The following is a 141,961-nucleotide window of genomic DNA, read 5'->3' as shown; positions in this document are numbered from 1 at the left end:
TATTTCTTCTTTTTTTTTTGGCCAAAGGGGGGGGGGGGGCATGTCATCAAGTTCATGATTATCCATATGCTACTCTACAAAAGTTTCATGAGTTTGGACATATCTCATATAGCTTTCAAAGTGTGCTTACCGTACATAAAAATTGGTCTTAAATCATTCCGCCCACGAGTTATACGACTCAGGAGTCATACAGCCCATGAGTTCGACACTACGCACAAAAGGCTCATGAGACCGACACTAAGCAAACATAGCCCACGAGACCGACACTAAGCAAGAAAGGCTCATGTGACAGACACTAAGCAAAGAAAGCCCACGAGACCCACAGTAGGTAAAAAAGGCCCACGAGACCGACACTAAGCTAAAAAGGCTCACGAGACCGACACTAACCAAAGAAAGCCCACGAGACCGACAGTAGGCAAAGAAGGCCCACGAGACCGACAGGATAAACAGCGCCATCTACATGTCTATCACCTGTACAGGGTGTTCCATGAACGGAAAAATAACATACTGGCGGGTGTAATTTCGTAATACTATCAATTGAAAGATAGTGACCATCTACATAATTATGAACGTCATCAAATATGTATTTCTACATACTTCTGGGGAGGGGGGCAAGTGTGTCAGGGAGCGACATTGTTATCAAGTAGGAAAATTGAATTGTATTCTTCATACCCCCGCCCCCCCCCCAAAAAAAAAACAAAAACGAACTAGTATTCTTCATCCCCAAAAAAAAGAGACAAAAAAAAACCACACAAATGATTTTAAAAGAGGACAATAACGATGTATGGAATAATTTTAGAGCTTTGATAATGCCATCGTGCTATTTTTAATAGGCTTTCCCAGTTTTTAGCTGGAAGATGGAGAAGATATAAATTTTACTTCTTCTCTTTCCCGATTCACTAGTTGCTGATTCTATTTTAGATATTCTACCCTCCTGCTTTGACGTTTTGCAGTAAGATCTATATGTAATTTTCTCTGTAACTATAATGTAATTATACTGATTAAAACATTTATATTGCAGGGATTCACCTCAATTTTGTGGCTTGTGTTATTCTCCTCCGAACAGTACATTTTATCGTGAAATACAATAGCTGTTTTCATGGATGCATCCGAATCCCTAACGCTACCGTAATAGACGATTACGTTATTTTTAATTTTTGATTAACACTAAATCAACACACTCGCAGGTTTATTGTGGAAAGATCTGTTACGCACGTTTACTGTACTTTGTTCATTTTTTTTTCACAAACACACACCCATGCAAACACAATTAAAGATCTTGATCATTTCGGGGGGGGGGGGGGGGGGGGGGGAACTGATGGGGTAACACTCCGCCGGAGATGGCAACTCTTCTTTTCCATCTCTCATATCTTCGTATGCTATTATCAGGACACCCTATACAATGCATTGGTCTATAGGTGGCGCTGTTCATCCTGTCGGTCTCGTGGGCCTTCTTTGCTTAGTGTCGGTCTGGTGAACCTCTTTTGCGTCATGTCGGTCTCGTGAGCCTTGTATGCCTAGCGTCGGTCTCGTGGACCTTTTAAGTGTAGTGTCGGTCTCGTGGGCTTTGTTTGCTTACTGTCGGTCTCATGAGCCTTTTGTGCGTAGTGTCGGTCTCGTGAGCCGTATAACTCCTGGGCTTATTTTACTTGATGTCGAACTCGTGGGCTTTATTTACTCAGTGTCGAACTCGTGGGCTGTATAACTGGTGGGCTGTATGACTTGTGAGCTGTATGACTCGTGGGCTGTATGACTTGTGAGCTGTATAACTTGTGGGCTGTATGACTCGTGGGTGTCGGTCTCGTGACGTGCACCCAGCACAGTTTACAACAAACGTGAGGCTTACCACGCTTCAGTATGAAATGGAGCCGAGATCCTGTTTGCTTTAAATTAATCAACTGCTATTTCACACCATCCTAGTCCAGAATTTGTGGTAAATGCATAAAACACTGTGGGTTTAAGCTATAGTTTTGTACACTCGTTTTTCACTTTTATCATTGATCTCTATTTTCAGAGATCACATTACATACCTTAGTATCTGTATTATCACAAGCTAGAAAATGAAAATGATGTACAGGAAACGAAAGAAAGTTTTCTTGAAATCAAGTGACTTTGATCCATTAGATTTTAAACTCATCTTAGCCAAAGGTTCAAGACAGCAAAAAAAGGTTCAAGCTATTATTGCAAATAGCCATCATTCATCTTCTACCGTCCGGTCGTCGGTCATGCATACATTTTCAAAAACCATTTCCATTTTACATCTCTACACCTCTGTCGTGCACATGGTCTCTAGCAATAATAAATCGCGGCAAGTCTTACTACCGTTTGCTAAGGCTTACGACTATTTTGCAACCATGTGTAACCGATTGGAAGAAAAATGCAAAGAAATTTGGAATATTAACAAAACTTCTTTCAGACAAGAAGATTTGTTTGGAACAACGAAAATTGTTTTCAAAGTTGATTGCAACTGTTTACGGAAAATGACATTTTGCTGCTCAGTTCTATACCTTCTTTGAGTAGCACAGAATATCCAGGGCCAGTCCAATACGATACCTCACACGCACTCTTAACTCAAGAAGATTTTTTTTTTTTTTTTGCATAGAATTATATGTATATATACCGGGTGTCCCAAAAAAAAAGAGGAACGGTGGATTTTCAGTACCTTGTGTTCTAAAAGTGATATATTTTCTGCCATCATCAAAAAGAGCATCTTCCGCAGAAGACCATGATACCAAAATCATTAAATTTGGTTCTGTACTTTTTATTCTACACCAATTTCTGAAAATGCAGTCATTGTCAAATTTCGCCGGATTTTTGCGACTTATGAGATAATAATTTGAGCGCGACACGCGATCCATACGGTGAATATTGTGTAAGATACAGCTTTCACATTGGGCACGGGCCAGGAATGAACAGTGTGTGTGTGTGTGTGTGTGTGTGCGCGCGCTCCCAATATGAAAGCGTTATCTTTAAATTTGTTGACATGGATCAACGAGCTTACACAATTCACCGTATGCAACGCGTGTCGCACCCAAATTATTATCTCATAAGTCGCAAAAAAATTGAAAATGACTGCATTTACAGAAATTGGCGCAGAATAAAAAGCACTGAACCAAATTTAATGATTTTGGTATCATGGTCTTCTGCGGAAGATGCTCTTTTTGATGATGTCAGAAAATATATCACTTTTAGAACGCAAGGTACTGAAAATCCACCGTTCCGCTTTTTTTGGACACCCGGTATATATATATATATATATATATATATATATATATATATATATATATATATAATAGATAATAATTGTGTAAGATACAGCTTTCACATTGGGCACGGGCCAGGAATGAACAGTGTGTGTGTGTGTGTGTGTGTGCGCGCGCTCCCAATATGAAAGCGTTATCTTTAAATTTGTTGACATGGATCAACGAGCTTACACAATTCACCGTATGCAACGGTGAATTGTTACCAAAGGGGAGGGGAGGAATGATAACATTTGTATATATATATATATATACAAATGTATACAAATGCATATGTATATAAGATATATTTTATTTCATTTTTCTCCCAGGTGGAGAGGTTGTTGGGTCTATACATATTAAGAATGTTCGTTTTCGTGGTTTTGTAATAGTTCTATAATCGATAACATAGGCCTACATAATAGGAACTTACATAAACATGTTAATGTCATCCACTAGTTCTCATTGCTTTAATTTTACTACTATTATTCTTTTGTGTAATTACCATGGGTCTTGTTGGTATCAATTTGGGAAAATCGACTTTTCGAAAAATGTGTATAAAAGAATGATATCTTCATACATGCAATTGATTTTAACACGATTTTTTACAGGTATAAGATAATGGGTGTGAAGGAAATGACAATATAGTAGATGTCGACAGTACTTTGTTTTCATTATCATATCATTGATTTCGCATAATTAATTGACTTTATTGTACTTTGTGAAATAATAATATGGTGGATTATATTTCCATAACATTCTCTGTGTAATTACAATAAGTTTTGTTTTGTAGATATAACGCTTCAAAATTCGGTCTTTTTATTGCATTGTGAAGAATGTGTTATTTATGATGATGTATTTAAAAAGTAGTAAAGTGAAATGGAATTTAACGTAATTCATCATGAATATAAAGATATTGATGACAGTCATCATCATTTGTTGAAGGAAAGAATTGTTCAATGGGGGGGGGGAGGGGAGGAATGATAACATGTCCATGTTACTAGTAGTTGCCACTCTTATGCACAATGCCTACCATGGTATCATGTATATTGTACTTTGTTTTATCATAAGTTTTATAATTTGCACTTTTGGGAGCTAGTTGGATGTATCTTATTTTTATTCATCCGCTGTAAAGCTGTCACATTACGGCCTCTGGCTATTGCAACGACGACGTTGTTAATAGTATCCAAAACAATGATACAAGTTCAAATCATTGTATTCCAGCTCGCAAATGAGTGTAAATTGTGTGTGTTAACGTGTTTGGATTTGATGAGATTAATTCATTTTCTGTATGGCATCATCAACACTTTTTTAGCAATATGATCAAACATAGATAATACATATAATGATACTTACTAGTTTCTACAATTTCAATAACTTTTATTACACATAAATCTGTGACATTGTTAAAGCACATGTGTTATGAAATACCATAAAGAACGGTTGCCAGTTATTAGCCATAATCTTTACCCTTTGACAAGTGATAACACAATTCATCAATGCAATGAGAAGGGGGGGGGGACCTACATGATGCTCGTGGAAAAGAGGGATAATCTAAAAAGAGAGACATAAATAGTTTTAAACATGTGTGTTTGAGTGTAGGCACTACGTTTTTATGTGTGCGTGTATGTGTGTGTATGTGAATGTACCGTATGTGTGTGCATATTTTCTTCTTTTTTTTTATTTTGTCACGTTATGTAATATCGTACCATATTTTTTTTTCATCAAAACACTATATTTTTTACTTTAGGAGGCCTTTATTTCATTTCTGGTATCACGAACGTCATTTCTTCTTTGGCATGTTTGTTTTCAACAAAATCGATGTCATCTTCAGATTAACGAATCTTCTTACTTACTGAATCGAGGCTTGCACCCATTTGGATAAGCGATTTGGAAGAATGTAGGAGAAAGAAAGTTTATGCATACTATAAGCTATAAAATATACAATAGTTATATTGTGTACATTGTATGTTTGTATACACAGCATGCACAAGTAGGCTGCCGAGCAAGAGGTAGCTACGTAGGAAGTGTACACCGCAACAGCAGTGATTCATGAAAGCCTGCTCAAAATCATAGTCATGAAATTGGAACATTTTATTGTAAAATGCATAACCTGTTTATGTACGGAATATCTTTGGTAAATTGCGTGAATTTGGAGTTTTAATTGTTTTTGAAATCTCCTATTTTATATTCACTACTTGGGAAAGGATAGAAAAGTCAGGATAAATATGGACCGGATAATCGATGTGCATGAGACTGTATTTCGGATTAACAAACCTCCGGAATAACGAACCTTTATTCACTTTCGGATTAACAAACTTGCATAATAAAGAACCCTACTTCATTTTCGGAAGTACGGCCCTTCGAAAGGAAACCAAACTTGCTGTGCCAAAAAAAAAAAAATCTATATGATAGATCTTTGTGAGAAAAAGTTCTGATTTCAAGTACCTGGTACTGTGATTTATGCGTTTTAAAACCAATTTCATAGATTTTAAAATTCATTACAAAACGCTCACACACACACACACACACAATATTCCCTATGATCAAAAGAGAACCAGATCTTGTTTATAAGGTTCCAGACTAGTTAAACTATTGAAGACTTATGGCATTATTAAACATTGTTTCAAGTTGTAAATCTGAATTGCTTGATCCCAGGTCACGGAACTTTGGTCTCATTACGTCTCATGAATTTGTGATTGCAAATCATAAAAGAAGTCGGACAAACGACCTTCAGAATGCAGCCATAGATAAGTAACTTTATGGAGGGGAGGGATCTTGAGGATTTTGAACACATCCCATTTTTCCCCTTTTCAATGACGTCACTATTCACTTCAAGATACTTATTAACGCAAACAGTTCAACTTCGATCTAGCTCCACATACATGGAAAAAAATACGTTCAAAGGTGAATTGACATCATCTCCTTCGTTGCAGGGTCTCTGGGCCTTTCCATCTAATCATCACACTTCAACTGCGAAATATTGGGCATGGGAGCGCATGGACATTGAAATGTGTATGCTAACGTGGTTTGGTTATGCTTATTGTTAGGTATTGTTTTGTCCATGTTATCTATAAGGTAGAAATTCTCTTTTATCAGTGGCGAAGCACTCGACTAACTAATAAACTAATCAAATCTCCCACACCATCATTCAATACAAAAATAAAAGTCACTGCTACCACAAAATGACGTCGAATAAAATCTTGTTCTTGTTGATCATAATATTCTGTTGTTTTTTTCTGGCTGCAGAATTTTCAAAAGGCTCTTAATTCTTACATCTACAGCGTAGCGAATTTCGAATACAATATGAACGATTTAATTACAGTTAGTATCCTAAAGTGGAAAAAATAAGTATTTTTTTATGATTTTGAGTAGATTGAACGGGTGCACGTCACGAGACCGACACCCACGAGACATACAGCCCAAGAGTCATACAGTCCATGAGTTCGACACTAAGCAAACAAAGCCCACGAGACCGACACATTAACATTGATTAAGCCCCGTGTTGATTCTGTCGTGGGCTTTTTTTACCTAGTGTCGAACTCACGGGCTGTATGACTCGTGAGCTGTATGACTCATGGACAAATAGACCTGTTTATAATGTCGAACTCGTGTGTTGTATGACTCGTGGGTGTCAGTCTCGTGGAATGACACCGATTGAACAGCTATCTTTAGCTTTTGCGGCCTGCGTAATGACAAAATGATAATTCTTTTGGTTTGTTTTAACATTTGTTTAATCCATTTAAGCTTCTACAATAGTTTCTCTTACGATATTGACAAGTAGCTTGTGCGTCATATCAGTATATCGTTCATTGTGCATATATTTGCACAACGAATGGCATATCACTGTGACGTCGGGTAATGGGCTCAAAATGTACGAAAAGGCGCCGTCTTTTGCATTCTACACATAATCATGTCAGCCTGTGTCTTCCTCTTTCCGTCTGTTGAAATCATAACTAGACTCAACTCTAGTCTGTCCCTCTTGTTGCCCCTCTACTAAAAAAGAATCCATTACCCTGTGTTTCTTTTTAACCTACTATCAAGAAACCTTGTAGGAAATCTATTTTTCTTCAATCATTTCATGTGTTTTCATTATGAGTTGTCGTTACATGAGATAGTATACAAATAATGACTGCTTATGAGGGCACAGTTAAAATTATGGGCCCAAGGTGATGTGAAAACCGTAACTATGCCCGAAGCGAAGCTGAGGGCATGGTTTCGGTTTTCACATCACCGAGGGCCCATAATTTTAACTGTGACCCGAATGTCAAGCAGTTATTATTTGTTTTATATACCGAAAATATAGATTCCGAAATATAGATACCGAAAATATAGATTCTAGTCTCTTTTACAGCACTCGTAATCAATGCTGATCGACAGCGCGGCGGTCGTATCACTGGTGCGTACAGCTCAGTGATGTGTACAGTGTACGTTACGTGTACTACGGGGTTGCGATTGTCTCCAAACTAGTCCGCTAGTCTCTTTTACAGCACGCTGATTGAATGCGCGGCGGTCGTATCATTGGTGCGTACATATGAGCGATCTATGTGTACGGGGTCGCGACTGTCTCTAAAACCTATTTACTAACTGTGCCCGGGCCCCGGTCACAGTAACTCAAAAATAGGGCACAGTTATTTTTATGACTCCCCTTTTAACCAATCAGATGAGAGGATTCTAGAAATGAGGTATATAATAGAGTATATTATGTCTTACATTAACACCATTGTATTTTAGGAAATATTCAAACAAAAATTCAAGACGATTACCACACGACCATGGTAACAGAGTTTCGAGCATGACAATATTTGCAAAAGTATGCCTCACTGGTAACTCCTTATATTGAATCTATTTTACTGTTTCTATTCATCCATTAATGAACATCACCTCAAAGCAACAGTTTTACACAATTAAAAAAAATAAAAGATAAAAAATTCACAAAGAGACGTTTTGCCGTTAGATACTTCAAGCACGTGGATGCTTGAAATGGGTAGGAGACATTATGGGTAAAAGACAATACGCAAGGCTATATTATCGCACCAGAGATATACATCTGTGTACAGATATGAACAGCAACAGTGTGAATGGGTAAGTAGGTCACGTACCAATAAAACATTAGATATACTGCATGACTCTGATAGCAGGTGTGCAAATGCGAGCTGTCGTGTTTATGATTATTGTATTTGCCAGAGATGACCTAAGTGGCAGCTGATACCATTACAAAAACCTACACGTGAAGCGACAGAGAGGATTACGTGTATGCTTAATTCAGAATCCATGTACAAACCTACAGAATAAAACCGAAGACAAGCAATCCTAAGATATAAATTTACAATATAATCTGGTGCTGACACTACGGATGACCTGGTTGAATAGAACTGTTGTTTGTACAGGTATCAGAACTAGAGTCTGCAGTTTCGAAAATTCTCATTATGAGTATAATATGACCTTATTATGCAGAATCTCTAAATCTTTGAAACAGTAACTCAGATTTTGAAATCATTAAACTCAAAACATCTTTAACTCAAGCCTTAGGTCTTCGAACAGAACAGATTCCATCTCTCTTTATTGTCGTTGAAAATTAGAAACGGCTGACTGTTATCCGGGTAGCCATAATAATTGGTAACAGAAGACGTTAGAAAGTGCATTTCAAATTAAAAAAAAAAAAAAAAACGTGCAGAGAGTATGTCATTACAGGGGCCACAAGGAGATCCTTGATAAACTCTGCATGGCAGGAGCACGGAAAGGAACCAATTTCCAGTCATCCACACATACATGTGACTTTGTTTCGTAAAAGTTTTGCGCATTCAAGAAAATGTATAAATCTGCAAGGTTTGTGATCAGTAGGATAAACAACGGCGTTTTTTTTCTTCTTCTTCCTTTTCATCTTCGTTGAAATCAGACCCAGTGACAGTTGTTGCGACATAAATTGTCGCCCCGTCGCAAATTGATGTCTGGCGACAATTTATGATGAGGGCTGACGGCAAAAATTGTCGCCCGCCCTCGAGGCACATTTTGGGGGGTAATATCATTCTTGACGTAGTCATTGAAATACCAAATCATAACTTACATGGCTACATCCATGCAAACAAGCCATGTAAAAAGTCACGGTGAGGTTTCAAGGCAGTGTGTATGTGCGCGCGCACATGATAATTGAGTGTCCGTTCGTGCGTGTGTGTGTGTGTGTGTGTGCGTGTGTGTTATTGTATATTATGGAAGAATGTGTTTATTATGTGTTTTGGCTGCGCGTGGGGAGGGGTAAGCTGTTGCTGACATTAAAGTTATATTGATTATTTATAAGCAGCTTTGAGTTTGATGAGTTGTTTGACGGATTTGTACTTGAATTCGGAGTGGTGCTTGCGTGCGGGCGGATGCTGCGTTTATGCATACGGTCCATTATGTCTTACGTTGGGAAGTCGTTTCATCAGGAAGGAATGTGGTATCGGTTCGCGTGTGTGTGTGTGTGTGTGTGTGTGTGTGTGTGTGTGTGTGTGTGTGTGTATGTGAGTTGGTGAATGTGGGTGTTGGATGATTTAGGTTTTGGTTAATCGGAGGTTGGTGGGATGGGGATTTGATTTGAAGAAGGATAGTTATAAATGGTACTACAGATATTGGTAGGATTTATGATAGATGTAGATTTGTTTCGGTTGGGAGGGGAACGGTTGGTCGGGGGGTTTTTTTAGGAATGATTTCAATCTAGATTTGTAAAATGTATTTGGTGGTTTTTTTTATGCCCTTGTACGTGAGAAGGAGTTACATGATCCAATATATTCAAGGGATATAGGTTTGGTACATGTCAAAACTTTCTCGTGAAGATATTGTTAGTAGGGTTGATTCATAATCGAGTTATCTCTGTTGAAGTGAGATTTTTTTGTAGTATAAATTGACAAATGGATTTGTTTGTGTTTTGAATTGCATTTGTACCGTTTTTGTTCATGTTACACCAAGAATGGGTTGATTTATAAATGATTTGAATGAAATCAATAAATATCAAGGAAAACCCCCCAAAAATGTGTTGGGGTGATTTATATGCATCATGAGGATTTGTTTGAGTGTTTGTTGGTGTTTGTTTATAAATTCGTATGTATTTGCGGTGTGCATATATTATGGCAGTTCGTTTGTGCTAAAATCAACTAGCGATTGAGAAATTATTTACCACGTGTCAAAATTATTCGTTCATGCATAAAGCATGCCAAACTTCTTCTGGGACAAAGAATAGCGATATGGAAGTTGAAGTTACGACTGATGGAAGAATATGACTACAGTGAAAAAATGAACAAAGACAGGTAACATTTAGGTAGGGTACCCCCTCGTATGCCTTTTCTCTCGATCTCTCTCTCCTAGCCCGCCTCACCGCTGAAATTGACACACCCATGTTTTGAAATCAACGCCGCTGTGAACTCTATAAACACGTGCTCATACACGTTGAAGGCATTTTCATTGCCACAGTAGCACCTGCTGCTCAAAAAGTTCGTTCGCACAAACATCAAAACACAAACACAAACAGGCACACTCATACACACAGACAAGCAAACCACTACCACTATACAACCACCTTACATGCACAGTTTCCACATATTGTATTATTATACTCCAAACACACACACACACACACACACACACACACAGCTATGCGTAAACGCATACACAAGTCACATGATAACGCACCTACAAATCATACACATCACATACCATGCAGGTCCCCCCCCCCCAACACACACACACACACACACACACACACACACACATACGCATAACTTAGCAGTCATACCCATCCTACCAAAGCATAACACCGGAGCAACCACCCCAACCACACAATTCACAGTGCATGACCGGCGACAATTTGTGCAGCTACATTTCAATTTGCCATCACAAATTGTCGCCATCGAGGTCAAAAATTGGGAACTGCACAAGCATCACATATTGTCGCCAGACGACAATTTGTGACGGGGCGACAATTTGTACCGCCAACTCCGTCAAAAATTGTCGCCCCCGGCTCGGGGCGACAAGCATCACAAATTGTCGCCAGACGACAACTGACGGGGCGACAATTTATGCCGCAACAATTGTTTTTGCCATCACAAATTGTCGCCAGACTACAATTTTTGACGGGGCGACAATTTATGTCGCAACAGACAGTCTTGATAAAAAGATCATGAAAAGGGCAAATATGAAGGATGTGACCTTCTGGAAGCAATAAGTCTGTTTGAGTAAGTAATCATTTATACAACAGGGGAAGTGGAATTAGGTAGAGACTGCTGTGCTGCATATCCCCCTCTACCCCAGCGCTCGCGCGCACACACACACACACACATACATACACACACACACACACACATTATGACCAGACGTGCGCGCGCGCACGTCTGGTCTTTACAATCCAAAATAAAAATTTGATGTAACCCCCCCCCCAAAAAAAAAAAAAAGAATTGAATTGCATTAAATTAAATCAATTAATAAAAAAATGCAACCCCACACAATCTCAGGATTACCGATAGATTACTAATAGATCTAACATGCCCCTTACCCACCCATACACCCTCCCTCCGTGTATCAAAGTGAAACAGTCTGGACGGATATCGGCAGTGACAACATCCTCATTTTTATTGTGTTTTTTTTCGGTTCTCTTTTACAAGCTTAAAATTCAGATGATTGGCAAAACAAGACTTTGTTTCTGACTCTTCGTTTGCTGAGCAGCTAGAGGACAAACTACGATCGTAAGAGATTGACTTTGAGAGGACCATTGAACTCTCCGCCCCTACAGTTTGTCTTTGTGCAATATATATATATATATATATATATATATATATATATATATATATATCTATATATATATATATATATATATATATATATATATATATATATCTATATATATATATATATATATATATATATATATATATATATATATATATATTGATTCGCTTGAATACACAGGATGAAAACTGATGGTTAGCATTGTCTGGGAAAGAATTCAAGATGTGAAGAGAATAGTAATTCATGTTCAATGCATCTTCTTTCTCTTCTGAAAATAATTTTGTGGATGACTTTGCAATTTTTAAGTCAGAGTAAAAATGGTGTTACACACATTCATGTCGGGTTATATACTACCACATTTAAGTATGACTAGTAGAAAAGTTACTAATGAGTTCTCATAGCGGAATCCATTGTATTTTTAGTGAGCATCTAGGAGAAAAAGAAGAAGAAACATGATGTTCCTGCATAATTATACTCGACGCAAATTCCTTGCACCGCAGGCAGAACTGCAAAAATGCAGTGTTATTAATAATGCAGTACGAAGTTTTAGAATTCAGTTCCTTTTGAAACATAAAGCATTCATTTTGATATTCGATATTTGTTGTGCATTTTAATGAAGAAAAGGCGCCATCACAGACTACCTTTGATTATCATAAAAAGGAGAATTACTCGTTAGCTCACACACTTCACACTGCAAAGAGCTCATTTCGGATAACCCGTGACCTTCCTTGTAGGCAGAATTTGAGAAACTTGGATAAGATTATAAGAAGGTAATTGTTGGCAATGTCTTACGTCAACATTGTGTACCCTTTTAAGTTCAAAGTGCATATCGGTAGCTAATAAATATGGGTGTGCCAGAGGTGAATCCGCGTCCACTAAGCAGTTTGTTGCCACCAGATCTGAGCTGGTTTTCATGATTCCTTTGAACAACCTGGAGGCTATTGTCACTTATTTAGTTTTCATTCCAGATGAAGAGTAAAACTGGTTGATGTTGAGAACAACAGTGTCACCTGTGAATATTCTTTCTCTATATACCTGGCACTAAAGTATTTTGTGTCCCTTCCTAATTTGTGCAAAGTAAGCGCAAATCATGCCCCGGTTCAGCAGTTTCTTGGCTCTCGTCATCGTGGGTCTGGCACTTGTAAGGGAGGATGCAGCCATCGAGAACAAAGCGGCGAAGACCTGGACTAGCAGGACGCTATCAATCGAACCAAAGCCCGTCAGAGACAGTTCGTCTCCGACACCGTCAAGGCCTTCTATCCCGAGTGAGCCGACTTCAAAGCTCAGAACGAAAGCAGAAAGTCACCGGGTTCCAGGAGAATACATTGTTGTTCTCAAAGTAAGCAAAACATACCAAGCTTTAAGTGAAATATTACAGTGTCAGCAGCTTTCTTTGATCTAATCATAGTGCCTATTCTGTTGATAATATTCATTCCCAAGAGGTATACAGGCTACATAATTTTATGACGTGAACTCATGAAAATTAGGATTAGCCTTTAAATTGTTTCTCCCAAATAAGTCCGCCAGTCAGTGAAGTTAAACATTGTTTTGTCTATAAAGTCATGCTTAGGTTACTGTTAAACAGTTATTGTTCTTAGATAACACCACTTATATTGATCAACGGCTGGGAAAACTAGCCGTGAATGTCCGAAATAGAATTAGGCTGCAAATTAAAGGCTATTGGCATGCACAGAGCAAGTATACTCTGTTCAAAGGACGACCGCGCTACATAACAATTAGTTAGCGAGGAAAGGGTAAAATTTTACGAGCACAACAGTGAAGAGAATTTTTATCAGAGTCTGATAAAAGCTAAGAAAGTTATGAAATCACGAAGTTTCCCCATTTTTTACAATACAGATTTAGAGCCAATATGACTATGCAAAATGAGTAAATTGAGGATGACATCGCCAAACAGCATGCCATACAGTTTGTACAAAAATCTTGACATCCCGCTTTTTTTCAAACGCGTTTAGTTTCAAGCCTGGAATCCTACAGACTGCCAGATATCACACACCAGAATCACATGCAAACTGCAATGTTCAATATCAGGTTTCTATATTTATTTAAAAGGCATAATTTTAAGAAGTTTGGAGAATTTTGAAGAACTTGAGAAGAGAAGTAATTCCAAAATATTGGTCTTGTAAAAGCATTTTGTGCGTATGTAAATCAGCAATGCAGGTACATGGAAAGTATGTTAATGCTTCAGATGAATATTGTCAAAAAATATGAATCAGGGAGAAAAATACTGTGCTTGTTGTAGGATCTGGTATTTCTGGAAATTGGAACAGTATATACTAGTAAATATATATATATATATATATATATATATATATATATATATATATATATTATATATATATATAATGAATCAATATGAATGAAATTTTCTCTACACTTCCCTATCAATACACAATCCAGGAAATCCATCCAAAACATTGTATATATTTTGATACATACGTTTCCTGGAAGTGGCTTGAAAAAATAAATAGATCGCATTATATGTGTTCTATTAACATTTAGAAATAATTCAATTCAATTCAATAGTTTATCTATTTCCATCATCACAAAGAAAAGAAAAGAAAAAGTTGACATAATCCAAAGTGATAATTTTTTTTCATTTCTCTTACACTCGTCTGATAAAAGATTTTTTCAATACAATATAAAGTATATTATACACGAATGATGTCGTAAAAAAGAAACAATGCACTTTGCCATGGCAACAAAAATAGTAAATAATCACAATGATGGAAAACAGTGTTCCACTATTGCAAAAAGCCAAGCTTGTAAGACGTGGAACATTGAAATTATAATTTTCCTTTTAACTATATACTTCGGGAATCTTTAGGACTGTTTGTATAAAAGAAAGAGAAGAGAGATAGAGTATCAGACGAATTCTTGATTTATTGGTAGCAGAGGAATAAACAAAAGCTTTATGCAGTCGTCCTCTAATTCTGTACCACAAATTATTTTCTTAGCAAAAATCAATGCCTATATTTTCACCAAAATATGCATTTAACTTTTTGATATACGAATTAACCTAAGAAAGAAATTAAAACCACAGTACTAGACATCATCTCTCCCTATTATGTATATATATATATATATATATATATATATATATATATATCATAATCATAAAACGTGCTAAAACATAAACTGATATTGACTTAACAAAGGATAATAGCTGATTTCTCGTAGCGCCATGTTTGAAGGTTATGCTGCTTGAAACGTTGTAATCGGGGGGTCTTGGTTGTGACGCCTAATATTCTGTCGTCTCTTTTTTTTTTTTTGTTGCTTGTTCCTAGCCGGAGTATAAGGTAAAGAGCTTCATGGACTCGCATTCAGCTGAAGTTCAGTCATCGGGGTCGGATTCTTTAGTTCAGTTGGTCTTCACAACCGTTGTCAACGGCTTCTCCGCTCGTTTGTCTCCCGAATCGCTCCAAAAAGTAAGAAAATTGCGCTCATTGGGAGACTACATAATATATAATTCGTGAGCTCTCTTTCGTCGAGAAAGATTTAATTTATGTTTGTGACACCAATTTGCCATTTTGTATTTTACTGGGTTTTTTTTTATTTTTATCAAATTACAATATGAGGAAGTTTTAACACAACCAATCTCATTTGTCTGTATTTTTGGACGATTGCATTCAGCACATAAGACTAAATGAAAAAGAAATAGAGAGTTAGAAAGTCTTGAAAACAGGATGAATCTACGAGTCACTTAAACAGCACTCAATTAACATTGCATACGCCCTATTTTCGTTACGTTTGGATTGTGCATAATATCAGACTTACATACCCTTCTCCGTATTTTCTATTTACAGATATTTTTCTTTTCATTGAAATTTAACTTTAGTTCCTCCCTTTTTCAATCAATGCAAACATTATTCAAACCTTATGTAAATCAATATGTCTAGATTAATGTACTTCAGCAGTGACAGCACTTATGAAAGTTTATAGTATATGCAAAACGCGAGTATAACAGTTCTGCATGAGACCTTTTCCACTCTCTAAAATCTGCGAGTTCTGTTTTTCTATGAATACGAGATGTATATAGTCTTATTTCCTCTTTTATTTTGCTCAATTTTTTTTTCACAGTATGTGATCAAGATCCGCGTTAAACGTTTATATGAAGGAGTGAAGTTCGGAATACTATGGCACCCTATGGCAACGTTATAAGAAAAGTTGGAGAGGTGGGATTTAAGTCCGCTGTCAAGCAATGTTAAGCCAATTCACTTCTCTTAGCATTCCGCACTTGCCAGTTGGTAATGTGCATATTTTGTTTCGTTTAAAAATGAGATGGTTTGGGCAAGTCCCTCTCCCACCTATTTTGTTTCTAGAAACAACAAAAACAGGATTCCGTAATTCGTATTATTCGGATCTTTGGGATTATCTTGGGAGGTTTTGAGCTGAAAAATGATGACATTATAATTCACAAAATAATAACTGTATTTTTTTCTAATATCTGAGATATACTATTCAAAAGTGAAATGAGTCTGTTTATCTAAATCTTCCTTATTATTTATTCCTTTATTACTTATTATCAAAATAACTTATTCGACATAAATGATGTTGATATTATGTTTATCTAAGTAATCAGATAATTTATGAGACAACGAAATATTTTCAGAACGATTTTGACAAATATTAAATAGATATCACATGTAAATCATATACTTCATATGCATTTAACTTTATGTTAGAAAATTTATGTCCATCATTTACAATATTATTTCTTAAAGATACATTCATTCCCGTGTATTACGCATATCATATTTCAAACAAGTCAATTTCGAGTAAAATAGATATCATTCCACTTGGAATATTTTCGCAAGGGTGTTTGTACATGCTGTCTACGTGGGGTGGCAAATTCGGAGATTTGGATCATTATAGAAAAAAAAACCCGAGATTCCTGCTCATTCAAACGACTAAAATAAAAAAAACCAAGGATTCAGACAGTCATTGCATTGTTTTTGCGCTGGCAAACCTTGACAGTCGAAACAGAACCAGTTCGTTTCTGTAACGAGAAAATTGACCTGTAAGAGGAAGAGATATGTGAAAGAAAGAGGAAAGGCGTGTTGGGGCGTGTATACTATAGGCATGCACGCACACACATATGCGTATACACATTATACCAATGTGATAAGGTGACAGTAGTATCAGTCTAAAGGAGTTACATTAATCTCTCCAAATATGACAAGCAATGGAATAAAATTATGTTCGATTAATAAACCTGGACTTATGTACCACACTATAGTATCGCAAATCATGAAATTACCTGGTTGGTATAAAAATAAGCACTAATATTAATGAAAGTTGGTGAGTATTACTTACCACGTTCTCTAAATATACTCGTTTGAGAGAATTGATTATGGTTTTGATGTTTTGCATTATGTTTCTGGTTACATTAAGTGATGAACACTTTTTAGCAGCTTGCATACGACATCTGTAACTTTTGCACGCTATACGCAACACATCCTTGAGTGTGTTACGAAGGCATCGCACAGGCATTGCTACTTTTTTAAAGCTCTAATGTACCGCTTGGCAAGCAGATTAAGTGGGATGGAAATATATGGTGACGTAGTGCACGACAAGCAATGAAAAAAAAAGATGAAGAATTAGACAAAAATATGAAGACTAGTTTTCACAGCGATGTTGATGTTTCTTTTTCTTTTTGTCGCGTTATTGAATTATTTGCTACTTTAAACTCGAATGATATTTTCTTTTTAAAGTAAAATCTGATGACACCGCTGCTGCCCTTGGCAGTCTGTGCCGAAGAACTCTAATTTCTCTCCTCTTTATTTTTGTATCCACCGTTAAAGTTCTTGGAGATGGATGAGGTTTCTTACATCGAAGAGAACAGCATCGTTCGGGTGCAGTACTCTTGGGGAATTGATCGTGTCAATCAACGCAGCCTCCCGTTAGACGTAGACACCGTCTTTGCGGGTACGGTATGATTCCATTGAAAAGGTGCCATGTTCGTTCTAAAATGATCAGAAAACCTCACGATCCTTTGAACATTTCCGAAGATTCTGCAGTGCCAAAGGAGCTTTGATATGATTGGAACACGAGAGGTTATTTTTGTTTGTTTGTGTGAGAGAAACTTACTAGGGCCTACTAATGATTATAAAAAATACCAGCAGGCTTAACAATTTTAGAGTCTGGATATTTTGCTTGCTGATTAGCCAATTCCATCAAATTTAGCTAGTAAGATTTTCTTCACATCTTCATAACCAATTATGTTTTGGCTAGACACCTGTGTTATATTTACTTTCTGGTTAATTTTTTGCCCATTTTAATTCATGTTCCTTGACTTTCAAAAGTTGTGGGATGACACTTCAGATGTTGCTATAACTATTTTCCTCTCAATCACTTCTCAGTAGATTTTTAAAGGAGCAGGTATGTTCATATTCAGAAATTGTTCTCTTAAAAATTTATCTTCGGTCTGAACTGAAGAAAAATGAAACCAAACACATTTGTGAAAGTTGAAGAAAATTGGGCAGTCACTCTTAAAAGGAATTTTGGTGCTTACATTGGGGTCGTCCTACAAAACCGACTCCCATGAGTCATACGCCCCACGAGTTCGACATTGAAAAAAAGGGTCATTAGTCATGCAGCCGGGCCATGAGTTCGACAATAGTCAAAATAATAAAGCTTACGATTCCGACATTAGCTAAAAACGACCCTCCAGCTCGAAATTGAATCACGGGGCTTAATGCCTCGAACTCGTTGGCTTTGTTTGCCTATTAAAGTGTTTGACTCATGGGCCTCATTTGCTAAGTGTTTTAACTCACGGGTTGTCTGACTCATCGGCTGTATAACTCGTGGGCTGTATGACTCATGGAATGTATGACTAGTTGGCTGTTCGCTTCGTGGGTATCGAACTCTTTACGTGCACCCATTACATCAATGGAAGAGGAGACTACAACTGAAGTCATATATGGAAAACAATTAAGCAAATGGTCGGTAAATAAACATATTTCACTTTTCTGGCGTATGAAAGATCATTAACCTGCCTTTTCAGAAAGCAGAGGGAATAATATCCCCAGTAGAAAATGATGTACTCTTCCTATCGTAAAAGAAAAAAAATGCAATTTACTGGAAATGTAATATTTTCTTTATAATATTCCATATTGACTGCACAAACTGTAGTAGTCTTCCATTTTGCGATAAATTCTAAAATGCATTAGTTTCCAACGACTGTGTTCTACTAAAAATGCTGCGTTTTCTCAATCCACATCTATGTTTCGGTTTCATTCTCTTGAGAGGTTATCCAAGACAGGCATTTTGAGCATTGACATGGCCGAATCAGGTCAGAGCTTTTTCATGTGCCGCTCCTCACTGTATTCTGTGTATTCAGGTGACGGAAACGGAGTGAACGTGTATATTCTTGACAGTGGAATTAATCCGAACAACACTTATTTTGGTGGCAGAGCTGTCGTTGGTTCGGACACTGTTGGAGGACAGGTACTAGTACATACAGAAGGAATTTATGACAACGCAATGACAATGCCAATGGCAATGACAATTACAGTGTTTTTTCCCCATGTCACCCAAATATAGGGTATTGGAAAAAATCAAACCAACGTACAGTATACTAACACGAATTGAGAGAAAAAAAAGATACAATTAACAACCATTAACATTATTTACAACCCATCAGTAAAGCAAAATAGATAATATACATTTGTTGTAATAAGTGAAGATCTTGAACGAAGTGTGGTTGATAAAGTATTTAAATTATTTACAAACCAACAGTTAAACAAAAATAGATAAGATACAGTGGTAATCGGTGAAATCTTAAATGAAGTGTGGTTGATAAATCTATAAAAATGTGAAGACGGGTTTAAGAGGATAATCTATAAATTATATTGTTTAAAATTTCTGCTGGGCAACACGCAATCAGTATAATTATAATAATTTCAATCTGTATTTGGGTTCAAGAGACTGTTGCAATATGAAATTGATTTAAAAAATAAAAACAAAACACTCCAGATAATTAAATACTTTAAGTATATACACGCAAAAAAGATTTAAAAAACCGACGAAGCACAAGCTGCACAGTATATATACATTACTAGAATAACAAAATTGAGATTTATCAAGGAATGAACAATACTATAGTTTTAGCTTAAGTGGAGCTTCATTATTTCTATTAAACATTTTGCTAGATTTAACAGTTCCTTATCAAATTCCGTATTGAGTAACTGATGCATCTTCAGTGCATTTGGACAGATTATGTAATACGATTTGATAAACTTTTTCTTCTTGTCTCCATCTTTGGACATTCAGTGAAATTCATCCACTATCCGACCCAGGTTACAAAAACTACACAGTCTGTTTTGTCTTTCAATTCCGTTATATCTTCCAGAAGAGAGTATGAGCATGTAAGCAACCTCTTTTGAAAGTGAACATGCCTCTCCTGAATTGTTATGATGATGATGAATTTTAGACTACTGATAAAGCGTGACGCTACAAGGCGTAGATAATGGGGATGAGGGCGGATAAGATGGGCATTTAAAACAATAATTCCAAGGGTTATTTGTACTTGACCTCAACACACACACTCACACATATGCGCAAGTGTATCAATGCATGCATAAGACAGTATATCAATTTTGACCGTGCATCACAAAGCAACCAAAAAGTCGCACCCCTTGATTTTATGGGAGGACTCAAGAAAGGTGAAATGGGTCAACCAAGTCAATTTTGAGTTTTCCTTATGTTCTGAAAGGGGTATTCTTCTTCTTCATTATTCTTGAGTTTGGGATCATGAATATAATGAAAAAGTGTTTTTTTAGCAGTTTTTCTACAATCCTTTTTATTGCACAACCCTTTTGTATTGTGAACAGGTTTTTCTTAGAGGCCCCTTTCATTTCTTGAAAATCCTTTCCACCCTCTTCACTTTCAAAGTTAATAACTTTTGAAAGGATGGTGCTACTTCTCTGAAAGTTGATTTTTATCATAGTCAGAATGTGGTAATAAACCATGCTCAATTTCAGCTTAATCTGATAATCCCTTAATTGTTGGTGCTACAGTGGTTAACATCATGTTTTTGTCCTATTCATGGCACAGGTAGCACAGCTTATTAAAGATTAAACACTTGAATAGACCCTGTACTTTAGAGCCTCTTTTCTCAGTTCACACTTTCCAGAGTGTGTGCTTTCTTTCCAACATTTATATAGGTTAGGAAAATCCATTTGAATTGAGTTATACATCATTTTAAAGCTTAGAGTCTGCCCTTAATAAACAAATCCATGTCTGGCGACTTTTTTTTTTGTTGTTTTGTGGTGCATGGTCACTCTATTACAACACCGTATTTTGTTTCTAGTGCAAGAATTTCACTTCATTTTCGGAATTACGAGTCTGATATTATTTTAGAATTTACGAACCTTATTTCATTTTAGGATTCAAGAACCTTATTTCATTTTCAGATTAACGAGCCTTCAGAATAACCTATATTTTAATAGGTTTTCCTGATCAATTTCATACTTTTGTCATTCAAGTTTTTATTCCGAGCATTCGATTTCACGCACTCCACGCTCGCAGCATTGAATCAGCAATCAAATTGAAAATCCGGTCATTCGAATTCACTATCCGAGCATTCAAATTCACTGTCGGAGCATTCATATTCACTATCGGAACATTCAAATTCACTATCGGAGCATTCAAATCTAAGAGAGGAAAACGCATTTCGTCAATGAGCATTCAAATCCATGTCAAGCTGGCGACGGAATCTCTTCGGTCATTCAAATTCTTGAATAGGCAACCATGTTCCAAATAACTGCATTCAATTTAAAAGAGGTACTTAATTTAGTTAGCTTGGGGCCGTGTATGCATGTGTTTTTCATTTGGCTTTGAATATTATTGGGATTTATTATGATTATTTATTTTGCAGTAGAGGTCCACCAGTTCAATGAAAATTTTGAACTCGCGCTTAGCGAAGAGGAATAAACAGGCACATGTCCCTCGGATTGGAGATAAAATGGAGGACCCATGTGTGAGAGAGTCACAAGTCATGCTCGTAAAAGATCCCACTTCATTTATTCATCCTAAAGAGCAGGCTGTTAAAGGCTTACATCTAACTAGACCCCATGGACGACCAGTTATTGCAGCTGGATATGGGTTATCCAGCCATCTTCTTTGATGAAAAATGAAACTAACAAACATTAGGCACTGTAGTCAAGGCACTAATTCCTGTAAGCGGCTTAATTAAGGAGTTCGTTCAACCCACCCCGCAGAAAAGGTTTGACCACACAGGGTGGTAGATGGGACCTCCATGAACACCCCCGGTAGTATGTGATTCCAAATTGTGGTATCAATAAATTTTACAGGCCACTTTTCATCATTATTTGTTGGAACAAACGTAAAAAAGTCTGCGTACGCCAAGACTACTACACGCACCACGGGCACTTGCAGGAAGCTCTATGGGACGCACAGTGCCAGTGGCGAGTGTAGTAGTCTTGACGCAGGCTTTTTTTTTCTACCAAAAAAAGGTTTGTGCCTGCAAACTAACGGAGCTGTCACACCTTTCCGGGTCTGGTAAGCTACGCCGGCTTGTAACGAGTAGGGATTTTCAGCAAGCAGGAGAATTTTCTGCGGGCCGACAAGAGTGTTGGCGAGTTCCGTACTTGCGTCTTACCTGCTAGACGCGTGCTACTTACCTATTACTTGAGTGTATTCCGTGTGACCTGCGTGAAAGCTTCGAAACCGACCCGTTTTCATTTACGAGCGACATACGGGGACTGCGTAGTACCTACGTGGGAGTCGCCTGCGAGGTCTGCCACTAAGGGCCTCTAGCTTACTTGTGTTCTGCGTGTACCTCTGCGGGCAACCCCCCGCGACTCACCCGGAACAAGTTTTGAGCATGTTCAAGGCCTTGTCAAACCGTGCCTGGGGAAGCCTTGCGGGTTGACTTGCGGGGAAAAAATAGCTACCCGGAGCTCCCCGCAGTTGGCCCGCACCTGGTAGTACTTATCTGGTATCTATCCGTAGTTGCCCGGAGGTGCGGACGCTAATCCGATACATTTACCCGCAGCCAAGTTTTGAGCATGACCAAAACATTTTCCGAGTGAGTCGCGGAGATTGCCTGCAGAGGTCCACGCAGAACACCAGTAGGAGGCCCGTAGCTGCCGCAAGTCGCAAGCCGTTGATCCCCTTGAAGTACGTAAGTTGCCCGTGAATCTATGCACATTGAATTCCTTTAGAAGGAGTCCTTTACCAAGTTGTCAGCCCTCATTCGCCAACCATGCGCCTGACACGCAGGTCACATGAAATGCACTTAAGACGAACGTAAGAAGCACGGGTCCAGCATGTAGGACGCACGTGAAACTCGCCCAAAGCCTTGTCCGCCCGCAAAAATTGTCCTGCGTGCAGGAAAATCCCCACACGTAACAAGCCCGCGTAGCTTGCCCGGAAAGGTGACAGGGCCTATAAACTTGACTGCTGGTAAATGTGACTTGCGTGCGCAACTCCGGGTAACTACGGGCGAGATTCATACTAGGTACTCTCATGTGCGGGTTATCTGCGGGGACCTTTTCTCTGCTCTTTTCCAAGGTTGTTTCGAATAACCATCACTCTGTAAATACTCAAAAGAGCTAACATTAGAATATCATTGGCTTAATTGCTCTCTGTATTCACATTTTAAGGGAAATCTGTGTCCATACATTGCTAAAAACTACATTTGCGTGTACTTTTGAAGTCAAATTTGTGTTGAAAGTACGACGGATGCAACTTTTTCATGTATTTACTATTCGAAAATGATATCTTCCTTTCAATGGCCGTTTACTCAAAATATGTTTTTATATTATGTTATATTGTTTACAAATTTTGCTGTAACTTGAGAATGCTTCAATATTTTCTTCCCATATGCGGTACACTTATGCAGGACATGCTTATCGAGCTTTCTGAAATTATGGGCTTTAGTTTTTAAGTTATTGACAGCTGAATCCTGATTGGATAATACTGGTTGCCATGGCAACAGGAGAAATTTATTTTTTTACAATAATCAATAAAAATGTTTGCTTTTTTCCATTGCATTTATCTAAAAATATGAACAAAAATACCAAAGTTTGCAGCAGTTGGCGTAGGCATTTTGGGGTTACCAATCACGTCGTGTAGGCATCTCGTTACCATGGTAACCATGCCCAATATTACCTTACAATGTATCCCATTGTATTGCTGACATCTCTAGCAACATGTACATATTTTTATGGTTAAATGGAGTTTTGATGAATTCTTCATGAAGTAAATGCAAAAACTGTGATTATTTTGTCACTTTATAGCGACAAGCGTTACAGGCCCTAGTCTAGTTTCTAGACGTCTTTATTTCGTCTTTATTACTCTCTTGCAGCTTGTGTATGTGCAGAAGCCCGCTGGCCCATACCCAGTGATTGCGGCGCCCGAAAAAACAAAACAAAACAAAACAAAACAAAACAAAACGGTTCGGGCGTCTCAATCACTGGGTATGCGCCCTTACTCAGCTTGCTGCAACTCGGAAAAATTAAGACGAAATAAAAACGTCTAAAAACTATACTACACCGGCCCCAGCTTGGCATGAAAAGTTAGGTTGCAGGCGAAAACCCTTGTTTGTCGAAGAAAAAGTCTGCGTGCGCTAAGACTACAACACGCTCCACAAGGCTGGCACTGGCGCCTTTAGCAGTGCGAGGGGTGCGTGCAGTAGTCTTGGCAAGCGCAGACTCTTTTTCGAACAATAAGGTCTTGTCGCAACTAAAGTGGCCTGTAAAATTTTATTGATACCACAATTTGGAATCACATACTACCTAGGAGTATTCCAGAGGGTCCAACCGACCACCCCATGCAGTCAAACCTTTTCTGCTGGGTGGGTTGAACGAAGTCATTTTTTCTGGGTCCCTGCGCCTTGACTACTGTATGCGCCTACAGACGAGCATAATACGGAGGGTTGGTTGACACCTTCTAGGTAAAAAACAACAACAACAATTTCGACTGTATTGAAACTAATGCATAAACATTTTGTACGTATATTGCTATTATTGGTTTACTCTTGCGGGACTATGTGAGATAATTGTGTGTCAGTTTGTCTTTAAATTGATGAATTGTCATTATGTGGTTGGTGTTTGGGCGTTGTCAGCATGCAGTATCACCAAGAAATATAGGTTTTCCCGGTCAATTTTATACTTTTGTCTTCCAAGTTCCTATTCCGAACATTCAATTTCACGCATTCCACACTCGCAGCAATGAATCAGCAATCAAATTCAAAATCCGGTTACAATATTCGAATTCACTATATCGGAGCATTTGAATTCACTATTGGAGCATTCAAATTTAAGAGAGGAGCACGTATTTCAGCAAAGACCATTCAAATTCATGTCAAGCTGGCGACGGAATCTCGTCGGTCATTCAAGTTCTTGAATAGGCAACTATGTTCCAAAAAGCTGCTTTCAAGTATTTAAAAGAAGGCCGGAATTTAATTAGTTTAGGGCCGTATCATGCGTGTCTTTTTCATGTAGCTTTGAATATATCGGGATTTATGATGAATATTATTTATTTTGACGTAGAGGTCCACCTGTTCATTGACAAATATGAACTCGGGCTTCACGAAAAGGAATATACAGGCACGTGTCCCTCTGATAGGAGGTAAAATGAAGGTCCCGTGTGGCAGAGTCACATGCACGCAAAAGATCCCACTTCATTTATTTATTGCAAAGAGCAGAGTGTTTGACCCGGTGAAGTGGTCCCACCTTATATCCAACTGGACCCCATAGAAGACCAGCTATTGCAGCCATCTTCTTTAATGGAAAATGAAGCAAACAAACAAACAAACAAACAATCTTTAGGAACTGTATATGCCTACAGACAAGCATGATACGGAAGGCTGGTTGACACTATCAGAAAAAAAAGCAAATTCGACTAAGCCTTACATTAAAACTGATAACATGAACATCTATTGTTTATTGCTATCTTATCGGTTTACTTTTGTGGGACTATTATGAGGTCATTGTGTCACTTTGTCTTTAAATTGATGTATTACCATTATGTGGTTAGTGTTTGGGCGTTGTCAGCATGCATACAGTATCTTCAAGGAATATGATTACATCGTCGTTGTGTTGTTTGGATGCACTGCTGACTGGACCTTACTATTTATTTTTTTTTTAAGATGAAAAACAAAGACAGAGAACAGAGAACAATGTAGAATCTTTAAACAATAATAATTACACCATATGCATAAGTCTACTCCATTTTCCTCGTTAAATTGAAGTAGGAACTTGATCGCCTGAAAATAAAAATGAACGCTCGTAATATTATGCTCGTCGGGACTATCACATGACTATCGTGTGCATTTGAATACATGAGTAGGAAATGCAATGCTTGCATTTGGAAAGTGAATGCCCAATCGTGAATTTGACTTCACAAAAACGAATGGAACGCCCATAAACGAAATTGATCGCTCGGATTCTGAATTTGAATGACCGAATATATCCGCGTGCGTGCGCTGTATGAATTTGAATGCACGTTAAATGAATTTGAATGACCAAAGTGTGAAATTGACAGGGAAAACCTACATGATTTATTTGTCGTTGTGTTGTTAGGATGCACTGCTGATTGGACCTTACAATTTGAAATTTACTGAGATTAAAATCAAAGAATACATGAACAGAGAACAATGTAGAACCTGTAAACAATCGTAATTACACTATGTACAAGCCTTCATTGGTTGTTGGCCCTTTTTCAAAAAAGTCTACTCCATTTTCCTCGTTAAATTGATTGCACGAAGTAGGAACTATCGTTTGAAAATGAAATTTAACGCTACAAACAAGCTCACCGGGACTATCAAATGACTATCGCATGAATTTGAATGCACGAGTAGGAAAGTCGGTGTTCGTATTTGGAAATTGAACGCCCCATCGTGAATTTGATTAGACGAAAACGAAATAGAACGCCCATAAACGAAATTGATTGCTCAGATTCTGAATTCGAATGCCCGAATATTTTTGTGTGCTTGCACTGTGTGAATTTGAATGCACATTCATGAATTTGAATAACAAAAGTATGAAATTGACCGGGAAAACCTATATTTTCGGATTTAAACGAACCCTCGGAATAAAGAGACTTATTTCATTTTCGGATTAACGCACCTTCGGACTTACGAACCCTAATACATTTTCGGATTAACGAACCTTGGGAAGAACGAGCCTTACTTCATTTTCCGATCAATGATCCTTCTAAATAATGAACCTTCTTTCATTTTCGGATTAATGAACATTCGCAATGACAAACCTTTGGAATAACAAACCTTCGAAACAACAAATTGTAAAACCGTTTTTATGGTATCCATAGACTTGGTTGAAATGAAGCATGTTTAGTTTTCATGCAACTTCTTCCAGAGCAGGCATCAATTATGTTTTACGCATAAAGTCTCATATGGAAGAAGAAAATTGATATTTTGGTTATGAACTTCGTTTTTTGAAACATAAAAGTCTGAAAAACTCACTCAAAGTCGCGATTTGCGAATGAAGTCATTTGATAGCACCATCGTCCATTGTTCTAACCCATTCATGCATGAAATATGAACAGTGAGTTAGTGCATCAAAATAATGATAGAAGTGAAGCGGATCTTCTCATTTATGCATGTCATAAACCAAATTTGGTTTCGTTTTTGTCTTGGACGCGCTGTAGATGGGTTTTGATACTGTGGATAGTAAGTGTATAGGTATGTCGTGAAAGGTAGTAGAAATGAATGGGGAATGTGTTTATTTTACATATTATGATATAATTCCATTTCTTGTGGGGGGTGGTAATTTGCTGTACTACTTTTATTCCATTTGTTACAATGAAAAATAAAAGGTGTGTCTCAATTGTTACTTTTATCAATTTCTATTTCCAATTGCGGAAATTTTAGGAATATTTTTTGTTAACCCGGAAGTAGCACCAGGAATATTGTTTGCGCACCCCCCCCCCCTTTTTTTTTACGAAAATCCTGGATCCGCCCCCGTGTTTGTTCAGAGATTGTTTTTTTTTTAACTATAAATTTGGTCAATTTCGGGGTGCTGAATCGAAAAAAAAATATAAAATTGGTTCCATTTTCCATTTTCAATTTGAATATCACCCTTATGATATTGTGCTAATTTATTTTACTATTCTAAAAATGAAATATCAAGATCATAATATACAGTAGAATATTATGTCATGGGTTTAATTCATTTTGGTGTTTATAATGTGGGCCTTCTCAGTCAATCGATGGCCGAGAAAGGAAATTCGAGGGGGAGCAATGATAAAAGCAAAATCTCCCTAGTGAGGGAGAGGGTATCCTCTACCTTTACCATTCCCCTGCTCTGTCGCTGCACTTAGATTATAGGTTTTTGGAAACTTTAATTAGTAAGTGGAAAAATCATGACACGGCATTGCTTGGAGTTGTTCGTTGGGGTCGGTATTTCTTGACAGAAATATTCGCTATTTCATTTCTTACAGCCCCCTTCTTCCTAAAAGCCAGAAATACGGGACTTCTTTCTAGTGCATCTATCATGTGTATTGTTGTGCTTAATCAATTTGCCGCAGGACGGAATTGACTGTGACGGACACGGAACGCATGTCGCCGGAACGATAGGGGCAGACTCTTTCGGTATTGCCCGAGCTGCAACCCTGTATGCGGTACGTGTTCTGGACTGCAATGGCGATGGAACGCTGACTGGAGTACTGGAAGGTAAGACTTGCATATCTGTAAGAAAAATACGCCTAAATGAATGGATCACTCGAAACATAAAATGTGTAAAAAAAAGACGACTTTGTTTGCATTCTTCAATAGTATAGTGTAAGCAAATTCTGAACTCTTTAAAAATGCACACAACCGTGCATTATTAACATAGTGGAAGGAAAAAGTGATTTCAGGAATCAGCAAACAATGCTGACTTCTTATATAGCATTTCGAGGGTCTTTTTTTTACATATCATAAAATGCCTGGGAATGTTTGGTTTCATTTATTCTCAACTCATTGTACGATCTCTTTCATTTTTTTCCATCAGTCTTCCATCCCCTCAGTTTTACTTTCCCTTTCTTTTTATATATCATTATAATTATATATATACACTCAGCAAAAATAAATAAGTTCCCCCCTAGCATTTGTGGACATATCTCAAAAAGTATTCGACTGATTTTCATAATTCAAACGGAAATGGATAAAGAATTTTATTACTCATAACATGAGTGGCAAATCATATCCACCAGATATCATTATTGGTGTGAAAAAAATGCATTTTATGTCAAAATGCATGGAAACAAAAGTTGCACTTTAGTGATTTGCAATGACTTTTACACAAATAATCAAACAATCACTCATGATTCTGAACATTTAAGCATGGGTTATTGCATATTTCTCTGTCTCTTTCTTTTCATGAGCATACAGTGAAGTATTTGATAATTGATAATGTCCACCATCCGCTTCAATGACCAGCCGGCATCTCCTCCTCATACTATTAACTAAAGTTTGTACTCGGCGCTGCTCAATGTTATCCCATGCTCTCTTCAAGATGCGCTATTCTTGCAGTGAAGTGTCATCTTTCAACTTCTTGCTCGCTTTCCACTTAATGATACCCCAAATATTCTCTACTGGATTACAGTCAGGGGATCTTGCAGGCCACTCCATACGTTCGATGCCATTTCCCTCTGCAAACTGATCTATAGGGCATGATGCAAAATGATCATTTGCTAACCCACATAGGAAATGTATACAATATGCTTCCTATGGCCTAAAGTGCAACTTTTTTTCCCATGCATTTTGACATAAAATGCGATTTTTTTACACCAATAATGATATCTGGTGGCAATGATATGCCATTCATGTTATGAGTAATGAAATTCCCTATCCATTCCCGTTCGAATTATGAACATCCGTAAAATATTTTCTGAGATATATCCAAAAATGTTAGGGGGGAACTTACTTTTTTTAAGTGTATATATATATATATATATATAGGTATACATTAGCATATAATATCATTGAGAACAAAACAAACGAGTGGTTGTCATCCTACTTCTGAGCAGGTTTGGATTGGGTCAGAAACAATGTCAGAAAACCAGCCATCGTTTCGATGTCCCTGGGTGGCACAGCTTCTGATGTCATGGACGCTGCTGTAAACGACGTTTACAATGACGGTGTTACAGTGGTTGCAGCAGCGGGAAATGACGGAGTCAACGCATGCTATTTTTCACCTGGAAGAAATCCAAATGCAAGTTAACTTTAAGAAATATAATTATGTATGTCCCCAATGCCCCTTTCGTACAATATGTAATTTGCGTAGTTTTGTACCAAATGAAAAAGTCGTCATCATTGATTTAATTGAATGATGTGTCTATTGAGTTGTGTACTAATTGGTAAACGTGATGTCCATTGCTTGAGGCACCTGTAGAGGGCAATACAAAGCATTTCGACTGTGGATGAGAAATACGTTCCATGTGTGAGAGGTTCCAACGAGCACCCGATTATACACAATAATTTTTCCCCGAAAGTACACCCTGATTTGAAAATAAAGTATAAAAGATCAAAAATCGGTTTTAAAGTAACAAGTTTAAAACTTATAATATGTAAAGCAGAAGAATTTGTAATGTATTCAATTTCTGGAAATCAGCAAGCAGAGAGACACGCTGACCTACTCCGATAAGCATACCAAAACACTTCATAACCTCACCCAGCAACAAATGAAGAGCGTATGGGAAGATTTTTTTTTTAACATTTAAAGTTAATTTTTGATGTCACGAATTCCATTCTATGACATTAAAAAAAAATCAAATTTATGATATCAAGAGTGAAATTTGTGATATCACAAATTCCCGTAAATGTAGCACATGAACTTAATTTGTGACATCAAGAAATTAAATTTGTGACACCACGAAATCCATTCTTGATATCTCAAATTCAATTTGTGGTATCACATACACGAATGCGTGATATCCCAAATTCAATACTCTTGATTTAAAAAATAGGTTTCACGTGCAAAACCAATGGTAATACGTGATATTATACAATTGTCATAAAATGATTTTTTTATAATCACAAATTCGATTTTGTGATATCACGAAATAAATTTGTGATATCACTAATTTGAATTTGTGATATCAAGAATTCTTATTTGTGATATCAAAAATGCAAAATTCGGATATCACAAATTCCATTTAGTGATATCACAAATTCCATTTTGTGATATAAAATTAATTTTTGATATCATAGATTCGAATTTGTGATATCAGTAATTTTCAGGGAATTCGAGCGTTAGTTTTGCGCTGAAATTCATATGTAAATTCGAGCGTTCGTTGGCGCAGAAATACACAGGGAATTCGAGCGTTAGTTCAATGGAGTAAATCACTCCTAATTCGAGCGTTACTTTAGCGCAGAAATACACGGGGAATTCGAGTTTTAGTTCAGTGCAGGAAATCGCTGTGAATTCGAGCGTTAGTTTACCGCAGAAATACACAGGGAGTTGAGCGTCAGTGCAGTGCAGAAAATCATTGTGAAGGGAATTCGAGCGTTAGTTTTGGGCTAGAAATCAACTGTGAATTAAAGCATTACACCAAATCGATGATAATGTGTTTGTAATGGGGAGGACCGAGCGAGGGCAATCACGCCTCTTGTCTGCGTATGTCAGCAGCAACGAATAAGATAGAGAGACAGCGACTCATGCAGGGTGCGGAGACAGCAAATAGAAGAGGGAGTCGTAAACCTGCCAAATGTCCACCACTGGTGTCGGGTTGCCTGCCCCAGTATGTTTATGATTTTGTAAAATAATGTAACGTGTAATCTGTTGCAGGCAAATTTATTCAAGAACCAAAACCTTGGAGAACAAAACTGAAATGCACAAGCCCAAGTCTTAAGACCAGAACAAGAAAAGTGAAGATATCCAGATCTTCTAAGGCGTTTGGCAGCAGTATGCATCGCAAACAAACAGTTTGTAGTAAATTTGTAGTGAGAAGAAAGTAGTGTTACAAAGGACTTCAAATTTTTTTTTTAAATCTGCGCAATGAGAAATTTCTGTTATTCACTTGGAGGAGATACAGGGGGAGGCAAGGAGTTAGTATCTTTTAGAGTTAAGAGAAACGTTTATTTGTTTCTTGTGCTCTTTTTGCTTAGTTTACGTTACTACTAGGTTGTTGTTTAACAAGACCAACATGTTCATCTCCGTAGGGAACTATACATTACAAGCTCTGCTTTTAGTAGGTCACCCACATTTCATATCTGTAAAATTGTCTTCTCTTGTATTCTTTTCAATTGCAACGTTAGGTCCAGTGTTATGTTCAATCGATTGTATCATGTTGTTTGTGTTTGAGATGTAGAACAATAAAATCAAATGAAATCAAATCAAACGCAAACAAAAGTTGTAAGTCAACCAGTCTCTGCTATTAGTAGCGAGAAATGAGAGGAACAAAAAAAGGGAATATATGTGACTTTGAAGTAATTGACAATACATCAATGACGGAATTTTAGATATGTTGCTAAACGATTTATTTCTATCGATTATTCTAAAACTAACTCCAATCACTTTCAATGAAAGACGGGTCGCCAAAACTTTTCATCATTTTTTTTTTCTTTAACTATCGTTATATTCTATGTAAAGATAACACCTGAAATTCCATCGGAATTTCTGCGCTAAACTAACGCTCGAATTCACAGTGGTTTTCTGTTCAAAACTAATGCTCGAAATCAAATGATTTCTTTTTTTTCCGAAAGGTAAGTGCTGAAATTCTATGTAAATAAATGATATCACAAATTGGAATAAGTGATATCACAAATTCTTGATATCAAGACTGGGAATTCGTGATATCTCGAATTTAATTTGTGATATCACTAATTCGATGTCGTGATATTAAAAAAAAATGGTTTCACGTGATAAACCAATAAGCACTTGTGATATCAGAAATTCGAATTTTTGATATCACGAAATGGAATTCGTGATATCAGAAAATCTCATTAAAAATTAGATTGACAACTGCATAACCTTAGTAAGCACTAACCTAAACCTGAGCAAGGTATAGAACGCTACGCATTTTCACTGCAATATGACAAGAAGCCATGGACCCGTAGTCCCATTCCACACAAAACCAGTACATGATTGAGAATGATATTGTCATATTGATATCATCTGTATAGTTGCTGTCGAATTGTTTTGTTTTAAAATTGTTTATTAAGTGTATACAGTTTATTGCCGCTTAACATAATAAGACTTCCATAGAAGTATATATTAGTATAGTTAACAATAAACGTGGACTAATACACACTAAATTATTATCATCAAGAAATTTAAAAAAAAATATTTCGTTATTCATGACACTTACAATGAACTACACGACAACTCATGTCATCACTGTGGGTCGCTGTTTTTTCAAAGTTCAAGGAAAGCTTCATTGATTCTATAATATAACATAAAATCGAATGCAGTCGGCACTAACTCATTTTTGCACAAGAACATCGCAGGCAACTCAAGAAATACTGCATTCTCGATTTCTTAAAATAATCAGAACTTTAAACATATGGAAAAGACGGGATATAGACATGATAACTGTAAAAGCCTCTCCCATGATGCGTTTATGCTGCCGCTTTTTGGGAGAAGAAAAGGTGACCGGTAGACAGCATCTTGGAAATAATATTTTGGAAGTGCGTCTATACAAACTCAAAATCTGGTCGCCATCTGGATATCAAGCGGATAATCAAAAAGCTCGGATTTCTCTTGTCCTGCTCCGATATTACTACCAAATGATGCTGATATCATCCGCGTATTCGAGATTTCTATATAATATATGAAACGGATATTTAATATGCACAAATAGGAACTAGGTGGCTACACTCCCCCGTCCCATGCATGCACTGGTCCCGAAATTAAACCTATAGAATGAATAACCTTCACATAAAATCACAACTTAGACCTGATTGGACGCTTATTTTTTATTTCTTCTCAATGGCAGGTATTGACTGTGGCTGCAACCGCTAGTAATGACTATGAGCCCGCATTTTCTAACTTTGGCGATTGTGTGGATCTGTACGCTCCTGGGGTTTATATCACCAGTACCTGGTACACCAGCGACAATGCTACCGCAACGATCAGCGGGACGTCTATGTCTTGTCCCCACGTCACAGGTGAGTTTTACGGATTTGCACGGGAAATGAGGGTCGACCGCACGTTCTAGAAAACATGAAAATGTCCTCCAAATGCAAATGTGGCCCTCATCACATGCGCAAATTAGACGACGTGGTATATAGGCATATTTGCGCAACTGTTCCACAGACTCAGTATTGAACACAGTCTTGACTAAATTATTTTGTTTATGAAATCATTTTATAATCATAATGATCATGCAGCTGTTATGAATTTTTCAAGGGGGAGCTATAATTGCTGAATTATTACCAAATATTCACTGATTTCTATTTCTCTACAATCTAAAGGGAGAAATAACATCATCGCCTTTCCTTCGCACATGTATTTTCAACCGACATTGATGTGCAATATACTACAACTACAGTGGAGTTTGGTACCTTCGACTTATAAGGTCCACGTAAACATGGAGTGCTGACACATGCTGCAATTTGTGGAAAAAAAAAGAAAAAACGCACGTAAGATGAGATACAATGCAACAGACAGGGAAATTCATGATCGAAATACGAGGTGTGAGATATACTACCCGTATTAGAGATAATGAATAAACCTGCTTCATTGTTTCTTAACGAATAACACATTAATCAGTTATAGCACTCGCTGGGGTCATGCTTCTATAGTGGAAAAGATTTCAAATCAGTCATACTTGATTTTAAAAAAAAATAAAGAATATACCATGGTATAGTTGTTCTTTCATTTGACCAATCAAAAAGGCATTTTGATTTACGCATATAAATTTGTAACATTTTGTTTCATTTTAACAATGCAACATTTCTTCATGCGAAAAAAAAAAAACAGTAGTCAATCCCAACGTGCATAGAAATGAGGCATTTTCACAAGACCACCAAAAAAGATATGCAAATGATTACACCGCTCAGACACGACGTAAATTTATTTTGACCTTTGTTATAGGTATCATACTGGTTGTCAATACGTTTTGATGCCTGAAGAATACAGCTAAATGTCTATTTAACAGTGCTTTGTAGATTTCCATGAAGGAATAGATTCTTGACGCGCATTCAAGATACATAATCAGAGGTATATGATGTTTTTATAAGTAATTGGTATCACCATTACTTTTCTTGCCTGTATATCGTTGTCACAGCTTTTTCCACTTTCATTGAAATAGCTACCAATTTATTGTACATACAATGGCGATTCCCATGATTATTAATCATGATTATCGGTGATAAACTATCAGAGACTCGCTAGCGTGGATAGATCGATCCTTATTTGCTGCACGCAGAGTAATAGCACCCGTAAGCCACGTGCCAGCGAATACATGCGTGAAGCATGTGTTTATCGGTAACGGTCGACCCCAGTCGAGATTTATTGGCTGTATATGTAGGCCTAAATTGTACACTAGATCAGTGAAAAAGGCTGTGCACAATAAGTAACGGAGATTATTAAATATCTATATCCGAGCCGGGCCAGCTTTTCCAAGTCCACGGTATCCCCACGCTACCGGCTACGGTTTCTACAATCACCATAGTAACAGTCAGTGACCGGAGAGTCGTAGCCAGTCTAAACCAAGGATTTTATTGAAACTGTCAGAAACTGACAACTTATCAGTGCTGACAACTTTCTAGTCTTAAAATGATGTCATTATGTTACGTTTCCAACGTTGGTACAAATTGTGATAATATTTGTAAGGACTGTAGCCATAAATAAAATATCAACTGCGATGATTTTGTTGATATCTATCAAAAGAAAGTTCATGTAATGATAGGCCTTGAAATAAGATGGTTACTTTATACTTCCCTACGCCGTATCTATACGTAAGGCGCTCAGAATAGGTTTAAAACGTGTAATTTGTAACTGTTTGTCGTTTGTGACTAATAAGTTATGTATCCCACACTTCTTCAAGTCATTGTAATAGCGGACCACGTTGTGAGACCTCATTAAGTGTCAATCATTTTGAGTGTATCGCTGAGGCACCGCGTGGTCATGTATGCATAATTATTTCCCTAGGTGCGGCAGCCATAATACTTGGAGAACACAATTCTTACAGCCCGCGTCAGGTTATGAACAAGATCCTTCGCGACGCCACGAGAGACGTCATCCCAAACGCGTATTCCATCAACAGGCTCCTGTACACACCCCGAAACAGCACTGAGGGGTACACAACCATCGAAGTCACTGAGGGGCTCACAACCCGTGGAGTCCAAGACACCGTAGGGTACACAACCCACGGCCAGTCTTCTCGCCTGAAGGGCACACCAGTGCTCTTTTTCCCACTTTGTCTGATGGTCTTGATCGTCACAATGAGGGAATATCAATGATAGAATCACATTGCAGACCAATATTACAGTATCCATCCCACTCCCTACCACGCCTACAAAAGTACTGTGTGTATACAGTATAGTTCCAAGAAGTACAGCTTTTCTTCTCTATTGACAGTAGGAAATTAAAAAGAAAAGAACGATAAAGAGAGAGAGAGAGAGAGAGAGAGAGAGAGAGAGAGAATAGGTGGATTTTGAGTCTTCAGTGCATGCCCATAAAGCGATAATTAGATTTACATCAATTCATGACAAGTTCTGATAGCGCATTACTTGACATTGCAGATATAGATGATAAGTGCAGCAACATATCGGAATTCCTTCGAGCATAATATGTCACTTATCCTTGACCAGTTTGTGAACATATTTTACAATGTTGTAGTTCATCAAAATTCTTTTTTGGAACTTTAATTACAGTGTCATTATAGATTTGATGACGTAGTAATGGCGAGAACATGAATTGAATTTTAACTTCTAAATTGCAAATATTTTTACGTGTTATATCTATTTCAGTCCATTTGTTTCGAAATACCACTTGACATTACATTACTCATTTAACAGAATAGCTCCCTTTTATCCTCAGCTGGTTTTCTCCCAGAGTTTTGATATTATCTGACCCTTGTGTCCCTTCTATCTCTCGTGGCGTGTCTTTTGTTATCTTATTGTATGTATTAATCACAATGACATTACGTTTAAGTTGAAACTTAGGCTTTGATAAAGTTTCTGTTCGAAACATTATCACATGCAATACTGTATTTCCTTCAAACCTGTTCTCTGACGAAAATTTCTAAAATTGCCTGGCTATGCCAATCGCTCGTAATCATGAATTGAACGGACCACCTAATTTGTTATACTTTGATATATGAAATGTCTAATTATAGTTTTAAACTTTCTATGTGAGGTACAAATTATTTCACATCCGTTTCAGACCATTCTAAGCATTCGTGTAAGAAATTAAAAAAAATATCATAGGATGACGTCATCAAAGTTCTCCTTCATTGTTTGAAAATTACAGTTGGTCAATAACTGAAGTTGAAAGTCATTATTATCCTAAATTACTAACCATTGGATTAAGGGATATTGTCAGCGTGATTGTTATGAATGCGTTTATCACAGTTACTCAGAAAAAAGGAAAAAGGAAATTACCATCTTCATTTTTCATGATATTGCTGTGTTGTGTTGTAAGACAATCATACACTTTAATATGAAGATAAGATTCATGATACTTTGTGGATTACCAATGTTATTTTCAATTGCAATCATACTGTATGTTAAGAATTAAATAATAACATCAAATATTATGCAATTTATTTGTGTTGTGGTGAATATGTTATTAGCCAAAGTTTGTTTTGCCTACAATAAGTTATGTCGAAGAATAGAATCAATTAGTCAAGTCACTTGCTGATGATACGACGGAACACGGCACCAGAAATAAAACTTTACATAAGCCTGTGATGGAGAACAGCAATGAGAACCCAGGGACGGGAATAAAAAGTGTCCATCCGGGACACTAGAGAGAACTGGTTGCAAAAATGGAGTGAACAGTAGTTGTATTGTGGTCATTTTGGCTCTCAGAAGGTTCAAGTCTCGATGTTGGTTCCAGATTGTTTGTCGGTGCATGACATGGTTTTGTTGGTGCATGACAAAGCCTATCGTATTTCATCACCTCGTTTATCTTTATACGAACGTCATAACTACTATCTATATACGTGTGTACCTATCTACTTATCTACTTCATTTCATTTCTTTATTGTCCAAATTATGTATAAAAACATGACATGGAAATTTGATTTTGTCACACATTCATAACACATATTGGCAACAGATAAATAACAAATTACATTACATATGAAACATCAAATGAATACTCAAAAGATTCAGGGAACTAAACATACATCACGACAGAGACTGAATAGCGTCATGTGTTGAACGTGCAAAGAGGGGAAAAATTATATAATTGTGTACATACACAGAAAACTATGGAAGAGTCAATTGCTGCAAGAGATATATATGACCACAAGTTCTAAAACACCTCAACCAACATCATAATCCATAAATTGTAACACATATTGCACATATTCCTGACACCCCTCCCCCCATACACACTGCTAAAATCTGCTTCCTTTCACTGATGCCCTAACATGCCTGATGTGTACTTACCTGTCTGTTTCTCAATATATCATATTTATTCATCAGTGCCGTCGATTTGTGTCACGGTGGGGGGGGGGGGGGGGGGGGGGGGCAGGGGAAGAGGAAAAACAAAATGGTGACAGCTGGATAAGTTGTGCTCACGATTATGTTGTTAGTATATGTTTTCTTTTACCAAGCCTTCCGAGGATCAACCCAAAGGTGTAGTTTTTCTTCGAATCGCGTTATTACACTTTATTGGTAACATTGATAGAACAAGTATTAATCCATCTGCAGTATAAATATTATGTGATTCATTTATTTACCTCATCTGTATTGGAGTAAAAATGTGCTTTATCCCCGAGTATTTTTGTCTTTTCTTTTTGTTTTCAATACTTTGATCCTCTGTTGTGTCCGTGCTCCTTATCTCAATCTTTACACTGGATTCAATTCTATGCTTGCTTTCCAATGGGTTCCATCATTTTTCTATAGCATTTATACGTAGATCCAAATTTTCATAGATCGACCACTATATTCTACGATATGTTTGCAATAATCTATTGTGAATCCCATATAGCCGGATATCATTTTCTTTTCACTACTTTGTTATATTTGATGTATTTCTTCTTTGACAAATATGAGAAAATAAAGTGAATAAACTGAATGACCTGAATAAGACTTGGATAATTATTTATGTGTTAGGGAGCCAGCAGAGCAGGAGTAGGGTGAGGAAAAGGGAATACTCACACACACACACACACACACACACACACACACAAGGGAAATTTTGCATTTTAAGACCTGAAATGTAGCGGATCTTGTGAAAACCTTTTTGTGAAATGTTTAGAATTTTTCCATCAAACAGCAAGAGAATGAGTAGCTCACCTCTTGTTCCTCTTTTGCGTCATCACTGTTTACTAAATCTATGGATGTGAACGTGGTGCGAGGGGGGTGTTGGTGGGTTACGGAATGGCCACATGAACTATACTCTGTCGCGACATTGTAAGCAAAATCATATAAACCTTATTAATGAAATATGGTTTCTTATTCCGAAGGTTCGCTAGTCCGAAAATGAAAACTAGTCAGTTAAGGGTGGGATTTCACGGAGCACATGAACGATTTGCGAAGGACGCGAATGACAAAATCCAGCATTCGGAAAAGTTTTTCTCCGAATGTTTTCCGACAATGAAGCCGAAAACTATTCTTGCGCAATTTGTGCGAAGTTTCCGCGACGTATGTGCGAATGTCGTGTGTATCATTGCTAAAGTACAGCATGTTACGTACACGAAGAACACGCGACGGAAATGCGAACAACGAAAAATTTACAATAATCATGGGAGAAAATGTACCCAAGGAGAGGTGGAAGCTGTCTTGAGTTGAATTTTTTTTTCTTTCCTCTTTTTCTCCTTTCTTTTTCTCTCATTTTTTTATTGTGTGCTTGCCTACATTTTTTTTTCCTAGGACGTATCTCCACTAGTAAAGCATATAATTTGTTTTTTTGCAGTTCCTCCATCACATAATCTCTATACTTCAAATGAAATTTTACATACTTTAGATTAATTTTAACTGTATTCTGCGATTTTTTTTTGTACATCAAACATTTCTTTCTCTTTGCTAGTCTTTAATTTCTTTTGTTACTATAGTTGTTAATAATTGTTTGATGTTTAGGTGTATGCTACGATTTTTATTTGTAGAAAACGTATAGGTCATACATCCCCCAAACGTGCGCTAAACGTTCGCGAGAATGTCTCAAAAGGTACGCGAACAGTTTGCGATTACGTCGTAAAATGATCGGAAAAACTTCGCAGATTTCGCGTAACATACGCGAGACATTCTCCAAAGTTTCGGAGTCTGTTTGGGGTTTCACGAACATTTTGCGAACATCGCGCGTGTCTTGCGAAGGTCTTGCGCATATGACGAGGCTTTAAAGACACTTTCGAGAACAATTCACGAGCAAATCACGACCAAGTGTGCGGAAAAGGTTCGCAGAAAATTTCAAACTTTTTTGAAATTCTCGCCGAAGTAAAAACGACATTCGCGAACAATTGACGACGCTTCCGAACCCTCACGTTCGTTTGGCGATCTTTTGCAGACCAAAATGCGAATGCTGGATTTTGCCATTCGCGTCCTTCGCAAATCGTTCGCGTGCTCCGTGAAATCCCACCCTTATTCCGAAGGTTCGTTCATCCAAAAATAAAAAGAAGGTTGTGCATAATTGGCGAAAGTTCGGAATTACTCTTCTCATTTCGTTTGCGAACTAACGAATCTTCAATATATATATATATATATATATATATATATATATATATATATATATATATACATATATTCTTTTTTAATTTTACGATGCACGAACCGTGGAGATATTTGACTGTACCAATCAATAGTGTGCCGGCGGTCTGGCACAATATAGCTGCTATTATCCGCCTTTCCTCGCAGGCTACGTGTTCAAATTAAGGAGGTAACCTACTCGGCTACTGAAATACTACCTGTACTGTACTTTTTTTTTTATACTTTCTCTCATACTTTTTCAACGTCATTCTCTTTTTTATTCCTGGGACTTGTATGTGCCATGTTCGCATGTCCGAACTCAGTCGATGGTGTGCCAAGGTAGCATATTTTGGTCTAACGCACAAACCCGCCAAAACTGATGGATTAATAGCCTGTTGCCACAGTACAATGAAAGCTTCACTAGCGATTCCATTCCCACCACATGCAGCTTGCATTGCGTGGAGACTGAATGGCGGTGTTCCGTACGGGTTTCGAATTTTCTGTCGCGGTTGTGTCTGCAAAAATATCATGCCTCCGAGACATTCACAATAACAAATTATGGCTACTGGCAGTGTACAAGAAAAATAATCTTTGTCATCAAATTTCCATTACGGCTAAGTTTGGATTTTTTCTTAAATTTTGCTCACTGCATGCACATCTGGTGTAAGAATTTTTGTTAAAAAAATGCATGCAGGCTTTCAAACACACAATGTTTTCCAATATTACTCGTGCGTTGCAATCTCAGAATAATTTGGCACACAGCGGTTTACGCCATGGCGCATAGGAGTCATTTGACTTCGAGTATTTTGCACCATCGCTACTTTTGCAAGTTGTTACTTGTTACTTGTTAGTGTGTGCGTTGCGTCGTTCGTTCACCAGCTCATTCAGAGCAGTTTTAGTCTAGCATGGTAGTTACATTTGACCATATAGGCCTATGTATTTTCATTCTTTGACAAGCCGTTCATAGATGGCGCTATTCTAAGGAGCAGCTGGCCAATGTGGTAATCGATTAACTACTGAGTATAGTCGACTATCACACCGGCCAGCTCAGCTCATCAGAATCTGAATATTAGTGGTATTATTTCGAAGGTTCGTTTTTACGAAGGTTCATTTATCCGAAAATGAAATAAGGATGCATTTTTATTTGTCTCTGAAGCATTTGCGAATCAAAAATAATTTATGTCGTACAGCCATTTACTAAGGCTTACAACTATTTGGCAATCTCTTTAGGCCGTTTGAGAAAAAAGAAAAGAGAAATTCGCATAGAAATAATATTGATAACATGCTCTAAACTTTGCTGCGACAAGAACATTTTTTTTTTTGCGAAGTTGATTCAAACTGTTTACAAATCCGGAGGATTTTTTTTTCCTTGGGGGGGGGGGGGGAACATTCTTCACTCATTAAGATACCCCCTTTGAGCAAATACAAAACTATTATTACAATATTACTATACAATAATGTTTTTTCCAACTTTGTGTACAAAAATGATCCAAACAATAATACATATTAATACTAATAACAACACATGCAACATTGGGAGTCATAAGAATCAAAGTGGGGAAGACCCTATCACAACTTGTATTACTAGGCCCCCGAAAAAAATTAAAGGTCATCAAAATGAGACACATACAGAACACACCCGAATGGCATAGAGAACCACAATAACTAAAACTAAAGTCCCACTTTAAGAGTGATATGAGGAGAGGATATGAAATAGACTGAATCGATGAGATAAGTTGAGATGAGATGGAAAAGAAGAGATAGAGAGAGGAGAGGATTTCAAGCAGGAGAATTGATGATAGAACGGAACTGATGATTGAACGAGCAGATTCAGAGTCAACAGTCAATTCCCTTATATATATCTTATCCACTAGTTCTCTTTGCTTTTGTTTCACCGTTTATTATATTATTTTCTTGTATTATCATCATGAGTCTTGAGATATGATTCTTTAGAAGTAGGATTTCTTAAGTATGTATTCCACATTTAAAATAATGCGGTATCTTACATGCATTTGATTTAACACGATAAAAGCTTACAGTAACACCACAACCATCCACAGCATTCCAATGCCTACACTGCTCCATAACATGGCAAATATGAATTTAAAGCATTGGGCTTGTCAACCATATCAGGCCCCACGAGAAACGGTAACACGACCAAGAAGACATCATCAATCTACTGGGGTGTGAAGGAGAAGAGAGTAGTAAATACCAACAATATCTTATTTTCATGATCATTGTATATTTGTCATATAAAATTGATTGAAACATCATATACGTTCTGAAATTATTAGGTTCATGTTATCATGGGTTCCTTTTCTTTTATAATCTTACAGTTATGATGAATTTTGTAGATATAACGTCTGAAAAATAAGTATAATTCGGTCAATATTCAGTTTTGTGGAGAATGTGATATTTACGATTATTTACAAAATCAATATATATATATATATATATACATATATATATATATATATATATATATATATATATATATATATATATGTTATTAGTAGTAAAATGCTATTCAATTTTGGGAAATTATATCTAAATGCAAATATTGTAACGGCGACTTATATTTGTCGAAGATGGGCAGAATATATTTCCTATTCTGTGAAAGTCCCAAAATAAAGTCCCGATATATGTTGAAGTTCATTGTCGAAGGATGCCGAGGGTCAGATAGAAATTACAGTCATTAGGCAGAAATCACGGTTAAGAAGTTTATTATGAAGGATCACTCGAAAACATTTACAGGGATGGATTTTGAGGATGTCTCACCCGGCATGAGAGGTGCAATGCGGTGAAGGGCTTATGACTAACTAATACAATAAGCTAACATGACTGGAGACCGTTTCAGCACTGGTTGACTCTTTATCTCTGTCGTTGGTTACTCTCTCGCTGTTCAAACACGGGTTTCACTCTAAACTGACACACTCTTCACTCCATCTCCTCCAAGGAAGTGAATGTCAAGACAAGTATAAAGTATATCTTATATACCCCTTTCAAACAAGTTCCTCTTGTTCGAGAGAGATAGAGAGGACCAGTCATGAAGGTCACGAGAAAGGACGTCTTTGAGCACATAGACAAGGAGCTCAAAGTCATAATGAAGGAGAGGATACAAGGACAGGAGAAAGTCAAGATAGGAAGGAAGCACAAAGGGCTGAAGGATAGTGAGAGTTAAGGGCAAAGGGAGCAAGCTGAAAAGGCTAAAGGATAGTGAGAGGCAAGGACGAAGGGTAAGGGCAAGGATTCTGAAAGTCAGGACAAAGATGAACTTAGGAGAGCAAGGTAAGAGTTCTGAAAGACAAAGCAAAGTAAAAGCGAGAAGGGACAACACGAAAGTACTGAAGTGAAAGCAAGGTCAAAGCGAGGGGAAACACAGAAAGGACATGTGAAGGTCAAAAGAACAATTGAGCACAAGGTCAAAGTGATGAGAGCGTAGAATAGACTTGTGGAGTTCAGATGAACAAAGAGAGAACTCCGCTGTATGCAAAGCAATTGAGATTGAGCTAGCTAAACTAGTAATTTGCAAAAGCGTTAGCGAGACATCCTGTACATAGATTGGTACAATCATCATGAAAGCAATGAAAAATATGTAATGCTATATACATAATGTTACATCAAACATCTTAAGCAAAATGCGTGACAATATATTATGAATATTGATGAAAGTCATCATCACTATTACATAGGAATGAATTGTTCATAGGGAGAAAGGAGAGAGATAGGGGAAGGAATTACAACATTATGTTAGTCGTTTTCTTATACACAATAGATACCTACAATAGATGCTAATTTCAATGCTCTTCTCGGGATTTATCTCGGGATCAGCATTCACATTCGTTCATGCAGCAATCTATGTATTATGGTTTGTTTCATTGTGCACTTTGAACTTTTGTAAGGTACTTTGATGTATTTTTTGTCTTTTTTATTCATCCGATGTAAGTGTCACTGGCTGCCGCAGCGACGATCAAGTTCAAGTTCAAGTTTGTAAAACATTTATTTTCCATCTTTCTCATGTTGCAAATCACATACATAAGGTTGTACAAGGAAGGCAGAACGATGTTGTTATCAATGAATTATTTCCTTCATTCGTTCATTCATAAATTCATTTATTCATACGTTTTTCCATTTCTTCCAGAAACATATATAATATAATATTATATGATATAATGATAATGATAATCATAATAATAATTATTATCATTATTATTATTATTATTATTATTATTATTATTATTATTATTATCATTGTTATTATTATCATCATTAATAAAGGAGTTGAATTCATGAATAAATGCATGTGTTGAATACAATGTATATACAATAAACGAAATTCATGAGTTTGCAAAATATTGAAAGTAAACTTACTGGATTGAAAAAAGGGAGGAATGCTGAAAAGGAATGCATGTAGGCCCATTCTCCCACATGTGGTGCAACAAATCAACTGAATGATAACACTGTTATATAAAGAGCGGAATCAATAAATCATTTAAACCACTGACACAATTACAAGCTACAAAAATGGTATTTAAGCTCGCCAGTCATGCCAGTGAGTGTGTATCCTGCTTTTTGTGTTTATACACATGTCAGTTTGAGCATATAGGGCTTTTTACACTTGTGTTTCTTAACCCCGGACTTTCTCTGACCCAGGACTATCGTCAGTCCCGTACCAATTTTTTCAGCTTTTTACACTCGCCAATTAGTACCGTACTATCTCTTGTCCGGGGCTAAGGAGAAAACTGACCTTTTTACACTCGTATTTCTTAGCCCCGGACTTTCCAAACCACATGAATATTCATAATTAAGCTGTGTACTGTACACGTACACGCACGCACCGGCAGCACTTGATTACCTCGTTTCTGATTGGTCAGTGAGGGTCGGACTTCGCCTCCTTCGCTTAGCCCAGGATTATTTTTTCGTTCTGTTTACACTCACTTGCTTAGCACCGCAATTGCAATTGCCGTGCTAACCCCTGCTATTTTGCAGGGCCAGATAGTACCGTACTATCGGTGGGGCTAGCCCACTTTGGCAAAAACGAGTGTAAACAGAAAGTGGGCTAAGGATAGTCCCGTACCAACGGTGGGGCTAAGCCCCCCCCCCCCCCCCCCCCCCCTTAGCCCCACCGTTGGTCCGGGGCTAAGCAAAAATTTACAAGTGTAAAGAGCCCTTATGTGTGTGGGTGTGTGTGTTTATGTGTGTGAGTGTTTTCTTTCAATTCTTATGCGTAACATCCGACCACATTTAATCAAAACACCGCATTTTGTTACCAGAAGGAGTTCATTTCAATTTCGGCATTACGAACCTTAAGGCCGCGTTGCACCTTTCCGTGCAAGATATAAACGGGCTTGTTGCGAGGAGGGATTTTCCAGCACGCAGGAGGATTTTCCGCGGGCGGACAAGAATGTCTGCGAGTTTCGCACTTGTTTCTTACCTACTTGACGCGTGCTACTTACCTTCTACTTGCGTGTATTCCGTGTGACCTGCGTGAGAGCTATGAAACCAATCCTTTTTCTGTTACGAGCGACTTATGGGTACTGAGAAGTATACCTGCGTTGGAGTTGCCTGCGAGGTGCTGCCGGTAAGGGTCTCCTACTGGTGTTTGCGTGTACCTTTGCGAGCGAACCCCCACGACTCACTCGGAACAAGTTTTGAGCATGCTCAAGAACTTGTCATGCCGTATCTGGGGAAGTTTAGCGGCTTGACTTGCGGGGAAACAAATTTGCTACCCTGAGCTCTCCGCAGTTGGTCCTCACCTGACAGTACCTAGCGCTTATCTCGCCTGTAGTTGCCTGGAGGTGCGCACGCAAGTCCGATTTAACCGCAGCCAAGTTTTGAGCATGACCAAAACTTTTTCCGGGTGAGTCGCGGGGATGCCCGGAGAGGTCCACGCAGAACGCCAGTAGGAGGCCCTTAGCGGCAGCACCTCGCAGGCAACTCCCGCACAGGTACTTCGCGGTCCCCGTATGCAGCCAAGAAAATGACATTCTGTGAGACTTCTGTCATTCCTTCAGAAGAGTTCCTTCACTGAGTTGTCAGCCTTCCACGCGGCTGGTACACAGGTCACACAGTATACCCGCAAGGAGGATTTATGTAGAACGCGTCCAGCAAGTAAGACATATGCACTGACTCGCCCTCAGAAATTGTTCGGTATGCTGGAAATCCCTATACGCAACAAGCCCGCGTAGCTTGCCCGGAAAGGTGTGACAGGGCCTAAACATAGTTGCGGGTAAAAAGATTTGCATGCGCACCTCCGGGCGACCACGGGTGAGATACCTGCTAGGTACTGTCCCGCACGCAAGGCTTGCCCGGAATGGTGTGAATTTTGATTGAGGAAAAATGATTTCATTTTCACATGAACTAATGAACCTTATTTCATTTTCGGAATTTCGAACTTTCGTAATAACGAAGTACATGTACATTGTAAAAGGGGAATAGTATCTTATCCCTTTAAGCGTTAAACATGAGTGATCGCATTTGGTCACCAAATGCTGACATTTTTAGAAGTTTATCCTAACAATTTAGACATTACAAATCACATCAACATTTCACATATTTCAGTTCTTATTAGTAGATATAAGGTCTTACCCGCTTTGCTATTAAGAGCAGTAATCATGCGGCTGAAGACATTATAGATTATACATATTTTCCGCGCTGGAAGAGACTGTAAGGACAGGCTAAACAATGGCAGAAAGGTTAAGGACATGTTCACATGCATGTCGTTATTCTGTTGTTATCATAATGCTGCGACCTACATATATTTCAACTATGATACCAAATGCTTTAGACCAATACTAGCTTGCAGTGCCAAAAGAGCTCTGCATGATAGATCTTTTCGAGAAAAATTTACAAAATTTAAGTCACCGTTACTGAAATTGTCATAATGTCACAACAAATCTCTTACATTTTTCTAAAAATTCATGCTGAAAATGTAAACAAACGCTCACACAATCATACACACACATGAAATTCCATATGAGATATTCCACAAAGGGCAACTCAAAAGGCAACATTTTATAAGGTTCAAGACTAGTAGAACTCAAGATTAAAGGCACTCTTGAAACCATGTTTGATGTTGTAAATCTGAAGAGCACGATTCTACGTCATGGAACTATGATCTGATAACGTCTGATGAGACTGTGCAAAGATTATTGTGGTTGCAAATAATCATAAAAAGCCGTCCATCGTACGGAGGACCTTTAATACATATGCGCAGGCGAGTAACTTTATGGAGGGGGCGAGGCTTGAGGATTTGGAACATATTCCCTTTTTCTTTCTCTTTTTTCAACGGCGTTACTCTTCAATTTAATATAGCTATATGAACTCAAATGAAAATTGACCTAAAGCTTGAAAAACATCAATAAATTACGTTCAAAGGTACAATGACATCATCTACAGTGGACTGAAATATTATTACCAATTATTTTGCGTGTTTTTTTTTATTGAAAAGATATGTTACCATGGCAATTTCATTTCAATTTCAATTTCAATTTTATTTCCATTTCCATTGAATAAACATACAATACATTTACATAACATATTTGTAACAATTTCAAAGAAAACGTATTATAAGTGGTCACGAGTAACAACAGAATTTCCTTTCTAAGGTATATACATATATGCATTGCATCGTTCCACATTGAATAGAGATGTGTCTTGCTCATCTAATAAGTCATATTAGTCACATGTGCCAGTCTCAAGTCAACTGTTTAAAAACTGAGTGAGTTAGATGAATGTAAAATGTTAGTTTTTATATGAGCTTCATAAAAACTTGTGGTTACCATCGCAACACAATGCTCGAATAAACAATGAATTTTGCACAACTACATATCACAGCTGTCACAATTACCAAATTTCAAGCTATATAGATACTAAAGAGCCGAGGGCGTCAGCTGAATCCACAATATTTTTGCATGGTCTTCTTACCAAGTATGTTGTTGCTATGGCAACACATTGTTTGACAAAGACCAAAGAAGAAATTTGCACATGTATGTTCTATTGCGGTGACATGTGCCAAATTTCAGTGAAGCCAAATAATCAAAACTGAGGAAATTAGTTGAATTCACAATATTTTGCATGATTTTTGTAGAAAGTATACCATGGTAAAACATTATTCAACACTGACGAAAGATAAATTTTGCAGATGAAAATATTAAAAATCTAAAGGAGTTTGGTCAATCCACATTTTTTTGTATGATTGGTATTAAAAGAAAACTGATGCTGCCACGGCAACACATTCTTCACAAGTTCACAGATACACTAAATATATTTTAACACAACTACACATTACATTGATTATTATGCTGAATTTCAACTGAATTGTTTTAAAACTGAGACAAATAGTTCTCTCCACAGCATTGTGTAAGATGTTTATGAAAATTTGCCGTTGTCATGGCAATGCATCATTCGATACCAACGGGAAAAGAAAAAGATGTCTAGCACATAGGCTTTTGATAGCGTTCACACATGCCAAATCTGGGGTCAACTGCTCAAAAAATGAGAGAGTAGTTCGATCTACAAGAGTTTTCAACGAACAGACCAACCGACCGCCTGACAGCCCGACCGCCCGACCGGCCGACCGCCCTGCCACCCGACCTCAAAGTAATTACTATATACCCACATCCACACTATGTGTTGTAATAAATCAGGTTGTTACGTGACAGCCATAACATGTGCCATGTGTTTTCAGCTTTAGAAACGAAACAGCCCACATACTAATGATGACACTGAAATTAATGGCTGAAATTCAACGCAATCTTACCTATATACTGTAAATGTCTTGAACGAAAAATTAACTGTAAAGACTTACTTCGTTAGAAGATTGCTAAAACTTTGTTATGGGGCACATTGGCCGAATGGAACCTTTGTACAGGAGGAACAGTAATAGGTGCAAATATTTCTGCAATTTGAACTCAATAGTTTTACTCGGCTAGAGTAAAAGCTGAGTCCTGACATGTATGCAGAACAATCTATTATTCTTTACCTCTGTAAGAAATATTCCTTGATATATATGTATATATATAGAGAGAGAGACAGACAGAGAGAGAGAGAGGACATCGTGGGTAATATTTGTAACTCTGAATATCTGTAACTGAACTATAGGAGTAATACAAATAAAAATACTCTATGGCCTAATTTACGAGTCAGTAAGTGCACTCAAAGTATTTAGTTTTGTGGCCTGCGTATTCACATGAAAACTGTATGAATTTACTTGCTTTGTATGGTCTTTGTTTTCAGTCAAATCATTGAAGTTTGGTTTAATGTCTCATTAAGGTTGTTCTAAAAATATATATGACAACTGTGATCATCATCTTATCTGAAAAGTTCCTGTTAATCGAGTGTTGAATGTAGCTTGCACTTCTTATCGTAATATCGTGCATCGTGCATATTTGCACAAAGCATAATTATCGCTCTGACGTCGTATGATTATATATGCTCAAACACGCGCCTTCTTTTATATTGTACGCGTGTTTCATCCTCATTTTGTCTCTCGAAATTATCACAAGGCTCAACTGTAGACTATGAACAAAACTCTTGGTTGTCCCTCCTATCACAAAGAACCCATTACTTAGTGCTTGTTTTGGAATAATCGATCTTCGGATGAAACTGTGTAGAAGGTGCCTGAATTATTTCGTGTGTTTTCGTTATAAATTATCGTATATAACAAGCATTATTTATATATATATATATATATATGTATATATATATATATATATATATATATATATACATATATATATATATATATATATATATATATTTATATACATATATATATATATATATATATATATATATATATATATATATATATCTATATACATATGTATAGTATACATACAATAATATTGCGTCTACCACACTGTCACCATTAAATCCTGGAAATTCGATTTGATGATCTACAAAGATCAAAAGGACGAAATGAAACGGACTCATTCATGTTTCAACATGAAATGTCGATTTTATCGACAACTTCGAAACAGAAATCAAGATGATTGCCACATGATCATGGTGTATAGATTGTCAAGTATGATGTTCTCCTCCTTTTTCTTCTGCTAATTGCTCTGTATTAAACCCAGGAGATCGACATCAATGAACAAAAAACAAAACAAAACATAGCTTTGTTTCTTACTCTTCATTTGCTAAGTATCTAGAGAAGAGACTCCAGTGGTAAGAGAATAATTTTGAGAGGAGTGCCCTCTCAACTCTGCTTCTACAGTTTGTCTTTGCAGAACATAGGATGTAATCAAACTGATGGTAATCATTGTGTGAGAAGGAATTCAAGATGCGAAGAGAAGAGCAATACATAATTATTCAAAACATCTCCTCCCTCATCTGAAAATGATTTCGTGAATGACTCTACTATTTTTCTTATCCGAGTGGAAAATATTAATGAGCCGAGATTCACGTCGGATCGTATCTCTACATCTAAGTAGCATGAGTTGAAAAGTTACGAACGAGTACTCGTGATTGTAGCAGTATCCGTTGTGTTTTAAGTCTGTGTCGAAGAGAGGAAATCCATGATTTTCCTGAAATCGACGTAAATTCTCTTCATGGCAGGCTGGGCTGCAAAGAGTGTAAATAATTATGTGGCATGAAGTTTTTTATAATTCTTCTATTGTTGGGAAATATAAAGAATTTTGTTACAAATTAAGTTTTGGTGTTTTTTAATGAAAAAAGTATCCGCCAAAGACTATCTTTGATTTTTTTTATTTACTTTTCTTCTTTTTTCACACCTTCACACTGCAAGGAAGTTCATCCCATGCAGATAAGATATGGCCTCCTTGTATGGACAGAATGTGAAACAACTTGGTTGTGCAAATAAAGGTAAAATCTTGACAGTGTTTTACGTCTATGGTATAGGTTTCTAGGTTCAAAGTGCTTATTTGTAACTGCTAAAAATTTAATGAGGTAATATGATGTCACAAGCGATCCCGTGTTCATTTGGGCACTTTGTTACCGTTAAAGGTGGGCCGATCTTCAAAATTCATGATTTCACTGAACAACGTGAAAGCTACTGTAACTTTGTTGGATTTGTTTTTTGATGAAGGAAAAACTTATTTTGTATAGAAAATTTAATTTCTCCTGAGGGCATTCCTTCACTATATTCCTTCTCTGAAGTATTTGTGTTCCTTCCGGATTAAATTGGTGCAAAGTAAGCGCAAACCATGCCCCGGTCCAGCAGTTTTTGGACGCTCGTCGTCTTGGGAATAGCACTTCTACGGGAAGGTGAAACTATGGAGAACAAAGTTCCAAGGAGCTGGACTAGCAGAACACTGTCGATCGAACCAAAGCCCGTCAGAGAAAACGCGTCTCCGACACCGTCACGGCCTCCTATCCCAAGTGATAGTGGGCCGACTTCAAAGCTCAGGACGAAAGCAGAAACTCACCGGGTTCCAGGAGAGTACATTGTTGTTCTCAAAGTAAGCAAACCAAAGCTTGAAGTTTTGCAGTTTCTTCCTTTGAGCCAATAGAGTGTCTATTCTGCTGATGATATCCATTCGTAAGAGATTCACATACACTGATGTGAATCCTTGACAATTCTGATTAGCTTATTGTTCCCGTAATAAAAAAGTCAGCCAATTGACCATCGTTTTGCATACAAAATTATGTTTAGTTCGGATTTGAACAGTATATTGGCTCAAGATATGTTTTATTCGGTAAACTGCTCTGAAAAGAGGTGAGAATTCCGGAATAAAATAATGCTGAAGATTAATCATTGCTTATTGGCGGTCACTGAAGGGCTTAAGGTGATTGTTTACTGAATACAGTATTAAAAACAAATGAAATGATAAGATGGCATTGAAGATTATGTGTGTGCCCTCATGTTTAGATCCAAATTAATCAGTCTGGACGCCACATGACGATTCCAAAATTTTAAGACAGTTTTCAGAGACGACGTAGAAAGAGAATGGAAATTATATCTAATTCCTGTTAAGATTTACTTTAATGATTTTAATAATTTGATGAATATCATTACATGGTAAATAGAGAAACCTTATCCTCTTGCGAAATGCATTATGTTAAGAGGAATTTGAGCTCCTTTTCTCTGCTATTGCAAAAAAAAAAGAGAGTGATATACAAAATATCCCCATGCTTGTTCTGCTCTCCTTATTAGAAGCAAAGTTCATTATACAAGAATGAGTCGACATAATCAGATTTTCTTTTACTGGCCTGGAAAGCTCTATTGTGTCCTTCAGTGTATAGTTGATTTAATTTCTGAATATGTGCTCGATCGCGAGAAATCTCCGATCTCGTGAAAGTGGTATGTTGATTCCACAAAGAATCAAATCTCGAGGACCACGACCTTTTAAATGTTATATACGTTGTAAATGGTTAGACATAATCTCTCCCTGTATGTTCAAACAATAGTCTGCATAGACTTGACAACTGATACGATTTTTAGATAGTGCCTGTGTAGTATAGGCTATGTTGCGCAAAGTGTCTATGCGAAACATAATAGTCTGTCGGCTTTTGTTGTTGTACTTGCTCAATATTTGTTGAATATTTCAAAATCAAAATGCTGGTTCCTAGCCGGAGTATGACATACAGAGCCTCACGGACACGTATTCAGCCACAGTTCAGGCGTCGGGAGTGAATTCTTCAGTTCTATCCGTCTTCACGTCTGTTGTCAATGGCTTCTCCGCTCGTTTGTCTCCCGAATTGCTTCAAAAAGTAAGGAAAATGCACTCACCAGAGAACTGCATAACATCATTATCATTCTGTAGGTCTCTTTCATTGAGAAGGATTCAATTATTGGTAAAAACGCAAAATTCCCGTTTTGAAAAAGTTTCGTCAATAGACCAGTTCGTAATTCCACTTTGCGCATGAGCAGAAAAAGGTCATTTGTACCAACAGGCATTTTGGTTTATTAATTCACTGACATAAGTATCTGTGATGTGATGATTATTCATGTGATCCTTGTTTAAATAGTGCTTGCCAGCACATCCACCTGACAGCAAGCCTGTTATTTGGCAATGTCAAAAGAAAAAGGTTGTTATTGCATTCCATACGAAATAATGAATTAGATGCCTGCTAAAGTGTCAACTGGTATGACGGAATATTCTGGTCACCTGTTCTAAACACAAGTTCATGCTTTGTTTGAACACGAATTCCATAAATTGGTATGTCGGGCAAGCTTATGAATTATATCGCTTTAAAATGAGTGAAGTGCCTAACCAACTGAGAAAATAGAAAGGTCCTTTGCACCAAGGCGTACATGAGCTAATTACGAACTGGTTTATTTTACAAAGGATTGCTACCATTTTTAACTTATCTCTACTTGATAGTATAACCATTTGGCCAAAAGTATTTAGCCGTGTATTTCAACAGTATCTTTACAGTACTAGAATGTTTGAAAATTGATTTTCATTTGTTCGTTTGTTTGTAAGTAGGTTTCGACAAATCCCCTAGTACTCAGTACACCACACTGATAAAGAGGTAACAGAAAAAAAGATAAAGTCCTGAAAACGTGGTGAATCTGTTCGACTTTAAATTAGTGATAACCATTGCTTGTTCCCCATCATTTTTTTTTTCATACTTTTGGACGTGGAGTAATTTTCTCCACTTGGTATTTGAACTATTCATCTCTTACACTGTCATACGAATCTCCGGATTCTTTTATTCACAGACATTACTGCTTTCATTAAAGCAAAGCCTATCCTTACTTCCGCTCTTTTTCGATGGATGCAAGCACAATTTCTTTAAATCTCATGTAGATCTAGATTAATATACAACAGCATAAGCAACGTTTGTGGTATGTTGTGTATGATATTGTTCGCGAGTAGTACCAACAAAATTACAGCTTTGCATCATAATCACACAAATTACGTGTCCTCGAAATATTATGTAAGATCTGTATTTGAATACAAGGTTTGGTCTAATTTTTTTTCAGTTCGCTGCATCTGTTTTGAGGTTTATGATGAAGATGGACGTTTATAGTCTATGGAGTAAAACTTTGAATAGCAATGTTAAGCAATGCTTATGGAATCAGCTCATGCATTTCACTTAGCATTCCGTAATTTGGAGTTGATGATGTGCATAGTTTGATTCTGTGTGAAAGAAGATGATTCGGACAGCCCTCTCGCTGCGCTTTTTGTTCTTACAAAAAGGTATAACCAAAATCTTAAAAATTATTAAAAACACATTAAGACCTGCCTGTTTCCACCAGGACGTTGTATTCCAGTTAAAACGTGGTGGTGGTGGTGGTGGGGATGGGGCGGGAGAGGAGTCCATCATTAACCATTGAACAAACACTCTAAGATAATAGGTTCAACGTTGCACTTTTGGCCAATGTCACACTGGGAGCACCTTCGAGGGTGCGACTTTGAACCTTTCAGACCAGTCGCACATGGGGAGTTTCTTTACAGGTGCAAAGTTGTACGTTAACGTAAAAGAGCTCCAAGTGTGACTATGTTCTGAATCTTTACAGGAACAAAGTTGAAGCTATTTTTTTCTCTTAGTGTGAGCCACGATCACTGCCCTCACCCCTCCACCCCCTCCCGCTCACTCATGGATAGTGTCGTATTTTCCTCGTTATAACCCTTATCGCTTTGATACCCCAAATGGAACATTTATAACAGATTTGTATGATCCCTTTGTTGCAAAGAGCTCCCTTCCCTCACGTGACTAATCTGCAGTAAGAATTCTTTGACAACGAGAACAGAACTTTTCAATTTTGCTGCCTCTTTAACTCTAGAAGAAGAGTGCTGTCCATGAGCATTATACTAAAATCATCAGCCATACAATTATTAATCTGATATGAATTTCCCAACACACACAGTGTCACATGTTGGAAAGTCATGTTCTCGAGGCATTGCTAGCCTTATCGTGTTAACAATTTAACTTTTATGACAAATAAAGACAAATGGAAATGATTAGAGGGGATATGATAATACATTTTAACAGTATATAATGCAATTCTGTTTTTCTTGTTGTCATGTCGATGAAATGAAATTGCCTACTTCCCCGTTAGTTAATTATTTGTAATCTATGTTTGCATATTTTGTTTTGGTACTTTGGGGGAGATAAGGTTTAACTATAGGCCAAACCTTAAACCAAAACCAAACTGAATACATGTAGTTGATCATACACAACACACAATGACTGGACAGTGGGTTAATATTTCCACTATATCATTTTGAAAGATATGTCTTTTGGAATCCATTTTTCTGATGGGTTCATATTTTCCCATATTCTCCCGAGTTGATGCAAGCATTTTCCACGGGGGAAACGTGAATTTTTGTACAGGGTCAGATAGAAATGAAATTACCCTAATGCAGTGTGTGTTAATAGAACTATTGCTTAGGGTTTCACTATAATCATAAGGTCATTAATCTTCAGGGATCTTTGCCTGATGGCACAAGCGATGACTTTTAAATCGATGACAAGGTTCATAACTTACTATTAATCTCTGAGAAGCAACTGTTGAACGGAGTAGATGTTATGTTCTGAATGGTTTAACCGTACGAGGAAAGGGGAATAGATATATAGATTGCTTAACTAAGTAGTAATTGGTCGATCTGGTGCACACTTTGAGTGAATTTTTCGATTCTTGACGGGGTGCGTGGGAGAGAGAGAACGAGCAATGGCATGTTTAAAGTTGAAATGAAATGAGGTGATGCACACTTTTTGGTGGAATATTCTGAAAATTGACAATCCCAAAAGTGTACCAAGTTTGCTCAGAAGGAGACGGGGAGGGGGGAAGGGTATCACCCTCCCATTCGAGGGAGTTTTTCCCATTAAAGCATCAACATTTAACGATCTTGGGCACGCTCTTAGTGGAATATCCGGAAGAGAACTGAAATAAGCCTGTCATCATCTATGGAAAGAGACAAAGCGGGGGAGGATATTGGAGGAGGTATTCCCCCCCCCCTACTTGTGGGAAATTTGCAGGTTTTTTTTTAATTTTTTATATTGCATTCAACGATTCGATGTATTGAATTGAATTGAACTGAAATTCAAAGATATGGTGCACAACCTATGGGTGAATGTTTAAAACAGCTTTCAATCAAAAGAGAAAGAAAATTGTTCGCATTTAGGGTCGGTCTTTAATATATCATATTGAATAAGTGGTTGATCAAGTTTTGGATTTTTTTTTTCTCGCCACCCTTGTCTGCTTTCCGCGTAAAGGTAAATGAGTATTTAAAGCCAGCTTCAACTTCTTTCAAAGATTTTTTTTTTTACATATTGGAAATTAAACAATAAAAGGGCGGGCTAAAAAATGAGCAGGTAACAACTTTTTTTTGAGGGGTAGTCTCGTACAAGACTCAATTGAGTGTTCCTAACATGATAACATTAACTATAACATTTCGATATACACAGACAAAACCTAATAGGAACAATTTAATTTCTCAAAAGATTTAGTCATTTCACGTTCACGAAGCTTCAGTATAATGAACTCTTGAAATAAACGCCACAAATCTTTGGATAAACGAACCCTACTTCATTTTCGGATTTTCAGACATTTGGATATAATGACTGTGTGTCTGTGTGTATTTCAGAATAACGAACATCCTCGTGGAGGACGCGTAAATTAGATTATTTTCATACTACAAAGTTTCAAACAACGTATTTAGTATTGTTGTTTCGTTGACATGTGTGTGTGTGTGTGTGTGTGTGTGTGTGTTATCACTGGTTATTGATGAAGTATGCCGTGATTGCATTTTGCATCTTTGTACCGTATCTGTAAAGTTCTTGGAGATGGATGAGGTTTCTTACATCGAAGAGAACAGCTTCGTTCGGGCTCAGTACTCTTGGGGAATTGATCGTGTCAATCAACGCAGCCTCCCGCTAGATCGTAACATCGACTTTAAAGGTAAGGTATATGCGATTCCATTGAACAGAAGCCATCCAGATTTTGTTTATGAAATGATCAGCAAAACTAAGAAAATCTATGAACATCCACGATGATTCCAATGTATACCTTGTTATGATTGAGATCTTTAATCACATGCAAAATCACGTGAAGATTATTTTTGTTTTGCTTGTTTGTTGGAAAGAAGTATAAAAGCAAGCATGAAGGCTCAGAATGCATGTAGAAATGTAGTTTGATTGTTGAGTAATCAAGTCCATTCAATTTGCCCAGTGAATCACTTATGTCGAATCACCTGCCAATCTTCATCATGTTTCAGCAAGACACGTCTTCAAATTCATGAAATTCTTCCGTCGAGGTGTTTTCATTGCAACTGATTGACAAATTGCCCTACATCGACGTAAATAAGCATTGAATTGAACACTGATCAATTCAGTGCTTATTTACGTCGATGTAGGGTAATTTGTCAATCAGTTGCAAAGACACGTCTTGTTATTCATTTCCTGGTTAATTTATCTTCTGTTTCCTGACATCCAAAAGTGACGATGGGATGATACACAGACGTTGCAATTATTTTCCGTCTCATTGTTTCTAAGTACTTTTTAAAGACATTATTTACCATTTGCAGATGAAACCAAAACCCAGCATTAGTGATTTAAAATAGTTCTAGAATGTGAGTCAGGGACAGAAATACGGATTATACGGATGAATCCGTATAATCGATGTTAAGTGTTGTTAAATACACAAAATGTGAACAATAGTTATGATAAAAATGCTTCCAGACTTAACCGTCTACAGTTACGGTTTATTGAGAAAAACACTGATATCTTCATATATTCCAGGCTTTATTGCGAAAATTTTATACGCAACAGACCAAAACATATGCATCAAGTGTAATATCTTGAATATTTTTTGAAATCACCACTTCCAAAGGTAAACAGGACATTTAAAGGGCACGTGTGTCCATTTTCTTTCTTTTTAATTTCCTATTCTTTGGTCAGACGTTTGGTCAGAAAGTTTTCTTTTAAGTTTTGTTGAAGGGTTGTCCAAGATATACAGGCCTTTCGAGCTCAGAGTCTTATCGCTTGCTGTTCCTTATACTCTGTGCATTCAGGTAATGGGAGCGGAGTGAGTGTGTATATTCTTGACAGTGGAATTACTCCGAACAACGCTTATTTCGGTGGCAGGGCAGTCGTTGGAACAGACACTGTTGGAGGACAGGTATAATACAGAAGGAATTCGTGATTGTTCGTGTATGTGTGTTTTTAAAAGAGAGAAGTATTGTATCATGTTTGAAGTCTGGTTGTCGGTTTGCGACGAATTTAAAGCTGTGCGTGCGCGGATACAACCTGACGCACTGACGTTTCGATCATGTGAGTATGAATAAATCGGTTACATTTAGATAAATCTCCTTTCTTTTATAATGGTAGGTGAAAGTCAAGTTAATTATGAGGATAAAATGCAGAATCAAGTAACCACAATAATTTCACCTGTTACGACAACGTCGATTTGCAATCTGAATGACGTGGGTTGTCATGGTGTTACCACTCTCACATTGGTTTGTACACTTATATATGGTATGAAACTCATGTTTTCGCTCATTTTAAAACGCCAACTCTCTCGTCTTTGAACGAAAGTTTTGTTACACTTCCTTGATGATTTGATGAGAAAGTGTAGGGCCTAAAACTTACTGCTACTCTCTGATTTTGTGTCTGAAAAGCAAATTTGGTGAAGATTTGCGTTCGAGTCAGTTGAAGATTTGTGAGCAATGACATATCTGTACCTCGCATCTATACGCTTGCAAGAGACTACCACACTGGGGAGCAAACTTGCATCAGAATTACTTTATCTTATCAAGAAAGGAAGAAACACATCACGGTGCTGCAAAATGTTTGCAAGTATGCAGGTTAAGTTTTGTAGGGAAAGATTGTGAGACGAATAATCGTTATGATCGAATCATTGGCATTAATGAAAACGGAAACTGTTCTTAATTTACTTAATACGAGGAAAAGTCAGCACTAAAATCTGACAGAAATAAGGAAATAACTACACCTACGCAATTAAATCTCCGTATCACCATTTCATTTATTTCATTATTTTTTTTTCAGATTATAGCCTAATGTCGCCGTCACGTTGATCACGTCGATGTACATAATAACACGATAAGACTAGTTCGGCTCACGTAAAAGAACAGGCGGAGGCAGAGGAAAAAGGGGGCTATAATGCAGTGATATATCATGGTAATTATATTTTGTGAGCTTAAATTGACATAAGTAGGCCTAGTCAAGTGGGACAAAACAAGCAAACACCAAACAAACGCCTTTTCTCTTCAAGGATGTACGTGTTTGTCGAGATTTTAATTCGGTGTTCTCTTGCAAGTAAAGAGCCTTATCCACGAAACAGCGATGCCCTCAACTGGTGCAATGTACCGTGCTATACATACTATAGGCTGGTCATCAGAGTTTGTTATTTAACATACTATCCAAATCCCCTTGCCTTAAGAGTTCCTGATTAAAATGTTGGATAGCTCCGGCGTGACTCCAAAAAGAGTACTATTCACCAAGTGGCCCAGCCAGAAGTACATTACAAACTGTAATATTTTGGGAGACGCCGAGGCCCGTAGCTTTAAAGGGATGGTACAGTATCGGTGGAGATGAGAATTGGGCTTTTAACTTTTCGCGAGATACCAAGAAAACACTTATGAAACAGTACAGAGCATACCATTTTAAGAGGAATTCAAAGTTTATTTGATGCAAATCGGGTTTGGAATGACTGAAACATCCAGAAACAAAGTAAAACAAAGCAATCGTAATAAAAGGCGGGTCCCACACTTTATTAGAATTGCTCTGTTTTGGATATCTCAGCCCTTTCAAACCAATTTTCATCAAATAATATTGAATCCCTCTTGGAATTACATGCTCTTTCATATTTCGTAAGAGGTTTCTCATTATCTCACCAAAAAAAAAAAAAAAAAAAAAAAAATGCTAGAAACCAGAAATCAGGTCTCAACCAAAACTATACGATCCCTTTAACCAGAAACTCGAGTTTGGGCAAATTGCATCTGTTTTGTATTTTGGATTAAAAGAAAATCAACAAAAGAAGGGGAAATAGAAAGCAAGAAGTAATTTGGTTGAAGCGATGTTGCGGAGGGATCTTTCATTGCCCTGATACGTGAAGTATGTATATATATGGGCGATGACACATTTTGTTTTTATTCATGCCACTTCAAAAAGTGGCCAACTAAGCAGCGCGCGACGTCAAAATAACTTTTGTTAGAGATTGTCGTATGTCACGGAGTACCCATCTAAAGCAGCGTGCTATATCAAGATATGCTTTTTGATGTCACAATTGGTTTGTGACGTCATTTCGCAAATAGTACCCTATTTGGAAAATATCGTCATAACCAGTAATCATTCTCCAAAATTAATAGTATACAATGGGTGTCAAACAGGCCAACATATCCTGACGTAGTTGAGAATGCATATGATAACTTGATGTTCGTTCAATCAACCACTGGAAGATTAATTTTTGATCCAAAATAATTATAGAAGACAAGATATATATTTCCTCACAAGTAGCCTGACCACTTTAATGTAGTTTTGGTGTCTATGGACAGCGAAATTGCATATGGGCAAGGCAGCTTTGCCCTTGTATTACCTGTATTGTTGTATTTCGTCCATTTGCTCCAGAATGGAATTGATTGTGACGGACACGGAACGCATGTCGCCGGAACGATAGGGGCAGACTCTTACGGTATTGCCCGAGCTGCAACCCTGTATGGGGTACGTGTTCTGGACTGCAGTGGCCAAGGAACGCTGACTCAATTATTAGACGGTAAGATCTGTATGTCCATTAGAAAAATAAATTAACCTTGTTGATTTAATGAGTGACTACATAAATTACTTGTTCCATCATAACTCGTATATAGAAATTGATGGCTATGCGTTCACTATTGAATAATGGTGCTAGTCAGGAAGTAAACACTTATTTGAAGCTTCTTTATCAGTTAAGAATGCATGCCATTGCGATGTTAAAGGACCTGTTTACCTTTGGGAGCAGTAATTTTTTTTAAATGCCAAGATATTACATCTGATGAATATGTGTAGGTCTGTTGTATCACAAAACATCCTTACATCTAAAATTCTCGCAATATAGCCTAGAATATAACGAGATATCAGTATTTTTCTCAATAAACCATAAGTGTAGACGGTTTAGTCTTGAAACATTTTTATTATACCTATTGTTCACATTTTGTGTATTCAATAATACTTAACATCAACTATACGGATTCAAATTTTTATTGTGTTCGTTTCTATCCCCAACTCTCATGTTAGAAGTATTTTAAAGCACAAATGCTGGGTTTTTGCTTCATCTGCAAATGGTAAATTATGCCTTTAACAAATAGAGAAGAGAAGGAAATACAAATTGACAGGAATCATCACAAAAATTTTGACTCTTCTAACAGCATACCAAGGTTTATTTCTATGATAATTATTTAGTGCCTGGAAATCTTTAGTTTCACTTTTCCACTAATTGAGCAATCTCTTTGAATTTCTGCTTTCGTCCTCCACTTCCTCATTATTACTCTCCTCCTCCCTGCCCCGCTCTCTCTCTCTCTCTCTCTCTCTCTCTCTCTCTCTCCTCTTTACTAGCACTTGTACTATCCTTTTGACAATACTTTCTCTTATATATATTGCATTATTTTATTTCATATCTTTTACATTTCTTTCTTTTCTCTTTTTTGTCTTTTTTTGTAATCTATATTTGTTCTGTGTACATGTAATTTTGTACGTTCTTGCAAATGAAAACCAGTTTAGTTCTAAAGATAACGCGTGTGTATTTGTCTAGCTTCACTTATGTACAGATTATTGAAGTTTTGTATCAATTCATGTATTCATGTACTCATTTACAAATTGCTATTGTTGATATCTTCAAACTTCAAAACTTTAATTGAGAGAAATATGTGGTTGTCTTTTCCTCTAAGTAGGTTTGGAGTGGGTTAGACAAAATGCAAGAAAACCAGCAATCGTTTCGATGTCCCTGACTTCCCTCGGCTCTGGCTCCGTCGACTCTGCCGTGAACGATGTCTACAATGATGGTATTACAGTGGTTGCAGCAGCGGGCAATGATGAAGCGAATGCATGCTTTTATTCACCTGGAAGAAATCCAAATGTAATCAACCTTTAGTGTAAATCTTGAATCCCCCCCCCCCCATGAAATAATCGTTATGATATAAGACCTTCACATTTTTTTTTTCTTGGAAAAGTGCAAATCACTTTTCGTTCCTTTCCGTCTTTTTATTATTCGGCACCAATTCTTCCTTCTGGCTAGTCAAAATAGGTCCTACTTCTGATTATGATTTTGCCAGTGTACATTTTAGAATCCCCTCTTCTTCCTCGTACCCCTCCTCTTCGTTTTTAGTACGACATCCACACACTACAAGCATTGTCAAGTGTGTTTCAGTTTTTTCACAGTTCATGAGATTGCTTTAATTAATTCCACGATGTCAACAATCGTAGGTATTTATTCGTCTATCTGTTCAGAGGTAATAATTGTACTCTTCACTTCAAAAGAGTTTATTTATAGCCTTTGACGTTTGATCTCTGTGTTGTCAAAAAAATAAATTTGAATAAATTGTACTTAAACTGATATCGGGATTGAAAAAAAGATGAATGATCAATGAGGTGATGGCAGGCATGCGCTTGGCAAAGAAGAAGCGTTAGTATATCATATCATAACACAAAGGTGGATCATAGTAATTTGTCCACGGTAGTGTTTATGCATTAGAGCACCTCCTTTATCATGACTCCCGGCAACGCTAGGGTAATAATAATAGCAGGGCCCTCTGGTAGAGCAGTGACAACACTGAAGAGGCTACCCTGTGCAAATAAGACCTTATTATTATTATTATTATTATTATTATTATTATTATTATCATTATTATTTGAACCCGTTATTACGCTCATTCCTTTTTCATTACTATGCATGAATTCGGACAGAAGTTACTTCGGAGAGACAGAATTAAATTTCGATGTCAAGCCTGAGTGTTGAACAAACAACTAGTTTCCTGCTTTTCAATCAAACCATAATTTCAATAGCCGTCCCAATAAATGAACAATCATGATATGATACACCGACTACTTTGGTAACCAACATTTTACGCAAATCATCAAAAATAGAGGCCGTGTCACACCTTTCAAGGCAAGCTACGCGGGCTTGTCACGAGTAGGGATTTTTCAGCACGCAGGAGAATTTTCTGCCGGCGGCCAAGAATGTTTGCGAGTTTCGTACTTATGTCTTACCTGCTAGACGCGTGCTACTTACGTTCTACAGCGCGTATTCCGTGTGACCTTCGTGAGAGCTTTGAAGCCGATCCGTTTTCTGTTACGAGCGACTTACGGGTACTGCGAAGTATCTGTGTTGGAGTTGCCTGCGAGGTGCTGCCAGTAAGGGCCTCCTACTGATGTTCTGCTTGTACCTCTGCGGGCAAACCACCGCGAGTAACTCGTAACAAGTTTTGAGCACGCTCAAGGCCTTGTCATACCGTATCTGGGGAAGTTTTTGGGGGGATTGACTTGCGGGGAAACAAATTTGCTACCCGGAGCTCTCCACAGTTGGTCCGCAACCGACAGTACCTAGCGCGTATCTCGCCCGTAGTTGCCCGGATGTGCGCACGCAAGTCCGATATTCCCGCAGCCAAGTTTAAAGCATGACCAAAACTTTTTCCGGGTGAGTCGTGGGGATTGCCCGCTGAGGTCCACGCAGAACGCCAGTAGGAGGCCCTTAGCAGCAGCACCTCGCAGGCAACCCCCACGCAGGTATACTTCGCAGTCCCCATATGCGGCCAAGATAAGGACATTCTGTGGGACTTCAGCCATTCCATCAGAGGAATTCCTTCACTGAGTTGTCAGCCCCCACGTGCCTGGCACGCAGGTAACACAGAATACCCGCAAGTAGAACTCAAGTAGAACGCGTCCAGCAAGTAAGACACATGCAAAACGCGCCAAAATCCTTGTCCGCCCTAAGAAAAATGTCCGCTACGCTGGAAAATCTCCACACGCAACAAGCCCGCGTAGCTGAAAGGTGTGACAGGGCCTAAACATGGTTGCGGGTAAAAAGGATTTGCGTGTGCAACTCCGGGCGACTACGGGTGAGATACGTGCTAGGTACTGTCATGTGCGGGTCATTTGCGGGGACCTCCAAGTAGTAAAAAAAAAAATTATTCGCAAGTCGCTTGCCCGGAAAGGTGTGACACGGCCTTTAAGAAAGAATGAAGAAATGTTATCGACAGTTAAAGATGTGCGGCACATTATTAAAGCTGCAAGACGCCAATCTAACCTTCATGTCTTTTACAACAGGAGCAAAGTTGTTCATCAAAAACTTTGGAAAATTGTGTCGCGTACATGATTTCCTACAGCTTGACTGATCGGTTGATTGATTCTATTTTTGTTTTGTTTTTTCACACATCATCGCAAAGTGAATTAAACACAGCAATTGACTACAGTATTGTTTTAATCTAACAGGTGAAACAGGTAAATGATAGATTAAAATATGCGACATTCTTCCATGATCTTTCAAATTAAAGACGTTCAGGTGCTATTTTATGCATATGCAGACTTAAGAATTACATGCACCTTTCGTTCAAAACACAAATTCAGCAAATCTAAACTGGATAGAAATACGAAAGACCATCAATATTAGCAAAATACTTGACGAGGATAATGGTCCCAGAAATACAGTTGTCATAAAGTACGGCAAATAAAAGGGATACTCGAGTCATCACTAACTGAGGTCTTTTTTGGGTATTAACCAGTTTGAGTCTTTTGTATTTGATTTCACCGACAACATGACATCACAACTCAGATCTGATTGGAAACACATTTTTTTTCTTTTCTTTTGTTTGTTGATGACAGGTGTTAACCGTGGCTGCGACCAGAGATGATGACTATGAACCCGCCTTTTCCAACTACGGCGATTGCGTGGATCTGTATGCGCCTGGCGTTGACATTATCAGTACCTGGTATACAGGCAACTCTGCTACCGAAACGTTGAGCGGCACGTCGATGGCTTGCCCCCATGTCACAGGTGAGTTTTACGGGCTTTCGAGGAACGGGAAAGTTATCTTCGCGCCGTATTAGATGACATGAACTCTACTCTAAGTACAAATGAGGTTCTGATCACATGTTTAGACAAAGTTGTATGTACTCATGCAACTGTACCCTTGCATTTCACACCAATCATACTGAATCTTAGAAGAAACTTAACTCATCAAATCATTCTACGATGATAATGGCCTTGCAGCTAATATCATCAATCTTTCAAAGGAGAGCTACATGTATGATTGTTAAATAAGTGAAGAAAAAAATCACTTAACCGTATACTTGTATTTTGCTCATGGGATTGTAACGAATATCAATGTGCATAATAGAACTACAGTGAAATCTTGAATATGATTTAGATTCATTATGGGATTGTTATCATAAACGTTCATAACTTATGATTAAAAAAAGATCGCACCATGAATGATACAAAAAAGAAACGCAAAATATGTTTGGGATCAAAACTTCAGGGGTAAAATGAATTTTTATCAAACTAACACTGAAATTCTATTCAAGCATTGGCTCGGCCAATGCCACCTCCAAGTGGTCACATCAGTTTGACATAAAACTTTGCAGTCAATTAGAATTTCATGTCGTATCACTTAACAACTACGTGCTCAAAATAGCTTGAAAACATGTTCATTGTTAATGTTTCTCATTATCATGTGACTCATATATCTACGTCTATTAGAACCGGACGATATTATAAGTCATCACCAAGTGTTATCATTCCGAGAGAAGAATATAATGATGCTGTGCTTTCTCCGTAGGTGCGGCCGCCATAATACTTCAAGAACACAATTCGTACAGCCCGCGTCAGGTTATGGACAAGATCATTAACGACGCCACGAGGGACGCCATCCCGAACGCGTACTCCGTCAATAGGCTCCTGTACAGTCAGTCTTCTCGCCTGAAGGGCACACCAGTGCTCTTCGTCCCACTTTGTCTGATGGTCTTGATTGTCACAAGGAGAGAAAATGAATGATAAAATCACACATGCTGCAGTTCAGTACCGCTTTGTTCCTCCCCATCCCATGATGCACACTTTTGCTCTCTCTTCGCAGCAAGGAATTAAAGAAAAATAGAATAGGCTTTTGTTTTGTTTGTTTTATCGTTTCTACAGACCTTTACGTACAATCGATAGATTATGCTTCTATCAATAATTCTGGTCCCCCATGCTAAAAATTTGTCTCGTGATTAAATGCATGTATTTCCCGCAACTTGCACGTATACGCGTAAAATGATCTGTGTTGTCCGTTGATTGATTGACTGATTTTATTTTCCGTATAAAAACAACAACGGCTGGATGGCCCACATTCAGCGATACCAACATGGCATCGCTGGTCTTCCATGGGGTCCAGAGGATGTAAAGACACTTTACGTTTGATGATTGATGCTCACTATTCAGAATAATACAACACCTAATTAGAATGCAGCTATCTGATTGGTCGATTGGGAATCACGTGACATTTAGTTAAAAGTTTCATCACACGCTGTGACTATCAGCTGAGCAATTTTGTTGAGCAAAATGGAAAGCGCATGGCTGACATCACCCATATCCATTGACTCCCGTGTTGAAATCTGTTGACGTTCGAGGTATTGTATAAAGCAAATAGTCTTTACTCGTGCAATGAATAGAATATGGAACAAGATTTCGCACTCGGTGAAAGATAAGGCGCATTATTCAACTCGGCTTTGCCTTGTTGAGTAGAGCGCCTCTATCTTTCACCTCGTGCGAAATCTTGTACCATCGTACTCGTGACCATTCATTCATTCTTTGTATGATATAAGTGGATGAGCTTTAAATGAGCCATAATCTGAAAATGGCTGAAATGAATCCGTACGAAGAGCTAGCGCGTTGTGCATGTTATGTGACATCGCAGTAAATTTCCTTAAAATGATGAGAATCACTCTAATTAGAAATGAATGTCTATTTGTTGATATAAATTTCTTTGCAGGAGTAAGGAATACCTTCTCATGACAAGCAGTTTCACAAAACCAATCGTGTTGTTGATAACGGTAATAATGGAAATTTGTAAAGCGCATAATGATCATTAGGCAATTAATGCTATGGGGGCTTTACAGACACGGTGTGAAAGTCCTATACATAAGACCACTACCAAGACTACAGTAATCATTATCTGTACGCTACAAGAAAGCCATGAAATAGATTTCTTCAGTATTTCAAAGTAACAAAGGAATTTCTATTACATATAATATTCCATACTATAGTTTGTTGTTGTTGATTTGGCCAACCAGGCTAGGATGCACTAGCATCAATTCAAGATTTGATGTTGATTCATTAGTGAATTCAATCACCCGAATCAGGGTATTTCAACCAGTCCCCTTTTTCCAACTCAATTTTTTAGAGTGTACTCCAGTTGAAACAAAATGTTACAACTTACTAGCAGAAAGCATGAACATGCATTATCACAGTTACTCAGAAAAAAAAGGAAAAGACAGTAGTTATCGTTTTGCTTTTCATTCTTCCTTAGCTCAATATCTCATGCGATGATGCAAAGCAATTAATGTATCCTCGTAAAGACATGATTCACAAATTGTAACTTACCATTGTTAAATTGGCAATCATACTTTGTTTGAGAAAAATACAGAGAAATTCGTTTGTGTTGTGGTAAATAATCATGCTATGGACATTTATATGTTTATCCAGTGAGGTGTTAGAAAGGGAGAGACAACTCCTGCTCTCCTTTGAAGTCATGCGCGGCACCGCCGAGAAGTTATGCCCTTAACTACAGGTGGAAATCAGGTGCTTTGACAAAAGAGAGCATCAATAATCGGGACTAGTGCTCTCACATCTAGAAATACTTGCCCCTACTGCATTTCGTTCTCTCTCTCTCTTTCAATGTGATGGCAACAATGAATTTGTGTACCTTTAATTGGAGCAGCGAATCAAAATGCAGTGTAAAACTGACATTTTAACAGCAATTAGTTTAAAAGCACGCTGGTGCACGCTTTAGCGGAGTACTTTATTTGAAAGATCAAAATATCCCAGATTAAAGGATAGAAAACTAACATGCGGAAATGTGTGCATCATAGAAAAATAATAGGTTTTTAAGATGGCCTAATATTCATTTCCTTTCAATTTGCGCATTACGAAGAAACTAGAAATGCATGTTTATAACATTGAATTCTTTCCTAAACTACTCTTAATCAATTCGAGTATTTCATTTAAAATTTTACGGGGAAATAAAGCTTGTAATTCAACGAAAGGTGAAATGCTTTCTTCGTCTTCGAACTTCGCCTTGCAACTAGAGCGGTGCAGCGCATCGGACTTCAAAGCGTATAGTGGAATGCTAGACATCCCATTGTAACGCTTTGAACCAAAACATGTTTTTGCATGAATTACGAAGAGTTGTCTCTCCTTTTCTAACAACTTACTGGTTTATCATAATTAAGAAACAAAATGAGTTTTACGATGATAATGATAAACAACACTAATACGCCAGAAATATACCTTTATTGATTACCTCGTATTGCATCACTTGTTTATCACGTCTCAATGATATGAGTTGCACATCTTTGAACTTTATTCATGTACCTATCTACCGAGATACTACCTATCTTTCTATGATGTATGTACCCATGTATATACAATGTTTCTATATATCCATCCATGTTAATCTGTGATCTCTGTTAGAGTGTGTGACTATGTGGGTGTATGGTATAAAGTGATAGTGCATATGTGTGTGAGTGTGTGTGTGTGTGTGTGTGTGTGTGTGTGTGTGTGTCATTTTCGTTGTCATTCATGCCTGATAAAATCACGAAATATCACAAAACTCACAAAGGTAGATCATTCACAACAAATCCGTTAGGGTGGGATTTCACGGAGCACGCGAACGATTTGCGAAGGACGCGAATGGCAAAATCCAACATTCGGAAAAGTTTTTCTCCGAATGTTTTCCGACAATGAAGCCGAAAACTATTCTTGCGCAATTTGTGCGAAGTTTCCACGACGTATGTGCGAATGTCGTGTGTATCATTGCTAAAGTACAGCATGTTACGTACACGAAGAACACGCGACGGAAATGCGAACAACGACAAATTTTCAATAATCATGGGAGAAAATGTACCCAAGGAGAGGTGGAAACTGTCTTGAGTTGAATGTTTTTCTTTCCTCTATTTCTCCTTTCTTTTTCTCTCATTTTTCTGTTGTGTGCTTGCCTACATTTTTTTTTCTAGGACGTATCTCCACTAGTAAAGCATATATGATCTTTTTTTTTTTGCAGTTTTTCCAACACATAATCTCTATACTTCAAATGAAATTTTACATACTTTAGATTAATTTTAACTGTATTCTGCGATTTTTTTTTGTATATTAAACATTTTCTCTTTGCTCGTCTTTAATTTCTTTTGTTACTATAGTTGTTAATAATTGTTTGATGTTTAGGTGTATGCTACAATTTTTATTTGTATAAAACGTATAGGTCATACATCCCCCAAACGTGCGCTAAACGTTCGCGAGAACGTCTCAAAAGGTTCGCGAACAGTTTGCGATTACGTCGTAAAATGATCGGAAAAACTTCGCAGATTTCGCGTAACATACGCGAGACATTCTCCAAAGTTTCGGAGTCTGTTTGGGGTTTCACGAACATTTTGCGAACATCGCGCGTGTCTTGCGAAGGTCTTGCGCATATGACGAGGCTTTAAAGACACTTTCGAGAACAATTCACGAGCAAATCACGACCAAGTGTGCGGAAAAGGTTCGCAGAAAATTTCAAACTTTTTTGAAATTCTCGCCGAAGTAAAAACGACATTCGCGAACAATTGACGACGCTTCCGAACCCTCACGTTCGTTTGGCGATCTTTTGCAGACCAAAATGCGAATGCTGGATTTTGCCATTCGCGTCCTTCGCAAATCGTTCGCGTGCTCCGTGAAATCCCACCCTTAGAAAACAATGTTAGGGACCTTTCATTTTGCGTTTGTCACAGTAAAAACAACATAGGTCTATCTTTTCAGCTGAAGATGAAGATTTTGCTTTATTTTGTTGATCTCAATGATGAATTTGACAATTATAATTATCATTTCGAGGTACAGTGCAGACAATTCTCGAAAATCCTGGGGCGCATCCATCTTACCCACGGGTCTGTTTCACCCCACTTTTCCCTCAAAACAATCTTTTACAACCAATGCTCTTTCCACTTGGATCTCATTGCCCACACGTCGGTCATTTTGGTACCTTTTTCTCATATTTCTTGATGACTTGCAATTACCGGATCCACAGAAAGTATCGCAATATAGCCACTATATCAATATCAGCTGAAAACATTTGTGATGTATGTTGCTCCTACTTCCAGTTAAGATATATCTAAATCATTTGGCAATCATTAAGGCAGAAAATATCATTTTGATGAAAGTTAACTATATGGTTTGAAAAAAAAAAACAATTGGTGTCGGGCCGCCATTTATGTTTTGGTGATGGCTGAGTCCGGCAATTATAGGGTTTAAAGTGAATTGCCACTTCTGCTTTCATTTCAGGCCACCAAAATTTCGGATTTAAAGATTTTAGTGGTCTTAACGGGCCACCAGACAAACAAAAAAAAGTTAGTGTCGAGTATTGTCTCATATGGCAGTGCATTGATATATCGTACCATGGAGGTGGCCCACCTCCCTGATCGCACTGTGGAATAAGGTTTGCACATTCCATGCTGAAAGATACGCACAAGAGCGAGTCCTTGTCAAAAAAAAAAACACACACACACGACATTGTTTAATTCCAGTAGAGCAAACCAAACTTATGCGTCCGTTCAGCCCCAAAGACGAAACTTCGTCACACAACAATGACTTTCCGGAAATAACGCGTGCCCCGTGACCCCTGCAGAAAAAGATGGGAAATAATACGTCACTCAGTGCATTCATGCTTGGTAACAAAATCACTAGATATTTGCGGACGAAATTAAAGTAATCAAAGGTATATTCTACTTCTTTGCACAATTTTTTCTCTCTCTTTATTTCTCTTGCCAAGCCGTTGCGTTCACTGGACTAAAACAGCAGTGTAAAAACGTAGCACCAAAATCACAGTTCTCTTGAAAGGAGACATAAGCATTTCTACCGAGTTCCTCTTCTATTTTTTTTTTTTACTCTTCCAGTAGGTCATTTTAGTCGGCCATACGAGCGGAACATGGCCACAACCATAAACTTCCCCCGGCCTCGCAAAGAACGCTCGGAAGTGCTTCTTCTAATCTAAAAGTAGGCCACCTGATGTTACATAACTCTCTACGGCGCATTATGAGCTGTGATGTGATAATCATATATATTTCCACTATCAGCGGTGTTCAAACCAACGAGAGACCCGGCGGCTACTTTTTTTTTTTTTTTTTAAAGCGAACTTATTTAATTTCATATGAGTATACTGAAGCCTGCACGAAACAAACTGCATCTGATAGCTATCATCGACTTACAGTGTAATGTATATGCCAAATGGAACAAACGGCAGTGAACGGTGACCATGATTCCGCTAGTGAACCTTTTGATAGACACCCTTGTGTATGAGCAAGGTGTATAGCCTGTCCAGATTGGCCCAACCTCGCTCTCTTTTTATTTATGGGTCCTCCTCGATTTAATACCCCAAGTAGGTGAGCTCTGTACCATTTAGGAGTCCTTTGCTTCGAATATTTTGCATTATCACAACCTTTGCAAGGTGCTACTTTGTACGCATCGCCTCGGTGGTTCAAAGCGGGGGCCCAGTGCATAAAAGTTACTATTATGGTAACTTTGCCATCCAACGGTAACTACCATGGCAACAATACCCAACAGGCGATCAAAATCAAAGATTCCATGGAAGTTACCATTGGATGGCAAAATTACTATAATAGTAATTTTTATGCAACGGGCCCCTGGTTTGGTGCGGTTTGGGAGGATATTCTGCCCTTTGCCAACCGTTGTCATCGCCTCTCCAACCGGAACGTGACCCGTGGGTAACATTTACGTCGAATTGACCGGAATACACAATCAGTGAAAATGTCCCACTGCACTGCTGTAATTTGTCCCTTGACTAGTACATGTACAATACACTGTGTTTCCTTGCTTGTTTTTCCGTATTGAGTGTGACAACCCTTTCTTCATGAAAAAAAAAAAAAACAAATACAGTATCTATTCTTCCCCTCTCCCACTCTGTTCTGTATTATCAAGTTACCGTTGGCAGTCCACGCAAGTACCCTGTGAGGGATAAACCTGAAATACCCTCTCAGGGCTATTCAGCGGCTCAACGAAGCGTTGCGATCGTTATCTCTATTCTCATTGCCGGTCGTTCCGATTTATGACTGGAAATTCTGCGGATTTTGCTGGCTCGTGCGAGCGCTGCACGCTTGCCGTGAGCTGGGTGGCCTTGTACACCCACATGCCCACATGCAGGCCGGATAAGTCGCAGCGTCACATACCAGCCGGGGAGATACCACACACAGTCTTCACATCCACCAAGTATATTGTAGTAACCCGCGCGAAGATGGTTTTAACAATTTGCACAAATCGAAAACTACACTAAGTGCACATAGTCGTTGCAGGATGATACCACGAAAAATAAACAAAATACAAAGTCCCCCCACACTCACGTACGCATACAAGCACAAGCACCCACAGCAAAAACAACAAGGGTGTCAACAACATCAAAAGCAAAAACAAAACGAAAACTGGCATCATTCAGAAAGTGTTGAATTCGAGTATCTAATATGTTATCAAGATACAGTTGTGACTTGTATCTTGAGAAGAACGTATAACCGTTTTATTTTTCTTTTCAAAGCATGTTCATGATGTTTCAATTATTAAATCTGTATCTAATAGTCACATCCAGTATCAAACCGTATCACTCTGTGACTGAGAAGACAGCCATCTGCAATGTGGACGTATTAATATATACGCATCTATAATATAAGAGTAAGAACATCTTCTATAGACGATCAAACGCAATTTCAAAACCCAGTTTTGGCAACTGAATGGATTTCGTTCTCCTACCGGTAATCATGTAGAAATGCACACCATGCACATCTACCATTTCCTTCCTTAATTTGTTATTGAAAACTTCTTGTAGCTATCAGAAATGTCAAGATGGACCATGTCTGACGGTTTCATGAAATTTCATAGTCAATTACAGAAGAAAAGTAGCTAATTTTGAATCAAAAGTACGCCGATCGACGGCTGTGTCAGCGTAGCATGATGGATGATCGATTATGTGGAAGAGCGATATAACGATGATAATCGATCGTAGTAGTCTGTGATACAACCGCTTGTTTGGTGTTTAACCACAATAATTACGTCGGCTCGACAGTAAAATGTGGAAGAAAGAAAGTGATCTTGATGCGTCTGTTTTTTCATCGTTTTAGTTAATTTTCTCCTGCATGTGACTGTATATCTGTCAACATTTTTGCTGACTAAATGATGGACAGATAATATGTGTACAAAATGTCAGTAAAAGATATATGAAAAAATGGGAATTATCCATCATGAATATTGCACAATAAAATAGATTTTTACTACAAAACAAAAGCAAATACTGGGGTTGCAGTTTTTGTATACATAATTTTAAAAAATGAAATGGGAAAAGTAAATACTATCATAAAGACAATTACTTTCTACTACTGTCTAAGTTGAACCTATCAATTAAAAACAAATTACTATTTCAATTTCAATATTCTGTTTCTTTTTAGGTAAAATGAGCACTTTATGAGAAGTCCACAATATTGATATTAATACATGATTGTATAACATAACATGCACTAATTTTTGTAATACTATTCTCATTAATTTATTATTTAAATTAGGCCTATAAATTATGTAGATAACTAGAAACAAATCCCCTTTGAATTCAACTTCCTTCTCATCTTCTTTTCTCTTTATCTCTCCCTCCTAATACCGTAATAAATAGCCTAACCTTTTTCTTCCACTTTTCCTTCAACCTCATTCTATTCCCTTCAACACTATTCAAATTAGGTTATTATTATCAACTTTTGTCATGATAAAATCAATACTTGCCACAATATTTAGAGAAAGGATCGATGTCTAAATCCTGGTATGAATAATCTGTATCAATAATTTGAAAAGTGATAATTATGATAATGGCAATGAAAACAAAGAACTATCACAATAGCTCACTTGGACCTTCGACTCAGGTGAGCAAACTAAAAAAAATACGAAAAAGAAAATAGGGACTACACGTATTGCACGAGTCAAGTTCGATATTGTTAGTAAGCGGCTAATTAGAGACTACCAGAATCGATTATAATCGTTGACATCGTTCTCAGCGAAATCGGTACAATGCTTACATCGGAGACTATGTTCGCGACCGACGTACTTTTCAACTCCAATTTGGCATACTCGTGAAATAAGCCCCACCACTGTGTATCCGTACAAATACTACGGCGGCTCGCCTGTTTATACTCGTGAATTCAGCCCCACCGTGTGTGGTGTTCATCGGTAGATAAGCATGGCGGTGGGGCTTTCTTCCACAGTATAATACTCGTGAATACGGCCCCACCAAACGGCGTTTACGCGAGATGCATACGGCGGTGGGGCCGATTTCCACAGCATAGCATCGCACGGGTGCACGCGCACTGCGGTGGGGCCTATTTCACGATTTTGCCTCCGGCATACTCGTGAAATAAGGGCCCCACCACTGCGTATCCGTACAAATACTACGGCGGCTCGCCTGTTTATACTCGTGAATTCAGCCCCACCGTGTGTGGTGTTCATCGGTAGATAAGCATGGCGGTGGGGCTTTCTTCCACAGTATAATACTCGTGAATACGGCCCCACCAAACGGCGTTTACGCGAGATGCATACGGCGGTGGGGCCGATTTCCACAGCATAGCATCGCACGGGTGCACGCGCACTGCGGTGGGGCCTATTTCACGATTTTGCCCATACTCGTGAAATAAGCCCCACCACTGCGTATCCGTACAAATACTACGGCGGCTCGCCTGTTTATACTCGTGAATTCAGCCCCACCGTGTGTGGTGTTCATCGGTAGATAAGCATTTTTCTTACCTTTCCGGCTTTCTAATTCCATGAAAACTCTCTGATATGGTTCAATTTAGCATCTCCAATAGCTGCACAAAATTTTATTGCCAAACGGCGAAGCGAACGGTAGGTGTGCATTTCTACATGATTACCCTCCTACCTGCCTGTGGCCGGTACACTTACCGAACTGTAAAGACGATGGTATCTCACATCTCCTCAACTGGAACTACAGCTGTATATTTTCAGTTATGACACTATCACAGTCCCAAGTAGATATAACACAAAACGCCATCTTAGTCTTCAAAAAATGCTATCGATGCAGTCATGGCAGCGTATATTCCATACCATCAGGGAGGTGGAAAGAGAATTGAATAATTATGCCTAGTTAGTGCACATGGATAAACTGAACCGTGTATGGTCTCAGTGGCAGCTGGCTGGTATCGAGGAAACCCGACTAAGGAATTAAGATAAAAACACAAAAACAACATCACTCCCCCACCCCCACCGAAGGGCCTGGATGGTATGTGTATGTGTTTCACAGTGATTTTCCACAGCAGACACTCTGCCGAGCGAGAGTGCAATGTCACAGCACTTTCTCAAATCGACGCAGGGACGTGATCAATGCACATTTGATTTTTCTGATAAACTGCGTTGATACCATCTTTTAATGTCCCCTGAAGATCATACTATAAAGATGTAAGCATTGATTTCATCCTACATAATGTATTTCCAAAATTTACAGTTGTGATTACATGTACATTATATCGAATGTGAGATGAGCGAGGTTCCTTCGTACAGCAGCGAATGTTAGCCCATGAAAGCGGCAACCAAGCAAGCAAGGCGAGCCAGAGAGCAATACGATCACCATTCCACGTGGGCTAACTGCACGGAGGCACGCGGTGTGTGCGCGTTTTTCTGTTTCAGTAGCGATAGCCTGACAAATTCAGGCCGGATTGAATGAGGCTAAGTGGACAAAATTTTCGAACATGTTGTGCTATGACAGAGAGCGTGTGAATTTTGCTCCCCGCGGATTATCCTTCAAAAGAGTCTATGAAAGGAAAGACTAATAATCTTCTCTCTGAGGGAAAACGAGCGCAATCCGCGGGGAGCAAAATATACGGTGTGTGCTTAAACACACGCATGTCGAAGCGGTTTTGTCGGTTCCCATCAAAGAGATTATAACACAAGAGGGCGTAGTCCAGTGGGGAGGCAGCTAGCCGCGCGAGGGAGCTGCCATTTCCCGTTGTGGGAGCCGCCATTGCACGGATCCTGGCAGCGCACTGTTTAATGTGCTCGACTTGAATATTCGGCGCAGTGACCTTGCGTTGTTTTATTGTGACGTCACAATGGTCATGTTTAAGCGTCATAATGGTGCTGAGGTTGTTTGATTTTATGGCTTGAGTGGGAATGTACGCGAAACAAACGTCATAATGCTCAAGTACTGTCTAGTCTACACCCAAGTTCCCACTCTTTATTTTGCGAACAACAAAAAGGTCTGGACTCTACCAAATGGTTCAAATGATATGATACCATCGTAAAAACTAATATTCAAACAAATAACCACATTGTGATTCTGAAAATGAAAATGTGTAATAAAGAATAACATATCATTCCAGATATGATATGAGAAGATATGACTTGAACGTAGACTTAGATCCAGAGGAGGCGTTTTTTTTTTAAGACGGCACAGATTGGGGCATGGCGCGTGTTAAACCTATGGGAAAAACGTTGGGATAGGGTTTTTGGTTATGGTTAGGGTTAGGGTTAGGGTTGGGGTTAGGGTTAGGGTTAGGGTTAGGGTTAGGGTTAGGGTTAGGGTTTGATGGTTAGGGTTAGGATTAGGATTAGGGTTAGGTTTAGGAATAGGGTCTCCGATAGATTTTTAGTTTCCCCAATCTGTGCCGTCTAAAAAAAAAAACACGCTGCCAGGAGCTGAGTGTGCGCTCCCTCTTCAATTTTGGACGCACTATTTGTACGCACGCGTATGGCGACTACTTACTCTATAGGTATAATCTCTTTGGTTCCCATAGACTTTACACGTGAAGGCGATTCTCTTGGCACTGAGCCAAGTTCGGCGAGCTCGCTCGGTTCTCCCGTTTTATCCTCTATAGGGTATTTCGGCGTTATCCTTCACAGGGTAGTTGCGTGGACTGGTTGGAGTCGCACCACTTCTGATTCATAATATAGCGTACAGTAAATCGACAGGGCAGTTCTACAACAAGAGTGCCTCAGCCGTCCTTTCGTGTTTAAAAGTGACATTAATGAACCCAGAATGGCTCAATTTGCAAGCTCTCCCGAATGGCAAACTACGCTGAGGACGCTAATTCCCTTGCAAGACGACGTGCAGAGATACAAAGACGTGTATTTGACAGCGTTCTTTAAGATCAGTGAAAAAGAAATGCTTTTTGACGTAATAACGCAAAATTTTGACGCCACTGTGATGTCCCAGCTCATAGACAGGTTTCCAGTCGGGAAAGTTTTTAATGTGCTTGGAGTTGGTATCGGTGAAGGTAGGTTCGATTACTTGATACTGGGTCTCTTAAAATTAAGTTGCAGAAATGATAGACATCGTGTATACATAACAAACGCTTGTAAAATACCTCTTGCCAAATTGGTCAATTGCGAACGATCCTATGACTTAACCCTTGTGAAAAAGTACTGCAGTAGTACTGCAGTACAAGTATTGCAGTACTACTGCAGTACACGTACTGCAGTAGTACTGCAATACTAGTACTGCAGAAGTACTGTAGTAAATTGGACACTTTACTGCAGTACTAGTACTGCAGTACTGCAGTACCAGTACTGCAGTACTACCTCACTTCTTCCTTGCAGTACTAGTAGTACTGCAGTACTGGTACTGCAGTAAGTCATTGCATCAGTAGTAGGCCTACTGCAGTACTGGTACTGCAGTACCAGTATAGTGAGGTGCCCGCACCTCGTCAGGGGCCCGAATACCGTCACCCCGCTTAATATTGTTTTAAGCGCACTAAACAAAAATTTATGCCCGGGACTGTGTTCAGTACGCTTGAAACTTGGCAGGGCTACCACAACCAAGCAAATTTTGGTGAAAACCGAACAGTTTTTCGCGAAAATCTGAAATTTTAATCGGAATAGGACACTACGTGTAAAGTGTCACCACTGTCCCCGCACGCATCTTTTACGTGTATGTCTATGGGAGCATCACGGTCACCCGCACACGTCTTTTACGTGCTTTGTCTATGGGAGCGCAGGTGACGAGTTGTGGGCCCCTTCCCTAGCGCGCAACTTTTTCGCATCGTTCGCGTTTGACGACGATAGCTGCAAATTTTCGATATCGATCAGTGAGCTTGTGATTCCATTGCAAATTTCAGCATTTTTCCTGTATGTGAGATGAATTTCAAAGAATGTCAGTGGCGAAATGTGATTCAAATATGCGCAAACATTAACTATGACGAGGTGCGGGTCACCCAAGTATACTACACAGCAGTAGTACTGCAGTACCAGTACTGCAGTACTACTGCAGTAATGCAGTACTACTGCAGTACCACTGCAGTACCAGTACTGCAGTAGTACTGCAGTACTACTGCAGTACCACTGTAGTACTACTGCAGTACAAGTACTGCAGTAGTACTGCAGTACCACTGCAGTACCAGTACTACTGTAGTACTGCAGTACCACTGCAGTACCAGTACTGCAGCAGTACTGCAGTACCACTGCAGTACCAGTACTGCAGTAGTACGAGTACTACAGTAGTACTGCAGTACCACTGCAGTACCAGTACTGCAGTAGTACTACAGTACCAGTAATGGTACTGCAGTACTCAGTACCGACACTGCTGTAGTACTGCAGTACCAGTACTGCAGTAGTACTACAGTACCAATAGTGGTACTGCAGTACCGGTACTGCTGTAGTACTGTAGTATACTTGGGTGACCCGCACCTCGTCATAGTTAATGTTTGCCCATGATTGAATCACATTTCGCCACTGAAATTCTTTGAAATCCAACTCACATACAGGAAAAATGCTGAAAATTCCAATGGAATCACAAGTTCACTGATCGATATTGAAAATTTGCAGCTATCGTCGTCAAAGGCGAACGATGCGAAAAAGTTGCGCGCTAAGGAAGGGGCCCGCAACTCGTCACCCGCTCTCCCATAGACTTAGCACGTAAAAGACGTGTGCGGGTGACCGTGATGTTCCCATAGACATACACGTAAAAGATGCGTGCGGGTGACATATAACACGTATTCCTATAGCCCTATTAAAATTTCAGATTTTCGCGAAAAACTGTTCGGTTTTCACCACAATTTGCTTGGTTGTGGTAGTCCTGCCAAGTTTCAAGCGTACAGAACACAGTCCCGGGCATACATTTTTGTTCAGTGCGCTCAAAACGATTTTAAGCGGGGTGACGGTATTCGGGCCCCTGACGAGGTGCGGGCACCTGGCTATACCAGTACTGCAGTAGTACTACAATGGTACTGCAGTAGTACCATTACAGGGAAACCTGGGAAAAGAGGATATCTTATTGGTCTCGTCTGAATTTGCAAATATTGAAATAGTAAACATACAGTATGCATATGTTTACAATGAGGTACCGGTTATAACGAGGAAAAAATGGTGGTCCCACCAACCTCATTATAAAAGGGTTACCCTGTACTTCATTACTGCAAATGAATATACATGTACAATTACAACGATAAACAAGTGACAATCTATATCCGCTTTCATAGCATACATAAACAATCAATAAAATATAATACCACGTTTGTTTTTTTCTAGAATTCAAGTACTGAGTATACATGAAACCCATGTATGTTTTTCCCTGTAGGCCTACACCCCATCTGGGGCCCATATGGGCCAAATGGGCTTTGCCAATTTAGTGCCATATTTTCCCCATATACACCACATGGGGCCCACATTGGTTTTCTCAGGGCAGGCATGTAATCTAGAAGATATTCTACAGTGTAAGTGTAGCTAGGTTGAAAGGGAAATTTGTTTTCCAAGGTGGAAACACAGATTTCTCTCCTGTGAATGTTTGCAAAGTAATGAAATAACAAAAAACATACAGTAAATGTATGAAGATGAATTACAACAGACCGCTTCTGCAATTTAGTCAGATTTTATGCATGCTTTCTTCACAAAATTGAACCTTAACAACCACAAAGCTTGACTGAAGGCTTGCCCAAACCAGCAGCAGCCAGGGGAATTCATGTCTGTGGAACTCGGTGGAAGGGAGCAGGTGAATGATATGCTTCATTTCTAGGCTGTTGGAAAAGAAATATCCGTAAGTTGTTATGTACATGTACATGTAATACATTACAGAAACGGTTTGTTGGCACAAGAGATGACACTTCAAGCGCTGACAGGAATAATGATCAATATGTACATGTATTACGAAAACATGCAATCCTGATGTAAAGTTAAGTTGAGAGGAGTAGAGAACACAAAGAACTTAAATCTGAGTAGACTTGATGTAGCATAAAATTTAAACTATTTATTATGGAAAGTCCAGCAAATGAAGGAACATATTCACAATGCATGCAAGAAAAAAAATTGTAATGTTCTGTCAATATCATCATACAGTACATGTATAAGGAATTATATGTATTTTCAATGATGATCATATAAGGGTCAATCCATGTCAAATCATCCAGTGCTTGTCACCCGACCCCCTCCAATTTTCTTTAAAATCGCACCAAATGTTCCCCAAAGTGTCTGACGGAAAATCCCAAAATATTTTGCTCCAAGGTCAATTGGTTGCTAAGATACAGCCTCACATAGCAACTGATGCACATTCCAAAATATTAGTTAAAAGAAAATTATTGCGTTTTTGATTGATTGTGGTAGCATGGATATTTATGCAAAAGTGTTCATTATCTGGAAATTGGAAGAACTTTATAGTCTTTGCAAGGAAAAGTGACTGTGACGCGAAATTGACTTTTCGTCAACGTGCACGAGGTCACCGAAAATGGTGTTAAATGCTAATTTCGAATATTTTAATGCATATTTAGAGGCTAATATCTTCCACATTTAATCACCTTAGGTTCTAAAATATTATGCTGTTGAAGACTTTGACTTGCTCAGTAATTTGAAAAAAATCAGCGGATTCGTGCCCACCGTTTTTACGGAGAGCGCCCTCAAAGTTGACAAAAATGAAAAATGTGCCAAATTCAAGGTCACGGATCACCCTTCGTCCCACCTAGGAATTGCCTCAATTTTTTTGTATTGATAGACATTGACCTATATTATCTTGGGTTACCAAAGAAATTTTGCTACCGAAATGTTCAATGGTAAATTTACCCCACTGAAAATGGTCGTAAACGGCCAAATTCCCATGTAATATCACATATTGGGTTTAGAGGACATTTCAAATGTCCATGCTTTCAAGATGAAAAGCCCTAGCCCTGTGATATTTGCAGTAGGGGTAGTCTGTTATACATATTTTAGTAATATATACCACAAAACACTTTTATTGCATTATAATGACCTTGAAATTTAATCCAAAATTTGATAAAAGCAATAGTCTCTCCATTTTCCTCATTGCACTGCACGTAATTTATGTGTTTTGAAAGACTTCACAGAGCAATATTTCAAGAATTATGAAAGCTGACAGCCTAACATATCAAGGTTCTAAACTATTTGTGCTCTTTTTTCAGATTTAGTGTCAATTTGATTATGAATGTTATACCCTTGACCTTGAAGTGCTTCTAAAAATAGCTGTAAATTTGTTAACTACAAATTACACACAGACAGGTGTTTTATGGCATGATATACTTGTGATTCTTTCACAAACACAAAAGCTTTTTATAGTGTGAATGTTATATACTGGAATTAATCTATATGTGCTTGCAAGATATGTTACAATTAATTACTTTGTTCTGACAATGACCCTCAATTTCAATCACAAAAGGGGACAGTAATATTTTGTGATTTTGTGTGCATTTCCTATGGAAAACAGTGCTTTGTGGTGAAACTCATAAAAACTTGACTATTTTTACTATTTATCACTTTGATTGATTAATTCTATTCAAATTATGGTAGAAAAAGTGGGCTGTGACAATTTCCAATTAAAAAAAAAACACAAATGCTGTAGAAAATAAAAAACAAAGAAATACATAACAAATATTCCAAAAACAAGAAAATACATAAGAATGGAAATGATTTTGGATGTTGTCATAAGCTACAGAACAAATCCCCCCAAAAAGATGACTCTCAGTGCTTTTAATGTGCGTTTCACAGGCTAGAATAAGAATCATTCTTATGTGTTGGGCGCAATGTCCATAATCAACTATTATTATGTACTTTTTGTACTGGGGCAGGAATAGGCATTTCTCCTGACTTTGAACGTGATAAATTCAGGGTCAATGTCAGAACAAAGTAATTAATTGTAACATATCTTGCAAGAAACTATAGATTTATGCCAGTATATAACATTTACACCATAAAAAAACTTTTGTGCTTGTAAAAGAATCACTAGTATGTTATGCCATAAAACACCTGTTGTGTGTGTAATTTGTAGTTAACAAATTTACAGCTATTTTTAGAAGCACTTCAAGGTCAAGGGTATAACATTCATAATCAAATTGACACTAAATCTGAAAGAAGAGCACAAATAGTTTAGAACCTTAATATGTTAGGCTGTCAGCTTTCATAATTCTTGAAATATTGCTCTGTGAAAAGTCTTTTAAAACACATATTACATGCAGTGCAATGAGGAAAATGGAGCGACTTGTTTTTATCAAATTTTGGATTAAATTTCAAGGTCATTATAATGTAATAAAAGTGTTTTGTGGTATATATTACTAAAATATGTATAACAGACTACCCCTACTGCAAATATCACAGGGCTAGGGCTTTTCATCTTGAAAGCATGGACATTTGAAATGTCCTCTAAACCCAATATGTGATATTACATGGGAATTTGGCCGTTTATGACCATTTTCAGTGGGGTAAATTTACCATTGAACATTTCGGTAGCAAAATTTCTTTGGTAACCCAAGATAATATAGGTCAATGTCTATCAATACAAAAAAATTGAGGCAATTCCTAGGTGGGACGAAGGGTGATCCGTGACCTTGAATTTGGCACATTTTTCATTTTTGTCAACTTTGAGGGCGTTCTCCGTAAAAACGGTGGGCACGAATCCGCTGATTTTTTTCAAAATTACTGAGCAAGTCAAAGCCTTCAACAGCATAATATTTTAGAACCTAAGGTGATTAAATGTGGAAGATATTAGCCTCTAAATATGCATTAAAATTTTCGAAATTAACATTTAACACCATTTTCGGTGACCTCGTGCACGTTGACGAAAAGTCAATTTCGCGTCACAGTCACTTTTCCTTGCAAAGACTATAAAGTTCTTCCAATTTCCAGGTAATGAACACTTTTGCATAAATATCCATGCTACCACAATCAATCAAAAATGCATAATTTTCTTTTAATTAATATTTTGGATTGCGCATCGGTTGCTATGTGAGGCTGTATCTTAGCAACCAATTGACCTTGGGGCAAAATATTTTGGGATTTTCCGTCAGACACTTTGGGGAACATTTGGTGCGATTTTAAAGAAAATCGGAGGGGGTCGGGTGACAACTTTTCTGAAAATTGGATGATTTGACGTGGATTGACCCATAAATAAAAATGATGCATGAAAAAATTTCCAATACTTGGTTTGATTTTACAGTCCAAGTAGTAGTACATAGCCGACTTGATCCTGACACTTTTCCTTTTCATTCAAGATAACACAATCAACATTCTCCTCATTTATAAAAAAAAAGAGAAGAAATGTCACTGAATGTGATAAATGTCCCACCATAGTCTACAATCACAAAGGCGACAGTCAATCTTTTTCTTAATTTCCAGCTGGAGCCTCTTGCACACTCTTTGTCTTCCTCCTCGTCTGCATGTTTCCTTTATGATCACGCGAGTTGGAAATCCAGTGGCAAGCCCAGTTTGTGGTCTCTTTCTCGCTGGTATCTTGCATCCCTTTGCTTGTGCATACGAATGTATCATGTCTGCAGTAGAAAAGATGATAGAAAAAGAAATGCTAAATTGTCAGTACATACCTGTGTATACATACATGTATTTCAAGATTGAAAAAATGAAACATCATGGAAATTTTATTCCAAGTATCCAGATATTGAATCAACCCCCTCCCCCTCCACATTTTGGCGACTACTCCGCCACATGAAATTTTTTGACTGCATCGTTCCCTGACTTTTACTTTGAAGTCTTGCACATCTTTTGATACTGTCATGACGCTGCATGACGTTTTATGTATGCCTGTCAGACTGAAAATGGCTCAAAACGTGATTTTGTGTATAAAGTCTCTGCAAATTGAGTTTTCTCTTATTCATAAAGATATTTATATCTTTATGAATAAGAAGAGAAAACACAATCTAATCATTTTCACTTTCATGGGCTGAAACTAATTAATTTTATCATGATAATGCTTGAAATGGGTTCTGACATAAATTCTGTGGGAAAAAAATGATAAATCAACAGGCCGAAAAAACAAAAAAATACATGTACCTAAGATTACCAAGAAATTAATACAACAATAAAATACTGAAGAAATTGATTTTGGTAGTATTTTTTTTTTTCAAATTCATTGTTAGAAATGCCACAAAGAATGTTTTCACCAAAAAATAGGATTCTAGGAGCTTTAATATCTGATAGGGAGCAAAATGCATGATTTTATGCATATACTGTATGACGAAAATTTCCATTTCTTTTTGTATAGCTCGGTAGATTACACCACGGGTAATGAACAAGCCAAATTTCATAGCGATTGTGCAATCAAGCGCTGAGATCTCGGGGGTTGAATCAACCTCTCCCAGGCCACAGAACACTAAAAAGGGCCTGGCCTGGTTAGGGGTAAGAGGAATTCAAAGTTTATTTGATGGAAATCGGATATGGAATAGCTACAAAATCCAAAAAGTACAACTAAAAGATTGTAATAAAATTTGGATTCCACACTCTAATAGGATTGCTCTGTTTTGGACATCCCAGCCATTTCAAAATTGATTTTCATAAAAAAAAAAAAAAAAAATGAAATCCCCATGAAACTACATGGTCTTTCATACAGTTGTATTTTACAAGAGGTTTCTCACTATCCCACACAAAAAAAAAAAAACATGACAAAAACCTTAAGCCAAGTCTCAACCAAAACTTTATGATAGAGCTCTGTATCCTATACAAACGAAGGAAAAAAAAAACTTTGAATGTGGAAATTAAAAAAAAAATGGCTAAGAAAGTAATTCTGTTTTTGAAGAGGGCTTGGCTTGACTTACTGAAAATAGTACTTGAGACGAAAGCATGGCAACCTTGTAAATCTGCAAACGAAGATGTCCCCTTCATGCTCAACCTGTTGTTGCCATGCAGGTCTTTCTGATCTCATGACCCACAATCTTCTCCAGAGAGTTGCCGCACACTGCCTGCCATTAGGATCCACTGATTCTGAGGATGCATGTCTGAAAAAGAGTTGAAAAGATCAAATCCTTAAATAAAATAAGAGAATTTACTAAACGTAAACAAGCAGCTGACAAGACAAATGATTAATTCCTTACTGTTTTATACATGTAAAAAAAACATTCAAATCTCATTTCTCATTTTATGTGACATTTAATTTCATATAAACACTATGTTCACTGTTATTGAATTGATTTGGTTAAAAACTAACAACAGATTACAGAGGACAGAGGTCAAGGGAAAGAAAAATGACACATATAGGCAACACTTTCGAATACTAGTATTTTGCTCACCAATATCTTTCTACCAGCATAAGAAATCTCCAGAAGCTAGAAGGCTGTCGAGCTCCTGGAAAGCTGCTTACTCTCGAGGGGGTAATGGCGGCATCGTAGTCTCCTCAGCTCACCAATCTCCATGTTTACTGGTAAAGCAACCTGCTGTGGTGGCGCTCTGCAATTTGAATGTACACCTGCTCATGTTGGTCTAGCCTCTCCAATACTTCAAGCCTATGGAGAGTGAACATCCTCTGATTTGAAAATGCAGATGAAGAAAAGCATTCAAAAGATTAAAGACGTACTGTCGTGCATACTGTCGTGCATATTTTGAATTGATTGTAAGCGCTTTGGGCCTTGTGGGAAAAGAGCACTATAAGTAATAATAATAATAATAATAATGCTTCACAATGGATGAAACAATTAACCACTGGACTGCAGCAGGCTTTTACGCACACTGTAACACCTGGGTGCTGATGCATAATAATGCATGTGTATCTCAAAACATGCCTTCCAGAAGGCGAAAGATTGGCCAAGATTATATTGCTTGAAATATGAAATAGTGAGGCATCATCCTCTCCTGTTCTGCGATACCTCCACAAATCCTTCACAAAGAGCAGCTTTACTTACTATCATCAAAAGATTCATCAAAACCCTTCTTCCCACTGTAGGTCGCCATTTTGAATTGAGACTCTATAGAAACTTTCACCTTGGAGACCAATCAAAACCCTCACAAATCACAGCTAAATCACTGATTTTGGGGGGCACCTGTTGCCCATACATTCAATCATGTCATAGGGGTAGGGGTAGCAGTGCTGAGGCTTCAAATTACACATTATATGAAGACGTAATATTATATAACATGCTCAGCACACAATGGAATGTTGCCAAGGATATTACGTGGTCCGCAGCCAAGTGGTTAAACCCACAAATCTCACAGAAAGTTACTTGCAAAATGCTTGTGATGGAGTGAAGAGGTGTATCCTAACGGTTAGACTGAGCTTTAGCCTTTAGTTGACAAGAACTTTTGTCACAATCATTAGGAATTTGACAAGGAATGTCTTAAATCTAAACGTATGTCTCCTTACAGCTAGCTGCACGCGTAAGGAAGTGCAAAATCAAATTCTGAGCCTCTGTGTCCAAATTCTCATTTTTGAAAGTAAAATGAGGAAAAGGTCAACTTAGGTCTGAACGATCTATATACTAATAGTAGGCCTACAGCCAGGTTCCCAGTCAGTAGTTGTGGCTATGGATGATGTGACATAGGTTTTTAGGTGGTTACTATTCAGGATATCTGGGCAAAGGTATGATGCAAAGTTGATTGTAGAGTCTCGAGGCGGCTGAAAACTCTCCCGGCTGAACTTAACATACATGTAAATAGATTCTAACGTTATATCTTATGGTAAGGGTACCACCTATCGGCAGGGTACCTGCTTGACATCGGCACCCTGGCTCCCTGCGTATTTATCATGGCTGTTTGCGTACTAACGAAAAAGTATGCGCTGGATTACAGTAAGTGTCATTAGCTTTGAAAACAATAAAAACGAAGAAACGCAAATCAAACTCACAAACAAACTAACAAACCAAACTAGTAGTAGCCCTAGACACGTTTCAATTACACATTACACATGCGCTCAGTAACGACGCATGGCTGTGAAATTGACGTGTATTACCTATGGAGGGAGGGTTGCCGATCGCTAGAACTAACGTTGCGCGAAGAAAACGGATTGCGTGCACTAAAATTGCGCTATTTTAAAACGGAGATTTAAAACCAACAAGACGGTCACGACATTCAAAACTGTAGTATTTATGGCATATTTGAGGTAAGATTTAGGCGAATTTGTAATATATTTTTGGAATAAACAAGCTACAAATCCAATAGGGTGACGATAGGTGGTACCCTCAATCATACACAGTCAACATGTAGGGTATACAGTTGAACGTAAGGATCCAGGACAACTCGCCCTCGAGACTAGTCACCCCGAAGACAGCTCGCCCTCGATTTTCGAGGGCGAGTTGTCTTGGGTCCGAGGGCGAGTTGTCTCAAGTGGCGAAGGAATATACCCCAAATGATTGATTTAATTTCAGACAAAATAAAAGCTGTTTCAAAATAATATTGCATTTATCTCCCTAAGTTGAATATCAGAATGTACACAGTTTCTATTTTCTCCGATTAAAATCATTGTTAAGATGAAAATTATGGCATTCTGAATCGCATTTTCCCAGCCCTGAGATCACAAGAATTGCCGAATCGTCCATGCCCGATCTCCTGATCTCCATGCTCGCCTCCTGATTCCCATCGGCAAACTGCAGTAAATTGTTTTACTTTGAATGCACCTCTTAGACTTCATTTATGATTCAGGTTTGTATTATTGATTAATGATGCTATATAGTAGGTTAATTCGATTAATATTTCACTGTCTTTGTTTATTCAGCAGCAGAAGAAGTAGAGTCGATCTCGCCCTCGCCCCTTTTTCTCCGGCTAGCGCGGCGTGCATTGTGGGCTGCATTGTGCTCCCGTAACCGCTCCCGTTATGCAGCCCACACAATGCACTCCGCGCTAGCCGGAGAAAAAGGGGCGAGGGCGAGATCGACTCTACTTCTTCTTCTGCTGAATAAACAAAGACAGTGAAATATTAATCGAATTTAAGCCACTATCTAGTATCATTAATCAATAATACAAACCTGAATCATAAATGAAGTCTAAGAGGTGCATTCAAAGTCAAAAAATTTATTGCAGTTTGCCGATGGGAATCAGGAGGCGAGCTCAGATCGGGCATGGACGATTCGGCAATTCTTGCGATCTCAGGGCTGGGAAAATGCGATTACAGAATGCCATAATTTTCATCTTAACAATGACTTTAATCAGAGAAAATAGAAACTGTGTGCATTCTGATATTTAACTTAGGCAGATAAATGCAAAATTATTTTGAAGCAGCTTTTATTTTGTCTGAAATTAAATCAATCATTTGGGGTATATTCCTTCGCCACTTGAGACAACTCGCCCTCGGACCCAAGACAACTCGCCCTCAAAAATCGAGGGCGAGCTGTCTTCGGGGTGACTTGTCTCGAGGGCGAGTTGTCTGGCGCCCGAACGTAACTTACCATTGGCATTAGCTGCAAGCAGCTTTGCTTGATGTGTTGATGCAGATTTTCCGCTGCCCCATTATACTACAGTCACTTCCTCATGGGAACAACAACGTGAATATTGGGCATTGTCCTTTATCCAGTCCACCACAGGACCTTTTCCAACGCTGTCATCACAGCCACAGGGCATAAAATTTCTTCGTTCTCTGCGCTGCCATTTTGCTTTGTACGCGTAACGTTTTACAGAATTTGAAAATGCAACTCAACGGCGGTAGGGGCAAGCATGGTATTACCGGACGCATGGTATTACCGGACACGCACATTTTTGCGTACTAATGACATTCTGTACGCGCGAGACTTCGTAGATTAGCCTCACAGAACTTTGTGTGGAACGAAATCGAAAAAAAATGCCACATAAAAATGTAAAAACACGAAAAAATTCACATTTTACCTCAAATTTATAGTTGAGTGACCCGCACCTCGTCATAGTTAATATTTATGCATGTTTGAATCACATTTCGTGACTGAAATTCTGTGAAATCCCACTCACATACAGGAAAAATGCTGAAGATTCTATTAGAACCAAAAGTTCACTGATAATTTGTAGCTATCGTCCTCAAACGCGAACGATGCGGAGTAGTTGTGCGCAAGGGGCACGCAACTCATCGCCCGCGCGTGCAGCTCCCATAGACAAAGCACGTATTACTCTAACCAGTTGTCGATTTCTCACAAGGTTTTATTGCGTGAACTGTTCGAAATGGTCAAGACAGACATTTTACTGTAAAATACGAAATTTGAGCCTCATTTGCCGATTTTTTTGTGTGTCATCCGCTCGGTGAGAATGTGTACGGTGATTTGTGGGATGAATTGTGATTCTGGTGCAAGGATTAGGTGCGAAAGACCTCGATTATTCGATTACGAAAATCGCGTCCGGTAATACAATGCGATTTTGCACCGCGCAAAAAACCACTATTTTTAGGGGGGTATGTTTGAAGCATATTTTCTAAAAACTGGAACGAAGAAATGACGTAAGTTGGCTGAATTCGTAATTTCCATGAGTCTGTGAATAAGTGGTGTTGTTTTTAGCCTAAATTTCATTCTATGAGTACGGAATTCAAAGCCACAAAGAAAAGCGTCCGGTAATAGGATGTTCCACCCTACTCGACTCGTTGCGTAATACATGCACTGTGCTCCCATCATCGCGAGTGTGCGCGCACGCACGCGCGCGTAGCTACTACATGTATAACCCCACTCAGTGGTCATAGAAGCAATATGTGCGCGCGCGCGGGCTGGCGATCACACGTGCACTCGATTGGCGCCACAAAATACTAAGTAGACACGAAGGGGGGGGGGCTATCGGAGATCCCGTTAGTACATTTTCGGCGCATCATGATAGAATAAAACATATTATAAAATGGGTTCAAGAATGTAGCCAATTGGAAGCGCTGAAATGAGTCACGTGTGCGTGCATTATTTTCTTCAGGTAAGCACTAAGAAGAGTCTCTCTTCCACCTCCCTGGCCTGACGTACGTCACAATGTTTTACACTAGCAGTGCGCACTCAATCAGTTGTTGCAAGTGCGTCACGCGCTACTATACGCGCTGTCAATCCTGTAAACAACTTCTAGTTCGGGCCGCGGGCTGCCACAACAGCCGGCCGGCGGCCTTTCTTGTGCATAACAGTACGTGGCGTACGTATACTCTTATACGTACGTACAGTATACCTAGGTGAGTGTGCGGGATTTCCGAGTGCGACGTGCGTAAATGTTTGGGACGAACATCTTCGGACATCTTGACTTTTGAGCGAGTGCTACATGTAGCTGACTGGTATTGACCCACAAAGGTACGTGAATAATGCTGTTAGTTTTCGACCCATTTTATAAAACTAATGATGCACAGGATTATTTCGTGGCGTTAGTGAAGGTGCGGCTCACTCTCGAGTATTGACAACGGTTGCAAACATGCACTCGGCTGCGCCTCGTGCATGTCGCACCATTGTCAATACTCTCGAGCGCGCCGCACCTTCACTAACACACTCTATCCTGTGCATCATTAGTATAAGAAATTTGATCGGATTTCAACTCCTTATGTGCCATGGTGGAAATCCCCTGTGTGCCACGTTATTCTGAGACACGGAGCCAGGTAGTCATGCTTACAAAATTCTGTTAGGATGAGCATAATAGTAGGCAAGGTGAACGAGGTACCATTATTGTAGACTTGCCGCTTTTTATTTCAAACACGGAATTTCGAATTTACACCACCCATGTTTTTCCCATTTTGCAGAGACCGCGGTTCCTTCCATGTTTCTTTGAAAAAAAAAATGCAATAAGATACCATCAGATCTTCCTACTATTAATTATCAAACATAATCATTTCGTGTGCGTAATTTTATAGGTCAGCCCACAATGCAACAAGCAAAAAAAGCACTCCAACTTTTTATTAGGCGACACTCGTGGCTAATATGAAAATTGGAATGCGTGTAAAACTCAACATTAACCTTTCCATTTCAATTCAATTAAATTAATTTATTTTCCATACTTCTCATGAGCATTGTAACAGAAATCAAACCAGTTCTTTAACCTTTTTTTACAATGTGTGGAACACAAAATACATGGTGTCAACACAATAATTACATGTAGTGATAACTGGTCAAAATCGAAATCGAAATGGGGTTGATTAAAGAGAAGTATGACGGGACCTATATCTTGTTTGGCTGTAAGCCCCGAGTAATCAGTGTTTGCGAAAAAGAAACGGAGAACGGATAGAAGTCAAGACCAGATTATGTCATGGTGCCAAATAAGAAAATGGAGATAACATTTGTAGTCCCGACTTCCAGTTCTTTTGCTGGTTAGCAAAAATATTGTACGAATATAATAAGATTATAGCTGAAATAATTAATACAACTGCGATCTCTCCGGTTGACAGTAGCGTAAAAAAAATGTTAAATAACGCAATCCTGTCGCATTTCTATTTAATTTAATGGATGTATACAACGCGAAGGGATTTTCGGGAAAAGATAAAGAAGCATCTTTGATCCTGGGCGCAACGATAATACATTGTGTGAGATTATACAGCAAAAATGATTCATGAAATCATCGCATTCCCGCTGCATGGGCACCAACAACGTAACGTATAACGCATTTAACGTATAACGTATTTCGCAAGTTAAGGTATAAACGTCGCACGTATACTCTGAAAATCATCGCGATCTCGCCGGATGACAGTAGCGTAAAATAGTTGAATAACGCATGTTAAGCTACGTAATCGGTGTTCAGAAGAAGAAACAAACGCATTTAACTATTTGAATAGATCTGGGTTTGTTTATTATCACAATTTTAACAACGCAGTTTACAATGCAGATATTTCTTTCCTTCAGAATGGTCTACGAAGAACAGATTTGCGTAAAATGGGTCACAACTTTCTGAATTCAATCATGTCGCATATTTTTCAAGGAGGGATGTACAAAACGCGAAGGGATTTTCAGAAGAAAATGAACAACGCATTTTCAATCCCTTCGGGTGCAACGATAATACATTGTATGAGATGACAGCCGAAATGATTTATGAAATTCTCACATTCCCGCTGGGAACCAACAGCGTAAAAAAAAAAAAAAAAAAAAAAAAAAAAATCCCACAAGTTACGATAAACGACACATAATGTTATGTTACTCTAATCATCGCGATCTCGCCGGTGGACAGTAGCGTAAAAATAGTTGAATAACGCATGTTAAACTACCTAGTCGGTGTTCAGAAAAAGAAATTAACGCATTTAACAATTTGAATAGATCTGGGTTTGTTCATAACCACAATTTTTAACAACGCATTTCACAATGAACATTTTCTTTCTTTCAGAATGGTCTATTAGGAACAGATCTAATGTGTAAAAAGAATCACAACCTTCTAGATTCATTCCTGTCGTTTATTTTTCAAGAACGGATGTACAAAACGCGAAGAGATTTTCGAAAGAAAATAACGCATTTTAATCCTTTCGGGCGCTACAATCATAAATTGTATAAGATTTACAGCCGATGTGATTCATGAAATTATCCCATTCCCGCTCGAAACCAGCGTAAAAATGCCTCGCAAGGTCCGGTAAACAACGCATATATGTTACTTTATTTGCGCTGGTGTTTAGAAAAACGTAAACACATTTTATGCAATCTGATTTTAATAATAATAATATAAGCCTATGTTTCTCAAGAATGTAACGTGCTCTACACTATATTCGAAGAGATTTTGGAAGAAAAATATCCATTTCAACCACGACTTTTTTCGCCTTATTCACAAATAATTTACCTTTATTCTCTCGATAATAATTACCCATATTGTGTGATAACAATGCAAAGGATGTTCTAAACTTTCATCGATGGGTATATTATGACGTCGTGCTTATGTTTTTCTTTGTTTTTGATGCGTACGGTTATAACGAGGTACCGGTTGCAACGAGGTAATATCGCCGGTCCCACGGACCTCGTTACAGCGGGGTTTCATTGTATCAATATTTCAATGAAGAATGTTGGTTTAGGTAATGTGCTGTTTCTGCCATTTACAACAGAAATTTCTGATAGTGTGTGAATATTGGGTTGTTTTATACTGTCTTTTTTTCTATACATGTATAGTACTTTGCTGTTTCAGCCATTCACAACAGCAATGTAATTGACTTATCAGTGTCACCCGTAGGGTGTGAATCCTTGATTGAGACCAATACATGATTATGGTATATTGAATAGAAAGGTGATTTTGTTTTTGAAGCAAAGACTTTAAGGCCGTATGGAGTCAATGATAGCAATGTATTTAGATGAACATTATGTATCTTGACTTACAACTCATGATTTTATAGTCGCCTATATAGAATTTTCAAGTGTATTATCCATTGTGTTTTATTTAACATGACATGATTAGTTCAAAGTATTTTTTTTAAGGGTGAACAAGAGAATTTAGATATAAGTCAAGGAACACACCAATGTATGAATTCTGTTTGAGGATATCCAAATTGTGATCTTAAGACTTAGGGTATCCAGTGACATCCCTGAATAATGGAACTATTTAGACAGCCACTCTGCTATTTGAGATTTAGGTAAATATGAATGGGGCTTGGTAAAAAATACTGTACATTATAAGTTAATTTCCTATGCGGTATAATAAGGTTTGGCATGTTGATGAATTGTTCTAAGTATTTGAAATGTCTATGGTTACTTACGGTATGGTATTTGTGTAATAACTCATGTATGAGCCATGCATGTGAAAGGTTAGATTTTGATCCAAAGGTTAATGTCATGTATCATGTAAATTACCATCAAGTGGATGGTGCAAGATGTCTTACAAGGAAACACAGTAACCCTGAAAGTAATTTTCTGATGTCAGTTTATTGACGATGTTATAATCAAAAGCGAGGTTAGAATACAATAGAACATAACAGAGCATGTTTGTTTTCATACAAAGAGCTATACAGTAGAGTTTTATAAGCATGTGTAATTCTATTTTTCTTTGGGTGGGGGCCAATAATGTCATGTACAAATTACAGTGCTATTGTCAAATGTTGAGTATTTCACTGCTGCTATGTTAATGAAGTCAAACATTGGCAAGAATAAAGTCTCTTAAGGGCAGGAACCTCACACTATAGTATAATTATGTCAATGTGTGATTTATTTTGTGACAATGTAAGAACAGTAAAAACCTATTTGAGCTAGAATATTTACCTTACGGTGTGATTTTGTGCTGCATTAAGTCATTGATTATAGGTTTAAGACATTGAAATGGGCACTTCTTGAAAACTTACTAAATCTGGAAAAATTACTAAATCATGCATCCAGAGGTTGGCAGCTCTGTTTCAGTCAAAATATGATTTCTTGCATAAATTGGAATATTTAAAAATAGATAGCGAATTCTTTTTTTTTTTCTAATATGAAAGTTAAATTGCCCCCGTCAGTAAAAATCTGGTCTGAGGTTAAAATAGCGTTAACCACAGGTACTACCAAGAGGTTTGAGTTTTAGTCCATTGTATGATTTTTTTTTTTATAGCAGAAATAAATACATGCATGAGCATCACTTAGCTTCTACATAATTATTATTGCAATAGCTATACTTAAACAGTAATGCAGATTTACTTATAAAAGTAGTACCGACAATAAGCCACTTCAAAAAAAAAAAAATCAAAAGTACTGCAGTACTCCAACTTATAAACTGCAGAAGAATCATCAATAAAACTATACCTCTCAAGTACTGCAATACTACTACAATGTACTGTGCTGCCTCAAAAAAGTACTACAAAATTTAAATGAGAATGGCATGAGTACTGCAAGTATTTCGATGTAAGGTACTGCGATTTACTGCCGTATATATACTACCATAGAAGTACTGCACTACAGTACTACCTCAAAAGTACTGCAAAATAACGAGAATGGCGTGAGTACTGCAAGTACCTCGAAGGTACTGCGATTACTGCCGTACTACCAGAGAAGTACTGCCGTACTACCATAGAAGTACTGCAGTACTACCTCAAAAGTACTGCAAAATTACAATGAGAATAGCGTGAGTACTGCAAGTACCTCGAAGGTACTGCAATAACTGCCGTACTACCATAGAAGTACTGCAGTACTACCTCAAAAGTACTGCAAAATTACAATGAGAATAGCGCGAGTACTGCAAGTACCTCGAAGGTACTGCAATTACTGCCGTACTACCATAGAAGTACTGCAGTACTACCTCAAAAGTACTGCAAATATACTATGATTACTGCAAGTACCTCAAAAGTACTACGAGTACTGCAGTAGTTCTGCTATAATACTGCCGTACTACCATAGAAGTACTGCAGTACTACCTCAAAAGTACTGCAAATATACTATGATTACTGCAAGTACTTCAAAAGTACTATGAGTACTGCAGTAGTACTGCAATAATACTGCAGTATTTCCTGCAGTACTTGAAGTACTTTTTCACATGGGATTAACTGGTCAGTTTAGTAGAATAGTTCAGAGAACTCGAATTTAACAAAAAATGAACACAAAAGGGAACCAAGTTGTCCATTCTCCTTATTCGCCTTCTAGCTTTGCCCGGAAGCGTTCTGTATCTACTTGTCCGCTCCAGACCATGCATTCTTGTGTTAATGACAACTGATTTGTACACACAAGTGAAAGCAGTTAAGTGATTTCAAATGCAAGAAAAAACAACAACATAATTGTGCAAAGAATAAGATCAAGGATACACATGTGCATCAATATAAGAATCAAATTTTGAAATTCCATATGAATATGCCAAATATTGAAGTTATCGGTAAACCCAGGGATTATTCATGGATCCCAAACCACAGGTACTCTACGAGAAGAGGCAAACTATCAGCGAAGCTCGGAACACGCATCCCCCCCCCCCTTAAAAAAAGGAAAGAAAATTACTCTCGAAACGATTCCTTATCGTTACTTTGTCAAACATAATCCCTTCACTTGTAAGAATTACCTAAGTGCATTCCTGATGTGATAAAGCTTAATACAGGTTGTAATTCAAACAAAATTAAATTGTTGGCCCTACATAAGCAGTTTCGCCAAAAAATAGGAATTCTGCACAGTACACTGTTAGAATTTATCTTCATTGGTTTTATGTATAACACACCTTTTCTTAGGGAAACATGAATTGTACTTCCTCGAGGGCTTAGGAAAAGACTGTAACCGTCTCAGCTTTACTGCCGTCGAACCAAGCAGTGCCATGCTTCAAGCATTCGAGAGAAACGTCGCTACTTCCGGTGTAAGTGAGAAGACCACCCTACAGCTACTTGCCTGTACCCTCTCGCAGTTTTTCAACAGTAGAACGCCTATCGACACAAAGTTCAAGCTGATCAGCGCTATACATTCCATCTACTACACTGGCGATCTTGAGATAACATTTCATCAGCTGACTTCTCTACTGCACGACAATGGTGTTCTGATCATTGTTGTATCAGGTACAGATTGTCAAGAAAAAACTTATGACTTTTATAGTCGTTTCTGTTCAGTTAAAGGGACTCTACGGTACTGGTTAAGGTGAGGTTTCAGCTTGTAACCTTTTTTAGAAGCACTCTATGAAGTGTAAAGAGCATACAATTCTGAGGAGAATCACAAGTTTATTTGACGAAAATCGATTTTGAAATGACTGAGATATTTCAAAATAAGGAAAAAGCAAAGAGATCTTTATAAGCTTAATGATAATAATTTTGATATCTCAGCCATTTCAAGGCCAATTTCACCAAATAAACGTTGGATCCTCCTTAAAATTACATGCTCTTTCAAAAACGTAATAGGTTTCTCATTATCTCACGAAAAAAAAAATGTTATAAACCTGAATCCTCACCTTAACCAGCACTGTACAGTCCTTTTAAAATGGAAATTAAGATGGAAATTTTCATTTCGTTTACTCCATTACACTCAAAGTAAAAGTCATTCCCATTATTTGACACTGTCACAGTTACCGTATCAGCTGACATTAACAATAGACTAAGTGCATTAACGAACATGAACGAACAATGATGACGCAGCTCAAAGTGCAACGTTCGTGGAAATAGATGTACAAAGAATGTACGAGATGATGAAGGTTCAAGAAACAATGAATTGCTGCTACTTCTCCTCCCTCTCCCTGCTTATCCTCATTCACTCTCCTCTTTACTCCATTATTTCCCTTTCCCTTTCTAGCCAAAGCTAACATCAGTTACCTAAAATTCGCACTGTTAAAAAGGGGAAGACTGATCGTGACAGTTACGATGTGTCAGATTTGAGGAGATTAACGAAAAAGACCTTGTCTGGTCGTTGGAGCCAGGGAAAATCCGGAAAATTTCTGACGGCGAAGATGAATTTTCAAAATGAAGAAAAACATGATTGTTTCAAGATTACCTCATCTGCAACATCTTTTTACCTTCTCTTCGTCGCAGATTCCAACCTACCAATTACCACCAACTTTTGTCTAAAGACCCTAACAGGCGTCAAGGAGGAGCTCATGATTACAGCTCAGAGAGTCATCATGCTGGCTAAACGACATGGGTTCGAGGTCCAGAAGATTTCCATTCCCCTATCACTGGACGTGACTGAGCTGTTTGACGAGTCATCGGAGTTCGGAAGTAAACTCCTTGACTTCCTTACCTCGACGTCACATTTTCGTCGCAGTGTACCTTCCAAGATATCAAGTGCAGTGACTTCTTTTTACAGATCTCTTGCTAAAGAAAGTGAAAAGGGGCGTTTTGAGTTATCAGCCGATAATGCCATGCTGATAATCAAAAAGGGTACCATGTAGATAAGTGGGTCTCTCTACATTGCACTTTGCAATGTGAAGGAGATTTTTACTTGATTTGCAATGTTTGATGAATATCAGATTTAATCATTTTGATCTTTTTGTATTATTAAGTTCTTGTGATCGCGGTCGGGAGGGCTTAAATATTTATTTATTTATTTATTTATTTATTTATTTATTTATTTATTTATTCATTTATTTATTTATTTATTTATTTATTCATTCATTTATTTATTTATTTCCAGCAATAGGGTGGATAGCCCTTTCAACACAGCTGATTTTCAAAGGGGTCCACTTGACATACATATAAAATTTATATAAAAAACAGCAAACGTGATAAATACATATTAAAACTTGTACAACATGAGTATGAAATCATTGTAAAAATTAGAAAAAAAAGGCGACTTACAGTCGACAAATTAATATAATTCATCAAAGTTATTTCAGTAACAAATAGAAAAAAAAAAGTTATACACAAATGACTCACAGTCGACATATTAATACCATTATTAGAATAATGGCAGTAATAGAAATAGCCGGACAAAAAAACGATAGAAATATGCTCAGAGAACTCAACTTAACACAACTAAATACCTAACCAAAATACTAATTAACGATAACAAAAAAATGTGTTTGAGTGTGTGTATATATACTATGAGGAAGGGGATCTCCAAAACCGGAAACTTGGAACCGGTGACCAGATAATAAATAAAACAATATTTTATATGAAAAAAGATATTGAGAATATGAATACAAATATATCAAATTACAACTTAAGAAGTCTGGATCTCATTTTTCATCTCCTTACAAAAACAATGTATATCTTTAGTGTTCCGGGTGACCAATGACAATGAATTAAACATACCTGAACTTGCATATAAAAAACTTCTTTTCATAAAATTTGTTTTAGGTTTAGGTAACCAAATTTGAACCTGAGAATTACGGAATTTATAACTGTGTTCTTTCAAATGTATTCTTGACGAAAGATGTTGCGGTGCAAATCCGTACAAACATTTATGCAACAAAATCACATTTATTCTTTTCCAACGAACATATATTGAATAAATACCTGATTTACTAAGCAATATCGAGGTTCAGATAGGAGCTTCTTCACTCTGTCTCCCTCCACACATTAAATTTGTTAAGATCGCAACTGCTGATCTGTAAATTAACAATTTGTAGAAGGAGACAAAGTGAAGAAACTCCTACCTGAACCTTCACCCCTCTGAATAATATCTGTCACAAATGTACACAAATGGTATATAATGTGGCTATGCAGTACATGCACGTAGCAGGAAATACATTATAGTTCACTTAATCTAGAATGATTTCACCCATTCCAGAATGTTCTGGGAAGTGCTTACATGTTTGGCTGAGTGAGGCACTGTCCCTGTAGCCCAATGTAATTGGTAGTTATTCTTGGTAATGATGTTTTGTACATAGTTAGGCAGTGAGTCATCCAGGTTTCCTGGAACTTGGACTGGCTAGTAGGTTGGAGAGAGTTATAGAATGTGCTAGAAGGGGGTGAATGGATAGTATATAAGCCAGAGAAATTCTGCACTAGGCAGAGTACCCAACACCTCTGCTCTGAGAGTTACGTCACTTCTGGCTCTGAAGCGACTTGTTATAGTCAGTCCTGTGTTACCTGCTGACCTGTTATGTTTGTGGAGATAAGGCCTGGGAGACATTTTGCCTGCAGAGAATTAATGTGCCTTCATTGGACTCCATATTTTAATGTCAATGGACATTGCTACGGCAAAGCTGTGACGGGCTGGATTCCTAGCTGAATATTAGAAAGTGAATCATCATTCAACGCATCGACTGGACGTGGTCGTCATATAACGTTGGATTCTGCACATTTTGCTGTGAACATTATACCGTGGATCTATTGTGGACATATACCCTGGATTTATAACGCGGACTATTGTAACCTGTGCCTCTGGATTTACGTCGAAGGAATCATTCATCGGTGCATCGCGGATCATTCATTTGTACATCGAACATCGTATCTGGACACTACCAGGGAACTGTAGCGACTTTGTGATAGTTTGGATGCATGTAAGTGATTCCATTACCGATTTGTAATTGTTTCTATTGATCATTGTTGTACTGATATGACGCCGATTACCAGTCTGTACCCACAATATCACTGTTAATAAACCGCCTGAACATCAGTTGATTGTTTCTTTTGTGCGATCATTCTCAGAGTGATTTTGGTCGTAACAAAATTGGGGGCTTGTGTCCGAGAAGTGAATTTAAGCCAAAACTTAGAATTTGGAACGTTCCGGAATCCAGAATATTGGTACAGACAAAATGCCTGTTGAGTTGATTGTTCAATTGTATATTGTGTGTATTACAGTGTGATAATGTCAATCAGTACAATGGATGTTCAGGCATTTGTTCAGAGGACAGATTTGTCCCTCAAAGATTTGCAAAGGTTACGCAAATGTGATTTGAATGCTATTGCACAGCATTTAAACATCGATGTTCCACAAGGTGCTAGAAAGGCAGAAATTCTTGACTTAGTAGCTGGTCACATGGAGCTCAAAGAAGAAATTCATACTCCTGATCAAGCTCAAATTTCAGATCAGACACGACTTGAGCTTGCTAAATTGCAAGTGAAGGAGAAAGAAATGGAAATGGAGAAAGAGAAGATGAGATTAGAAATTGAAAGAGAAATTGAAATGAAGAAACTTGAGCAACAACTGAAATTGCGTGAGATGGAATTGGCTCATGCACAGACTGTAAGAACTCATGAAAGGGCTCCCTTTGAATTTGATTTGGCCAAGAACATTCGATTGGTGCCAAAGTTTGAAGAAAACAGAGTTGATGCATATTTTGTGTCATTTGAGAAGGTGGCTAACAGTTTGAATTGGCCACAGGAATTTTGGCCCTTGCTCCTTCAAAGTGTGTTTGTCGGCAAAGCAGCCGATGTGTACTCATCTCTCTCTGAAGAGCAATCACGTGACTATGCTACAGTCAAGAAAGCAGTTGGTGCCAGAGGCGTACAGACACAAGTTCAGAAATTCGTACCGCAAACCAGGCCAGACACATGTTGAGTTTGCTCGTGAAAAAGAAATGATGTTTGATAGGTGGTACAGATCCCTGAAAGTGGATCAGGACTTTGATAACCTACGTGAGGTTGTTCTCTTGGAAGAATTCAAAAAGAGTGTTGCTTTCAGTGTGAGGTCGCATTTGGATGATCACAAAGTGACAAGTTTGCATAAAGCAGCCTTGATGGCTGATGAGTATGAGCTGACCCACAGAAATGACAACAGACCACCTTTCAGGAATTTCTCTGGAAATAAGAGAGACGAAAATCAGTCGAGCAATCCAAAGAATGCTGGTCCTGAAAAAGGCACGAGTTCTGACACTTCATCGGCACCAAAGCCTCAATTTGACAAAGGGTCCAGTACAAGTGCAAATGTCATAAAATGTTTTTATTGTAACAAGACAGGGCATGTAAAGTCACAGTGTTGGAAGTTGCAAAATAAAACAAAGAAGGACTTGGGATTTGTTATGTCAAAAAGTGTCCTACCCGAAAACAGTGTCCCGTTCAGTGAAACACAGGCCATTGAAAGTCAATCTCCCAAATTCAAAGATAGGATGAAGCAGGTGGATGAGAGCTATCGTAGCTTTTTGTTTGATGGTGAGGTGACCCCATGTACTTCTGGTGAGGCAGGTAAGCCAGTGGTCATCCTGCGGGATACGGGGGCCTCTCAGTCGTTGATGGTGGATGGTGGTATGACTTTTCCACCAGATAGTGCAGTGAATGCAAAAGTCTTGATTCAGACTGTTGATGGCAGTTATATGTCAGTGCCACTGTATAGAGTGGATTTGAAGTGTGACCTAGTTTCTGGTCCTGTTACTGTTGGAGTTGTTCCTGAGTTGCCCATGGCAGGCATTGACTTTTTTGTTGGGGAATGACTTGGCTGGGGACAAGGTGGTTGCGTCCCCAGTTGTTTCGGATAAACCAGTTGTGGTTGCTGAAACTGAGCAGTTGCAGGAGAAGTTTCCTGGGATTTTCCCAGATTGTGTTGTGACTAGGTCTCAGGCTCGTAGAGCTGTTCAAGATGATGCGGATTCTGTTAATGTGGAGGAGAATTCCGGTGTTTGGTTGGCAGAAACCTTTTTCAAGGATTTGAATGATGGGGTTGCTGTATTAGGCTCCGAGGCTAACAGTGATGGGCTGTTTAGCAAGTCTTCCTTGGTTGAAGCACAGCAGGCACACTCTGAGTTGAAAGGCTTGTCTCAGACGGCGTGTTCAAAGGCTGAGGCTGAAAAGGTCCCTGAGTGCTATTATGTCAAAGATGGCATTTTGATGAGGAAGTGGAGACCTCCCCATAGGCCAGCTGACGAGGATTGGACGGTGGTCCGTCAAGTTGTTGTCCCTCCTAGTTACCGCGGTGAGATCTTGAGGATTACTCACGAGTTACCTGTTGGCGGCCATTTAGGCGTCAGAAAGACAAAGGATCGGATCATGAGGCATTTCTATTGGCCAGGGTTGAATGTGGATGTGGCTGAGTTTTGCAAGACTTGTCACACATGTCAGGTGGCTGGTAAACCACAGCATTCAGTGAAGCCGGCGCCATTGATTCCGATTCCTGCGTTTGAAGAACCATTCAGTCGGGTTCTAGTTGACTGTGTTGGACCTTTGCCTAGGACTAGGTCGGGTCATAAGTACCTCTTGACAATCATGGATATGTCTACACGGTTTCCAGAGGCTATCCCATTGCGAAATATCACTGCTAAGACTGTGGTAGATGCTCTAATGCAGTTTTTCACTAGGTATGGGTTGCCCAAGGAAGTGCAGTCTGACCAAGGGTCAAATTTCATGTCAGGCATATTTCAAGAGGTGATGTATCGTTTGGGTGTGAAGCAGCTGAAGTCGTCAGCTTATCATCCCCAATCCCAAGGTGCGTTGGAGCGCTACCACCAGACCCTAAAGACAATGATTAGGGACTCCCCAAATGAGTCGACGGGTTTCAGCCCATTTGAGTTGGTGTACGGTCATGAAGTTAGGGGCCCACTGAAGCTCATCAAAGAGAAATTCATGACTGAGGATGATGAGGTCCACCTACTTGACTATGTGTCAAAGTTTCGTGAAAGGCTTTCAAAGGCTTGTGAGGTAGCTAGGGAACACTTGAAAGTGTCACAAGACTCTATGAAGAGAAAGGCAGACAAAAATGCCAAAGCCCGAATTTTCAACCCAGGTGACAAAGTTCTTGTACTGCTGCCCATACAAGGTGAACCACTGAAAGCCAAGTTCAGTGGCCCATATTGTGTCAAAAAGAAACTCAATGATGTGAACTATGTGATCAGTACGCCAGACAGACGCAAATATCAGAGGGTGTGTCATGTAAACATGCTGAAAGAGTACTACGAGAGAAAGGCCAGTCAGCCGGTAGGCGTAGCTCAGGTGGTAGAAGAAGTAGATGAAGAGGGAGAAGCTCAAGATGAGAATGGAAGTGAGCCCTCTAGTGCCAGGTTTTTTTAACTCAGAGATGTTAGGGAAAGTAGATGAGGCACTGAACTACCTACCTGAAAATCAGAAGAAAGATGTGACTAGTCTGTTACATGAGTACAAAGAATTGTGTAAAGACAAACCAGGCTGCACCCCTCTGGCTGTACATGATGTTGATGTAGGAGATGCTGACCCTCATGAAAATGCTCCGGCCACCTTCCAACGGCTGACAAACCAAATCATTGCCGGGCTTGACCACTGTGTAGTATACATTGATGACATCCTTGTGTATAGTGACACATGGGAGGAACACATTACACACTTGCGGCAACTTTTCGATCGACTCAAGGAGGCCGGATTGGTGATTAATCTGGCAAAGAGTAAATTTGCAAAGACCAAAGTGGTGTATCTCGGGCATGTAGTCGGTCAGGGACAAGTATTGCCAAGAGAAGCCAAGGTAGAGGCTATACTAGGCTTTCCCATCCCCCAATCCAAGAAGGAGTTGCTCAGATTTCTGGGCATGGCTGGTTTCTACAGGAAATTTGTACCGAATTTCAGCACTGTAGTCACCCCCTTAACAAACCTGCTGAAGGGCAAGGCAAAGTACACCTGGACTGATGAGTGTCAAAGAGCCTTCGAGAAACTAAAGGCAGTCCTTGCTAATGAGCCTGTTTTGGCAGCTCCTGACTTCGCAAGGCCATTCAAGGTGGCAATAGATGCTAGCGATGTAGGAGTGGGAGCGGTTTTGCTCCAAGAAGATGAAGAAGGCACTGAACGACCAGTTAGCTACTTCTCCAAAAAATTGAACGCATATCAGAAGAAGTACTCCACAATTGAGAAGGAGGCTCTCAGTCTCATCCTTGCCCTCCAGCAATACGAAGTGTACTTGACAAATAGCAAAGGGGAGATTACAGTCTATACTGACCACAACCCCTTGGTCTTTTTAGACCGGTTCAAAATGAAGAACAACAGGTTGTTCAGATGGAGCATGATGACGCAGCCACATATCTTTCTTTCGTTTAATATCGAGGTTCTTTCTAAGTTATCTACCTTTAAAACAATACGTAAAGCCCTTTTCTGTAAAACGAACAGCCTATTCGAAGTGGAATTTGCAGCATATTACTCCATACTGGTGAGCAATAATCCAGATGAGATTGAATGATAGAAAAATACAACATTTTTGCAACTTTAAAATTCTTACAAAACCGGATTTTCCTCAGTAGAAACAAATTTCTCAAAATTTTCCCTCTTATATAATCCACGTGAAGTTTCCATGTAGGTTTGGATCAAATACTACTCCTAAATATGTACATTTATATACTTCTTTCAATCGTATACCATTTATTTGAAGGATAATACCAGAGTCATGAAAATACTTCAACTTCTTCCTGGAACCCAAAATCATATATTCTGATCTATCAGCATTCAAAACCAGGTTATTCACCGTCAACCACATAGAAATCTCTTTCAAATCTTGATTTATACATGTTGTCATTTCAACATGATTATTAGAAGAAAAATACATACATGTACCATCTGCATAAAGAGATAAATCACAATGTTTAACAGTGTGAGTAATATCGTTTATAAAAAGTAAAAATAACACCGGCCCCAGTATCGAGCCTTGTGGCACCCCATACACTACAGGAGCGGGGTTAGACATGGCACCATTCACTTCTGTTCTTTGCATTCTTCCTTTTGAATAATTCGTAAACCACAACAGGCTTGTGTGGTCAAACCCATATAGTCTTAACTTTTCAACCATTATTGTGTGGCCGACCATATCAAAGGCCTTTTTCAAATCTAATGTTACAAGCCCAGAAACCAGGCCTTTATCCATACTGGACAATAAATTTTCAGTAACATTTAACAAAGCTGTGGTAGTGGAGTGACCGCGTCGAAACCCCGACTGATTAGTAGACAAAATAGAGTATTCAGACAGGTATTTGGTGACTTGAGAATGAACAATTCTTTCAATGACCTTAGACAGAACCGGTAGAATAGAAATAGGTCGATAGTTTGCTAACTCTGTTTCCTTGTCGCCTTTGAATAAATGAACGACTTTCGCACATTTCCATTCACGCGGGATGACCGCGCTGAAAAGGAATAGATTTACTATGTGAGTAAGTGGTAAAAGAATACATGGCGTTGACAGTTTAACGAATCTCGCAGGTATTCCGTCAAAACCTGTAGCTTTATTTAAAGGACATATAATCAAATACATTACGAACATCACTTTCAGTCACTTAACTAAATACAAAAGTTGAATCGAACTCCATCTTCATAATATACTGTATCTTGTTTTATCCGATGTGCTATGTTCGAAAAATAACTGTTGAACACATTTGCCAATTCCGAAGAATCAATAATTTCCCTATTATCTATTTTAACATAAACACATCTCTATATTTAGCTTTAGAGGGTAATACCTTTTGTATACTTTCCACACCTTTTTATGATTTCTTTGATTTTCATTAATACCATTTAGTACATAATTCTGCTTTAATTTTCTCTTAGTCAATGTTACTTCATTTTTCAGCTTTCTATAATCATTCCAATCTCTACTACTATCAGTCTTTCTAGCTTTCTTTTCAGGGTACGTTATTTTAGTTTACTCTTCTTTTCCTAAGTGGTGCATGTTTATCGATAACTTTCCTAAACTTCGTTATCCACTTCAGGTGAGCCTCCTCAACATCATTTTCTTCTAACACATCCTCCCATAATTCATTAGACAAATCTCCTAAAAAATAGTCAACATTCATTCTCTCAAATGCACGTGTCATTACATACTTATGATGTTTTATGTTTAACTCGACCCCAAGTTGCTACATCATGTAGTGATCACTGAGACACATTGGTATTACATCACAATGAGTAACTTTCTCAGGGGCAGACGTAAATATGAGATCAAGAACTGTTGAGGAGGAGGGGGTAATTCTTGTTGGTTTATCAATCAGTTGCGTTAAATGATAATCCTCAGCAAATGTCAATAATCGCTGAGAGGACGAACTTTTACGGTGAGTTAAAACATTACAGTTCAGATCACCTAACAACATAACATCGAAACCTAATATTTCAATTTGTTGAAAAATATTGTCTAACTTTCCAAACAAAGATATTTTAGAATTTGATGGTCTATACCAAAGACTTATCAGAAAAGGCTTCTACTTGATTCTATCAATTTGTATAACAAGCACTTCCATATCATCATCCATCAAGTCATGCCTGACATCACAACAAATACCCCTTTTAACATAAAACAATATTCCTCCGCCATTCTTATTCCTGCCTTTTCTTATTGTAATATAACCATCAATTTCTACAGCTACGTCTGGGATACTTTCGTCAAGCATAGTTTCACTAAAAGAAATGATGTGAAATGGTGATTTCGGAATATGTATCTTATCTCATCAATGCATTTATACAAAGAACGGACATTTTTATAGGTGAGTAACATGAATTCCAGATTGGCTCGAGAGTAATTTACATGCATCGTTAAAATTTGTGTAGACAGGGGGAGGTTACCACTATTTCTGACGTCGTCACATGTTGATTGATTATTTGGTTGGCAAACATCAAAATTGCTAAGATCATGTACATTTATGAAAGGTGATTCTCCGAAAATGCATTTGCTACATATCCAGTCTTCATTCGGCAAAAATACGTTTGTAGAGACAGTACAGCACTTCACATGAACCCATTAGTTGCATTTGACACATAATACTGAGGCCTGATTGTTTCATACCGGGTTGGCACAAATTGAACATGGGAATTTTATAACCATAATGATAAGATACCACAGAATCTCGTTTCTTGTACCAAAACGAAGCTAATAAGTCATCCTGGTCGGAATTCCGCAGTTGATAGCGTTTGTTTCCATCAGAGTCATGCGAAGTTGATTTTCCCTGTGATTTCGATTTGGTCATGGTGAAAAGAATAGAATTCATATTCTTTTCACCATGACCAAATTATAGAAATATTACTTGTTTTAAATACCCCTTCCTCCGACCACTCACTTCGGTATCAGACAGAGTGTCAGGCTTTTTAATGTATTTCAAGGGGGAGGTGGTTGCAGTTTGCTCCTGATAATTCAGTGTCAGTGATCAGAGAGCGCACCTTGCAAAATTGGGGCAATACTCTACAATGTCCAGTTTTACATGTATTTTCATACAAGAAGGAATGTGACAACAATCATACATTTCTTCCCATGGCCTTGCAAAGCCAGCTCGGAAGCATTCCATGCATGGAATTTAACAATACTATAATGCATTTTACATAACTCTCAACGGCTCCATTGATGAGCTGTGATATTCTTCCTTATATCCAAAGCGTGCAGGTAGTATTGCTGTTATCAAAATCCTTCCTCTTTCAGCTGTGTTCAAACCAAAAAGAGTCAAGAAACCTATCTCTCTCTCTCTCTCTCTCTCTCTCTCTCTTAACTATACTTATTTACTTTAATTTAAGTATCGTGAAGCTTAATGTAATATATGAAACAAACTGCATCTAATAGCTGATAATTACCTATTTACATGCCAAGTGGAGGAGACCGTGGCTAGATCTGAGTACCTTTAATGCCCCCAAAACGAGATTCTTTTCGCCCGCCGACAGAGAGGCACACAGGTTGGTAATCCAGGGGGGCGTTTCATCAACGAGTTCGTCGGAGTTTTCACCGACAAATTTGCTATCAGCCAATCAGACGCAAGGATTTACACTGACAACTGTTAAAAGCTAATGAAATCCTTGGTCTGATTGGCTGATAGCAAATTTGTCGGTGAAAACTCCGACGAACTCGTTGATAAAATGCCCCCCAGCTGTGTGAAGGCAGTGAAGCGGTTCATTGATTCCCACTTTCTACAGTCAACTATTATGTGCCCGTGAACAATTGAAATATCGATCGGGTGCGAGGTATGAATAGAGCGTGCGCTGATGAGCTCTCAGAATCTTTTGTTCTACACAAAACCAGGTACCTGAATGAGGTGACTGGGGTCAGCCAACCCGCATTTCTAACTGATCTCAGCCTTGATCATTATGTACATGTTCGTACGAGTTTACAGCAGAACAAGCAAAAAACTAAATCAGGAAAAGGTACATAATACTGTAAAACCCCCTTTTTTTAAACAGCAGGAGAACAAATCCTGATAGAATAAACTCTGATCTTTTTATCAAACCCAATTTTCTGAGCATTCTAACACAAAGAAACATGAATTTAGGCCACTGAAGCAGGCACCCTTGTCTTCATTTTGGGAACCTGGTAAACCAGGTTCCCGTATATCAGTTGCTCCCACGGGAACCTGGTAAACCAGGTTCCCGTAAGGAACGGGTTAACAGACTTAATCCATTTGGGTGGACACTCTTGTCTGCTTGTGTGTGAGCAACGTGAATAGTCTGTCCAGGTTGGCCCTTTCATCGCTCTCCTTTGATTCGTGGGACTTGCTTGACTAAATACACCCAAGTAAGTATAACACTATCATTTAGGAGTCTTTTGCTGCCAGCATTTTGTACTATTGCTACCTTCGCAGGATGCTACTTCCACAACTGGTTCGGATTAGTTAGGGAGGATATTCTGTCCTTTGGCTTTGTAACCGTCGGCATCGTCCTCTCCAACCTGAAGGGGACCAAGGGTAACATCTGCATGTTGTAGTAACCGGAATAGACAATCGATGTCCAATTCCCACTACACTGTTCGTCCCTGTTTCTCCTTTATTTGTCCCTTGTCTTGTACTATACGTTATGTTTCCTTTCTTTGGTGATGATACATGAGCGTGACAACTCTTCTTTTCTATATCTATCAATTCTCTCTCCAACTCATGTTCTGTATCCAAGTTACCGACGTATGCGCACTTCTCAGGCACTAGCATACTACACGTATTATGATAGTAACGGCAGTTCTACAACAAGAGTGCCTCAGCCGTCCTTTCGTGCTTAAAAGAGACATCAATAAACACAAACTGGCTCAATTTGCAAGCTCTCCCTAGTGGCAAACTATGCTGAGGACGCTCATTCCCTTGCAAGACGAGATATAAAGAAGGTACCAAGATTAGTGAAAAAATTGACGTAGTAACGCAAAATGTTGATGCCACCGTAGGAATGTCTGGGGTCAATGTTCCCCCCAAGCGTACTCCCCCTCCCCCCCCCCCCCCCCCCGATGGGAAGAATGCTATTGGAAATTCGTGGGGTTTTTTTCGTGATATATGTTTCCGTATCCTCCCCCCCCCCCCCGTTTTGTGACGAACTAAAAACTCGAGAGTGTGTGTATGCGTGTGTGTGTGTGTGGGGGGGGGGGGGTTGTGCTTCCACCTTCCCAACCCCCTGATCCCTAACTCCAGTGTTCGTGATCAGAGAGGGTACAGTACCTTGCAAAAATTGGGCGTTGTGTCATCCATAATAGCCGGATTTATTCTCATAGAGGAAACTATAGATGTAGAGTTAACGTATGTTACGCGGTTGATACGAGACAACAGATTCTCTGTTAAACTGCCCTCACCCCCCCCCCCCCAAAAAAAAGAGTAAGTATCGTTATATTTGACGACACTCCATTTGAAATGGTCTCATCCATCAAATTTCTCGGTGTTAATGTAGATAGCAAATTGTCATGGCAATAATCATGTCAGTGATTTTTGTATCACGGGATACTGATTATCATAAGTTGAAGCATTTTCCTCCACGTATACTAGTATTTTACTAACTTATTTACTTACCTATAATAGTCTTATATTACCGTATCTATTCTTGCACGGGGAAATACATCAATATGCCATTGATGAATAGCATTGTAACAAACAAAAAAATGCTGTGAATGAAATTATGTTTACTAGTGTCCATTTACAACCAAGTGGATAGATAGTGGTTCAGATATGTAGCAAAAATTGGTCGATATGTTCACATCTGGCGGAGAATATAACATTTTGCATATAAGGGCATTTTGGATCGTTGATTTCAAATATTGCCGCATCCAAGAGCTCTGACCACTGGGTCGGTTACCATCTTGAATTCTAATATGGCCGTCGTCGCGAAATATCTAAAGATCACTATTTTGGATTCTAACTTACCTTTGGCACCAAAATGTGCAGTACAGGGGCGTTTTGACATGTTAAATTCAATGACAGAGTAAGTTGAAGTGTCTGACAATCAGCGAATGACCGCCATTTTGAATTACAATACGGCCGCCCCGACGAAATGTTAGAATCCCTATCTCGAGTTCTAAATGACGAGTGACGCTAAAATTTAGTGCAGACAAGCATTTCAACATGCTGGATTTAAAAAAATGGAATAATATGATGTGTGTAACAAACGTAAGCTATGCCCGCCATTTTGAATTAAAATATGGCTGCTAAGAAAAACATCTCGACTAACATTCACGAGGGGGGGGGGGACCTAAAAAAATGCAGCAAAAATATAAAGCGTTTACAATGCACTTTCACTGACGTCACAATGTACATGCAGCAGCGCGCACTCAATCAGTTACAAACGCGCTCAATCAGGTAGCCTAATTTATTTACAAACCCGAGATATAGATTCTCAACACTCCAACATGGAAACCATATAAAAAATTTCAAATTTTCTGCTGTGTAGCTTGTCAGACATGTCAAATCAATCTATTATTGAAGTCAGCATATCACCATGATTTCATGTACCAAGTTTTGATTACTTATGTCATTCAGAACTGAAGATAGGGATCTTTAAATGCTTTGTAATAGCGACCGTATTGAAATTCAAAATGGCGGCCGACCCAATGGTTACATCTATTGGATTCGATATATATCTTTTTTTAATCAGAGCCCCAGTATACCCCAATATGCAAAATTTCATACTCTCAGCCGGATGTGAGCACCTTTTTCACAAATCTACCCCACTAACATCATTACTAAGATTGAAGATTTACATTTTCGTCAATTATGACAATTGACAATGTATATTAAATTATAGGAAGTATGAGTTTACCTAAGTAAAGTATCTTCATAATGATGTATTTTACAGAAATGCCAGTGTTTATATCCCACCAGGTCTGACAAATTTCATTTACCCTTACTCCGCTCTATTCTTGCATACAGTGTCGTGCTTGTATAGGACCAGTTGAATTTGTTTGTTTCTTTGTTTTAATCAATTCAGGGATGATCTAAAAATGCACTACGTCTTAATCAATGTTGATGTTTTTGAATGACAATTAAAGAAAGTTTTATATCTGTTGAAGTAGGACCTATTATTTCAATTATTTCTTATCTGCTTATCTGTTAATTAATTCATTAATTCATTAATTGTTCTTGTTGTCAATTGCCTTCCTGATGTCTCTTACTGTTTTGCCCTGTCTACGTCTTTCATTCCTTTATCTTTTGTGTGCGTGTGTGTTTGTGCGTGTGTGTGTGTGTGTAAGCATATGCTTCGGTATGATTCCATTACTTTATATTTTTGGCTTTTGTAGGTCCTTTTAAATGGGTGGCCCACATCTCTTCAAGTTCGTTACGTGGGTCTCGCTCTCTTTTCCAGATACAAAATGATTTTGATGAATAATTACGTATTGCTAATTTCACATAGGTTCACATAGGAATAGATAATGATATTGGAAGTAAAATTGAATATGAATTTGTAGGCTCGTCTATTGCTGCCACCAAATAGCAGTATCAATCTTCAAACAGGAAAGGAATGAAACCTTTGCTAAAATACAGTTCGTTAAAATGTAGAAACAGTGGGCATAAACATAATAATTCTAGCAGATCTCATTTGCCCCCTGAAAAGGCTTATAAAGCAAACACACTGTATGTTTGGGCACCTTTGTGGTGTTTGCCAAGAACTGCTAAAGTCAAAAAATGTTCAATGTTACAGAGAATACGTTGAGCTTTTCTTTACATTGATTATTGTAGCTACAAATTCAAATATAAATATAAAAATACATGCAAATCAGAACTGCTTAAGTCAAAAATGTTCAATGTTAAAGAGGATATATTGCTCTTTCTTCACGCTGTGTTTTTCACTCACTCTCTTTGTTGAAAATGAAAATAAATAAAGAGAAACTGAAGTGAAATAAAACAACCGTTAATTGTATTATATTAGATATAATGACGCATGCTAATATATTGCCACGAGCTCGATAACGAGTAGAATGAGTCCATGGGTTAACCGGTCCACGAGCTGTTCCCTGTGGCAGAAGCACAAAATATGTGTGGCTCAAGATGGAAACACAGTATAATGCTACCAAAAACAGGCATTTTTTCAAATGCTAAATGGCGATCCAAAACAGCAACTTGTAGTGAGTTGGCTCAGTCGGTAGCGCGTCTGCCTCACGATCCTAAGGGCCCGGGTTCGAACCCGAGTCTGGACTGAGCAATCTTGTGTGTAGTCAAACCGTTCCCTCTAGCAAGAGGTAAACCACTCTGTCCCACAGATGTATCACAATAATTCATTGAATTATTGATGTCCGTCTCTTTATGCCTATGATCTCAAAAAACCACCCGAGTCACAGAGTCTAGTGCCACTTTAAATGAAAATACATCGAATGTAACAAAATTGAATAATACGTGATGTCCAACTAGGAGACATAAATAGAATACTGTAAACATAACACATAATGGTCGATCGATAAAAGTTGGAATATGGGAATGAATGCTAAAGGAATATGAAGGAACCTACTAAAAAGCAAGCTTGTGAATCGTAGGTCCCAATTAAATTCGAGATACAGATTGATATGAGGAGCACGGGTACAAAAAATGACCGAAATATAGAGAAAAAATACAGGAAAAAAAAACCCAACAAACAAATATACAGGGATATTGCAAATACTTCTCTCATGCAGGTCTTGGGGTCGGATATCAAAGCAACATGTTGTAAGCGGATGAGCCGTTATCATTTTGGCAGTAATAACAAAATGTGGATCAATGTATAATGGCAATGGTACACGGTTTAAACAGTTTTAGAAAATCATGCATTTCGTGTCTTCAGAAGAGACGGGGAGGTATAGAGAAGAGAACACATGCACCTAGAAATCCAGACCAAAAAAAAAAGAAGACATCCAACAACCAGTTGTAGTGCAGTGAACATAAAAATACCAGCTGTTACAGCACCCCAATGTCTTTAAAGTAGGAAGAATTCTGAACACTGTGGCAGAAATTGAGAGCGCAAACAGCTGGGTTCAAGTCTGATTTAACATGACAACGACCATGCAGTAGAGTACAGTGGGAGAGTCCTGAACAATATAGAGAAAAATCAATGAGCTTTATTGATGTAGTTATTCAGTAAGTACTGTCTTAATTTGCATTTGAAGGATGATAGTGACAAACAACCTGTGAGTTCTAGGGGGAGATCGTTCCAGTATTTCGGCCCTGCATATATAATAGTTTTCTTAGCAAAAATTGTACGAGTACGTGGAAGGTGATAATCGTCTCGTTGGCGGGTGGGATTATAGTTGTGAACTGAGTAGTTTCTTTAGAACATGTGAAGAAAAACATCGGGAAGATCATTCGTAGAATATTTATACATAAAATGCCTAGATTATAATCAAACAAATCAGCAAATTTCAAAATCTTATTCTTATGAATAATATTCGTTTGTATGAGGCAAATACCCGGCGTTATTAACTATTCTGATAGCGCGTTTTTTTGAAGAAGGAAAAGTGAATCAAGCAGAAATCTGGACGATTTACCCCATGCTGGAATTCCATAGTTGAGGTAAGGGGAAATCATTGTTGAGTATATAATTTGTAGTATATGTATGGGGAAATAATATTTCAGCTGGTTTAAAATTCCTGTGTTTCTGGATGAAATTTTACTTAAATGATTAATGTCGGTTTTCCAGGAAAGATCACTACCAAAGTCCGAGAAACTTAATACTATCAACCTGATATATATTATTTAATATCATTAATCTTAACATGATCAGGAACAGAGTGCACAGAGTTGCTGAACAGCATATAGTGCGTCTTATCAATACATTAGTGATAACTTATTGGCGTGGATCCAGGACTGAACAAATTTCAGTTCATTGTTTAAGATATGTACAAGCGTGTTAGGGTCACGATGTGAAAGAAATAAATTTGTGTCATCAGCAAAGCATATGAAACAAAGAATCTGTGACGAATTTTGGAGGTCGTTTATTTACAAAATAAATAATAGCGGGCTAAGCAGGGAACCTTGGGGGATACCACAAGAAATTGTTTTCAAAAGAGACTCATGACATCTTAAATAAACATATTGCTTTCTATTACTAAGGTAGTCTTTAAACCACTCTAGAGCTGTCCCACGAATGTCGTAATGGCTTAACTTATAAAGCAAAATATCATGGTCAATCGTATCAAACGCTTTCGAAAAATCGAAAAAAAAACACCGATAGTATGGGTAGCGTCGTCTAAAGCATGTGCCACTTTATCGATGAAAGCTAACAAAGCATGGGTTGTGCTATGTTGTTTTCTGAACCCAAACTGAAAATTTGAAACAATATTGCAGTTGATAAGAAACCTAAGAGTTCGTTTGTGGACAAGCTTTTCCAAAATTTTGGAAAGTGAAGTTAAAAGAGATATCGGACGGTAATTACTTACAGATTCTTTAGCACCCTTTTTAAATATGGGAACAACTCTAGCAATTTTCATCTTTTCGGGAACGTTGCCAGTTGACAAAGATTGATTCAAAATGTAAGTAAAGGGAGTAATTATTTCATTCACTATGTTTTTTTAAAAGGAAAACTGATGTTCCATCATCACCTGTACTTTTCTTGATATTTGATTTCCGAACAATTTCTTTGATTTCTTCTTAAACCATTGTCAACAAAAAACAAAGTCAGTGCATTCTTATTCCTTAGAAACAATGAAAAGGTGTTCCAGAACAAGGTATTTTCTTGGCAAAGTCTGGCCCGAGGTTGACGAAGAAGTCATTAGATTCATCCGCCATCACCCCTGGATTGTCTATCAGGCGACCCTCTTTGAGAATACGATTTACGGTATTCATTTCAGTGTTGGATTTTAAAGCTGTGTTGATCACCTTCCACGTACTCTTTATATCGGATTTACATCTATCGAACTGACGGAAAAATTAAGTACTGTTGCTTTGCTAAACGTAACGTAGAGGTCAGCGTATTTCGATAACGAATATAACGAGATTTAATAGAAACATTTACGGTATCTACAAAATTATCTGTTTTTCTTGTTAATAGACCTGAGAAGGGACTTCGTGATCCATGGCTGTCTTGGTATTTTCTTATAATTGGATTTAGATCGTTTTATCAAAGGTATATGATTATCACAAGTTTCTATCAAAATATCCATAAAAACCTCAAAAGATGAGTTTACATTCCTGAGTTGTAGACAGGAGACCAGTCGAAGGACCCAAATCCCTCCCTGAAGCCTATTTAGATTACGTTCAGACATATCACGAAAACAATGGTCTAGTGTTGGAGTTTTTATGGTTGAAGACTGGGGTGAAAGGGTATAGATTGGGAAATGATCAGAAAGATCAGAAACTACAATACCAGATGTGACGTCAAGAGATAAATTATTAACAAATATATTGTCAATGAGCGTAGAAGTGACATCGGAAATTCGAGTAGGTTTTTTTATAAGAGGGATGAAGGATTTTGACAACATAAAGTTGAGAAAATCTTGACAAACTGTAATATCATTGTAATTAAGGAGATTCATATTAAAGTCTCCCATAATGATGCATGTCTTATTATCGAAGTATTTATCAGAGAGGGGATCGTGAAGTAACCCAATAAACTCAGTAGGGTTTGAATGTGGAGGTCGATGAATTTCCCCCAGGATAATGTTATCTTTGTTTGGAGTTATAACTTCCATACAAATACTCTCTACACATTCTGAGGTGATGTTGTATTCATTTAACAATTGACAATTCAATGTTTGTGTGACATAAAAACCTACTCCACCACCTCTTTTACCAGCCCTATTATTGGTAAACAATTTACAATCCTTAATTGTATATTGAGACATTTAGACATTCATAGATTTAGGCATCCATATTCAAATACGTAAGATTAAAAAACAAAGATGAACAAAGATGAACAATCCCCCCCAAAAAAAAAAAACAACAACAACAACAAAGATGAACAATTCCAAGACTTCCTTGGATTACAAAATAAATTCTAAGATCGATTAACAGAAAAAAATGATATTTTTTTATAGGTATAAGCAAACCCTACTGACGAAATAGATTGAAATATGTTAATTATAAGACTTTTCTTACAAATGTAGAAAAAAAATAAAGAAATACTACACAAATGAACTTGATTTGTTCATGCATGAGAAACACGTGCAACGTCATCAAAAATGCAATGAATATATCTAAAAAAAAATACTTCTAAGGTTTCAAAAATAAGATGGGGTAACGTTATCAGTGAGAAGTCAATTGATATAGCTGAAACTTTTAAAGAGAATTTCTCTTCAATTGGAAAGAATAGCCCGGAATGTTCAACCGACGCGAAAAACATTCAATGACTTCTTAGGTGCGTCTAACCCCAATTCAATATTCTTTGTATCAAGTCGTAGAGATTGTTTTTTTAATTGTATGTGATCCCTACGATTAGAAAAATTCTGGGGCCCGTTGCATAAAAGTTACTATTATGGTAACTTTACCATCCAGTGGTAGCTACCATGGCAACAATATTCAACAGCCAATCAAAATCAAGAATTCCATGGAAGTTACAATTGGATGGCAAAGTTACCATAATAGTAACTTTTATGCAACGGGCCCCTGGTTTTGATGGTATTGATAACCGTTTACGGAAAAATATCATTGTTTATGCCGTTGAGCCCCTTGGGGTTATACGCACTCAAAAAACAAACAAACAAACAAACACCATTTGTAGTGTGTGCGTGTGTTTGTAATAATTCTATTACCAAATAATGGCGGGCGACTCGGCCTCTTTTATCAAAAACTCTCATTGGATGGTTAAAAAGAAAGAGAGAAAGGGATAAACAAACAAATATAGCATTCAGTAATCTTAACAGAGTCAGCTCCATTATTGTCGAAACCAGTATATGAATATATGTCCAGTATTGGGAAAGGGACAACATATTTTCATCAAATATTCCGACCATTCCGATGTATGAATAGCAGATCATTTAGAAAAACTCAAACATTCGCGATAGCACAACAACACTTCAAAGAACACAAAAATATTTCCTGAGATACTTTTAGTCATTTCTTTTTAGGTTGAAATAATGGAGAACGGTGAGTCGGTCTGTACCATTTGTAAGTGACTTGCATCAGGTCTTGACAAGAAGAAAGGAAAAAAATATTTAAATAATTTTACCAGAATCTATGCCGCTGAGATATAAACAGTTAATAAAGAGCATGATTACGTAAGAAGCAAAATTATCCAACCATATAGCTTTCCAGCTACGAACCATGTGAAAAAATCGCGCAACAGGTGGCGTCAAAACGAAAACGACAACAGACTATAATTATATATAATTGTTACCCGTATCAGGCATCTGAGCTGAGGTTTTACGGAATTGTATTTCCCTCAAATTACGTGACGGATTGCGCACCAGCAGGGAGAAAAGTGAGCGACAGAGGTAAGGCAAATTCCCGTAGGTTAACACCGCAAGATAGTAAAGTAGATGATGATGTATGATGAAGTAGATGATTACTCCTACGCGCTTTACTCTTGACGACTGCTCAACTTTGGCAATCTTCGCATCAATAGGGATTTTTCGATTGGGTGAACGAGAAGGACGTGCCGCCGAGCGCAACCGTACGTCAAGGCGTCACGTCTGTACGTTGAGCCGCTGCTAAAACACATTTCGATTTCGGACGTCACGTCTCGTAGCGTGGCGCGTGCAGGAGGCAACCTGTGCCTTGGGTGCATTATGCATTATTTGTGACTTGTTTCTGTACTTGTAATATTTATTTTGTCTTTGACTAGATGCCGAATAAGTATCCTGGGATGGATTTTGTGGATTTTAAAACATGACTACAAGGTAAATGCACTGCACCAGCCTAAGCACCGAGATGTGATTGCGTACAGCATTACGTGTAAATGCATGTGTGGGACTACGGTATGCAGTTGCAAAGTGCGAAACAGTGAAAGCGGGCAAATAAATTGGGTAACAGAGGCTGTAGTTTGTATGTCAACGCTGCTGATGTGACGTATCAAGATCATAAGTACGGAAGCTTTAAAGTGCCATTCGACTTGGAGACTTGGCGAGATAATTTATCTTGTCAAGTCAACATAATAGCTCTATCATGTCGACTTATCAACTTTATAAGTTGACATGGAGACAAAAATTATCATGTCAAGTCGACATCTAAAAAGTTACATGTCGTCATGGTGAGATAAGGTATCTTGCCAAGTCAATATCGAAAAAAGTTACATGTCGTCATAGTGACATAATGTATCTTGCCAAGTCGACATCTAAAAAGTTACATGTCATCATGGTGCATAAGATATCTTGCCAAGTCGACATCTGAAAAAGTTGCATGTCGTCATGCCTACATAACGTATCTTGCCAAGTCGACATCTGAAAAGTTACATGTCATCATGGCGACATAAGTTATCTATCCAAGCTGATATCTAAAAAGTTACATGTCGTCATGATGACATAAGGTATCTTGCCAAGTCGACATCTAAAAAGATACATTTCGTCATGGTGACATAAGGTATCTTGCCAAGTTGACTTACAAAAAATTACATGTCGTCATGGTGCATGGGTCATCAAGTCTCCATTGCATTCTCTGTACATAAGAATTTCCCATTTTCTAAATTTTCTTGAAAGCTACATTTTTTTCTACCCCTATATACTCTAAGGAGTTGTTTGACAAAGAGTGACAACTGTTCTAGATATACTCCGAGTTTAAGATGTGAAAATACATACTCTGGAAAATGAGAAATTTTGTGTAAAATGTGAATGGAGAACTATAGTTCTCCATTCACATTTTACACATTACATTTCACATTTCACATTTCACATTTCACATTTTATACATTACATTTCACATTTTTAGGAGTATACTCCTAAAAATACTGTGATTTCATCAGCATTGCCATTTTGCATAACTGACAATGAAGTACTAGATAATGTTAGTGAGTGTAGTTTCCTTATTCACTCATGATTGGATCAATTGAAGAGTTTGTTTGCAAAAACCGATGAGTCCATATTTGCCAAATGGAGATATTTGCAATTAAAGGTCAAGAAAAATAAAGAGAATAATAAGAAAAATTTTGACCATAACTTCAAAAATATACCTTTATATGTAGTGACCAATATATCATTTAAAAGGTATTAATTTGTATTCTATGACAGAGACTGTAGTTCAAAATCTGCAAAAATGGACTTCTCGGTTTTTGCGAACAAACTCTTCAATTATTCTTTTTTTTTAATTCATCGTCTTCCGTACAGTGTGTTCCTAAAAAGGAAAGGCAAGTTCAAAAGTCAACTGAACAATACATATTTTTTCTTGTAATTTGTATAATGGAATAAAAAGTAGCTCTCCAGCTTTAATTTGACACCTTGCTTGCGTCAACGTTGACATGAGTTAGAGAGTTAGGGTTCTTGGAAACTTGAAAAAGTAGATGTTGTATCATTTTCCTTCAAAGAAACCTTACTCGATCTGTAACAAAACCCATGGCAATGTTGACGCAAGCAAGGTGTCAAATTTAACTTAATGAGCTACTTTTTAATCCAGCACACAAATTACAAAAAATGAAACTATGCATTTGTGATATAATTTACCTTTGAAGTTTGGTTACCCTTTTTTAGGAACACACTTTAGAAACACTGGACTGACTTGGGTGGAATTCCCCTTTTATCGAGGACTGCCACGTAGGCATGAACTGGGAGATCATTATGCATTAATGCAACCCTTTCAGACACAAACTAAGGGTCTAAGGTAGCTAATAATACAAACTGCGAACAGATTGTATTTTCTGCTTGCAAAATGGGCAATCTCTTCCTTCATTCTCTTCAAGGAATGTGCTGCATGGAAGGCAGAGTGTGTGCCCACATGAAAAAACTGTCTTTCTTTCTATCACAGCATATCCCACACAATCCTTGTGATTCTTGCTTGATCAGGAGCTATAAAAAGGGTGAGAGAAGATGAGGAGGGAGGTTATCAAAATTAATACCATGGTATATATTTTACCAAAAAGTGAAATCAAAACCATCAAATACAACAAGTACTAAATGCGTGTGTGTGTGTGTGTGTCTGTCCATGCTTCCGTGCGTCTGTCCGTGTGTGCTCAAATGTCAGAAAATGCTACTTCTCCGTCATTTCATGGCCGAATTTGATTTTGATTGTTTTATCTGTTAGGGCTTGGTGAGGGCTTCCAAACTTCTACACGAAATAGTGAAATTCATTAATTATGCAAATTCATGCAAATTTATTCAGCTTGGATAGATAACTTATGTCACCATCACATGATGACATGTAACTTTTCAGATGTCGACTTGGCAAGATACGTTATGTAGGCATGACGACATGTAACTTTTTTAGATGTCGACTTGACAAGATACATTATGTCACCATGACGACATGTAACTTTTTTCGATGTTGACTTGGCAAGATACCATATCACCATGACGACATGTAACTTTTTAGATGTCGACTTGGCAAGATACATTATGTCACCATGATGACATGTAACTTTTTTAGATGTCGACGTGGCAAGATACATTATCATACCATGACGACATGTAACTTTTTAGATGTCGACTTGGCAAGATACATTATCACACCATGACGACATGTAACTTTTTAGATGTCGACTTGGCAAGATACCTTATCTCACCATGACGACATGTAACTTTTTAGATGTGACTAGGCAAGATATGTTATGTTGCCATGACGTCATTTAAATTTTTAGAAATCGACTTGACATGATATTTTTTGTCTCTATGTCAACTTATAAAGTTGATAAGTCGACATGATAGAGCTATTATGTTGACTTGACAAGATAAATTATCTCGCCAAGTCTCCAAGTCGAATGGCACTTTAAAGCTTCCGTACATAAGCTTTCATGTAATTAGAATATCAATATTCTCTCGAAAGAAAAAGGAAAACAGGTGAACTGAGCACGGATTTCCCGAGAGTCATCGTGCTCCTTCGAATGATTTTCGTCTATCGCGAGAGGAGTGTGACGTCATAGATAAGGTGGGTTGAGCGCGGCGCAACCCATTTGGGTGGATGGTGATAACCGGGGTTAACGCGTTCGAAATTTGTGCGATGAGCCGAGGGTCGACACTCGCGCATGCGCAGTACGTAAAAACTACGTCATAACAGGGTGACGCCTGGCTCAACGTGCAAATCGAAAAGTCCCTAATGCAAACGGTGATCGGCAGTATCATCAACAGCGCCCTCTACACTACCGGGACTATGCACCTTTAATACCAAAGATAGTAGAGTTACGAAGATAGGAAGGAAAATGGAAATAAAATGTCAACCCTACATGACGATATAAAAGTAATAAAAATTATTTCGAGGAGGTAAAAATTTGGCAAACAATCAAAGACAGTGCATCTCAGGTAAAGACGCATATCACCTGTCTTTGAAGTTGTTGTTCTTGTTTATCAAGCGTCTTTGAGTGATCTCAGGTGATGTGCGTAGTACGCTTGAAGACGGCGCGCTGTCCATTTGTTTTGTACAGGATTAGCGCGCACTTTCCTGTCTTTTACGAATAGTAGACTTGTTAAGGGGATAAACGCTGCATTTTTATAGTTAAAATGTCCTATTTGGCACAGATGTTCCCTAGGGCAATTGAAAAATTTTCATCTAAAGAGACAAACTGTATCTATGCAAATAAGCCTTAATTTGCATGATTTATGCAAAATATATATACAAAATGTTAAAAAATATATGTGCATCCAGCAGAAATACCTAATTCGGTAGAAGTATTCTAAAGAGCATGTAAAAACAATTCCTGCAAAAATTGATTTCATACCTACGTAAATAAACATAAAATTTGCATAATTATGCAAGTTATTGTGCAAAAAAAAAATGAATTTTTGAAAGAATTTTTAATCCATTAAGCACTGGATCTTGTAGTACAAAGTTTGAACCTGGCATGGATGTTCCTTGGGTCAAAAGCAAATGATTCATCTAAAGAGAAAAACTCTCTCTATGCAAACAACCGGTTATTTACATAATACGCAAAACCTGTGCATAGATAATCAGAACAAAAAAAAAAACAATCACGTGACAATGTCTTTAATCGCTTTGAATTTAATATCTTAAAAGCTAATGGAGTAAGACAACAATCTTGCAACAACACTCTTCAGCTGCTTAAATTGTTTCCATATTTTTTTTTAATAACTTAGACATTTTATGCATAATGTAAAGAAGTATACAAGATATAAATTTCCAAACACATTGATCTTTGAAATAATTTCTACTCTCAATTTTCCCTCATTCCATAAATGCTTGGCTGGGTGGGAAAAATAACAATCGATAGTGACACTCTTTAGATATGATTATGCAAATATAACAGTAGGGCCTTTACTGCAACAGCACTGATATATGCAAAGCGGAACAATGGTGCTTACAGAAGTTTTTTTTCCCCTTCCAAACAGTAAACAACTGAGGTTATGGTTACAAAATCATTACAAAAAAATAGAAAAACACTACCATAGTGAAAGTGTGAATTCTGATTTTCATTGTATCTTGTAGGCAACCAAGCGAAAAGGAGGCTTTTTACATCAAACTGATTGTAAACTTGTGCAAATTATGCGGAAGCAATGGTATCTACACACATTAAAGGAGACCTCCGGATGATTTTCACATTTTTACATTTGAACCAATATGAATTAGTTATACTGAGGACAGAGTTTCAGTATCTATGATATCTTGGATGAAAAATAAGAATATTTTCGAAATTTAGAACAAATTGCAATAAACAAGGATGATGGCATGGCAGGTTCCCCATTAGAATGCATGACTTGGGGCTCTTGGAAGCAGAACAAAAGAAGAAGGCATGTATAGATTATACACAGGTGAACTCGCAAGCAAGCGGTATTGTAATGGAATTACACTGCTACATTTCTGGAATATGTGAACCTCCCATGTCATCATCCTTGTTCAGTGTAATTCGTTTAAGATTTTTCTAAGTATCGTTTCTCTGCTCAAGAACCACAATAAATTCCACAAATCTATACATGGAGCTGTTGATTTATGGACTACATGATGTGAAATTATGAAAATCGCCTGGAATGTCCCTTTAAGAACTTACAAGCTTGAGTTAGAAACAAAGTCTGTTTCTGTAAAAAAAAAAGGAAAAAATCCCTCAGTATACTTCGAGCTGCTATGGTATGGAAACTGTGCTCAGGAAATTTATACAAAATAACATTGTGATCAGGCAATACTTTATGCAAAAAATTGTCATGTGAACAATATAGGAGGCGTTATACTTTAAGTCAAATAATCTTAGTCTCTGACTTAAAATCACTCAATTTCAACAATAAATCAAAGCAGAAAATTGATCATGTTCATAGCCTTAAAAGCGTTATTCGATGGCCTTTACAATTACTAGGATGTGATTTGTCTACAGATCGTCACATGCTACTGTTTATGCGGATCGTAAATGTCATATTCTCCCTGGTCACGATTGTCTTCCCTTGGGATAATGTAACTCCTTGGCGGTCCAAAGAATGTTATATTTCATGACATACCAGCTAATACCTGTAAAGATGATCATGACCTACATGATCTTGAAGCCTTTTTCCAAAAATGATTATGTTAACTAGTTTTGTGTAAAGATGTCAGAGGCTAAGATAAAAAAAATACACAGGTGAAAATGTAAAAGGTAAGAATGTCAGAGGTTGTACATGTGTGCATCAAAATCAACTTTCATGCGACCCATCACGTATATCAAATGCAATGACGGTGATGACTATAGTATATGTCACTGAATTCCATGTCCTTTCCTACTTATCAAGAGGGAAAAAAAAAAAAAAAAAAAAACTTGAGAGGGGAGGGCTTAACATATTTTCGATAATTAACAAGGGAATCACTGTCAGCTATAGAACATGCACAAATATGTACTTAGTTTCATGATACCTTGATTCACAAGAAAAAGTGAAATATAGCACTCTCATTAGAGCTTTGACCTTTTGGCAGGAAATTTCCCAGAGAATCTCCATTAGGTAATAAAATTCCTACAACCCTTGCATAAATATGAGGGAAATAGTGAAATTTTGAGGGCCCAATTGACCTTGATCTTTGATCCCTGACCTTTGACAAATGACCTCTAAATTCCCTTGAAAATCCCTGCCAATACCAAGTTCAATGAAGATACCTTGAATCATTTGCGAGAAATGGAGAAAAAAGTGAAATCTTAACATTTTCACCTGACCTTTGACCTTTGACCTGAAACTCTGTGGAGAATCTTATTTTGGTAGTACGTGTATGCCGTCACTAAGTTTCAAGAAAATACCTTCAGGCATTGCATAGATATGGGGGAAATAATGAAAATTTGAGCATTGACCTTGAACTTTTTGACCTTTGACTTCTTGCCGATTTCACTTAAAAACTGCTTAGTTAATTGCCCCATCATACGTCATCCTTGGACCAAGATTGGTGAACTTTGCTTAATCCAGTCTTGAGTTATCGCGTAAACTGATACAAGTTCTTAAGTCGACCTTGACCATTGACTTCTGGTATATTCGGGTATTTTGATTAATATGCACAAAATGTTATTTTAGGTTGTATTTGCCTAGAGAAGTAGTGTGTGTATATTACAAAACATTTCCTTTTAACTATAAAGGATATACACACTACTTTGGTAGTTTTTATCATAAAATGCAGTTCTTAGACTGTATTAAAAGAAAAACTTCAAAAATAATGTTTTACTTTACTTTCTTTAGTAATTATGTAAATTAACTGGTAATGATAGTTCAATTATCAAAAGTCTGTTCTCATTTTGTTTCAAAGAGTGTTTCCAATGATTGATATCTATCTAGGATGAGATTTAAGGGTTTTTTTCATTACAAATCAATTTGCATAACTTGTGTAATTATGCAAATTTTACTTTTATTTACATAGGTATGAAATCAATTTTTTTTTTTAAGGAATTGTTTCCACATAATCTATAGAATACTTCTACCAAATTAGGAATTTCTGCTGGATGCACATACATTTAAAAAAATATATATAATACATATGTGCCAAATGGGACATTTGTACTATAAAATGCAGCGATCGCCCCCTTTTTCGCCTTTAGCAAGCCTACTAGAAAGTCAAAGTATAGTTCTATAGTTCTGGTACGCCTGCAAAATTGTCAAATCTCGCCCCAAAATGTACACGTATGCCCAAGAAATGTGTGGAATAACGCTGTATTAACAAGATATTCGTTGGGTAGCAACGAAAATGCGAAATATTGACCAAAAATGTTCGCATCTCAGAATTTTCCCGTTCGGGGTCAGGCTAACTCCGACTCGGGGACAGGTCGGCCTCACTTTGATGGCGGGGTCGAGTTGTCCTTCTGGATTGCACAGCGTACTACTATGGGAGTGCTTCGCCTTCTGGCTGGTTGCAGTTACGGGCCGAGTTGATACAACGCGCGCATCAAAGAACCTCTTTGGCGCGCCTACAAAATACAGGTGCGCGTATGTATAGACCGATTCGGGTTCGTTGAGGGCAGCAGACAATTTGTGGCACTGGGCGCAGCCATAAGTTCATTTTGAGGAGCCGACCCCCTCCTCTCCCCCACCCCACGGGCAACATGTTTATGGCGCACATGTAACAAAGGTTCGCGCACTAAGCAAGCATTCGCGCACTCAGTACGAGACGCCTATTGGCTAAAACGACCATGCATCAGTTTTTCATTCCGCGCGCGGAAGGGGGTGGGGGAGAGGGGAGGGTGGGTCGGCTAAGACACCTCGTTAAAGTGAAAACTAAGTTTCGGTAAGTGCTTGAGAACCCGTCTAGCACCATTTCATTTTTGCGTGCAATATATCGAAAGAGTCCACTAAGAAACTTACCTGGCTGACGCGGTTTGCCGGAATGATGAGTCGGTTTGGAGTATTTTGAGAAAAACAATAATAGTAGGAAAACCGACTTTTATTCCAGAAGGTTCCAGACTAACTCGGTCTCGGGAAAAATTCGACCCTACTTCAGACAATTCACACGCAGTAAGTGATCGCCACATTCTACTGGCCACTGCATAATACCAAATGAGGCCTAACTGAATGGACAGGAAAGTGCATGCTAACGTAATCCTGTACAAAACAGAGTATTTTGAGAAAAACAATAATAGTAGGAAAACCGACTTTTATTCCAGAAGGTTCCAGACTAACTCGGTCTCGGGAAAAATTCGACCCTACTTCAGACAATTCACACGCAGTAAGTGATCGCCACATTCTACTGGCCACTGCATAATACCAAATGAGGCCTAACTGAATGGACAGGAAAGTGCATGCTAACGTAATCCTGTACAAAACAAAACAAAAATGACAGCGCGCGGCCCTCAGTTGCTGAGACGCGCGGTCTTTGGAGTTTTTGTTGTTGTTTATCAAGAGCCTTTGATTGTTTTAGAGGTGCTTGATAGGCGCACACTAACAATTTTGCATGCGCGCAAAAGAGGTTTTTGATGCGCGTGTTGTAACAACTCGGACCATTACTGCGACTAGCCAGAACACGAAGCGCTAGTTTATACAGGCCGCTCCCATTGGACAACACTGTACAATCAGAGGGACAACCATTACAACTCATCCCCCGCCGTCAAAGCGAAGCCGAGTTATCCCCGAGTCCGAGTTTAGCCTGACCCCGTTCGGGTAAGTTCTTAGACTGAACCTTTTTGGTTAATATTTCGTATTTTCGTCGTTACCCATCGAATATCTTGTAATAACATCGTTATCCTGCACATTTCCTAAGCATACGTTCACATTTCGGAGCGAAATTTGACAACTTTTGCAGGCATACCAGAACTTTGTTTGGGCTTTAAAGCATCCAATCAGAAGCGGTGTTAGAAGCCAAAATGATGATCACGCGCGCAAATATGCCCTCAATGCGCGCTCCTCCACACACCCCCTGTAATTACAACGCAAGAGCTCCGTGCGCACACTTCGGTCTTTGATTACAACCCTTCACCAACGCAAGCGAAGAGCTCACATAAAATGACAAAATATCCGAAGATCGCCTATATTTCTTTTTTTTTTCTCTGAATTCTACGGATACATTGACAACAAGACTCAACCGCTCCTCGGTTACCGAAGACGGTAAGCATCGTTGTGGCCAAGAAAAAGCTCTGTAATGCGTGATATCGGTGTAGTTAATGACACTCTTTGGTATCATTAAGTTTTCCATTAACTTTCATACTTAATCACACGCTCAAAATACCGATTTGTAATTAACTCTGTGATTAAGTCCTCTCAGAGGTGTTCGCGCATTGATACGCGCAAGCGCGTAAGACTTTCCCGCCAAAACGCTTGTTGTCATGGTAGTTAATAAACCCCCTATTTAATTAAGCTCTCAGAATACCGATTTGGTAATTAAGTGCTAATTAGACACTTAATAAGCCCTCAGAATACGGCCCTGGTTTTCCTACTATTATTAGTTTTCTCAAAATACTCCAAACCGACTCATCATTCCGGCAAACCGCGTCAGCCAGGTAAGTTTCTTAGCGGACTCTTTCGATATATTGCAAGAAAAAATGAAATGGTGCTAGACGGGTTCTCAAGCACTTACCGAAACTTAGTTTTCACTTTAATGGCGCTACCCATGCCAAAAATACACATAGCGCGTCACAGAATCGCCGATTCTGTGACGCGCTATGTGTATTTTTGGCATGGGCAGCGCCATTAACGCGGTGTCTTAGCCGACCCCCCCCCCCCCCCCCTCCTCTCTCCCCACCCCTCTCACGCGCACGGAATGAAAAACTGATGCATGGTTGTTTTAGCCAATGGGCGTCTCGTACTAAGTGCGCGAATGCTTGCTTTGTTACAAGTGCGCGATAAACATGTTGCCCGGGGTTGGGGGAGAGGAGGGGGGTGGGCTAAGACACCTCAAAACGAGCTCATGGCTGCGCCCAGTGTCACAAATTGTCTGCTGCCCTCAACGAACCCGAATCGGTCTATAGAATACGTGCAAGTCAGTATCTGCACATGTTACAAGCTTGAGTTAGAAACAAAGTGTTTTTCTGAAAAAAAAAAAGTTCCCCCATTACTCTACGAGCTGTAATGGCATGGAAACTGTGCTAGTAAATCTATACACAATAACATTGTGATAAGGAAATAATTTATACAAAAAAAGTCCTGTGAACAAGATGGGAGAAGGTATACTTTAAATGAAATAATCTTAGTCTCTGCCTTAAAATCAGTCAATTTTAACAATAGATCAAAGCACAAAAATGATAATGATTAATAATATGTTCATAGCCATAAAGGAGTACATGTATATTAGATGGACTTTACAATTACTAGGATGTGATTTTTCGCCAGATCGTACAATTCTCCCTGGTTGTGATTATTTTCCCATGGGATAATGTAACTTCCTGGTGATCCAATGAATATCATATTCCACCACATACCAGCTAATATCTGTACAGATGATCATGACCTACATGTTCTTGAAGCTTTTTCCAAAAAAAAAAATATGTTAACTGGTTTTGGGTAAAGATGTCAGAGGTTTAAAAAAAAGAATCACACAGGTTAAAAAAAAGGTATCTCCCTTCCACACCCTCTCAATTTTAATCATGTGATCTATAGAAGCAATAAAAATTCGTGTAGAAACAGTCTGCGCTCGATCGAACGATCAATGCGGTAAGAAAGAGGCGAAGCTTCAAGAGTGGGGGCCGGGATTGAGGGTATGGGCGCTTGATTCCTTCCACCTTTTCAAAATAAGTAGCATGACTTTTAAGAGATCCATGTATTTTTGTATGTCGACTCAGGGAGCTGAGCGGCCAATTCTGGCATGTCAGGCGAGTAGCCGGGCAAAACCAGTACATTTATATGTGAGCAGGTACTGGTGTTGTGACAGAGGTATCGAGACATCATACAATGTGCACAGACGGCAGTTCTAGTGGATGAAGCATGAAGCAGTTAATGTGGAGAGGGGATGTATCAAGTAGGTCGGGTGAATCTATTTATAATGATAATAAAAAAAATAATAGTGAGACTCTTGTAGAGCGCACATTTCTACCTAAAAAAGATACTCAAGGTGCTATAGAACAGAGTACATATTGTGTCACGTTACAACAGTATCACAGAAAATAATAAGACAATAAACCAACAAACAATATATACGTACACATACATTACATACAGGCATACAATATTGTCAATTCAAATTAAAAATATACGTCTTGAGATTCTTTTTGAAACTATCAATGGAAGATGCTTCTCTAAGAGATTTTGGTAGGCCATTCCATAGTTTTGGGCCCATATATGAAAAAGCCCGATCCCCCCAATTATGCTTGATTCGAGGTACCTGTAATTTTAGCGAGTTTGATGAACGTAGATTACGTGGTGGTTGGTGAAGATGAAGAGTATTTTGAAGGTAGACAGGGGCAAATTTGCGCAATGTACGGTAAACAAGAAGAAGAATCTTGAAGTTAATACGTTTTTCAACAGGAAGCCAGTGTAGGGACCGAAGTATTGGGGTAGTATGCACAGTTTTCTTCTTGAAAGTAAGTAATCTAGCGGCACAATTCTGAAAACGTTGCAGTTTACTGAGTTCTTTTTGCGGAAGACTGCAAAACAGAGAATTGCAGAAATCTAGACGAGACGAAATAAGAGCATGCATCAGTTTTTCTGCTGCTGATCTAGTTAAATATCTCCGAATTGAGCCCAGGTTACGCAAATGAAATCTTACAGATTGGGATACATATGAAATGTGGTCTTTGAATGTCAGATTTGCATCATAAACAACACCAAGATTACGAACTTTGTTCGAAGGCTTGATATTACTATTGCCGATTCTAACAAAACATGTATCAGAATTCACCTTAGACAACATCTGTTTGGATCCTATCAGAATAAATTCTGACTTACTGTCATTAAATTTGAGACCATTTCTTTCCATCCATGCCTTAACATCATCAATACATAATTCCAATCGTTTTACAGCTTCAGTGAGTTCAGTCCTGGTTGGTGAAAAGGATACAAATATTTGTATATCATCTGCATAACAGTGATACTGAATGTCGTGTCTTTCAAAAATGTGTCTAATCCTTGAAAGATATAGTGAGAATAGAAGTGGTCCACCTACAGACCCTTGCGGGACTCCGCAAGTAAGTCCAGCCGGATCAGAGTTACTGTCATTGATCTTAACATATTGTGAACGGCTGGCAAGGTAAGATTGAAACCACTCTAATGCAAGTCCTGTGACACCAACAGATCTGAGAGTCTGGGTGAGAATGGAATGGTCAACAGTATCAAAAGCTGCCGACATATCAAGTAAAACAACAGCAGTGATATTCCCAGCATCCATCTGTCTCAAACATTGATCAGTTAGGTCAGTAAGTAATGTCTCTACACTATGATCAGGGCGATACGCTGATTGGTGGCTATCAAGAAAATCATTCTCCTGCAAGTAGTCTCGTAGGCGTGAAAAGGAAACACGTTCCATAACTTTGCTAACAAATGGCAGGTTTAAAATTGGTCGATAATTGTTTAACATGTTCTTATCTAAATGAGGTCTTTTGAGGGTTGGAAATATCACCGCTGTTTTCAATTCATTTGGCACAACACCTGCTGCAAAACTGCCATTTATTATGCTCGTAATGGCAGGGGCAGTCACTGATACACATTTTTATTTTTTGACCTATATTGTACATTTTGCTACAAAATGCTACTCCTTCGCCATTTCTAACCCGATTTCGATTCTGTTTGCTTTATATGATGGCACTAGGTGAGGGCTTCAAAACTTCTACACAGAATTTTGACCTTTGACTTCTTTGACCTTTGACCTTGATTTTTTTACCTATATTGTACATTTTGCTACAAAATGCTACTCCTTCGCCATTTCTAACCCGATTTCGATTCCGTTTGCTTTATGTGATTGCACTAGGTGAGGGCTTCAAAACTTCTACACAGAATTTTGACCTTTGACTTCTTTGACCTTTGACCTTGATTTTTGACCTGTATTGTTCATTTTGCTACAAAATGCTACTCCTTCGCCATTTCTAACCCGATTTCACTTCCGTTTGCTTTATGTGATGGCACTAGGTGAGGGCTTCAAAACTTCTACACAGAATTTTGACCTTTGACTTCTTTGACCTCTGACCTTGATTTTTAACCTATATTGTACATTGTTTTATCAGATCCGTACAAAAAGGGTCTAATTCACATGACTTATTTGGAGACTTCATAATCGTATTCTTAACCTCAGTTACAGACGTTGGATTTAGTGAGTCTAATTTTGAAGTAGTTGCAACTTCAGCTTCACTTTTAACCACACTGACACATGGTGTATAGCCAGTGGGGTGGTGACTGCAAAATGAACTATCATTGAACTTTCAACACTCACAATGACATGATGGTTCAGAGAACGCAGGAATGTTACCTGGAGTGTTTTTTTTTTTCATAAACATAATGAGAAACGGTAGGTCGATTTTTACCTCTTTTTATAACTTTGGAATAAAAGGGAAAAGCGACAATATTCCAATATATTTCTGCTTTCCGCTCTGGTGTATATAGCGGATAATGCGTATGCCGACACTATGACACAGTGTCAACCATGACAGCACATGACCAGCCGCCAACCACATCACAAAATTGCGGCACAAAAAAAAAATGACTCCTAAATAAAAACGACAACATACTAGGTATTGTCAACTCAGTATAGGCTGAGCAGCCAAATTAAACTACCAATTCAAGTCACCACCATGTATCAGGCAAGTAGTCAGTGAAAACCCAGCAGGTGAGCTTGTGCTCATATTGGAGAAGAGATAGTTATAACATCATAAAGATGTAGACAACCAGCAAATCGAATGCTTGAAGGTGATCGTTTAACGAAAGAGATATTTTTGATGTCACAAGAATATAGAAAATAGCAATTCAATGCATGAAGCACAGGCTTTGGTTGGATAATGAACTTGAAAGGATGGAGGTTTTTTTTTTTTTTTTTTTTAATTGAAATAATGGTAAACGGTATGTCGACCTGCGCCATTTTTAAAGGACTTAGATTGCACAGTCAGAAAAAAAGAACCAGAATTTAAATAATTCTAGCAGAATCCACGCCACTATTAAATGGGAGATGGTACATGACAGCTCAGACAGATCTTCCAAGTGTGGCTCCTTTGGGCTGAATCATATGCCGTCCTATGAAGTACATGAAATGAAATGAAATGAAATGAAAGTGTATTCTCATCAACATTATTCTTCTCAGTATTATCGTTATTTCATTTATCAAAATCGTGATTTTGTCGCCGTCACCTTACATTTTCATATTTGTGATCATCCCCGCCTAAGAACATCTCTTGTTAATTATGACAAATTTTGACATATTTTGCAAATTATATATTCAACCATGATTTCCCCATATCTCAATTATGGAATTCTTGCGTGGGGTAATGCATCCAAATATTTGCTGGATTCGCTTTTTTCTTCTTCAAAAACGAGCGATCAGAATTATTAACCATGCCGGGTATTTATCTCACACAAACGCTTTATTCCAGAAAAACAAAATTTTGAAACTGACAGATTTGTTTGATTATAACTTGTACTTGTATGCATTTTCCTCAAAAGATCTTCCTGATGTCTTTTTACAGATGTTCATAAGAAACAATTCTGTCCACCACTATCCAACTCGCCAAAGTGACGCTTATCACCTTCCAGGCACTCGAACAATAACATTTTCGCTAAAAACACAATTATGTATACAGGTCCAAAATATTGGAATGATCTCCCAACGGAAGTTACAAGCTGTTTGTCATTATCATCCTTTAAGCGTAAACTCAGACAGCATGTATTGAATAGTTACAACACACAAGTGTACAAACATTCTTTTTATCATGCTCATGGATGTTCTGCTATATTGCTCGGTTGTTGCCATGTGAACAGACTTATGCATATACATGTAGTTGCATGCTCTTTCAAATTCCTGCCTATTGGTGTTTTTCTTCCACTTTCCACCTTCCAGACTAGTATAAGACTTTCGGTCGCGTCACATACCGTCATAGTTTCCCCTTCTTTCTTCTTTCTCTCTTCACATAATTAGTATAGGAATATTGTTGATTAATGTCTTCCATTTTCCGACTCTTTCCCCGTGTATTTTCGATGGAAGCCCGAATGCCAAAACCATAGAATTATGTCGTATTCACATTATCATTCCCCTGTCAAAATTGCTATCAAAGCAACTGCTATACACTGTGCGGTATGTGGTTACTTGTTCTCATTTCGTATGTGAGAAGAATACTCACGAGAATACTTCCGAGAATGGATAGTCATTCTCTTCTGTTTATTCTTAGTTTTCTTTAGTTGTACCCGTGCTGCTCATCCTGTTCTCCATACTAGGCTTTTGTTGGGACCTATACATTCAACAAGCTTTGCTTTTTAGTAGGTTTTATAAAATGGGTTCAAGAATGTAGCCAATTGGAAGCGCTGAAATGAGTCACGTGTGCTTGCATTAATTTCTCACTAACATGCACGGCCTGACGTCACAATGTTTACACTAGCAGTGCGCACTCAATCAGTTGTTACAAGTGCGTCGCGCACTACTATACGCGCTGTCAATCCTGTAAACAACTTCTAGTTCGAGCTGACAATGACACATCGACCGCTATGTACTATGTTGCATTTCTTTTTGTACATATCCAAGCTGGACATTCTGTATCTTTTTATTTTGTTATATCTTATGTATTTTCCAACGAGAAATACGAAAATAAAATTGACATTGAAATGTTGATTATTCTTGCACTGATAGAAAAAAAAATCACCTGAGTAAAGTGGCCATGTGTGTGTGTGGGGGGGGGGGGGGTGAATGTAGCTGTAATCGCCTTTCTTGGCCGCAATACACATGTCAGATCGTCTCTTAACTCTTGGCCGCAAATTTTGATACCTCCAGGTCTGATCTGAGGACGCCGCTGCCCCCTCCATCCCGTAGGATCTTTTGGGTTTTTCATGTAGAAATTCAACAATCTCAGTGCCCACTTTGGTGGAATAAACAATAAGATATTTATGATCAGAGAGAAAATATTCTGGGACAATGCGTGATTGGCTGATTTGTCACCTCTTGATCCAGCACGTTGTCGGTCTTCACGGTGCACTCTGTACTGGAGGTCGAGTGGGGCCCGGGGGGGGGGGGGGGGGACTTAGAGGAGGTCTCCATTTTGTATTCTCAGACTTGGCGATTTGGAGCACACTTTGGTGGTATATTTGCAATTTTTAATAGGTGTGATATAAGGCCAAACGAGCAGAAGCAAAAGAGAGAAAGAGAGCGAGGGAGGGATGGAGAGAGAAGTCCGCTTCAGTGTAATACAATGGTGTCTACACAGCTCGAACTTTTATGGACTACATATTCGAAAATGATAGGCATTTCTTCATTGTTTTTTTTTCAGACATAAACGATGCTTCTTAATGGAAATTTGAGGTCTTAAACAATGCTATTCCGCTGTTTGCCCCCCTTAAGAATGAAGAAAATTAAAGGGTCATGGCAGAATTCACTCCCATAGGTTACGTATTATACGCTCGCTATAAGCTATTTGGATTTTATGGTTTTGACAACAGTGCATTAAACTGTATGATGATTGTTTTAAGAAGATATATTTTTCCCGCGAAATTAAAAACAACCATTCCGTCATTCGAACACATAATATCTGAAATAAAATGTTGTTTTGAGATGGAAAAATGTAAAAGTCAAATTAATTGTAGAGAAAAGTACTTTGTGAAAAACTGTGCTTTATAGTGTTTCTGAACATTTAATCAAAATCATATAATACCAAAATTGTTTTTGGGGTTGTTTCTGCCAATGAAAAAAGAATAACATGAAATGTATGTTTTCAATTTCAATTTCAATTTCAATTTATTTTCGTATTTCTCGATGGAAAATACATGGTATATAACAAAATAAAATACAGAATGTCCAGCTTGGATATATACATGAAGAAATAGGAATACAAAAGTAATACATAACGGTCGATGTGTCATTTTCAATCAAAGTAAGGATGCGAAGAGAAATACGATGGAACCTACTAAAAAGCAAAGCTTGTTGAGTGTAGGTCCCAACAAAAGCCTAGTAAGGGGAACAGGATGAGGAGCACGGGTACAATTAAGACCAAAAGTAATGATAAACAAAAGAGAATGACTATTACTCGGGGCTCAGAAGATTCTTCTCACATGCATTTATGTGTGTGATAAAATGAGAACAAGTAACCACATGCTGCACACTATAGCAGTTGCTCTCATAGCAATTTAGACATGGGAGTGACAATGACGTGAATACTTAAGTACTATTAGGGTTTAAACATTCCGGCTTCCATAAACACGGGGAAAGATTAAAAAAATGGAGAACATGAATCAATTGCAATTCCTATATGTGATATACCAGCCAGCTGCAATGATGCATAAAAGAAAGGAAAAAAAGAAAGGAGGGGAAACTATGCGACACGACCAAGGTCTTACTAGAAGTGGAAGGAAAAACACCGATGGGAAGGAATTTGAGAGAGCATGCAACTAAAATGTATATGCATGAGTCTGTTCACATGGCAACAACCGAGTAGTATAACAGAGCAGCTATCAGCATAATAAAAAGGAATTTTAGTGCACTTGTGTGTTGTAGCTATTCAATACATGCTGTCTGAGTTTACGCTTAAAGGATGATAATGACAAGCAGCTTTTAACCTCTGTTGGGAGATCATTCCAATATTTCGGACCTGTATACATAATTGTGTTTTTAGCGAAAACTGTTCGAGTTCGTGGAAGGTGATAAGCGTCACTCTGGCGAGTTGGATAGTGGTGGACAGAATTGTTTCTTATGAACATCTGTAAAAAGACACCAGGAAGATCTTTTGAGGAAAGTTTATACATAAAAATACCTAAATTATAACCAAACAAATCTATCAGTTTTAAAATCTTATTTTTCTGAAATAAGGCGTTAGTGTGAGATAAATACCCAGCATGGTTAATAATTCTGATCGCTCGCTTTTGAAGAAGAAAAAGTGAATCCAGTAAGTATTTAGATGCGTTACCCCACGCAAGAATTCCATAATTAAGATATGGGGAAATCATGGTTGAATATACAATCTGCAAGATATGGTTGGGCAAAAAATGTTTCAGTTTGTTTAGGATTCCTGTATTTCGTGACAAAATTTTGCATAAAAAATTAAAGTGAGTTTTCCAGGAAAGGTCACTATCGATGTAAAGTCCTAAAAACTTTGTACTATCTACTCGGGTTAGGTTAATATCATTAATCTTAACATCAGGAATAACTTGCAAGGAATTGCTAAATAACATATAATGTGTTTTATCAACATTTAATGATAACTTGTTAGCGTAAATCCAGGACTGAACAGATTTCAATTCATTATTCATTATACTTACGAGGGTATTGGGATTGCGGTGAGATAGAAATAAATTTGTATCATCAGCGAAACAAATAAAAGAAAGAATCTGTGACGAATTTTGGAGATCGTTGATGTACAGGATGAATAAAAGTGGGCCAAGAAGAGAACCCTGGGGGACACCGCAAGAAGTTGACGTCATACCTGACTCATAGCCATTTATATAAACAAATTGTTTTCTGTTTGTGAGATAGTCTTTAAACCACTCTAAAGCCCTCCCACGGATACCGTAATGGCTTAACTTATAATGCAAAATTTGATGGTCAATGGTATCAAAAGCCTTCGAAAAATCGAGAAAAACACCGATGGTGTGGGAAGCATCATCTAAAGCATGAGCTACTTTATCAATGAAGGCTAATAATGCGTGAGTTGTGCTATGCTGTTTTCTGAATCCAAATTGGAAATTAGAAAGAATATTGCAATTAACAAGAAATCTAAGAGTTCGTTTATAAACAAGCCTTTCAAGAATTTTTGAGACTGAGGTTAAGAGAGATATCGGGCGATAATTGCTCACAAATTCTTTTGGACCCTTTTTGTATATGGGAACAACTCGAGCGATTTTCATATCATCTGGGACTTTGCCACTAGATAAAGATTGATTGAAAATATAAGTGAGTGGAGAAATTATTTCATTTATTATATTCTTCAGAAGAAAAGCCGAAATACCATCATTACCTATACTTTTCTTAATATTTAGGTTATCAACAATTTCTTTGATTTCTTCTTCAACAATAGGAATGAAAAACATGGTTTGTACATTCCTGTCTTTTAAAAAAGAATGAAAAGTTGTCTGGGTATTTGGTATTTTGCTAGCAAAATCAGGTCCTAAGTTAACAAAGTAATCATTGAATACATCGGCCATTTCCTGTGGATCATCAACTTGATGACCGTCATTCAAAATATGAGTAGGGGAATTTGTAACAGTGCTAGATTTCAAAGCTGTGTTTATCACCCTCCACGTACTCTTAATGTCGAACTTGCATTTTTCAAACTGATTTGCAAAATACAGTTGCTTGGCTAAGCGCAACGAAGAAGTAAGTACATTGCGGTAACGAATATAACGGGATTTGGTTACATCATTCGGAGATTTTCGGTATCTGTAAAACAATTTATTCTTCCTATTGATAGACCTAAGTAGGGACTTTGAAATCCATGGTTGTTTTGGTACTCTCTTATAATTTGATCTGAATCGTCTAAATAAGGGTATATAAACATTACACATATTTATAAGGATGTTCATAAAAACATCAAAGGACGAATTTACATTTCTTTGGTTATAAACAGAGGACCAATCAACTGACCTCAATCCCTCTCTAAGTCTATCAAGATTACATTCGGACATATCACGAGAACCTGAATTAAGGGTTGGCATTTTCCTAATAGAAAACTGTGGTACAAGCGCATATATCGGGAAATGATCGGTGATATCAGAAACTACAATACCAGAAGTAACATCAGTAAAAACATTATTAACGAATATATTATCAATGAGAGTAGAAGTAGCATCAGATATCCGAGTAGGTTTCCTGATAAGAGGAATGAAGGATTTTGACAACATGAAATTAAGAAAATCTTGACTGCATAAAGTGTCATTACAATTTAAAAGATTTATATTAAAATCACCCATAATGAAGCATGTCTTAGTATCAAAATAATCATTAGAGAGAAGATTGTGAAACCGCTCAGTGAATTCATTAAGGTTGGAATGCGGAGGTCTATAAATTTCTCCAAAAATGATATTCCCCTTAGTAGGGGTCATGACCTCAATAAAAATACTCTCAAGGCATTCAGACATGATACAATATTCATTTAACAGTTTATGGTTTAAATTTTGCGTGACGTAAAAACCAACACCACCACCTCTTTTAGTAATCCTGTTGTTGGTAACTAATTGGTAATGTTGTAACTAATTGGTAATGTTGTAAAAATAGTTAAAGAAATAAAATGTTGTTATTATATGTATGAGTGCAGTAGGTCACTTTTTGTCGATGACAGAATTATTATTTAATTCTCATCCTGTTTTATATTGAAAAATTATTTGTAAATGTCAATGTATGAATATGTATATAAATAGATAAAACACCCTGTGGAAGGGAAAAAAACATATACGCTTGCGATAATCCAGCGGTTTGCTTCCTGCAGGGAGGTGAGATATCACCTCCCTGCTTCCTGAAATGGCCGCCGTTGGGCCTGATGGCGTACTACACCTGTTTACGTGTAGACCCTCTTGGCGCACTTCTACGCTCTTTGGTAATAACACCGAAAAGCAAATCCGGAATATCTAATAAAGAACGAATCTGATAAAGAAAAGGAAATTGGAATAAGTTCGCATGCTTTGATCTTTTAGTTTGCACTTAAAACAATTTAGTAACAACGATTAAGTGATGTTGGAGTCAAGGCTATTCCAGAATGTCGGACCATTGTGTACTATTGTTTTAAGCACAAATGCAGTTCTTACTTGGGAAAATGGGATGAGTTTTCCTGTCTTGTAGGGTAGGAATGTATAACTTTATTTTTAACACACATTGGAGTAAAAGCATGAGGTAATTCGTCTTTAGTTAACTGGTATATAAATATCCCAAGGGAGTAGGAATATATATAATCTTATTAATAAGTTATTACTTCTGAAAAGTGGGCTTGTTGGTGCTAAATTATTTGTACGATTGATAATCCTTATAACTCGCTTTTGCATTCTAAAGTTAGACTCCATGCGTATTTTGGAACAATCTCCATGACCAGTATGTTAAAGGGTGGAGAGAGACTGGGAGAAAGCTCTTTTGCCAAATGAATGATTTCTGTGGGATACTAGAAGAAGGATATCAGCTTCAGAAGGCACCGAGTTGAAGTGAACCAAGCATTAAAGGGCTGGCAGTGTTTTAGTTGGGATGGCAGTGTTTCGATTTCCAACTTTTTGTGAGATAATGAAAAACCTCTTATGAAATATGAAAAAGCATAATTCTGAGAGGAATTTGAAGTTTTTTTGATGAAAATTGGTTGTGAAATGGCTGTAAAAGAAATTCTAATTAAAGGTAGGACCTACCTTTTATTATAAGTAAGCTTTGTTTTACTTTGTTTAAAGATATCTCAGCCATTTCATATTGAAGAAAGTAGACTCTGAATTCCTCTTAGAATGGTGTAGAGACCTACTCTTTCATATTTTATAAGTAGTTTTGTATATATCATTTTCTGGCAAAAAAAAGTTAAAAGCTTTATCTCTTTTCTTATTCACACCTCCATTACTTTCAGCTTTATCCAAATAGATGTATGTAGCTTATCGAACTTTGCTTTAATATTGTTTGTAAGATGAAGTTACTTTGTTGAATTTGTGAATTTGTAGTGTAAAAAGTGTATTTCCTTCCTTTTATCTGCTTTGGATTTTTTTCTTATCGTTTGTTTGATTTTTCTTTAAAAAAATACACAAAATCTCTATAGTTGCGGAGTGTGTGGGATAGTGCTAGGGCTATTATGACGTGTATGGAGCATATTTGGATGGTCGCTTAGCTGCGAGTGTGATGTTTCTTTAAGTATACAGTTAGGTTAGTAAATTTTGATAAGCCTACATGAGTATGTTATATTGTACATAGTTTGATTGATTAGTATGGATATGTGATTATTACAGGATATCATGTGAGTGTGAATAATAAGGGATCGGGATGTTTGCGTGTGGATAATTAATATTGATTGATGAATTTATCTTATCTTCTCTTGTTTTCAGTTCTGACTCACGAAGGAATTAAATATGAACCATTTGTATGTTTAAGCATATATCATTTACATTATCATTTTCTGCACTATATGCGTACTGGATCCCTTGCAAGAAAAGAATCATAATAATCATAATGAGTGCTTTGTGCTTAACACCTTAATGAATCTGAAGCTGGCAACCCATCCATTTTGCAATCTTTTTTTTTTACACTGCGCAAATGTGTGTATGTACTTTGTTGATCTCTGGTGCGGATGACTATACATACACATGATTTCCGTCGCATCTGACAACCCCCAAACTAACTCAGTCAGTTGCATTGAAGCTTTACCTCCGCTTCTTTCGTCGTCACAAAGTTTGCCACCGCTAAAGGGAATCACTAAACGTAACAATCATCAGGCCATGTCAATTTTGTTCTTGATAATAAAAAGAAGACTTCAACCCTTTCAGTGCTTCCAGCGCAGATTCAACGGCCCCTGATAATAGTATATCAATGAAAGTCTTCGTTGGTGAACCAAGTCAATAATAAGGTTTATACATCGCAGGTCTGGATTCCAACTCGGGGTCTTGTAAGTACCCATTTGAAAGAGCAGAACATGGTTCATTATGCACCACAGTGCCCGGCGCGGCGGACCAAACAAAC

At 38.0% G+C, this 141,961-nt stretch overlaps 3 protein-coding genes across 3 annotated transcripts; all 3 read left to right on the top strand.

Moving 5' to 3' along the window:
- Nucleotides 1–13,086: 13,086 nt before the first annotated feature.
- On the top strand, nt 13,087–36,393 carry LOC139708949 (extracellular serine proteinase-like). Its single transcript, XM_071620917.1, has 8 exons — nt 13,087–13,335; nt 15,302–15,442; nt 17,819–17,942; nt 19,357–19,463; nt 28,533–28,677; nt 30,015–30,199; nt 33,924–34,095; nt 36,083–36,393. Exons 1-8 carry the CDS (start codon nt 13,087–13,089, stop codon nt 36,391–36,393), a joined length of 1,434 nt encoding a protein of 477 aa, XP_071477018.1.
- A 15,563-nt stretch (nt 36,394–51,956) lies between these two features.
- Nucleotides 51,957–66,685, top strand: LOC139708947 (extracellular serine proteinase-like). The gene is made up of 8 exons (XM_071620916.1): nt 51,957–52,211; nt 53,323–53,463; nt 57,481–57,604; nt 58,716–58,822; nt 61,291–61,435; nt 62,589–62,773; nt 65,515–65,686; nt 66,471–66,685. Exons 1-8 carry the CDS (start codon nt 51,957–51,959, stop codon nt 66,683–66,685), a joined length of 1,344 nt encoding a protein of 447 aa, XP_071477017.1.
- Nucleotides 66,686–77,942: 11,257 nt separating this feature from the next.
- On the top strand, nt 77,943–109,830 carry LOC139708946 (histamine N-methyltransferase B-like). Its single transcript, XM_071620915.1, has 4 exons — nt 77,943–78,180; nt 97,092–97,409; nt 98,370–98,717; nt 109,709–109,830. Exons 1-4 carry the CDS (start codon nt 77,943–77,945, stop codon nt 109,828–109,830), a joined length of 1,026 nt encoding a protein of 341 aa, XP_071477016.1.
- Nucleotides 109,831–141,961: the final 32,131 nt, after the last annotated feature.

This window comes from Diadema antillarum, unplaced genomic scaffold (assembly GCF_040938485.1).
Source record: "Diadema antillarum isolate AM-2024a unplaced genomic scaffold, OU_Dant_1.0 seq00001391_RagTag, whole genome shotgun sequence".
Lineage (NCBI taxonomy): Eukaryota > Metazoa > Echinodermata > Echinoidea > Diadematoida > Diadematidae > Diadema > Diadema antillarum.
The sequence above is the reverse complement of the archived record's forward strand: the minus strand, read 5'-3'. Positions and strand labels throughout refer to the sequence as shown.

What these genes read in the sequence shown, in the direction of transcription:
- LOC139708949 (XM_071620917.1), top strand. Translation starts at nt 13,087, where the DNA reads ATGCCCCGGTTCAGCAGTTTCTTGGCTCTCGTCATCGTGGGTCTGGCA. An exon ending in AATACATTGTTGTTCTCAAA is followed by an intron (nt 13,336 to 15,301) that starts GTAAGCAAAACA and finishes GCTTGTTCCTAG; the next exon opens with CCGGAGTATAAGGTAAAGAG. An exon ending in CTCCCGAATCGCTCCAAAAA is followed by an intron (nt 15,443 to 17,818) that starts GTAAGAAAATTG and finishes CCACCGTTAAAG; the next exon opens with TTCTTGGAGATGGATGAGGT.
- LOC139708947 (XM_071620916.1), top strand. Translation starts at nt 51,957, where the DNA reads ATGCCCCGGTCCAGCAGTTTTTGGACGCTCGTCGTCTTGGGAATAGCA. An exon ending in AGTACATTGTTGTTCTCAAA is followed by an intron (nt 52,212 to 53,322) that starts GTAAGCAAACCA and finishes GCTGGTTCCTAG; the next exon opens with CCGGAGTATGACATACAGAG. An exon ending in GGCTTGCCCCCATGTCACAG is followed by an intron (nt 65,687 to 66,470) that starts GTGAGTTTTACG and finishes CTTTCTCCGTAG; the next exon opens with GTGCGGCCGCCATAATACTT.
- LOC139708946 (XM_071620915.1), top strand. Translation starts at nt 77,943, where the DNA reads ATGGCTCAATTTGCAAGCTCTCCCGAATGGCAAACTACGCTGAGGACG. An exon ending in TGGAGTTGGTATCGGTGAAG is followed by an intron (nt 78,181 to 97,091) that starts GTAGGTTCGATT and finishes ACCTTTTCTTAG; the next exon opens with GGAAACATGAATTGTACTTC. An exon ending in TCTGATCATTGTTGTATCAG is followed by an intron (nt 97,410 to 98,369) that starts GTACAGATTGTC and finishes TCTTCGTCGCAG; the next exon opens with ATTCCAACCTACCAATTACC.